Source organism: Colossoma macropomum, unplaced genomic scaffold, assembly GCF_904425465.1.
Source record: "Colossoma macropomum unplaced genomic scaffold, Colossoma_macropomum, whole genome shotgun sequence".
Classification (NCBI taxonomy): Eukaryota; Metazoa; Chordata; class Actinopteri; order Characiformes; family Serrasalmidae; genus Colossoma; species Colossoma macropomum.
In genome coordinates this window covers 9,924,435-10,060,866 of record NW_023494801.1, presented here as the reverse complement: position 1 = coordinate 10,060,866, position 136,432 = coordinate 9,924,435, and the positions used below count along the sequence as shown (strand labels likewise).

General features: G+C 39.7%; 10 protein-coding genes and 1 non-coding gene across 27 annotated transcripts; 4 read left to right on the top strand and 7 right to left on the bottom strand.

The window, feature by feature from the left end:
* The first annotated feature begins 1,542 nt into the window (after window positions 1-1,542).
* On the top strand, window positions 1,543-5,294 carry natd1. The gene is made up of 3 exons (XM_036589677.1): window positions 1,543-1,789; window positions 3,270-3,388; window positions 4,091-5,294. Exons 1-3 carry the CDS (start codon window positions 1,693-1,695, stop codon window positions 4,205-4,207), a joined length of 333 nt encoding a protein of 110 aa, XP_036445570.1. The 5' UTR covers window positions 1,543-1,692; the 3' UTR covers window positions 4,208-5,294.
* A 5,164-nt stretch (window positions 5,295-10,458) lies between these two features.
* Window positions 10,459-14,183, top strand: tmem11 (transmembrane protein 11). Its single transcript, XM_036589568.1, has 2 exons — window positions 10,459-10,644; window positions 13,479-14,183. Exons 1-2 carry the CDS (start codon window positions 10,598-10,600, stop codon window positions 13,993-13,995), a joined length of 564 nt encoding a protein of 187 aa, XP_036445461.1. The 5' UTR covers window positions 10,459-10,597; the 3' UTR covers window positions 13,996-14,183.
* Window positions 14,184-16,340: 2,157 nt separating this feature from the next.
* Window positions 16,341-27,841, bottom strand: dhrs7b (dehydrogenase/reductase (SDR family) member 7B). The gene is made up of 7 exons (XM_036589567.1): window positions 27,701-27,841; window positions 25,079-25,236; window positions 23,917-24,032; window positions 23,491-23,701; window positions 22,019-22,111; window positions 20,129-20,281; window positions 16,341-19,289 (listed from the first exon to the last, which is right to left on the bottom strand). The coding sequence occupies exons 2-7, from the start codon at window positions 25,230-25,232 to the stop codon at window positions 19,084-19,086; spliced, it is 933 nt and encodes a 310-aa protein (XP_036445460.1). The 5' UTR covers window positions 25,233-25,236; window positions 27,701-27,841; the 3' UTR covers window positions 16,341-19,083.
* Window positions 27,842-29,022: 1,181 nt separating this feature from the next.
* Window positions 29,023-48,671, bottom strand: cramp1 (cramped chromatin regulator homolog 1). 2 transcript variants are annotated; one of them, XM_036589752.1, is made up of 20 exons: window positions 48,566-48,671; window positions 46,124-46,464; window positions 43,760-43,962; window positions 43,223-43,376; window positions 42,625-42,708; window positions 42,456-42,504; window positions 42,239-42,324; window positions 41,757-41,880; window positions 41,211-41,292; window positions 40,101-40,946; window positions 39,775-39,940; window positions 39,474-39,640; window positions 38,834-38,905; window positions 38,553-38,634; window positions 38,267-38,374; window positions 37,971-38,131; window positions 37,527-37,716; window positions 37,059-37,223; window positions 32,613-32,758; window positions 29,023-30,366 (listed from the first exon to the last, which is right to left on the bottom strand). In XM_036589752.1, the coding sequence occupies exons 2-20, from the start codon at window positions 46,461-46,463 to the stop codon at window positions 30,247-30,249; spliced, it is 3,345 nt and encodes a 1,114-aa protein (XP_036445645.1). In that variant the 5' UTR covers window position 46,464; window positions 48,566-48,671; the 3' UTR covers window positions 29,023-30,246. The 2 variants fall into 2 exon arrangements, with proteins under 2 accessions (XP_036445645.1, XP_036445644.1); XM_036589751.1 differs by lacking the exon at window positions 48,566-48,671 and adding an exon at window positions 46,888-47,249.
* A 967-nt stretch (window positions 48,672-49,638) lies between these two features.
* Window positions 49,639-55,699, top strand: jpt2 (Jupiter microtubule associated homolog 2). The gene is made up of 5 exons (XM_036589946.1): window positions 49,639-49,809; window positions 51,248-51,399; window positions 52,341-52,483; window positions 52,741-52,783; window positions 53,428-55,699. Exons 1-5 carry the CDS (start codon window positions 49,754-49,756, stop codon window positions 53,670-53,672), a joined length of 639 nt encoding a protein of 212 aa, XP_036445839.1. The 5' UTR covers window positions 49,639-49,753; the 3' UTR covers window positions 53,673-55,699.
* Window positions 55,700-58,201: 2,502 nt separating this feature from the next.
* mapk8ip3 (mitogen-activated protein kinase 8 interacting protein 3) lies at window positions 58,202-102,710 on the top strand. Of its 13 annotated transcripts, none has more exons than XM_036589407.1 (34): window positions 58,202-59,045; window positions 69,421-69,541; window positions 69,645-69,715; window positions 71,645-71,733; window positions 73,897-73,920; window positions 75,795-75,846; window positions 77,437-77,659; window positions 78,024-78,126; window positions 79,975-80,093; window positions 80,659-80,664; window positions 82,103-82,126; window positions 82,673-82,730; window positions 83,459-83,611; window positions 83,719-83,776; window positions 84,321-84,469; window positions 85,264-85,320; window positions 85,433-85,603; window positions 87,257-87,416; window positions 88,691-88,741; window positions 89,452-89,538; window positions 89,639-89,791; window positions 90,136-90,301; window positions 90,815-91,006; window positions 93,315-93,477; window positions 95,378-95,497; window positions 96,181-96,261; window positions 96,362-96,429; window positions 96,625-96,773; window positions 96,901-97,072; window positions 97,922-98,035; window positions 98,771-98,809; window positions 100,118-100,285; window positions 101,074-101,226; window positions 101,588-102,710. In XM_036589407.1, exons 1-34 carry the CDS (start codon window positions 58,740-58,742, stop codon window positions 101,707-101,709), a joined length of 3,942 nt encoding a protein of 1,313 aa, XP_036445300.1. In that variant the 5' UTR covers window positions 58,202-58,739; the 3' UTR covers window positions 101,710-102,710. The 13 variants fall into 13 exon arrangements, with proteins under 13 accessions (XP_036445300.1, XP_036445302.1, XP_036445294.1 ...); XM_036589409.1 differs by having other exon boundaries at window positions 80,659-80,670; window positions 82,109-82,126; window positions 87,290-87,416; XM_036589401.1 differs by having other exon boundaries at window positions 75,795-75,939; window positions 87,290-87,416.
* Window positions 102,711-103,094: 384 nt separating this feature from the next.
* nme3 (NME/NM23 nucleoside diphosphate kinase 3) lies at window positions 103,095-108,189 on the bottom strand. 2 transcript variants are annotated; one of them, XM_036589411.1, is made up of 5 exons: window positions 108,039-108,189; window positions 105,584-105,714; window positions 105,278-105,379; window positions 105,031-105,143; window positions 103,095-104,114 (listed from the first exon to the last, which is right to left on the bottom strand). In XM_036589411.1, the coding sequence occupies exons 1-5, from the start codon at window positions 108,082-108,084 to the stop codon at window positions 103,997-103,999; spliced, it is 510 nt and encodes a 169-aa protein (XP_036445304.1). In that variant the 5' UTR covers window positions 108,085-108,189; the 3' UTR covers window positions 103,095-103,996. The 2 variants fall into 2 exon arrangements, with proteins under 2 accessions (XP_036445304.1, XP_036445303.1); XM_036589410.1 differs by lacking the exon at window positions 108,039-108,189 and adding an exon at window positions 106,716-106,847.
* A 1,431-nt stretch (window positions 108,190-109,620) lies between these two features.
* Window positions 109,621-114,305, bottom strand: mrps34 (mitochondrial ribosomal protein S34). 2 transcript variants are annotated; one of them, XM_036590366.1, is made up of 4 exons: window positions 114,193-114,305; window positions 112,320-112,642; window positions 112,133-112,175; window positions 109,621-110,352 (listed from the first exon to the last, which is right to left on the bottom strand). In XM_036590366.1, exons 2-4 carry the CDS (start codon window positions 112,635-112,637, stop codon window positions 110,051-110,053), a joined length of 663 nt encoding a protein of 220 aa, XP_036446259.1. In that variant the 5' UTR covers window positions 112,638-112,642; window positions 114,193-114,305; the 3' UTR covers window positions 109,621-110,050. The 2 variants fall into 2 exon arrangements, with proteins under 2 accessions (XP_036446259.1, XP_036446260.1); XM_036590367.1 differs by having other exon boundaries at window positions 112,320-112,672; window positions 114,193-114,269.
* A 3,188-nt stretch (window positions 114,306-117,493) lies between these two features.
* On the bottom strand, window positions 117,494-124,658 carry spsb3a (splA/ryanodine receptor domain and SOCS box containing 3a). 2 transcript variants are annotated; one of them, XM_036589926.1, is made up of 8 exons: window positions 124,321-124,658; window positions 122,296-122,337; window positions 121,789-121,935; window positions 120,444-120,621; window positions 120,124-120,311; window positions 119,390-119,492; window positions 119,176-119,301; window positions 117,494-118,285 (listed from the first exon to the last, which is right to left on the bottom strand). In XM_036589926.1, the coding sequence occupies exons 3-8, from the start codon at window positions 121,912-121,914 to the stop codon at window positions 117,924-117,926; spliced, it is 1,083 nt and encodes a 360-aa protein (XP_036445819.1). In that variant the 5' UTR covers window positions 121,915-121,935; window positions 122,296-122,337; window positions 124,321-124,658; the 3' UTR covers window positions 117,494-117,923. The 2 variants fall into 2 exon arrangements, with proteins under 2 accessions (XP_036445819.1, XP_036445820.1); XM_036589927.1 differs by lacking the exon at window positions 122,296-122,337.
* Window positions 124,659-128,804: 4,146 nt separating this feature from the next.
* On the bottom strand, window positions 128,805-133,020 carry atp6v0ca (ATPase H+ transporting V0 subunit ca). The gene is made up of 3 exons (XM_036589697.1): window positions 132,725-133,020; window positions 131,112-131,295; window positions 128,805-129,906 (listed from the first exon to the last, which is right to left on the bottom strand). Exons 1-3 carry the CDS (start codon window positions 132,795-132,797, stop codon window positions 129,702-129,704), a joined length of 462 nt encoding a protein of 153 aa, XP_036445590.1. The 5' UTR covers window positions 132,798-133,020; the 3' UTR covers window positions 128,805-129,701.
* A 2,407-nt stretch (window positions 133,021-135,427) lies between these two features.
* On the bottom strand, window positions 135,428-135,499 carry trnac-gca. Its single transcript has one exon. It is a non-coding gene; the product is annotated as a tRNA-Cys (tRNA).
* Between the last annotated feature and the right edge of the window lie 933 nt (window positions 135,500-136,432).

Below are 136,432 nucleotides of genomic sequence, written 5' to 3'. Positions count from 1 at the left end.
AATGCTACTGCTACTAAGCTATATATTAAATGTTGTTTTTTTTTTTAGCCTCAAGAATCAGTGGCTGCTGCAGCAGTCAGGATTTCTCTATCAAACAGATGAAGCCAATGCAATGCTACACTACAGAATAGTACATAACATAACATAAAATTAATATATGAAATGCTAGTTTTAGGCTGGAACCCCCGTTTAAGAGCTAAACTTAGAAGCAATTATTATTATTACTAATAATAATAATAAATCCTGAACTGCAGGCTGTCACATTCCAATTAAACTAAGATCACTGTAGTAGAAGATCCATGAGCAGCTTTGGAGAAACTGGTTTGGTTAGAGCTTCTGTGGCCTCTAGCATCAGGCCTTCACTACAGAACACTGGTAGAAGTGTACAATGGCCCACAGCAATGAATAAGTGAGATTCAACCTGCTTATGTTTTGAAACATTTACAATCTAAGCTGAGAGTCTGAGGGTGTTTCACAAAGCAGGATTTCCCAGTAAAGCTGGCTAATTTAAGCCCATTGTGAAAACTGCCCCAAAAGAATGTGCCATATGTCTCCTCCTATTGAACAGACTTGACTTTTGGCACAAGTTAGCTGGTTAAAACACTCTCATATGGTCACATATTTGGGGAAAGTTGTGGCACTGAACTTAGTAACTGCATCCAACACTCAATGGTATAAATGATTAGAATATTTCATTTGATTTCAGTGGATCTGTGAACTGTAAACATAATCTACTTCGGATCGCTGTGAGCTGTCTAATCTTTTTCATATTTTAGTCTGTTCATAATCATTTAAGAAAATGCATTATCAGCACCTTGCTGTTATAAGCGATATAAGGCCAGTTTCCTAGCAACAGATTAAGCCTAAGCCTACACTAATGAGGATTTTCAATAGTGAATCACCATGGGCATTGCAATTTTGAATGCATGTTGAGAAACACCCTAGGCTTTTAATCCACATTGGCCTATAAAGTTTCTCCTCATTTCTTTGCACACTAAAAGTTTGTAGACAACTTATCCAAGGTTATTAAAAGGCAGTTTGCCCCTCTTTGCTGCAGCAACAGTTTCTGCTCTTCTGGGATGGCTTTACATTAGATGTTAGAACATTGCTCTGAGGATTTGATTGCATTCAGCCACAAGAACGTTAGTGAGGTCTGTTGCTGATGTTGGATGACTAGTTCTGGATCACAAACGCTTCTCCAACTCATCTCACAGGTATTAAATAAAGCACCAGCACTCCAGCTCCACTGCTCCACAGCCCAATGCTGGGGGAGCTTTGTATCCCTCTAACCAACGCTTGGCATTACGCATGGTGAACTAAGGCTCCTGTCTCACCCTATTTGGTATGTTTTTTCATGTAGATTATAGCTATGTGTGTCTGTATCATGGGCGTCTGGATACCTTTGGACACATAGTGTAAATGTAGCTTGAAAGTGTAAATGTCTCCATCTAGCGGTCAGGTGCGGCAAGTGCATCACGAGGCCGCGCATCAAAACATTGCCCGAGCTTCCTCATTGGCCGAAACGGACACGTGGCCTCACAGCTGATTTTCCTTGGATGGAGTGTTTTGTAGAGCTGTCTGTACGCCCTCACTCTGCCTGGGCCATCCCGGCTATGAGCCCGCTTCTCGGCGAGTCTGCATCGGTCGCAGCGCTCTGACCGACACACAGCGCTTCCCCCTCCGCCACGCACCATGGCCCAGGCCGCTCAGATGAACGTCCTCGAAATCAGCAGCCCCATCCGCGTCGAGCACGACAAAAAACGACGACAGTTCAGCATCCGTCTCAACGGTAAAGACGCTTCAGTTGAGCTGGTCGCTTCAGCTGGCTGGGCGACGGAGCTGCCGGAAAATAGCTTCACAAGCGGCTGTGTTTTACCTTTGTTTTCATAACAAGCAGCCTAGCTGAGTGATATGGGCTAGCTAGTTAGCCAGCTGGCTAGTTAGCTGGAAGGAGTCCTCACCAGTGCGGACTGCTTTGTGGCACGTTAGCTGGTTCTGTCTCCTCTATAAACAATAACGTTACCGTAGAAACATTGACTTTTTCTTCGTGTGCCCTGTACTTCAGCGCATACAGCTACCAAACCGTGTATATGTAGTAACGGAATTTAACCTGATCACGTAAACAAGTTCGCCAGCTAGCTTAGCTTAGCTAGCTGATAATGTAAATTGTTTTTGGCAACCTTAGCTACGAGTCAGCTCATATGAGCGTACCAAGCATTTTTTGATGTATCCAGCTACGATTTACAAATCTACTTTGTTGAGGTACACTGAATTCTTAAAAGACCGTAGTTTGTTAGGCGTTATTTCTGAAAGAAACTGTGCCATTTTTGAATGACTTTATTGTTTTCCAGCTGTAGTCAGTTAGCCAGCCTTCGTTTGACTTCCTGTTACATCAATAACAAAGATTATTATCTGTGGAAAACAAGCCAGCGAATTGCTTTTCCTTTCAACATGGTTTCCTCCTGGTTTACCTTTTTTGTGGAGATGATTATTTGAACAACATTACGTCATTGTTGCTGATAACATCAAGACATATATTCTCATAATAGCCCAGATGAAGCGCCTCAATTAGTCGAAGTAGGCTGCTCCACAATTAGGCCACACTGTTTATGCTCTCAGTAACACTTTGCTGAAGGGCAGCGTTCATAAAGCTACACCACACCTGCATCAGCCTTTCATTACAACTCACACAAGCCTGTATAGGCGTTTATAAAGGCTCATTTTAAAAAGCCTTAGTTGTCATAACATTTTCTGAGGTGACATCACATAGACAAAAGCAGCCTTTATGACAGCTGGCGGTTGTTGGAAAAACCCTCGACTAATGTTTATGTGGGTTAATGTCAATTGTCCTGAAAGGCTTGTGTAGGTGTCTTTTAGCCTTACAAATACTGTCCTTCAGTGAAGTGTTACCACGCCCAAACTATTTGTCTTGGTGACCAAAGTGCAATGTTTGTGATGGGCTGAGGGCTAAAAAGACTGGAAATATACAATTTTAAACTGACCCTTTATGGCTGGTATAAAATTGCTTCCAGTTCTTTCATTGGATGAGAGGAACTTTCTTATGGGCCAAATCAAACATCTTTTGGCTCACATGCTACCTTTAGGGCAGCCCTCTATAGCATACCTCCACTGTAACTGACAAAAATTTTAGCACAAGTCCAAAATAAGCTTAATAAAGCATGAATTCCTTTTGTAAGTGAAACCATGATCAGAGATGATGTGGTTGGGAAGAGGTTTTTCAGTATTTCTCATTCTTTTTTGTGTGGTAGGTTCTTATGACAGGGCTGTGTTACTGTATGAATATGTGGGGAAGAAGACAGTGGACTTGCAACACACTGAGGTGCCGGATGCTTACAGAGGACGGGGCATTGCCAAACACCTGGCCAAGGTGGAGTATCATAATTTAACTAAAGTTACCTGGAAACTAATGTGTAGGTAATGACCCCAGTTTATCTGTCCATGTTACAATTTTGAATGTGTTCCACCACTGCATCTATAATAGGTAAAACGGTATCTGCTTCTAACAGAACATACAGTGCCCCCCAAAAGTATTTGGACATTTGTGCCACACTTAAATATCTATTACGTTCATTGTGTTAGGTAATAAAATATGCAAAGTAGCATATATTTTAAACAGGCCATTTCAAGACAAATTTTCTTTTTGGCAAAGTATTATTTCAAAAGGCAGCTGATAAGTTTTAGATCGTTATGAAGCAGTTGAGCAGTTGGATACTTATGCAGGTTTGTATACAAGATGCTTTTGCACAATGAACCCATAAGAAAAACAACCCCATACATTGATGTTTACACATCCGTGCTATACAGTTCTCTTAGTGCAGTCTGGACAGAATTCTTCTTCAAGCTTTCTTCACACAGACTCTGATGTTATGCTAAAAATGATTTTTCTCTGAAGCAGACATTTTTTTTGCTAAACATTTTATGAAGTAACCTAAAGAACTTCATTGAAGTTGACCAGTGGTTAAAGTGTCCAAAGACTTTTTGGGGCCACTGTAACCAGTCCAACTTGTTTGGTGTGTAATGGCTCTTCTTGGAAATGCTATTCTGAGCTCATCCTCCATGTTCCTCTTAGGCGGCAATGGATTTTGTGGTTGAGGAAGACCTCAAGGCTCACTTGACCTGCTGGTACATTCAAAAGTACGTCAAAGAAAACCCCCACCCCCAGTACCTGGAGCATATCATCCACTGAGGGACATGGGTACAGGAAGTGATGGACTCTCATTACTGTTTGGGTGCTTTGGATGGGCGGGGCGTATGTGGCTGGGGGTGGGGGTGGCTGGGTATTCCCAATTGTTTTAACTGGTCATCAGAAAACAGAAGAGAGAATGGACGTTGGACAGAAAGCATTTGCAACTATACGGGTGAGGTTACAAAAGTGTCTGCTTTGCAGCATGCATTCTGTTTAAGAGCAGACAAGGCATGCACTATGAAGTGGACAAACAGGCCTGTTTCTGCAGCTCTCAGGACACTGTGGTTAATGGATCCTTTAGCCAACAAGGAAGGATCTATGGAGAACACGACCATGGAAGACAGTCAGTTTTAGCTTGTTACTGTTATGTTACACTTCACATGCCTCTCTAGCCCAATGCCTTCAGGTCCAGTGGTGCTTATTTACAGTTTCACTCTCACTTACATGCAAAAATATTCAACTTGTTTGACTGAAAGCTGATTAATGGACAGCACAGGTCAATGTAACATTAAGAAATAGCCACTATGTATTGTAGGTTTGAGTGTGGCATGTTTTTTGCCAACCAGGGCCAGTAAAAGTGTTGAAATTCCTGAGACGACCCCCCTGCAAACTAGGGACAAAAACCTCTCAGGATAGACACTTTAAACACACAATACTGTCGTTTAGCACAGGGAGCCTGTAACGTGCTTGGGTGGGTTCGCATAACAGACGCATGCGTGAGTTACCTGTCGTCTGTGTGAGAGAGTGAGCGTGTGTGTTATACCTCCCTTTCCCCATGGCCTTATCAGAGATGGCGGCAGTGAAGTCCACCACTAAACAGGGTGAGTTCGGTGCTCAAATAATAACAGCGACAAAATTTGCCCTGTCACTCAAACAGCCGTAGCAACATCAGTGACTTTGATGAGAATGATGGTCGTCGTCTCTACACGTTTAGAGGCTTGCTGTAGTCTGTTCTGTTACTGTTAAAGGTTGTGACCTATGAATCACACAGACGAAAAGATGCCTGAAATTCATCACGTTTTTATGCATTTATGTGCTCTATATTAATATTCATGTTTTTAAATAAATAAATATATGTACCAAGTAATGTTGCTGTTTGTAACATCAGTTATTGATCTCTTAGAAAATTCACGTTTTATTGATAGAATTCACAGAATGTAGCAAGCAAGCAAAGTTTATATAGCACTGTTTACAACAGGTGTTGTCACAAAGCAGCTTTACAAAAAAAAATCAGCATTACAGAAAGAAATCCGGGTCCAAGCCCTCATGAGTGTCGCCAGTGGTGACAGTGGCAAGGAAAAACTCCCTAAGAAACAGGAAGAACCCTTGAGAGGAACCAAGACTCAGAAGGGGAACACATACTCCTCTGGTCGACACCGGATAGTAAATGTTAGTACAAAAACGGGGAAAACAGGTGGAGCAAATTATTAATTTGCTTAGTTTAGTTTATGCAGCAGCATCAATGGGGTCAGGATGTGAGGGTGAGGTTGCATGGCTTTGTACAGCATGAAGCTCAGTGGTGGTCAAGCTGGTCCAGAGGGTTGGCAGCAGTGGCACCCGATCAAGGCAGAAGAGGCAGCAGCATCAGACGCACAGGATGGGCAGCTGTTCAATTCGGCAAAGAAAAAGAAAGGTTTTATGAATAATGTTTTTAATCATAGTAATGGTAAAAAACAAGTGAGACATTCTCTGTGTCATCACATACTGGATTCAGAATCTTCCAGTTGGAATTATTGGCACCCCTACTGCATCCTTCTACAATAACAGTGATTACATGTGTCTTTTTCTTGTGCATAAACTTTAAAAGATCTGAACAGAAGGAAATTAAAGTTTAAAACGTTTTATGCAATTTTTTTGCAATTTTGTCAGTGTCAGTTGGGAAAACGAGAAAGACTTTTTTTGTCTTCAACCTTACTAAGGTCGCACTTTTTAGGACGAATTATCAGCAACAGCTGAATGATGTGAATAAAAGGGCTAAGCTTAGTAGAATACATTATTTTTTCAGCCTCTGTGAATGCATACAACAAACTTAGACACAGGTACAAACAAACACAGACATAGGTATGTAACGTCCATAAGTGAAATTGAATGTATTTTACTTTCAACTGAGTAATCTGCACGCACTGAATATATAAACATTCCTGATGCCATTAGCCTACATGATGTTCCAAACCCAGGTTTTAAATTTTAAATCAGATTGGAACCATTTATTAATTTTACTCAAACATTTCTAATAACTTGGTATGAGCATCATAATAATCATGTTATTGCACAACATACTAATGAACAAGCTGGAGTGAGTTGTTTAGTGCTGGTTATTTGCAAACTTTGGTGCTCAATTAAACTGCATTCAATGCCATAATATTTTTGCATTGTGATATCAGTGTCATGCATTGCGACCCCTACACCCCAGGATGAGCAGCATGAGACCTTCTGTAAGCTGTAACTTGTAGATGAATGTGCACATACTGTGCGCTTATTAGGTATACCTACCTAGTTCCTACAGTCATAGGGCCTCATTCATCAACCGTTCTTAAGAGTCCATCTGTTTAGCTACATAATTTGTCACCCCCTTTACTCCTGTTTGTAGTCATCAGGACCACAACAGATCAGGTATTATTTGGGAGATGGATCATTCTCAGCACTGCTGTGACACTGATATGGTGGTGGTGTGCTAGTGTGTGTTGTGCTGGTACGAGTGGACCAGACGCAGCAGAGCTGCTGGAGTTTTTAAACACTGTTCACTCACTGTTCACTCTAGTAGACACACCTACCTTGATGGTTCACAACTACAAGATAACAGCTCATCTGTGACTGCACAGTTTGTGTCAGTCATCATGTAGTTCTTCAGGACAGAAAGGACAGAAACTGACTACTGACTACTGATGAAGGACACAGTAGTCAGTTTCTGTCCACAGGACACTGTTTTGGTTGGTGGTCTGTGTTGAGTCCAGCAGTGACACTGCTGTGCAGCACACACTAATGTGTCAGTGCAGTGCTGAGACTGATCCACCACCCAAATAATACCTGCTCAATGGTCGTCCTGACCACTGATGATTTGAGTAAAGAAAGGCTAACACATTAAAAAGTGAATGGTAACAAGAACAGATACAGGTAAGTGTACCTAGTAAAGTGGTTAGTGAATGTTTCCTTTCGTACTTTTCAGCTGAGTCTAGACTTTTAGACAGTCAAACTTTTCATTTGATACACATCTGGGATAAATTCACAAAAGCTTTTCTAAGAAAAAGCTTACAAAGGATCTTAAGACAAACACTTAGGAGAGAAAGAAAGTTCTTAAATGCAATTCTTAAAAAAATAGTTCTCAGTTCAGTTCACAAATGCTCTCTTGAGAAATGCTTTCTTATGTAGGCTATCGATATCGTGCTACATTATACAGCTTACCATAAACAACGTGGGATACATTTTTAATTTGGATTAACTGAATTTCCATTCACAGATTATTCACTTTAACCTGCTCAGAGCTTGAACAGAGCCTAATGGAGGTATAACTAAATCAAACAAAAGTTCAAAATCTTTACCAAACTAAATGTTGGAGGAGACGGTCAACAGGGAAAAACCCCACTTGGTCTATTTTGGCAATTATATTTTGGGAATCTTTAGAAGTTTCTTTTTTAGAGGTTTACCTCTAACATGTCATAAGGTTAAGAAAATATGCAATAATCATTTTTTTCAAGAACACCACTTGTTCTTACAGTTATTCTTAAGAGAAAAATTAAGAAAGGAAATGAAGAAAATTTATAAGAAATTTATTGAAGAGAAACAACTTTTCTTAAGTATTAAGTATTTAGGAAGATCTTTCTTAAGACACCTTTGTAAACTGCCATCAGCCATAATTAGATCTATCTGGTTTACACTGACTGATGGAATAGTAGAGCAAAAGATCATGTTTCCGTGCTGTGTCTAAACTCACAAATCTGATAGACAAGACAGATCTCAGTTAAGTACTTCACTTTGCTGTCTGAATGTTGTCTGGGTAATTTTGTGGAGTTTAAGGTTGTTGGTTACAACCAGATTTGCTTTATTACCTGATTAATGAATCAGACTGATAAAGTTGAGGTCCTTCCCTTTTGTTTTTTTTTTTATCTGCCTATTAGTCCATGGTCATTATTGTTATACAGATTCCAGCAACAGCACAGTGCCCACTTTCTGCAAATGTAGTTAATAAAACAGCATCTGACAGTAAGGTTAGTCTTCATGTCCAAGATAAAACAAAATTAAGGTTTTGTCACGATGTGACTGGAAACATAAATAAAACCAAGAAGGTTCAGCAAAGTGACTGAAGTCAGATTGCCTAGTTTGCTTTTTATATATATTTTTTTTATCTTATTTCTCCTTTTTTGCAGTTGTGACAATTAGGGCATTTTAATCTTTTTCATTTTTTTTTATTGATTTTCTATATTTCTTTTTCCAGTATAGGAAATTTATATTCTTCTAGTGTGAGACTTCAGACAGTTTTGTTATTCCTCAGGTTCCTGCTGTATCTGTATGATCAAATTCACATCTAGTGAGTCTGCATAAATTTAAGTGTAAATGTGTAACAAAGAAACTGCTTTTATTTTATGCTACTGGCAAAATAAATAAATAAATAAATAAATAAATATAAAAATGCACTGAATGCTGGCTCCTTATTGGCTCCCTAGTACAACATCTGCAAGAAGTACAAAAAAAAACCAAAAACAAACAAACAAACAAAAAAAAAACAAAGATCAAACAAAGCAGTGAATGCCTCAATGGAGGAGGGTTGGAATGTATCTGAATATTATATTGGAGTACTGGGAACAAGTATTCAGAATATAGAAATTAAGTACATATTTAGTCCAAGTTACACTTTCTAAGGCAGTGTTCAGAATACAGTTACTTTTTACATTTTTAGGAGAATACTTTTAGAATACTTACCCACTAAATTTAATATATATAATATATATATATATATATATATATATATATATATATATATATATATATAATATAACACATATATATATATATATATATATATATATATATATATATATATATATTAAATTTAGTGGGTAAGTATTCTAAAAGTATTCTCCTAAAAATGTAAAAAGTAACTGTATTCTGAACACTGCCTTAGAAAGTGTAACTTGGACTAAATATGTACTTAATTTCTATATTCTGAATCCATCTTTAAAAGAAACACTCAGTGCTTGTTTAACTGCTTTAAAATCAGCACACAGCGTGTGAAGTTCCAGCTAAAGCCTGAGTAGACTGATAAACCAATGTCACAATGAGTTCTGTGCATTAAACTTTTTTGAGAGATGACAGAACTTCTCGACTGATAAGCTTAGCATCGGTGCTGTACTGGTCCTGTGCATGCATCTTGGGGCAAGTTACAAACATGTTATTACCTGAAAATTACACAGCTACCTACTTTATAGTCCAGTTCGCAAGATTTTGTTATTAGGATATGGAACATTCTAAATGTATTCTGAATGTTACTTTTTATGCAATGTAAAGGAATCCGTAACTGAATACATTTAGGACAGTGTGTTCAGTATTCAGCCATCACGACTTTTTCCAGGTATTATGCCCAACCCTGCCTATCAGCACCACTGTGTGTTCACAGAGAAAACGTGCTAAACATGAGCTGTTAATATACTTTGCTTCACCCTTTGGCCTATTGGGCACTTTCCTGTCCCATCCGGGTTCCTCCATCGCATATATGCTACATTTTAGCTTTCCTTGCGCTCCAGTGTTATGCAATCCGCAGCTAACTGGGGGGGAGACGGAGAGCGACATCGCGCACGTGTTCCCGAGCAGCAGCAGCAGCAGCAGCAGCTCACAGCGCGCAGCAGCTCGGGGACGGAGCTCAGTGCCAAAGCGTGAGAAGAGCACAGTATGGGTAAGAGCCCCGCTGAACACTCCCAGCCCTCTCTCATTCACAGTGCAGCTGAAAACGGGGCGCCTTATAAAGCCTGTGATACATATTTTTATTTTGTCAATGCACCTTCTTTGTGCAACGTTCGCATAAATTTGAGAAATGGTTCGTCCTGCTGAGAGTTGTTGTCCTTGCATTCGATTGGTCGCCGTATCGAAACGTAAACACAGACCGTGGGGTCACTATCCAAGGACTAGTTAATCAAGTAGACGCTTCATCTGTCGTCTTTATGTGTCACAAACACGCACAACTGACCTCTAAAACGGACACGAACGGGATATTAATATCTTTGAATACATTGGAAAAAGTGGTAGGCGCCTGAAGCGAAGTGTTTCATGGGAAGTGTATTTCGGGGTGGTCGCGTTAACGCTTAGCCATTCTAGAACGCGGGGAACCTTTAAACTACATTACCCATATCGCACTACCGCAATTTTTTTACGTCAACAACAACGCACTCGTACTCCAAGATGGCGTCGTTGGGAAGGAGGCGCGGTGTCCCAGTGAACAGGGAGAGGTCAGTTACACTAAAACACTCGCTTCAGACCGACTTTGTGAGCTCATATACTCGTGTTCATGTTGAACGACGAGACTGTGTGTTATCTTTTAAACGCCGAGCTCCGCAGAGTTTGATACAGCCGTGAAAAGTAAGAAACACGAACCTGAAGTCAGCTACTTATTCGCCAGCTTCTTGTTCAAATTTTACCGTTCCACCTTAAATGGTGCAGCAGTTACATCCGGAGGCGCCAGAAGGTAACTGCTGCACCGTTTAAGGTGGAACGGGAAATTCGAACTAGAAGGTGGCGAACTGGAAGCAAACTTGTGCCTCGTTAGGAAAACATTGTTTGGTTTGGCCTCATGGGATGTTTTGATTGGCGTACTTGCTCAGAGATGTTCCGAAAACTAGCGGGTAAAAGAAACCGACATGTCCACGATGGCTTTGTACGTTCACAAGTATAAACAGCTGAGGAGATGGGTAGCCGAGGGTGTTCTTTCAAAGTCTTTAAAGCAGCGTTTCAAGCTCTCCTAGGACGGTTTAACGGAACACCTAGCTTACTTCAGAACGAATTAGCAAAGGTTAGCAAATGTTTTAGGATGTCACATAATATATTAGAATTTAAAACTAAGTAGCTAAGTGTAAACATCACCTCATGGTCTGTGGTTTTGACCAGTTATTTGTTATTTGTATGTGGTTAAAAGTTCCTGTTGCGACATTGTCTTAGCAAGGTCAATTGTTCCCGAAATAACTCGCATCTTAGCAACACACTAAGTTCATTACATCGTTTTAGAGTTAAAGGGGCATTCCACCGATTTCCCCCCCCAAAAATCTACACAATTAAATGGTTGAGATTTGAACAAAGTCGTTGAGAGTGGTTTGATGTGAAATGCTCCGTTCTAGAAAAACTTGCCAAGTCAGAACTGTTCACAGTGGTGGTGATAGGAGCCAGACGTGCGATCAGTTTAGTGTCTCTGAAATCTCTCTCACAGAAAGTAATTACATGAACTGGTTAGATATATGCTGCCTGGTGTCTGATAGAAATGTTGACTTAAAATGTATTTTCATTCATTTATTTTAATCCATCCATGGTGGAGGGGTACAAGCAGGGTGTTCTAAGGCAAAATAGTCCCCAAAGAAAACGTACTTTTTTTCTTTTCAGATTTATGACTATTTTACCATGACCAACATTACATACAAGAACTTTAAAGACACAAGTAGGTTCACTGGTGGTTTCAGATAGAACATAAGATGGCTAGATTTGTGTTGTAGATATTGCGATCCCTGGTTCTTATCGCCATCACTTTAAAGATATCTGTAAGTTTTTCTACAATGAACCATTTCACATCAAACCACTGAGAATAACTATTTATATCTCAAGGACTGGATTATTCCGAAATTTTGAAAAAATAGTGGAATACCCCTTTTATCATAGAAATAAAGTTATTTAGAGTGGATAATGTGAAGTGAACCAGGCATCTTACAGAGTCAGAATTGTTCAGAGATGGTGAGAGAAACTAGACGTTGGAAGTGTTTAATGTGTCTAGAAGTTCACAGATAGTTATGTGAAATGGTTACAAATACACTGCCTGATGCCTGAGACATTGTTTTTTGATAGTTTTGAGAAGCTTTTGGGTTTAGTGTTTATGGTGGAGAGGTACATGCAGGGTGTTGTAAGGCAAAATAGAACCCCCTAAACAACTTTATATTTTCAGATTTACAGCTATTTTACCGTTAGCAACATTACATAAATAAAAAACTGAAGACCCCTATAGGTTCAGTGGTCATTTTGAATAGTAAATACAGTTTGTGTTGGAGACATAACAGCTGGTTTATTTCACCACTGCTGTAAAGAAATCAGAGTCTGGCAGTTTCTGTTCAATCCATCATTTCACATCAGCACAATCTGAATGATTGAGATGAATTATGCAGAAACTTTGAATGATTGGTAAAACTCCTCTTTAAGGTACTTGCAATCTTTTAACTTTGTTTCAGTTTCTTATTACTGTGGCTATACGGCTCAATGGCATAAGTGTTACCTCTGTTTACTGTAAACAAAGGCACAGGTAAGTAGCATTTTTCTGAGCGCACAGGTTAATAAAACTTTCTAAAACATACTTTCCTTTGGGTCGCATTTCTGCAAGATCAGTCTCTGTGGGCCCTCTCTACTGAGGGGCCCTGGCAGGCAGTTTCACTACAATCCCACCAGCTGTGACGCCCCAGACTACTGTGACTTTTAAGAGATTAAGCTGTGTGCAGCTTATCAATTGCTGGAAGGGGAAAAACTCATGGTCTTTTTGTGTTTTAGCCTGTGTAAATGCGGTAAGGGTGGGCAATATGGCAAGAATATAAAATACTAGGTTTTGTCAATACATGATCTGCATCACAATATTACTATTTTTTAGGTTTTAGTTAGATAAAAAAACACAGTAGTACTACATATAAAAAATCTTTTTCAAAAACTATGAATGAAGTGCTGTTTATTTAAGGTTTTACACAATGCTCTCTTGTAATAAAACAGCTGGTCAGTGTTCTTTAATTACTGGTGATGTCCATTATATACTCAGAAAAGTATATTGTGATGTGTTACTGACTTAAGAAATGCCAACAAACAAAAAAGTTTGTTTGGTGAGCCATATCTCTGATTGTTGGGACGATCTAGAATGTTTTAACTCTCAATTAATTCTGTTTCATTTAGTTTCAGTTCTTTTTCTGGACATTCTAACATTAAGAACATCAGAAGGCTGGTGTTCGTCATTTCAGGCTGGTGTGCCTTTACCTCTTATAGAACATGCGCATGCAGCATAGAGTAACAAGCCTCTGTTCTTTCTTTGTTTCTTTGTTTTTTTTATTAGGGGAGTGATGGCGGCAGCGGAGTGTTACATCGTTCACGAGATCTACAACGGTGAGAACGCGCAGGAGCAGTTTGAGTATGAGCTGGAGCAGGCGCTAGAGGCGCAGTACCGCTACATCGTGATCGAACCCACGCGCATCGGTGATGAGACGGCCCGCTGGGTGGCCGTGGGGAACTGCCTGCACAAGACGGCCGTGCTGGCTGGGGCCGCCTGCCTCCTGACGCCCCTGGCCCTCCCTGCTGACTACTCGCGCTACGTAGCGCTGCCGGCGGGGGCGCTGAGCCTGGCTTGCGCCGCCCTTTACGGCATCTCCTGGCAGTTCGACCCGTGCTGCAAGTACCAGGTGGAGTACGACAGCCAGAAGCTGTCGCGGCTGCCGCTGCACACACTCACCTCTTCCACACCCGTGGTGCTGGTGCGGCGGGACGACGTGCACAGAAAGAGACTGCACAACACGATAGCGCTGGCTGCCCTGGCTTACTGCGCCAAGAAGATTTACGAACTGTACTCCGTATGAGGCGCCGCTGCACATACGCACACACAGACACATACACACAAACACTGATACGACATTTCACACGCACACGCACATACACAATGGCTGGGGAGGTCAGAAGCACTACTAAATACAAACACCTGCAGATAAAAGCAAACAACAGAAATAGGCAAACCGATGCATGAGTGGAGAGAGCGATTGCAAGGAGCCAAAAAAAAGAACGAACGGAAAGAAACGAGCAGCGCTCTCCCTGTCTCTCTCTCCCCTCTAAGTTCTCAAACGGTGGAAGAGCGGACGAACGGGCAGGACGGGAGGATGAACGAACAGGATGAGAAGAAGGCTCAGGGGGGGTTATTGTAAAACTAGACGTAAGATTCTCCCCCTCTCTTTTTTTTCCCCCCGTACTCAAGTGACATCACCAATGCACTCGCCCCCCTCTTCCGGTATCACCCGGTCCCTCGGCGTCCTCCCAGCCTTGCCCCGCCTAGCCCTGCCGCACATGCTGAGCCCCCCTGCACCTGGGCAGTGACCTGTCGGGACCGCGAGCGTGTGCTGGACAGGCCAACAGACAGACATCTTTTAAAGTATGACCTTCGAACCCTGTCTCCCCTCCCCCCTGTGTAGTTTTACTGTACCCTGCCTCGGCGCATCACCTTTTCATTAAACAGTAGGAGATTTAACCTCAAAAGCCATCTCTGCCAATCTTTTCTTTAATCTTCAGTTTCACCTTCTTCCAGCCAAAAACATTGCATGCACATTTAAAATTAATCTTCATAAAAATCATCATGAAAAACTTATAGGTGTTGTTAACCTAACGCTGTTTCTGGGTGTTGCAAGGAAGGTCTTTGTGGCATTAGTTGTGCAGCTCACTTGCCAGATAATGCCCATTAAGCCAGAGACGTGGTAAATACCTCTAATGGAATTGGGGTCAGTAAATAGCACTTCAGTGTAAATGGTTAAAGGAAGCTAGTGTTTAAGTTTTATTAGACAATTATATGAAACACCTTGCAGTACAGATTTTACATTGTGGTGAATGCTTTTGAGATTTTGCCCACCCTGGTTACGCCCCATATTATATGTATAATGCTTTTTTATTTATTTTTTATTTTTATTATATTTTTAATACAAATATTATGTTTACTTGACCAGTGTTCAAACTGAATTTCAGTGTGCCTGGCTGCTTGTAAAACAGCTACTGCTCAGAAAAACCCATCTTGAATTACATAAACATAAATATTTACTATTCAGGGCTGTAGTCTTCAGACCCTGCATGCTACAAAAGAACGTCTTATATGTCCTCATGCATGCACACGTAGATTGTGAATCAAGATCTGTACTTTTACACCCCCTAATAGAAGGTTGAAGACTAATCTCAGATTGACCCACACAACTCAGATGGTGAAGCTTGAGCTTGCACATCATTTATGCTTTTGCTGAGGAAGACGGGGGTGGGCACGTAAAGCTTCAAAAAGGCAAAATGCAGTTGTACCATATTGTTTTTCGTAAAAATGCTAACTTTGTAAACTTACTTTATTCTGGGCTTTAAACCTTGGAGACCTGTTTGTGTCCAAACAGTGACATTATGTAATGAAACATAATGGGTGTACATTTGTTGAGGTGTTTTAATTAATGGCCAATGCTGTTCTTAGTGGAGAGGTTTACAGGGTGCATTTTAAAGTTTTATAATATTGGGGGCAACATTTTTTATTTAATTGGAAGTCAAGGTCTGTCAATTAATTGGGTAACACTTCTGGAGGGCAACATTTTTAAGGCTACATTAAACCTACATAAGCCTTGTAGGTCTGTCACAATTATTACATAATTACCCAGTCACAGTTATTTGAAATGGACTGCAGTAATTTTCCACAATTATTAGATTTCAGTGATACTATGCTGCAACAAACAAAATGGGGTTAAGAGGGTGCAGTGGTTTGAGCCAAAAAATGTAAATAAAAAAAGCAGTAAATGCGTTCATTGAGAAGTCACGTGGCTTAAGAAAACAAACAGTTCTAACTTTTAACTTGGTGCTCTAACATGGTCAGAGGGCAGCGCTGAGTAATGTTTATTGATTTGTTAACTATGTAGCTAATCCTATCGTTTTTAGCATGTATGCTGTCAGAACGAGTGTTTGCTTATATTTGCACCCTCATTAAGAACATGCAACGTTGCTTAGCTACACTTGTGTGAGTGTGTGCGCAGTATTGATTTGACAGAACAACCAGTGATGAGTAAACAAAGCTAGCAAGTAAAGTGGCTACTAAGCCAATCTGGGCCAAATCTATGTATTTAATAGTTGCAAACAATGAAAATTCATTCATCATCTTAAACCACTTAATCCAGATAGGATTGCGGTAGAAAAGACATTGTGAATCACAATTATTTTATTCTATTAAATGTCAGCCAAAGGTTCATGATTGTACCAGCTCTAATTTCATGACAATATACACAAATCTGTTTGAACTTTTATAAAGTATTATCCCAACAATCATCATTTGTCATAAAGGCTGATTTTGTCCTTCACCTGAGCAAGTGTTCAGACTTTATAAATGTCTTTATAAGCCTTTATAATGACTTTATAAGCCTTTATAAATGTCTATTTAGATTTATGTAGGTGTCGTATAGTTTAATGAACGCTGCCCTTCAGTGAAGTTATTATATAAACCTTATTACATTTCCCACAGATGTGTTCACTGTCTTTTCAGCAAATGTGAGTCATGTTCAGTAATTTAGAGGTTAAGTTTTCAGGACAAGGATCAGGATGAGACTAAATCACACAATCCAAGCAACAACAATCACTGAAAGTCCTTTTTAGGACTAGTACCACATTCAAGCTGCCCTCAGTCTAAACAGCATGGTTTGATGGGGTGGATTACAGCTAGGTGACAATGCGTTCCTTCTGAAATCCAGAGTTACTGGCACTAAATTACCAGTTAGTATCTTGGCTGTTTACAAAAATTTTCAAAAGAACCTTTTACAGGGTGGTTTACTGCACTAAATGTTTATTCAAATGTCCAAATGAGTCCAGGAGAAGGGAGAGCTGTACCAGCAGACAGGACCAATAGCCACATTCACACTTGATGGCAAACCTACTAAAAAGAAACACAAGCCACACATGCTCACTTTATTAGTGTGCTGTTTTAATCAATCAATACTTGGCTGAACTCTTCCAGTCTTTATAGGAAGCTGTAGAGAAGGGATCAGCTTGCAGTTTACAGACCAATAGTTTGTTTTCTGAGCACAGATTAGGCCTGGTCTTGGACTAAGTTGCTCTTCCTGGGATTCCTCCATTAAAAGCCCTCCCATTCAGGATTTGAGAAAACTGGTTTCGACCCTACATGGACACCAGTCTCGGTTTAAAAACGATAAACCTTGAACGCTGTATTCTAGATTTCGGTTCAGGGGGAATTTGTTGTCTTTAAAGAAATGCTCAATTTGTTTAATATCTTCTGAACTCTTGCAGCAGAGCTTGGTAGTAGCATCTGTTTCTTTTGTTCAAGGGGAGATAATTGGGTTAGTAAACTGCTGGTAGGTAGTACAGAGCAGAATTAGACCACAGGCTGAAGCAGTGGACGTGTTGGAGTAAAAATATACCACAGTGCTGCCTAAGCTAAAAGCCTGAAACATTGTAGAGGTTACCTGCTTAGTGAAAGGTTGGGATGCCTAAAATAGCTGGTGCACCATCAAGTAACCAAAGGCAGGAGAGACATGTTGATCGAGTCAGTTACATGAAATCTAGAAACCCTTTATTCTGAATAGTGACCCTCTGTCTATAAAGTTTTCTACTTCAGAGCAAAGGTTTGGGCAAGAATCGAATTTGAACAGTTTGCCTTTATGCTAAATAAAGGTGATCAGCAAGACGTTTGGTGTCTGAATTTGCTTCTTTAGTTTTGCACTGGAGCTACAAGGCTAATGTAGCTAACAAGTTATGGAAGCTTATATCCCTTCACAATTTCCTCAAACTGTTGTTTACTAAGTAATCTCAAATAGCCTTGCTTATATGGTTTCTGACACTGTATGTACCGTCATCATGATATATTAGCTGATGATTAATTGCCAAATACATCATTGCGATTAAAAATTTATTTTTTGTTCATTGTATACAGGCATGAAAGTAAAAGCCTAAAATGCCCAAATCGGCTGATTAGTTATCTTTCTTCCTAGCTGTTGATAGTTAGTAGACCCTAAATGACAACAGAAACAGCACAAGCTCAAAGAAGCAAGCATTACTCAGCACCACCCTCAAATTTGTTAACAAACATCAAATAAAAACATTACTCACCACCGCCCTCTAAAGGTGTTATATCACCAGACAAATTTTGTTGGGTTTGTTAGATCTATGATGTCTTAAAGCGTTTTCTACTTTCTTTCATTTACATGCATTTGCTTTAACCAAACGGAAGACGGCGTACCTTGTGATGTAAACATGACTGTGAAAGTTAAAGGGCCTATTTAACGGAAAATTATTTTTACTCACTTTTTTGTTTAAATAAAAGAGATGGATGTAGTATGGAGACACTGTTTAAGAGGCTATAAGCTTCCATTACTTGTTAGCTACATTACCATTGTAGCTTCTGTTCAAAACTAAAGAAGTGAGCTTCAGACACCAAACATATTTTGGCTCATAAACTGCATTTGTGGTAAGGGGGGAATTAGATTTTAGGTCAAACCATTTTAAGAATGTTCTTAAACATTGTTTGCTCTAAGAGTGGAAAGAACTGGTAAATGGACATTAATGGAAATTACTGACAAGAGATCAAGAGATTAGGTTACTGTGGTGCCAAAGTGGATGTCATTTTAGCAGGTGAGGCAGAAGTGCAGAATAATAACAACCTCTTACCTTACATACGTTAAGTTTTATTCCTCATTCCTCAGCTGTATTACATTATGGCATCCTTCACTACTGGACTTCCATCGCTCTCTAACTTCTGTATTTCTCAGAAATACAAATTCTGCAGCTTCTGTTTTTGGAACACGTGACAACGTTATATAATAAAAGTGTCTTTATCAAACACGTCGAAACACACCTGCTACAAACAAAATGTAATTCGTAAATTTCCACAGAATGAATCTCTTTCTCTCTCTCTGTGGCTTAAATAGCTGTGGCTGCTTTTACTGTTCTTTTATTCTCTGTTCTTTCTTGGCACGAGAGGCCATCACTCTGAAGTAGGCAGCAGGCCAGAGAGTGCGGAGGTAGACAGCGAGAGTGGGCAGAGGTCCAGCCAACAGAACGTCTTTCTGTCTGTGACGGACAGCCTTCAGAACGGCATGAGCCACCTCTGTTGGGTCCCGTCCAGACGCCGTGGTCTTGTCCATCACTGAGAAAAAGCAAAAGAAAGCAATAAAGTAAGTCAGTTACAAAGCAACATTTTTGCATGCACGTGTGAAATATAATTAGGAAACAAAACCTTCATTGAAACCGTCTTTTATGATTTATGTCTCACAAAACAAAGATAAAGATGAATCCGTTTCCATTCCCTCTGAGGAAAGTTCTGTTTAATCCAAAGAAAAAAAGCAAAATTGCTTTAAAAATACTGAAGAGGCTTGCTGTCCTCCTTAAAGTCCAAAGCACTGTGGACAGGACATTTATGAGGCGGTTACACTTTGCCATCAGTATGTGTTTTGGCTGATCAGATCATGTTCGGATTTCACTTGACCGCATGAAAAACCAGATGTAAACACGCGCAAGACGCATTCAGGGGCGGATGTTGAACACATTCAGCACAAATATAAATGGAATGTGTTTAACATTTACCTACAATTACTAAGCAGAAATGCGGCTGCTGAGTGCTGGTTACCAAAAGTGAAATGGAAACTAAATGTATCGATGTGCTGTTTTTATGGGTAACAAAAATCTCAGATCTCCCCCAGATCTGATCTGGTCACAGTGGGGAAATGGGGAAAAGTGTAAATGGAATCGGGCCAAAGTATATACAATCTGGACAAGAATGAATGTAAACAAGCTCTATGAGTCATTTGACAAACTCAGTAACTACTGCTGACTGATTCTTATCTTTAATAATCTAACCATCGTTTGTTTTTAATCTTACTCTGTAAGGGTGGTGTGGGAGGGGTCGTATGTACACTTTCTGTAATTTCTGATGGTACAAATCAAATAAACATATTCATTTAGAAAAAAAGATGAATATTGTCTCACCACCATACTTAGATCCATCTCCAGTAACAGCGTTGACTGACAGGTTCGTTCTTATGTACCCCGGGCTGATGATTGACACCTGTAAGCCGAACCTTTCCACCTCTGCTCGAAGGCAATCAAAATAGGCCTGCGTCGCATGCTTGGATGCTGCATCTAAACACAGCACAGATTTCCATGGATGCATTATTAACAGTCTTTAGCAAATGACCAATACATGTATCAGCCCTGCTGGAAGAGATGTGTCTGCTGTTACAAATGATTAATTTTTAACTAAAATTCTGCAATTATTGTAACAAAACTTGTGACAACAGAAGTATTTTTATCATTAAATATATATAGGCTGGAATTTCTTAGGTGCAGACAGACAAGTTGGGTTTTATTGCTGCCTGTACTGTATCTGCAGAAATCACACCTTGGTCTCTCAGCACTGCACCAGTGTGCTAAACCAAAGTGCTGCAAAGTGTGGCTTGAGAGCACTGTATGTCTGATAGATGACATTTTTATACAAACACCGGCACATTACCCAAGCGTGAGCTGTATGCGGTGTAATGATTATATAATTATATAATGAAACTAGAAATAGTACCCACAGATGTCCTCTTATTTTGTGTCCCTTGGCCCAGGCCTTTACCCAGGTTGCTGCAGTCTGCTGAGGCCAGTTAACTATCATTTTAGAGTGTATGGCTGTGGTGTTGGAAATATGTTTTAACATATTTGTGAGAGTCACTGATATTAGTAAATATACAGTGATGTACTTCGTTAGTTACATAGTTTGCCAGTCACAAATGACAAAATACTCAAAATATCACAAATCCACAGTTCAAGTTCATTTTCTAAAAGATCTAATTCACAAACACAAACCTGCCATCTTGGGACAGCACATGAGGAAATACATTTATTTCCTTTAGCAGCCTAAAAACGTACAAATCCTACCCTAACAGTCAATACAGCCATATATATATATATATATATATATATATATATATATATATATATATATAGTTCATAAGTGTCCGACTATGACTCGTCTCAATCATTCACCCCCTCCATCCCTATCTATCTATCTATCTATCTATCTAGTTAGTGAATGACTGTAAATAAACATGCTATTATGATTCCTGTATGTGGAAGCCTAATCCCTATTTCCTCCCTCTAATCATAAAAGTTTCCTCATCTTTCATTTCACCTCATAACATTTTGGGAATATTTTGGGCTTTTGAACCAAACATTTAACTACAATAATAAACTTTGTCAGTCTTTGACACTTAAATCATAAATGTGTCAACACAAGAAATCCAAAGTTAATAAATATAAAAAACTCCAACATTAAAACCCTGTTCAGAACAGATATAAGCAGATATAGACTCTTATATTTTGTGAAAGGGGAATTCCAAAGATTTTTCTAAATTTCTGCATAGTTTAGGCAATTAGATGTAAACAAACTCATTCAGAGTGGTTTGAAATGGTTCACTGAGGATAAACTGATATGCTCTGATATCTTTACAATGGTGGTGACAGGAACCAGGGGTCACAATGTCTAATACAGCCATAATACAAAAATTGTCATTTTATTTGCTATCCAAAATGACCAGTGAACCTACACCTCTATTTTGTGTTTTATATGTAACATTCATAATGGTAAAATGGTGGCTCATCAAAAATTAAACTCTTCAAAGGTGTGGTTCCTATCACTGCTGTGTTGAAAAATTCTGATTCAGTAAGTTTTTCTAGAACCACACATTTAACATCAAAACACTCTGAATTACTTAGTTAACATCTTAACAATTAAATTATACACAAATGTTTAAAAATCACTGGAATTCCTCTTTATTATAAGAATCAGGCCTCTTCTGTATAAGGTGAAGTCAGTGTTCATCTGGGTATACTCACAAGCAGATCTATAAGGGATGGCTATCTTTCCCTGCACGCTGCTGATGGCTACAATGTGTCCACTGCCTCTTTCCACCATGGAGGGAAGAATAGCTAGAAAGAGAGGGAAGACAATTTATATATTAGGAGTTTTGAGTTTCACTAACTCACTCTGAAACTCACCTAAATCCTTGTGAATGTACACTGTTGTTCAAAGGTTTGGAACTGCTTGTCAAATTAACATTTCTGTTATTTAATTATATGATAACAACCACTAGACTGAAAAATTCTGAATTGCAGACTAGAATATAGTTATATTATTATAGATATTGTTTATTATTGTAAGTTTTAGGGGATAGCAGGAAGTTATTAATTTATTGTAAATGTCTATGTACAGTATTTTATAAAGTTATCTACCTTGAGGTTTGATCACTACTTTTAATATATGACATGCTCTGGGTGTTAATTTCATTATAACTTCATTCTTAACTTACGCTACATGGACAAAAGTATTGGGACACACCCTCCACCAGTGGTCTCTGGAGCAGTGGAAACATGTTCTGTGGAGTGACGAATCACGCTTCTCTATCTGGCAGTGTGATAGATGAGTCTAGGTTTCACGAAGGCCAGGAGAACGATACCCGCCTGACTGCATTGTGCCAAGTGTAAAGTTTGGTGGAGGAGGGATAATGCTATGAGGTTGTTTTTCAGGGGTTGGCCTAGGCCCCTTAGTTCCAGTGAAGGGAAGTCTTAATACTTCAGCATACTAAGACATTTTAGACAATTGTACACTTCCAACAGTTCGGGGAAGACCTTTTTCTGTTCCAGCATGACTGAGCCCCAGGGCACAAAGCAATGTCCATAAAGACATGGTTGGGTGAGTTTGTTGTGGAAGAACTTAAACCCCATCGAACACCTTTGGAATGAACTAGAACAGAGACTGCGAGCCAGGCCCTCTCGTCCAACATCAGTGTCTGACCTCACAAATGCTCTTCTGGATGAAAGGGCAAAAAAGCCACACTCCAAAATCTTGCAGAAACCCTTCACAGAAGAGTGGAAGCTGTTATAGCTGCAAAGGGGGGACCAACTCCATATTAATGCCTATGGATTTCGAATGGGATGTCATAAAAGCTCCTGTAGGTGCAATGTGTAAGTGTCCCAGTACTTTTGTCCAAATAGTGTATTTTCACTCAGAAAATCAACGAAATTGACCAGGGATTCCAAACTTTTGAATATGAATGTTTGTTTAATATATTTAAATATATGTTCATGCTTATAGTTTCTGCTGCTTTTTCATTACAGGGCTATACATCTCGTTACAGAACAAATGTTTCCTGTTGCACTACATACTATCATTATAATATATAACTACAGATACAAACTTTATACAAACTATACCTACATACAAAAACAGGTACAAACCTTTACAGCTATTCTACTACACGGCTACTGTGTTTTTACCATGATTTACCAAGTGACACAGATGAACAGACCTTGAGTCAGGGCAACAGGGCCAAAGTAGTTGGTCTCCATGACGTCCCTCTGCACGGAGACATGGGTGTCTAGGATGTTGCCACGGTAACTAATGCCAGCGTTGTTAATGAGGACGTCCACATGACCGTGGCACTTCAGGATCTCCACTGCCGCCCTGGCAACTGTGTCCATGTCAGAGAGGTCAAAGGTGACTGTGCAGGGCGTATAGGTCTGATTAAAAAAACAGAGATCCACTCAGTTATGAGCAAAATTATTCAGTTAAAAATGTTATTTTATCTCAAAGTGCAGTAAATATCAGAGAATATGATAAAGCACATATGAGATAGACTTAACATTCAGAATTCAAAGGCAATAACTATAAGATATTGCCAAGACAAAGGGTGGGGGGTGAGCATGTTGTAAAGCCTTTATTTAAGTGTGTGTACCTTTCTTTGACCATCTGTCACGGCCCTTAACTCCTGAACAACCTCCTGCAGTCTCTTCTGGTCTCGTCCACACAAGATAAGCCTCGCTCCTGCAGCATGGAACACCCGTGCACACTCTGGGGACATACAAACTCATATAAAACACACTGCTCATCTTAAAGAAGAATTCCAACAATTTTGCAAAATGTATGCATAAATCAATTGTTGAGATGTAAAAAAAGTCATTCAAAGTGGTTTGATCTGAAATAATTAACTGTAGAGAATCTTACCAACTCAGATTTCTTTGCATGGTGATCGGAACCAGGAGTCACAATGTTTACAGTACAAATAATAACCATTTTATTTACTATCCAAAATTATCAGTGTCTACATGTGTCCCCTGAGTTTTTATACGCAATGTTGATAATAGTAACATAGTGGAAAATCTGAGAGAAATCTTTTCTCTTTGGGGACTGTTTTGCCTTACAACACACTGCATGTACCTCTTCATCATGAATAGACCAAAACTTTATTACAAAACTATCGTAAAACAATGTCTCAGACATCAGGCAGCATATTTTAAAACTTTTCATTTAATCATTTTCTGAGATGTTCCTTTTAGAAACATTAGCACTTCAGACGTCCACATTTATCCAAAGCAAATAAAAGTAAATGTGATCTTAAGATAAGTTCTTAGCATTTGTGTACGACTGATTTATAAAAACATATACACATTTATGAATCACGCACTGTAATGACTGTAGTACACTCAGACTGCCATTCATATATATGATTGGAAAATCGCATTCATATATGCACATTTTCACGTCAATTTGACATTTTATACATCGCTACTTAAATGTGAAGTTTTACATAGGATCATTTTAACATTACATTTAAGCGTGCAAATGTTTAATAATTGAGGCATCGGGTTCCTTGGCTAGGTTTCTCTAGAAAGGTGCATTTTATACCAAACCACCCTGAATGACTTTGTTAACATCTTAGCAACTTAATTGCTCAGATGTTTTGAAAAATCAGAGGAATTCCTATTTAACACTTACTGGAAGGACTAGAGAATAGCTAACACTGAAACTTATGTTGGCCTATGGACTCTAATTGTACACCAAGGTGGACCTTAAGAGTAAGTGTTTCTAATAAAGTGGCTGGGCAATATGCTTGTTACCTTTGCCCAGGCCAGAGCTGGCTCCAGTGATGACCACGATTTTATCCTGTAGAATCTGCTTGCCTCTTGCTCTTTGGATCAATTTCAATAAGATCAGCAGCCCTACTGCGCCTACAGCCAGCGGCCCCACACCTGCTCCTGTTAAGCGCTCCATTTTCCTGCACACACACACAAATTATAAATACTCACCCAACTGTTTTATCTACACATCCAACGTCAGCATGTTAACATACTGTACTCTGACCTTCTTCTCTTTTACTACTCTCTCCTTCCACCCCCGACTGTCTTACCAATCACAATGACACATTAGGCATCAGGGGGGTATTTCACAAAGCAGGATTTCTCAATTAAGCTGGATAACTTAAGCCAAAAGCTTACACTGTCCAATAGGAACATCCCTGCCCTCTCCTCCTATTGGACAGCCTTGACTTCCTGAGAAATCTTTCTTTGTGAATTACCTCCCAGGAGCTGATCTAAATCTTAAAGCAGGACTATGGAAGATTTTTGTTAAAATTATAAGCAGTAGCATTACCGAGTAGGTGAAAAAACACACTAAAATAAGGTATGTTTTTTTCATGCGTCTTTACAAATTAACATCACATGAACAGTCTTAAAAAGAAGGTCTGGCTCGCTGTTTAGGTCTCAAATGCAAAATCAACATTATACTGATGAAGATATGATGACAATAGTAAATATTTCACTTGCATCCTCATTTTGTGTTAATGCTCTTTCAACCTGCTCGCAATCATCAGATTCATCCGATCGAGGAAGGGGTCCGAAGCACAGCCGATGTGCAAAATGTTCTTAGACAGTTTCCAGAGTGGTCTTCAAACCCCCAATATGTACAAAGTGTAGCTTTAACATTATGTCAAAGAACCTTCCTTCTCATTAAATTTCTAAGTGCGTCCAAGAGAAACTCACTGGGCCTCTTCACATTCTGGAACGGCTAAACCTCACCAGCACAAACTGTTGAGTCAGTCAAAAAGCACAGAGAAAAGAGAGCAAATGTTTATCACACTTACTCAAAGCTCCTCTCACTTTTTTGCCTGCTGCTTGTTCGAATTTCCCCGTTTCACCTTACATGGCGCAGCTGTTCAGAATGTAACTGCCGCAGCATTTAAGGTGGAACGGAAAAAGTCGAATAAGAGGCTGGCGAATGTCCTCAGAAAATGTTACCAGCATTAAAATAATAATTAGAATATCTGTCGTGAGTATCAGATAAATAACAGGGAACCGCAGGGAAACCAGACTTCTTCTGAGCATTAGCTTACATATATTCATATTATACATGTAGCAATATTTATATTTCAACTATTTAATGACCTCGTCTTTCAGATGATCCAGTGATATTCAAGAGAAGAATATTCATAAGATCAACGTATCGTGTTCTGAACATGTTTATTTAACACAGGGGGCGACAAAGGCGATTTTTTCGAAAACCCTGGTCATAGAGAAATGGGGCTTAGACCCGGAGTTCCTAATATGGGCATAAGAGCATGGCGCCGGCTACAGAATGACGACACGACTACAGAGATCTATGCGTTTATTGACGGAATCAAAACGTCTTGTGAATACGGCCTTACTCAGCCAACCAATCAGCACTCAGCAGCGCTAATGCTAACACCTTACTGCTCAAAACGACTTTGCTGTAGAGACATGTAAAAATACTCGTATGTGTTCTTTGATTTTTAATGGAATACCTCGTCTACTTTCCAGAATTAAAAGAAGTTTCCGCATAAGTGCCTAGAAACACATTTTATTTTTCCTTTTTAGTCGTTCAGTACCATTCACCCCAATTCCTTGAGGACTCACTCGCGGGCGCCCTCTAGCGTTGTGCAGTTGTGTTTTCTGTATAACGGGAGAAACAGGAAGTGGCCAGACTCCAGTTAAACCAGCTGTGCTGCCACACCACGAGCGAATCACCGGAGGTGGGCACCCCTGCACAAGAGCTTTACTGCAAATACTGAAAGTACTGGAAGCACTGAAAATATTACCGCAAATAACTTTACGCATTTTACGACACAACATACGTTTGCAGCTTATTGTGACCGGTCTGTCAGAAAATCTAAGGTAAAGAGCAGCTCAGCTCACCGAAACAGCTTATCTACACTTTCCCCCTTAACGGAAATGAACTCGATCAGCCAAGATATGTGTGGTGTCTGATGTTTGCTTCTTCGGGTTTGCACCGGAGCTACGAGGCTAATGTAGCTAATAAATAACTATAATAACTATAATAAGTCTGTAACAGAGGCTGGACAGGCTAAAGACAGTAACGTTTTCGATAAAGGGAACCAATCCGTTATACTGACTGCACGCGGAGACGTAACCATAGTAACCCACAGACCGCCCCTCCAACCCCGCAGGGCGTCAACTCTCAGTGTCAACACTCAACACGGTGGTCGGTTTTCACACATGAAAAGAGAATTTCTCATCACCCTTTAACTGTATCACCTCTACTCGTTACATGCGAGACGCGGGACCGGCGTTAACGGACTCGTGCACCGCGGCGGCTTCTCCAGTAACGTTAGCTGCTCAGCTAGCTCAGCTAGCAGGGTCAAAGGCGATTATGAGAGACATAAGCCGAGACTGGAAACAGTACGCTGTACTTAGAAGAGTATTTACCTTTGTGGATACGGTTACATGACCTTTTAAACCGCAAAGCCTTTTCTTCTGATTTTAATTATTCCTGCGTGCATTCCTGTAGAACAGACCTACTTACAGGAAGCGGAGAGCCATGTGTGCTAACAGGGAAATGACACCAGCGCGCACGGCCCCTACTGCCCAATCAGAGTAACGGTGGGAGGGACCACTGCGTCCCTGACCCCTGATTTATTATTAATAATGATACATATAAAATAGAACTGAATCAGAATAACGGTGGGGGGCACCACTGTATTACAGATACTCCTGAATAATAATAGTAATAATAATAATAATAATAATAATAAATAAATAAATAAATATAAATATAAATAATAAATAAATAAATAAATATAAATAATGATAACAATAAAGAATAAAATGTGACCAAATTCAGCCAACGTTTGTATGTTCACTCAGTACAATACCCCACACGTCCGTAAAGTTGAGGAGTGTATAAATGAATTTGAGCGGTTTTGATGATCTTGTGCATGCTGTAACGCCCCCTATTGGTCAAAGCCTACCAATTCTGACTCAGTGTCTGACCCTCTGCGTTACGGACCTGCCCATTTAGTCGCCCTCTCTATATATATATATATATGCATGTGTGTGTATATGTGTATGTCTTGCTGATTTACCGCTCAACAGAGGTTAAATTCTGATTACAACCATAATAACTCAAAAGTTCAAACCTAAACAAATGCATTTTATCTCATATCCTAACATCTTTTTCCTACAGTATTGGTTAGACAGCTATAAACGGCCCTCGTCTGTCTCTCCAGGAATTTTGGGTTGCGAAAGCCCCATTTAAATGTTAAAATAAGAAACAGGACACTCTTCTGCCTGACGGTCCTCCCGGGTACACGTAGCAGAGAACCGCAGGACCAAAACTACGCCAAATGGCACATTGCGGCAGTTTTGGTATCGATCGGTTTGATTTCTTACCCACTCCCACTGATTTTTTTGGGTGTAGCCGCCAGACTGTAATAAAATCTCAAGATTTTTTAGTCCTCTTCCGAATCTAAGTGCTCAGTAATCCAAGCTACAGCTCAATGCTGAGGGGTTTCAGACTATAACATAGACGTGTAACGTCGTGGTCCTGTCTGACGCGGCCTTAGGGTGCCTTTGTTTAAAAATATAAATAAATAAAATACAAAAGATAATAATAACAATAATAATCATAGTGTTTTGTGCCTGGAATAATAATATTACATTAATAAAGAATACTTGGAAATGAGACCAAAAAAAGCCACAGACAGCCAGAGACTAATTTTCTTGTCTTAGCTGTCAATGAACAAACAGGGACGGACACTGAGAACCAGGTTTGAAACTCTCTATTTCTTTTTTTACATGGTGAAGTAAAACCCCTTTTTTAACAAATGCAGGGATCTTTAAATCATCAGAAAGGAGATGCCTTGGAAGTAAAAAAAAAATCACTGTTGAAACATGTAAATTAATAAATAATCCAAATAATTTACAGTATGTTATAAAAAGCGCAGTGAATACTGGAATTTTTTATGATCTATTTACATCAGAAACAAACATTACACATTCATTCTATCAGAGACAGGGGACACAAGAGCGTGTCAATGACCATTCAAACCATCCAGTTACTGGCTTCAAAAGCAGACAATAACAACTTAGTGCTGTGAGTACTAACCATCAAACCAAAGGGCATTTAGTTATTTGATAACTATAACAAGTCTTAGGGTAGTATATAAAAATGGACTTTCGCTTAGTTGTTTTTCTTTTAGTGTTGGTGAAATTTTCAATTACTTCTTGCATTTCCCACAATAAATAAATAATAACCCTTCTAGCAGTGTCATCAGATAATCAATATTGAATTAGATAAAGCCAATTGGACTATGAAGCCAGTGAGTATTAAAAAGAAACAAACAAACATACAACAGACTGTATATGGAGGACGTGTACTGTACATACACACATTTACACATGCACACTTATGGCTTTTTCAGGATTTTGCGAAGGATAATCAAGGAAGTATCTTCCAAAAAGGAACAAAATCACAAAGACAAACACAGAAAAGCATCCTTGGCTCTTTATACAGACAGATGCATCTGACAAACAACAAAGTGAGACAGACATAAGAGAAAGGAAAGAAATCTACAGGAGGCAATATTTGTTCAGATATGGCGGATCTTCGTTTTCTGTACATGAGGTTGCTTTGTAAACAAATTTGTTTAAAAAGTGTATGGAGTGTGGCTCTCAAGACCGCAGCCACGAAACGATGGGTGCGCACACATTTGATCCTGAAAGCTCTTGAGGATCATGGCAGTCTTTATTGCACTTACAACAAGCTCAAACGCTCAAACACACACACGCATATGTGCGCGCACATACACACGCGCGCACATACACACACTCTAACTGGAGGAATTGGAATTCTTCTACAGCACTGTCCCACACATTGTGTTTCTGGAACTAATAGTGTGGAGCTCCATCCAAGCACATCAACCCCGAGCTGTGGGAAAGGTGAAGCAGGGACAGAACCCCTCACCCTCTTCATCTCAAACCCCTGGAGGAGGCAGACTTGCTTCGGAGACAGATAATTCTTGGGCGAGGTCATTGAAGCGGGCAATGTAGTCAACGCTGCTCTCACTCATCATGCAGGCAAGCTGAGTATCCATCTGGCCCAAAACAAATAAACAAATAAAATATACAGTTATGCAGACTAGAACTTTAAATATTTGTCTGAACCTGAAGAGACCTGACTTCTCACGTCTGGTTTGGACATCATTTTCCAAACGTGTCAGGCTCACTTTCAGTTCTAATTTTACATTTACCTTTCAATTCTGAAGGAGAATTACACTTTTGGCATAATTCAGTCACTGAGATGCCAGTGCTCATTCAGAGCTGTTTGATGTGAAATGGTGCCTTGTAGTAAACTTACTGATGTCTTCAACACAAATATTTATTTATTTACTATCCAAAACAAACCTACACATGTCTGAGTCTTAAATGCTGATAATGGTAAAATGGGTAAAACTGAAAACACAAAACCCCTCAAATCTCAACTAAATCTCAAAACTGCTGTAAAACAATGTCTAAGTTATCAGGTACAGTTTTTATTACCATACAAATAAATAGCTTTCTGTGAGGCAGCTTTTAGGGGCATTTAATGCTTTAAATGTCTGGTTCTTGTCATCAGCGCAGTAAACAATTCTAACTCAGCAAGTTTCTCTAATACAAAGCATTTCACATAAAACCACTATGATTGACATTTGTATCTTAGGAATTGGGTTACACAGAAAACGACCGGGGTGGAGGAGGGAAGGGGGTGGGGGGGGAAGACAAACAAAGACTTTACCCTTCATTTTCCCTAGCTTTAGATGTTCTCCCCACCTTATTCTTCTTTTCCACTTTCATTATTTGATTATTTTAACCAGGAGTCATTAGGGGTGTAATGATACACAAAAGTCATGGCTCGGTTCACACCACAGTTTGGACATCATGGTTCGGTACAAGTTCCATACAACAAGGAAAAAAGCAACAAAAACACCCAAAAGGCTAGGTTTTTTGTCATTTATTTTGAACAGACAGTAGTGCAAGTTATAGACTGTTTCGTCTGGTTTTGTAAAGTCCCACCTGAGGTAGCTGCTACAGCCTGTAGAGTGGGTCATTTGCACTTCACAGACACAGTCACTACCATTAACTAAGTCATGCAGTGACAGTTCATTATCAGTCCTGATTTTCAAGTTAGGAGCAGAGAAAACAGAAAAATTTGTAAGGCTTTGTGCCAAATCTCTTCACAGGCACACAAACACTACAAGTTGTGGATAGAGATAAGTCTCGTTTCATTTGTTAATTGTGTTTTTTTAATCCCCTCTCTTTTTATTCACTTCACTGTTTAAACAGATGAACCAATCAGCCTCAGAGCTGATCGTGGATCAAGAGTTACAATGCTGCCACTGCTGCCAACTTGCTAATGGCTTACAGCTTAAGGTGTGGTGGTGGAACTAGCACATGTGAAATTTAATTCTGCATTACGTTCATCAATCTTTGCACATACTGAGTATTTGAGTATTATACGACTGCATGTACCAAACCATAATGTCTGTACTGTGACTGTTCGGGACAAATACACGTACCGTTACTCTCCTAGGAGTCACCCACTTACGGTGTCCACAAGGTCAACGATAGCCCATACTAAAATACATCTGGAGAGTACAGTTTTGGTAACACCTTGCTGTATAAGCAGTGTACAGAGTGATTACAGGGCATGGTGTGACAAGCCTCATCCAGACTAAAACTTTTGGAATCTTGTTCAAAAGCACTGCTTGATGAATGAATTTGTTAAAACAGAACTTAAACTTAATTTTAGACAGATTGTTATTTTACTTTATCATATTATTATTATTATTATTATTATTTTTATTATATTTTAAAATCCATGATCTAATAATGTCATTGTTGCTGCTACGAAGTAATTTATAAGCTGCTGTTATTAGAAATATCAAATTTTATTTGGCACTTTGAGTGATGACTGTATAAGTTGGGCTCGAGACAGATTTGGACTTACAACTAGGTGCCGTAGGCCAAGGCAGGCTCAAACAAACAGTTATTGGTGTTTTCGCTATAGTAAACGCTGCTCAACAGGGTTCAGCCCTGGCTGATTTTTGAGTTATTTTTTCTGCTGCAAGGTGAGGCGTCTTGGTGAACTTCTGTACACCTCAAAATTGATCTTGCTGCTGGCTTCGAAGGCAAATGAAGCAAAGCTTAAAAACCAAATACTGTCACATTTACCTGCTGGGGAATTTCTGTCCTATCAACATTATTCACACATTTTTGGCTAAAAAATGACACACTGTTCACATTAAACAATCACAATGTAAGACAGTCTCTTATTAGAGTGACAGCTGAGGCAGGCTCTTACCTCCACTACGTCAGGCAGCCCACGAGCCTGAAAAGAATCATGGGAGTTGCTGTCCAGCAGGCTGGGCCCAAGCAAGGCTGTACCACTGGAGGGCTCTACAGGGGGGAGGACAGTCCTACGAGTCTTATCAGGAGACACCAGGCTCGCTGCAGTGAGGAAAAACAGGCAGAAGACTGATCAGTTTATGAGTTTGTATAATTGTAGAGCTTCCGTTCATATCACATGACCAATTGTGCTGTTGCACAAAAACAAGAGGGAAGAGAGCATACAACATAAACACAATGAACAACTTGAACACTGCACTCAAAATGCATTTTTTTTTAACTCCTCCTTAATGGCTTACTACGATTGTCATTCGTGTCAAATGTGTTACAATGAAAACATGGACGTTCTCAGTAGTTCTGGTTTAAAGAAAAAACAATTCATTACAAGACTGTGCTAATGTAGCTAATTTAACGTTTGAGATGTTTAGACTTTACTGTTAGCTGAAACAGAAAACTGTTTGCGGTATTTAAATTTATGACAGTGTCAAATTTATATTACACATCTACATCCATGTTTCCAAAATATGAAATAAAATGTAAATAAAAACACACTGCAATGATGTGCAAATCATTTAAACCCTATATTTAATTGGAAATGCCCATTTAGAATGTGATGCCAGCAACATGTGTCAAAAAGCTGGGAGAGGTACATATTTACCACTACTTTGCATCACCTCTTCCTTTAACAACACTCTGTAAGCATTTAGTAACAGAGGAGCACAATTGCTGTAGTTTTGAAAGTAAGACGATTTACCATTCTTGCTTGATATAGGATTTTAGCTGCTCAACAGTTTGGACTCTCCTTTGTTGTATTTTTCTTTTTCATAATGCGGTAAGGCGACAGGTCAGGACTGCAGGCAGGCCATTTCAGCGCCTGGACTCTTCTACTACAGAGCCATGCTGTTGTAATATATGCAGAATATGGTTTGGTATTGTCTCCCTGAAGAAGACGTCGTCTGGATGGCAGCACATGTTGCTCCAGGACCTGTATATATTGTTCAGCATTAATGGTGCCTTCACAGATGTACAAGTCACCCATGCCATGTGCACTAATGCACCCCCATACCATCATGGCGGTGGCCTTTCTGGATCCTGTTATATATGGTTTCTTCTTTGCATGGCAGAGTTTTAACTTCCATTTGTGGATGCAGCGACTATGGATGGGTATCATTAGGATTTTATCGATACCGATACTGCTTATCGATACCAATATATGTTGATACTCTTATTGATGCTACTCTCTCATGTCATGAAAAGATGTGAAAAGGCTGTGGTCATCTCCATACACCTGAAAATATTAACAACCACAAGCAATACACAATCAGTTACCCCTGGTTGTTAAAACAGCTCACACTAAGGACGTTTTCACACTTGTGCCATTTTCTGCTGAGTCATGATTTCTTTTGCATATGTGAACATACCAAACGAACTCGGACCCCTATAAATGGCCCCAAAAACTAGTTTGTAGTTAGTTCTGTGGTTCGACTGATTTGTTCATTGTGAAAACAAAATGGCCCCAGTCCGCTTTTGCTTTGCTTTATAGTGAAAACCTCGAGGCTCACTGTACACACAGCCACAGTGTTCCAGCAGTTTAGCAGGTAAAAACAGACCAAGTATAAAGGCGTTAAAGGCTCAAGCTGGGCACACAAGACAATTTTAAGCTGCTTTCACACCGAACTCTGAATGAATGAAAATTCACCGCTGACTCGGATTTTCACTGCGTAGAGCTCAGTGAGGAGCGCAGCCGAAAATGGAACACACCGCGGCACACACGCAGGGTCATTTTTCTAATATTGCGCGATGCGCTTTGGCCAATCATTTCAGTGTGGTCAATAGCAGCACAGCAGGCGGGTCTGGTAGTTCCTCTCAACACCTGAAAGGTCAGATTTATCAGAGAACGGTGCCCACTTTGCAAGCACAGTGCACACCGTGTGAAAGGGGTCTGAGTTCTAATGGAGTTATGGTCTGAACAAGAACTGGTCGGATATCTCAAAGGACCAGAAAGAAAACCTCTTTACAGTTCACTTACATTATGAATACAAAAAGAACTGAGGTCATTTGCAGTTGGTTCCTTTTCAGGTTCACATTAACAGAACTCAGTAAGGTCCTTCTAAACAAATTATATGTGAAAATTTATGCCATGCTAGCTACTAAATTTTAGCTTAATACAGACTCATCTTAATGCTACTGCTTCCCCCACAATAAGCTGATTTAGATTACCAACGTATCCTAATTATTCCAACGCTGGAAACATGTCCTGATAAGGACATTTAGACTAGAGAATCAAACCATCCTACCTGTAGTTATAATATGAGGCTGAAGTTGGTTTCCTATCTGCCAGCTTCTTGTTTGAATTTTCCCATTCCACCTTAAATGGTGCAGCAGGTATTACTATAGCGCCTGAGGCATGAGCATATAGCTGCTGCACCATTTAAGGTGGAATGGGAAAATTCAAACAAGATGCTAGTGGACAGGAAACTGACTTCAGTTTCATAATTTTAATGCTGGTAGCATTTTTTGTAAGGTGATCTAAGCTATCAAAATATCCTACCTAGAATTTTACGTAAGGAACAACCTATAAATATGTGCTACAGTAAGACAGCAGGTAAAGTAGCACAATTCGTCACAATAACGGGAGGCTGCACTGAGAACGTAGGTGCAGCAGCCGCTTTGCTAAAGCAAACACGCTGCACCGTTTCAGAATATTGTATTTGTAAGTGTTTCATTAGGTTGCTGGTGTTTACATCTTTACATATCATCGTGTAGCTACACTGTGGTGCAAGTTGTTCAGTTGGGAAAGAAATGTTTAGTTTTGGCTGCCTTAGTTTTACTTTCAGCAAAAGCTTTAGGATGAAGAGCCTGAATACGGGTTTGGTGGTGGAGTTTGGGGGACGAAAGAAAAGCTAGCGGGCACTTTGTTTTTAGCCTCTAGCTACGGGCTGTTTGTTTTCCTGTCTCTACATGCTGATTTGTTGAGTTGGAATAAAAAGTTTAAGTTATGGACCAGACCCCTGACTCCACAGAGTTTCTTGGGGAGTTCCCGAACATCACTTTTGAGCATCTTACCTTTTCAGCCATGAGCAAAGAGCACAGAATGTTGCTCAGCATTCGAAATACTTAAGATAGTCAGAGGCATGCGAAAGCTTTCGTCACACGCCTCCTGATGATCCAAACAAGCAGAGACTATTTGACATTGCCTGCTATGTAGAATGATTTAACATTACAACACCACCGCAAGCAGCACCATTTGTCGGAGCAATATTTTGGCACTGTCCAGTCAGGAACTGGTACCAATTTAGTACTGGTTCTTAATACCTCTCCTTAGCAACGACGACCTGTGTTTACAGACAATGGTTTTTGAAAGTTATCCCAAGTCCATGCAGTGATTTTTCCACTACAGAATCTTGTCTGTTTTTAATACAGTACTGCCTGAGAACCTGAAGATCCCAGTCAGCCAATATTGTTTTTTGGCCTTGTCCCTCGCATACAGAGATTTATCTGGATTCTCTGAATTTCCTCCGTGGATGATGAGACGTAGATTATGAAATCTCCAAGTTCTTTGCTAATTAATGCTGAAAAATGCTTTTCTTCAATTGTTGCACAATTTGCCTGCACAGTTTTTCACAGAGTGGAAAACCCTCCCAATCTTTACTTCTGAAAGACTCTCTGGAATGCTCTTTTTACACCCAATTATGCTACTGACCTGTTACCGATTAACCTAATTAGTTGCGAGATGTTCCACCAGATGTATGTTTATCATTGCACAACCTTACCAGTCTTTTGTTGCCCCATATCAAGTTTTTGAAACATCTTGCTGACATCAAATTTAAAATGGGCAAATATTTCTCAAAAACCAATAAAATTTCTTAGTTTTTACATTTGATATGCTGTCTTTGAATTATTTTCAATTAAATATAGGGTTTAAATTATTTGTATTTGCATCATTGCATTCTGATTTTATTTACATTATGCACAGCGTCCCAACGTTTTTGGAAATGGGTTTGTAAATAGATTGTCAAATATGGTGTACAGAGCTGTCCTAGTAGCAGTTAGCAGTGGCTTAGCATGCTACAGCTTCACGTACACCACAGCAGAGGTTTGACAAAGGCTCACTGATGCTTCACTGACGCAAGTTTAAATTTAGAGAACAAAGACTCAAATCTGAGACAGCGAACCTGCTTTTTTGTGTTTAACAGTTAGCTAAACTGTTCTTGGTCCACTGTCCCTAGTCGTGCATATTCATAAATCTTTACATTCTTAATGAGTGTTGAGGTTTAGGGATGTTCTTAAGTCATTTTAGTAGTTTCCTGGGCATAACAGCAATACATACAAATACTTAACAACTTATTATCCAACATAGATTTTTTTAAGGTTAAATTTTGAGTGAGTGTATGGTACTCACAGAGCAGGCAGCCCAAAGTTGAGTCGCTGGAGTCACTGGGGTACCACTGAGGGTCATGCGTAGGAGACGGCATCCAGCTGTGGGCGGGACTGTCACTGGGTGAGGGGAGGAGTTTGGACCGGTCACTTCCATTGAGTTTTGGAGGAGAAAGAGATGATCCATCACCTAAGAAAGATAAGGAGGGCAAATCATGGAAAAAATATCAAACATTAAAATAGAAGCTGGGCTATGGCAACTGAATCACATCTAGTAGGAAAAGTAACACAGAGTTACTGACACCACAGCTTTTGAGGTTTAGGTATTATACATTGTGTATCTTCTCTTTACTCAGGGATTAAATGTGGTTTCTACATTGCCAACTAGTTACATTAACAGTTCTACAGATTACCAGTTAATACAAAATCTAGGATTGGACTTTAGAGTTTAGATCCACATTTCAATACCAGTAGTAGATTTACCCACACCTACCATAGTGAGCAGAATTGATGGCAAGCTCAATAATGGAGTCACTAATATGAGTGTGGGGCTCTCCAGAGGGGAGGGATTCGTCTGGAGGACCAGGCAGAGAAATGTCCAATAGGGAAGCAACACTGGGAGGTGCCAAAAGGGAGTCACCACCCTCTGGAGACGGTGGAGAAACACCGTTTTGCAAGGCACCCTAACAAAAAAAAAAAGCAGCAAGAAAGGGAAAATAAAAATCAAGGCAAAAAGGAAGCTCATTTCTGTGTTCATCTTAGATTTTGTCACATTTATTTAATTATTTAAATACTTGCCATATACTCTTGTCTACTACATTGATATTATGGATTTTTATGGACATGGCTGCCAACTACAAGTAATTTTTTGTCTACAAAAAACTTATTTTACAAGTGTTTAACACAGTTCTATAAGTAATTACTCTTTCTTTCTCACCTCTGGCTCCTGCTGGAGCAGCTCAGGTTCAGGTGCATCAGGCACGGTTGGCGTGGTGTCCTCAGGCCCCTTGAGGCGGGTCTCTAGAGCAGGGCCCTCCACCTCTCGACAGGGACTTCCTGGGATAATGCCTGCAGACTTTGCTGCCAGGTCAATCGCACCTGAAGCACAATTACAGACAAAAGATTTTACTAATAATAGCAAAACAGGGGCAGCTGAAGCAAGTTTAGAAGGTGATTTGTAAAAAATTAAATCAGCAAACAGGTCTTGGATTATTGATTTGACAGCAATCTTACTGGACAGATGACTGGTAGAAGTGGGATTTATTGTAGTGGACGCAGGTTTGAGAGGAAGGGGACGGGTCGATGGGAGCCGGGTTTGGATTGGCCGAAAAGAACCCGTGCCTAAAGGAGAAAGATAGACAAGAACATATGACAAAAGTAAAAAAAAGTAAAATAAAATAAATAAATAAATAAATAATAAAAAAAAAGACAATGAAAACTGAACTTGAAAACGTATGTTTTGGCTTGATACACTGAGAGCTAAGTCATACAGCTAACAGGGTGTGAACATGTATGTTACCAGTAGCTGAAGAATTAGAGAGAATGGAGAAGGAGCACACATGTTGGGAGGTGTCTCCTGTTGTTCGAGGCAGCAAAGTTCTCTGCAGGGCAAACACAGAATAGATCCCATTAATGTTTGTAGATGGCAACCGAAAACTGTAGTCTAAGATGTAGTCACAGTCAACAGTGACAGCAATAATCCTTCAGCATTCATAAAAAATAAAAATATCCTTTCCATTCTTTCCTTGTGTCTAGGTCTTTTTCCACCCTTTAACTTCTCTCCATATGTGCTTGTCTCACCTGTACAACGAGCGGCTTCCTCAGTGGACGTCCCCTGCCCACCTTTCTTTGCTTGGGTAGGAAAATATCTGACTAAAAAGACAAACATAAGAAAATTAAATAGTAATTTCATCAAGATAGGAATAGAAATTTATTTATTTTTCTTAGTGCAGTTGTAATCCAAGAACCCAAAAACATAGAAGTCCTGATGGCAAAACAAATTTAATGCAATGGTGAACTGCCAACAATTCTAAGTTTCACCTAAACTACATATTATCCCCAGTTTTCCGGATGCAGACAAATTTTTCAATCTTCGAGAACCCACCCAGATCGGCGTCAAACCACTGCATACACCCATGGCGACTGTTCATGTAGTGTAAATGGTTCCATTCAACAGGATGTAAATAAATGATCAATGTTGTGAGAAGAGCAGCCAGAGATTTGGAAAGTTGTGTATTGTCCACTCAGCATTACAGTAATCAAGTTTAATTTCCATCCCCTCACAATTCACATAAAAAAAGTGTAATATACAGTTAGGACGTTTATACTCAAATGTAATCTGGTTTACTGGAATTTGGTGGCATTCACTTCTGTGTTTGAGATAAGCTGGAGCTAAACCAATTTTTGACTGGCCTGAATTCTAAATTAGGCACCCACTTACACTGATTGAGTCCAGCTGCTGGCGGAAGGCTAGCTCTGCCTCCTTATTGGGAGAAAACATACGTAAGTGCCGGGAGCTATTGGGTGGAAGGGTTGTCGGAACAGCGAACACACCCCCATCAGTGTCACCTCCGGAAACCAACAGAGAACGTGGCAGATTACGTCCACCTGTGGAGAAATATGTATTGAATTTGTCTAGCGCATTACCAAGATAACCGCACCTGACCTGGATTGTATAACCCTTGTCAATAAGTTGGATGTCTAGTACGTGGACTAAGGACATAAGGAAACATGTTATGTACCTGTGCTGGCTGCATTAGGCAGGATTTTTGAGCGTGCTGTGTGTTGCTGGCGGCCACAGCTGGGGCTGCGAGTCCCCCCAGCCTGAGCTTTGCCTGGAGGAGTCAGAGACTGCTCCTCCTGCCCCGGCTTCACTGGAGATGTCCCGACTGAACACACATCTGGAGCCTGAGAAAGTAAGAGCAAAAAGGCACAGAGAAGAAAGAAAATCAGGGTACCTCACATAATGTTAGGTTACTAGGTTTTCTAGGTTATGTTCATTTTCAAAATTAAGCTAAAAATTATCAGCAATTGCTCTTTGATTTTTCTGAAATACAAGGCAACTCACAGGTTTGGGATTGACCTCTGACGAGACAAGCCTGAGGAGACAGCGAAGCATGCGATGAGTGGTGGACAGGACTGTGGGGCGGGGCTTGGGTTGCCACTCATATTCCAGCTGCAGTTTACCTGGCTTGCCCAGCATGAGGTAGAGTTCGGCTAGCGTTACATTCTCAGAGCCCTGTGAGCTCCAGCCCTCCTCGCGAATCTGCTGCGGGGAGCGTCCAGTCCCAGCTGCCTCCTCAACTCGGCCTGCGGACTCGGGAGGAGGTGGAGCTCCATCTGTTGTGGCCCCACCTCCCGGTCCAGGCTCCTCTTTGCTGTGGTCTGTCAGGATGGATTCTCTTTGACTGACAGTTTCTTTAGCTCTCCCACTAGAGCATGTCTGCGTCTGAGATGTCCCTGTTGGATCGACAGTCAATGCCCCACTACCCTCCTGTACTGGGCAAGGGGAGGAAGATGATGACAGAGTAACAGGAGTAAGAACGTTAGTGTTTTGGGCAGAGCTGAAATTGTTCTCTGTCCCAGGAGTTGAGATACTGCCATCAGAACCCTCAGGAGCTTGTCCATCAACTTTTTTTGAGTCTATGCCTCCTGAGCCACCCTTGCCTTGTTTCCCTGTTCCTCGAACAGGCTGAATGCCTAGGATATGGGCAGCTGGCAGGTCTCTGACACCTGGGCGGCCACGCCCACTTTCTTGCCAGTGTACTGTGCAGGAGGCCTTGGAGTGAACAACACGAGCAACACCTGGCAACGCAATGATGGTGCTGCTCTCTGCTGGGTACAGGAATAAATCCTCAGACTCGCCAGGCGGGGCTACACCCTCTAGAGCCTCCCGCTCTGCCAAGCTCTTAAGCTACACACATTATGGTTAAGGGCAGAAACCATAACAAATATGGATATGGCACATGGAAATGTGTATGTTATAGCTGACAAAAAAAAACTGACCTGTCAAATTCCTGTAACATGCACCAAAAAAAGGAAACAAGAAACACTACACAAAGAAGAGCAACCTCAATCTCGTTCCGCTGGACTGCTCTACACATTTTGAAGGACACTGAACAATGAGGTTTCTCACTCACAGAGACGCACAACAGACACATCTGTATTAAAAGGATACAATTCGCTGGTCCTGAATGGCCCACTTTTGTTTCAGGAACTCAATGAGACTGGACACCTTCCTATGCAACTCGACTACCATCCTAAAACAAACATATCAGACATCATTTGCTAAAACAGAGAATCACTTGACTTTGCATCACTTAATTTCAGTCTGTTTCTCTGATGTTTCATGTTGTTTAAGCATATTGGTCTAAGTAGAAGTATACATAAGAATGAATTCCCTATGTTGGAGACAGATTAAAAGTGCACAAAATAAAAAAAGTGAACACTCAGGAGTTGTTGGATGGCTGTACAAAACTAATACACTTGTTCTTTACAGTTTAAAAGAAGCTTCTGACAGGGAGCTTGGTGGATTCAACCTGGTCCAATCCCACTACTGCCAACGTTGCCCAATAACACTTAAAAATGCCACTGTATTGGCAAGCAAAAGGTAGGCACTGGGATAACAAACAGATATCCAGTAGCAATTAGATCCAAGATGAATTTTGAAGTTGACATGCACCAGTTATGGTGAACGCAGCTGTGTGAGACAGGCGAGACTCACCTGAGACGAGGATTATGAGCCAAACTCTGAACCCTAGTCCAAGAGTGGTTACTACGTGGCTGCAACTCCACAGCAACCTTCAGTGGCAACCTAACAGGCTTCTGGTCCTCCTCATCACTCACTCCTGAGAAAGGGAATAGAGGACAGGGGAAAATAAGCAGAATAGGAAACTAGAGGGACAGACATGTACAAAGACTATTAAACTCGCTGTTCCTCTATTTTGTCCATGGCCTCAATCTGCATCTCCTCCCACTTTCCAATCAGCCACACAGCCTGTAACCATAGAAACACAGTATTCACCCTACCTACACACTGGAGGGGTGCCAAAGCCTCTACAGACATCCACTATGTCCCTATCCAGAACTAGACCCACTTTCTGTTTCTCTGGACCTTCATTCCAAGAGTGTCTCTCACAAACTCCCATCTCACTTATGTTTCTCAGTCGACCACGCACACATACATTCTCACACACAGATACACACCATCTGGGTCACAGAGTTTCTTCAGTGCACGACACATGGGGGCTTTGATCCTAAGGTTCCTGCCTTTAGAGCGAACCGTAGTGGCCCTGAAACCACAAAAACACACCGGGTTACAGGTTCATCCAGCTGCAACACAACCCAAGTACATACTGCACAGTACTTTTGTGAATAATGCAAACACAATCTCTCTCTCTCATACACAAGAACATACACTTACCCTTGCTGTATCAGCTCATTCAGTTTGGCAACATTCTTGTCATCCATTACTGAGAAAAACAGAAAACAGACAGAGAGAGGGAGAACCATTAAGCATGTTTCTTCATGATGCAACCATTAAAAAAAACAAAGTCCCCTCCCCTTGACCTAACAAGGCAGACACTACTTACAGCCTCCAACCTTCTTCCTGAGCTCAGCATAGCATATGAGGCCATAAAGCTCCTGGGAGGACTTCTTCAGCACACGAGAATACGCTGAGTAAAACAGAAAAAGAGAAAAATGGCATGACCATGAACATCATACGGTGGCCAAGAAGACTAACGCAGAAAACATTTAACAAAATCGCAACATACAAGCTGCATTTCACAAATGCCCTGCAAAGTAATAAAGCATGCTGCAAATTCACAGATGCTCTGCAAAACTCAGAAAACATTTTCATCAAAGTGACAATCTTCATTAATTTGCAGCATGTTTTTCATTGTAAATATTTTTCATTGTACTGTATATAGGGTCCAGTCGGCCACCGTAACATCATCCCCAGGATGCATCACAGCACACAAGGTCACAATCATGCAACACAGGTCAAATCACACTGGATTTAAAAGCATCACACCCTGCATATAATTTTTATATATATTTTTAATCTTTTGCAACTTATTTCCTGTGTTTAGCCATCTTTTCCTTTTCAATAACATCCACATGTCAAACTACACCCAGTACCACTACAATCCATGAAAACCACAGTTAACACAAATCTTTGTGTCTTACCGTTATTAAAATCAATGTGTTTGGAGATTTTGTGCCAGGTCCTGTAATAGAAGTGGCGAACCTGCTCCTTGTTCTTCACCATACTGGCAGGCTTCCCTTTCTTCTTATACTTCAGAGCAATGTTATTCTGAATGGCCTCAAAGTCCTTCCCATGCTGAGAGAGGCAGAGAAAAGGAGTGACCAATGTCTATAACTCAGTTTTCTGTGGGGAAAAAAGTGTGATGCAACATCATAGTCACAATCTAAAAACTGATAATAACATTGTCACTCTGGTCAGTACAGAAAACCATACTACCTCCTGCACCCTGACAAAAAAAAATAAAAGCTTTCTATTATCCGCTTTAAATTCTTTGTAGAGGGTTACGCCAAAAATATGATGCAAAAAAAAAGGAGAAATACCAGAATTTGTCAAGTGGGTGGACAGCGACTTTCCAACTATTTTCAGTGACGCACTTGCCGCAATGAGTAATTCAAGGTAAATGCTAAAAGGCTTTAGCAAATGTGAACCTTACAAATATCCAAGAAAAACAAAATTACCTCATAAAGTCCTTCAAAGAAACTGTTTTTGTCCTCAGTGCTCCAGGACTCCCACTGTCTCCGTGCACGCTTCTGGTTCCCCGCCTCATCTTTCTCCACCGGTCCCTGGTTCCTAGGAGTCGACCGAGAGGTCCCTCCAGCCCCAGAGCCTGCACCAGAGCCTGTGTGGCCTGTTGTAGATACAGCAGGGACTGCATCACCACCTAGGGCAGACAAGAGAAAAGGGTGCAAGAAGACCAGAGAGGTAAACCAGGAAGTCCTTTACAGCTTCACACCACACAGCTGTAAGCTCATACCAAAACATCTGGACTTTAGTGGATGAACAGACCAGAAATAATGAAAAAGTTTCCACCTGCTATAGACGGAACGTGTTTATTCTAACTAAAAATAAGAGGAGAAAAGAGAGAAGTCACAAGCTCTAGCCAAGAGTAAACATGCCTTGCTTATTATTCATGGTAATATAACTGGAAAACTATTATGGGGAGAAAAGGTGTTTACATGGTACATGCCTTACTCAGAATAGTTCTAGTGTGCACACACAAACATGTACAAACACAGCAACACGTACAAAAACAGGACATATTAGACAGTATAAAACAACAGCATAGGACTTACAAGATAATCGCCTATCAGCTTTTGACAAAATTTAGCACCTAGCCATCCTACAAATTATATGAGCTCTACTCTACAGCCACAGTACAATAGTTGTGGAGTATTCCTGTGCTTCCCTAAAAAAATGAAACACTGCTTCCTACTGACTGGAAATGCAGTGATACCACTCCACCCCCCCCCCTTTCATTACTGATAACGATACCTGATCCTCAAGTATTTCCCAAAACCGATCCTGAGTTCTTGATAGATTGCTATAAATCCTTTTATTTACACCATATTTTATTTTGGTAAAACAGTGTCCATCGTCACAAATAAAACATACTACGTTTGAATCAATGGCATTTACTGTTTGGATAACTTATTTGAATGGTTTCAGAGCTACAAGTCACTGTGCACCTTGGCATCGTTTATCTTTAAAGGGGAATTCCACCGATTTTTTAAAATTTCTGCATAATTTAATTGATGAGATATAAAGGCATTCAGAGATTTTTAATGTTCAACGCTCTGTTCTAGAGAAAAATACAGTGGTAATACAGTGGTAATAATAGGAACCAGGAATGTCTACATTCTATGTACTATCCAAAACGTGCATTAAACCTACATGTCTTCTGGGTTTGTATATATAAAATGGTGATAATTTGTGCAAATTTTGAAAAACAATTTAACTACCCTTTAAATAAATAATTAAATTTCATGTAAATTTTCAATCCTTGCTGGTCTCGCAATCACTCTGGCATACTGGCATTACAGATTTTGTAACGCGCATTTTTACTACAGGTTGTACAGGCTGACATGTTGATGATGTTGACTTCAGTTAAGCACAATGGTATCGATATTCTCGATCACCGATACTGATACAGTATCTGTGCAATACTACAACTGATTCTGTAAAATACATTAACATGCACGATGTCCAATTTGAGAGAGGGAAAAAAAAGGACAAGTCAACGAATGAAAAACGGGACAGTGTGTTAGTGAATAATTTCCTTTTTTCCTTTAGTGTGCCATATGAATTTAAGTATATGTTGGCAGTGTGTCCATACAAATGCATCAGGAAGTGTGTGCGCAGTCATTCGGAGGTGTTCCAGACCTGCTGCTCAATACACTGATCCAAAAACAACACGTGGGGAGAAAAAGAAGCCAACAACAACCAGCTCCCCCACCAACTCTGCCTCTACTGTCAGACACACAAAACGACTGTACTATAATCTTAATTGCACTATGCATTAAAAAAACTCCAAAACCATCGGTTAGAGCACACGTGCCAATTTTCCCGAACTAAACATAACTAGGCAAGCGTTTAAAGATCAATCCGATCTAAACTGCAACATGCAACTCAGCATCCTTGCAACACCACACATTTACATGCTGCCAAGACATGGTGTTTAATCACTGTTGCTCAGCAGACTCTACACTCAGTTCAAAAGAGATTCCTCACATGCAACAATCTGCGAATTTTTCTACACCAACATGAGTTTGTGACTTTGGAAATGAGACCAAAAAGTAATTCAGATGTCAACTGTCAAACAATCTGCCGCCTCCACCTTATCAGTACTGTGGCTCAGTGTGCTGTTGACAAATCAAATGAAAGCAGCAGCATCCTTCTCGCTTTAGAAGTTCCCTGCTTTCCATCAACTGATCTTCTCTGTTTACATAGTCCAGCCACTAGCGTTTTTTGATACCGATAAAATCCAAGAGACAAAATATGAAGCGGAGCCCAAGTTTTCGTGCTCCAGGTGAGGGGCGACTAACCTCTGGCTCTCGCGCCGCTGTGACCGTTTACGGCCGGGGCAGCGAGCTCTTTCCGTATCCGCTTGCTCGGAGGTCGTACGCTGGAGCGGAGAAAATGGTGCTGGTCCTGGCCGTGCGGGGGCGAACCAAGGCTTGGGTTCGGCGACGAGGACGAGGAAGAAAGAGAGGGAGTCGAACCGGGTCGGACGGCGGCGGACGGCAGAAGCGTTTCCTCCTCTCCGTCCCTCTTTGTGCTCGGCTGCTCGGCGGCGGCGCTCTCCTCGTCCTCGCCGCCCTCAAGCTTTCTGGCCGCTTTGCTGGCTCCGTCGGCTCCCGAGGCAGCCCCATGGCCCACTGTCATGCTGTCGAGACACAAACAAAGCACATTTTTACGAGCTTTCACACCCAGAAAACCAAAAAACAAAACGCGAGCAACTTAGAAAGGCGACGTTCGTTCACTCCAACTCAACATGGCCGCCGCTGTTTGTTTCAAATCCCCTCACAACGTCCCAACAAAACCGCGTCGAAAAAATATCCCTCTCCACCCTCACGACTTCGACCAAAACTACAATATTTCGACCAAATTCACTTCCCACTCTCCCCCAGCTTTAGCCGAACTCGAGTTGAGAGTTTTTGCTTTGTTTAATCCGACATCGAAGGCGAAACGCTCCCCGCACTTTAGCGCCCAGCACAAACGACAGACGACGACGACGAAAAACGCTCTCGCGCATTCGACCTCTAATGTTTATTTTTTAAAAAGTGGTAGTTTTTGGAGCGACCGTTACCCGTTTTCCAGCTCTTCGGCAGCGGACGCTATCTTCTTTCTCTTCACCATGAGTCTGAAGATTTTGGAGCCCAGCACTCGACCGATTTAAACATATTCAAAGCCCGAGAATGAGAGTCAGCTTAGGCTCGTCCTTCTCCTCCTCGCTGCTGCTACTCGAACTGACTGAGCTGCGGCTCGACCGTTGTTAGCTCGACTCTCAGAGAAACACCAGCAAGCCCAGCTCAAGACCTCGGTGCTTTCAGCGTCCACAGTAAACACGTTCACGATTAAAACAAATTAAACGAGCTACCACGAAGGCTGACCGATCGTCATATTTTGAACTTGCTCCGCGCTTTAAGCGGACGCACAGTCCTTACTCACTCACTCACTCCTGAGTCTGGACTTTGCTGGAACTACGTCATCATAACTTAACTGATGGTGTTTTTGTTTTTACAAATTCACATTTGCTCAGTGACATCAAAGATCACAAATTCATCAAACAATGCATAGAAAAGGTAAAGGAAAGCCCGCGTTTAGTTATCACTGCAATACACAAGAGAGTTTAGTTGATGTTGTGCTACACTCCTTTAGTAAGAGTGGGTGTTCTAGGTCACTTTACACATCCTAAAAGCATAACTGATCCCAGGGCGCTTTGATTACTGTAGCTGTAACAATGGCAATCATCAATCCTGGCCTGGTCCCGAATAAGAATCATCTCTTCTTAATCTGTTTTCAGGACAACATTTGCTAGCAGGTTGGTAGTCTGCGCCAATTAGGGTGTGCCTTTCTCTCTCTCTCCCTCTCTCAGGCTAAGCCCCAAAAAGCACTGGACCCTTTTAGATATATTCATATATGATTAAAGGGAATAAAAGTGTATATATGCAATTATCATGTTCTTTATTACAAGAGCAAGGACATAGCGTGGGGGATCACCGTTTTCGTAACAACGAAGTAACTGCACTGATAATATCTCAGCCTTTGGTGTAAAACAATATTTAATCCGTGTCTTGACATGCTACTGTTTTAGTAGAGTGAGTGCCAGGCTGACCACAGCTGTACACCATAAATATCGACAGCTGCTAAGCTCAGTGACCACAGACAATGTCAATGTTTGAGAGAGCGAGAAGGATCCAGACCGAAGACAGCTCACTGTATTTCTTTCTGTATCTCATTATGCGGTTAAATCACACTACTTTAGAAACATGACAGGTTTGTGGAAATAAGACAGATGGTCAAGAACATTGCGTGAATTTAAGCCAGCTATGTGAAAAACACCATAAAGACCCATTAGGTTCTCATTGCTGGTCTTTGATTACTCGAGACAAATTAGACAAATGATCAACAACGTGCTGTTAAGTGTGACTTCGCTTGCTTCTGAACGCTGGTATGTAATTCCTGTCGTTGGCTAGCTAAAAGCTTTGCTTCCTAAAATAAAACATCCGTATTTTGTTCGAGCACCGGTGAAGTACAACCGTTTCTTTCTATAGCGATAATATAACATGCAACAAGTGCCGTTAAACTGATGTAACTCAAACCAAAACAGAACGGCTGGCTAGCTAGCTTAGCTACGAAGCTAGGCAGCTAACGTTAAAGCGGGCAACCACACTCGGGATAAAAAGCCACCTACGCTTCGGATGTTAACGTGACTACGTCAAAGACGACTACAAAACAGCTCCTGTAAAATATCAGTACTTTACCTTGTGAGGCGTCTAACAGCTTAAGCGAGCTGAACACTCATCCACATTAGACGAAGAGCAGAGCTAACCGTTAGCCGCACTGCTGACACTGTCAAACCTTCCTGTGTTGTTTTCCCTCGTGTTGTGACCACGCCCACTGCCTCTCAAAGCAAGCGCACTGATTGGTCACATTGAACACGTTGCAGGTACGCAACGGACGAGGCGTGGTCGGCCCAATCACATTACAGAATCCCACAGCGAACGGATGATTTGGTCCAATCACAATTCAGATCCGGACAGCAAAGTTATGATTTGGTCCAATAACAATTAAGTGTCTAACAGCGTTTGAGTCGTTTGGTCCAATCACGATCCAGAATCGTGTAACATTCAAGCTCGTTTTCGGTTTACCAGCAAATAATTAAACTATATTTCATGCTGAATATTAAACATTATTTTAACTGGAGAAGGTTTATTTGGCATTTAAATGGGAAACGTTTACTTTTATACTTTTAACAGTATAATATCAGGCACTGCACGTATTAACGTGCAGTGCCTGATATTTACGGATCTGTTGCTTGCAGTGGTCCACCCCCAATTAAGAGAGAAAAAAGGCTATATGTAGAATATAGCTAGGATCAATAGAATCAAGAGGATAATGCTTGAAATATTTATTTATGCATTTAAAATGATTGCAAGGTTAAGGAGCACAAAACGGAACCACTTAAAATAATAAAGAAATATATATATAGTACAAACGTATCAAAGTAAAAATATAAATGAATAAAGGCATTTCCTGAATTTGGATGTATTTCTATAATTTACAAATATAGTTCTTTTTTTATAGTATTTATCATAGCTGTAACTTCCTCCACTTTTTATATTGACAGTGACGAAGTGGGAAAGTTTCTGTTGACCTCTTGAAAGAAACTGTTCAGCCAACCAACAAGCAAAATTTGGGTTGACGAACAATTCATTTTACCCAATAGACTATCATCGGCGTATGATTGATTTAAACATGGCCCAGTCATACATTGGCTTCGGACCACTATTTTGACTTCCAAACACACGTGTCCCGGCCTTTTGGGCGTGGTTATCGCTTCCGAGTGCTTTTTGTGTGGCCAACTTCTGGAGCAGTATTAGCGCGACGGTTTCAGCATTGCGGATTAACGGAAGAGTCGTACCTTGTCTGGAAGAGAGAAACAAGACACGATGACTTCGACAAACATGTTTCAGGGTCTCGACGAAGGAGCGAAACCCAGTTCGAGGTACGAGCCACTCGCTTGTGGTTAAATTTGGAGGAACCTAACAGTTACTACCCCTGTCCTCTTTCGAGAGTCGAAACAGGAACTTGGGAGAATTTAGCCTCTTGTCCGCCAAGTAGCGGGGCAGCGAGAGCTAAAAGCTAACCTAAATTAGCCAGTCGAGAAAGCTTGGTCATGTTAAGCTTTTTGCACCAAAAGGTGTGTTTAGAAAGAACTGAATCGTGTGCATCGTGTCTGAACACAGTGAGGAGTGTGTTTTGAAAAGTAATTCTGTAGTTAAATGAGCTAAGATTGATATCGTGCAGTCTGCGTTCTTTCGCTTAACATTAGTAGCCGGCTAGCTAACTTAAATTGTTAGCGCCAAACAACAAATATACACGGGGGTTACCATAAATATACATTTGAGCAAACGTATAGACGGAGGCTTTACTGGGGTCAAGGCTAATAATCTGAAACATGTCTGTACTCATATGTACCGCATTATATTGTATTTGTGCGCCACACATGCGGAGATCAGTGTTGTGACTCTGGTCTCCCCTGTTATTATTGTCCTAAATGATCACCGTCTTGCACAGAACACCGAGTAGAGACTTTCTGTAACAGGACCGCTTAAATGCTTTTGAAATGCTGTCGCCCAAACTTTGTTTTTTGACTAGTGAAAGATAGCTTGTGGCGGACTGCCCAGCCCTGCCGCCTTTCTCTGAACTCCACAGTGAGACCTCTCAGCTGGGGGGCGCTGTTACTGCCTTCTACCGTGAGGCTTTTCTGCCCTTAGGCGTTTTACAGAATCTGTGAAATGTCCATGCAGTTGGTGAAATGAAATCTGAAGAAGCTATTTTTAACTATTAATGAGTGGCCGTGTAGATACATTTATCGGGGTCTAGCCGCTGTACTGGCTTTGTTGTTGTCCCTGAGGGTTAATGTACACTGTCCAAAAGAATCCAGACACCTCTTCTGCTTAATAAATTCAGGGTGCACTCACTGGTATACAAGGTATTTAGTCGCACTTACACAGCTTGTATAATCTCAATAGAAAAGCATTTCTGATAAATTGGTGTGCTCTGGAGCAGCTGCACACGAGACAGCATTGGTCAGAAGAGTATAAAGCACCCTGGCATTAGGCTATGGAGCAGTGGACCTACTTTCTGTGATGGAGCTCCATTCAGTATCTTTGAAATGAGATGAAGTGGCGATTGTAATCAAAGTAATAATCCCACATCAGTACCTGACCTCACTGGGGCTCATCTGGCTGAATGCTATTAAATCCTCACATCAATGTTAGATAAGATTATCCTTTATTAGTCCCACAACGGGGAAATGCTCAACACCTAAAGCAAAGCCTTCCTTGAATTTGGAAGCGGCCTTTAATGGTGTCTACAAACTGCTTTTGGGCACACAGAACAGATCATGTTGATTTGGGTTATAACAAATGTGTTCACAGGGTTTTGCGACCTCCTGGCGGTGGCAGCAGTAACATATTTGGTGGTTGTGATGAGGACTCTAGTGCTTCCAGACGACCAAACAAGATGGCCTCCACGGTATTTGCACCTCCAGAAGAGCCTCAAGGAGGTCCCAAACGCTCTAATCCCCCAGGTAAGAATGTGTGTAAGTTTACAGCAGACAGAAAGCTCCCTTTCTGGTAGTATATTGGGGCGGTTTTCAACCATCTGGTTTAAAATTGTCACCACACTGTAATCGGGTTTGTGAGGAGAGGAGGGCATATTCGCTCACTCAGGCTCACATGCTTTTCCTTTCTCTCTCACTCTTGTCTGACGTGTTCTACTATTCCAGTAGCAAAAGGCTTGAATTGCGTTACTGCAGTAAACACTGCTGGTCACAGCCAGATTGGCTGGTCCTGGTCCCTCCGTGTTGGATAGAAACCTGTTGGTAGGCAGTCTCAATGGTCTGTGTGATGAAATCAAATTGTCAATTGGAGTCAAAGGTTACAAGGGAGACTGTGAGGAGTTTCTTTAGGGAAAGCCGCAGTACACTGTCACAGCACTTTGGGTAGGCTGTTCATCTAGCTAATTGGCTAAAATATTGATCAAAAGTTGCCTGTGTTGTTTACATCAGTCTTGTGACCTAAGTGATAACGAACTTGGTGATATGATGTGGCAGGTCATCACTTTAGTTATTCGCTTTAAGTGGTCCTCTTCTAAGCACTGGGGCTCTCATCTCTGATTGGTTCTCGGTCTGTGGCATGTTCTAGAAGCGTCCCTGCTGCTGTTAGTATGTACCCTTAGGGATGGGGGCGTGGAATGAGTGCAAACAAATCTTGCTGACAGATCCAAAGAGCCTGTGTGTGATCAGTTATTGGACAGTAACGATTATATAATATAATCATAAATCATATAATAATCATATAATCTTAAATGAACACATCTGTTATGTTTAACAACAAATCCAAAACCTATCTATATCGAAGCAGTGATATTTTATAAATACAGTTTAGAAACCTTACAATGCAGAAATCTATCTATGCACTTGTTCTCTGAGAAGTCTGAAATGTACTGATCTGTCTCCTTCTCACAAAGGTGGCAAGAGTAGCGGAATCTTTGGAGAGCCTGAGGCTCCATCCTCTCAGGCTAAGCCTGTCCCTCCAGGTGGAGTGAGTAACATCTTTGGTGGGCCAGAGTCAAACCCATCTGTTGTTAAAAGTCATCCAAACAAACCAAAGGTTAGTCACTGTTGAATATAGAAACTCATTGTTGAAAATGTAAATTCACTGTTGAAAATGGAAACAAAGGTTTTTGTGGAAGGTTGGTCATTGGAAAGATAACTACTTGTTTATAACACTTGAGTTCATGTCTGGATTTGTTGAAAGCAAAACCAGTGTCAAGTAATTACTGAAGACCTTGGCTAGTGTAATGAGAGTGAATAGTAAGGTTTTTGCTTTTACTTGATATCTGACAAGGCCTCCTTTTTTTAATACAGGACAACATAGGTTTGGGTGCAGCCGTTGTACCTGATCCACCAGGTAAGGGTAATTCAGAAAATAACACAGAAGTCTGAAGTATCAGTCCCCTTTATTAACCAGTTTTTAATTACTTAATTACTTACATGGGGTTTTCAAGCTTTTCAGCCTGGGATCCCTTCCAGTGTTTTAAATAATTATATATAGAGTTTCATGACAGAGAGCATAATTAGTCATGTTTACTTGGATTTAGCCTAGCACAAATTGTAAAAAGTCACATACAGATTATTGTACTAATAGTTAAATGTGAAACTAACAGGGCTTTTTTCTGATCCACCATATCAAGCCTCAGAAAAACTAAATATTGTCTTGATTGTGATGATTGTGATATACTTTTGCCATATCACATACCCCTAGTTCAGAATGATGAGTGTGTTCAAAGTATATTGGATTTTGTCACAATAAAATTTATAGACTCTTCACGTCATGTCATTTTAAAAATAATAAATAAAATCTGGGCCCCCTGGCTGTACATCTTGGTCCCTACTTTGAGGACCATGGATTTAACTTACTTGCTGAAACTTCATGAGAGGGTGTCAGGCTGTGGTATTAAGGTTAAAAGGATATTAATCACTGTTTGTCAAAGCTTTTTTTTATAATTTTTTTTTTTAAAGCAAAACAATAATAATCTCTTAAATCTCTCTCAGCACCTCAGCAAAAAGTGATTGAAGAAGTTAAAGTTAAGGCAGCGCCTGTCACTCCTGAGGCCACGCCCACAAAGGAGGAACCTGCTGCTGCTCCTGCACCTATAGCCACAGCCACTCCGGATGCTGAGTCTTCAGCCAGCCAGCCATCGGAGAAGGACCATGAGCCACGCCTCGGACCTCGCCCTCGCTCACACAACAGAGTGCTCAATCCTCCTGGTGGAAAATCCAGTGTGGTCTTCTACTAACCAGTGCCATTTTTTTCTCACTGTTCCTCTCACTCCAGTCTCTTTTACTAACACTGCTACCTTATATCTTTCCTTTATGCTACTGCTTTCAGTATGTCCAGCTTTGTTTTTGTTTGTTTTTTTTTTAATGCTTCCTCATTGTGAGCTCACTCGCTTGCTTGCTCACTCTCTCTGTCTTTCTTCCTTCCTCATTCCTTAATTCTTGCACTTTCTAACTCATTCCTAAACACTCTTTCTGCTTTTATATATAACGGTTTGAGCGACTGTTGATTTTGTTGCTTCCTCAATCAATCAAATAGTTCATGTTGCTTCAGTCAGCCTTGCGAGTTGTTTGTGTTTTATGTGAATATGCTCTCTGAATTTGATAATGTATAGAATACAATCCTGTCATGATGAAACTGTATGACGTCTATGTAATGTTTTAACTGGAACCACTGTCTATCGCTATGGCAACCGCACTCGTTCTAATGCAGTGGTACCCAAGCCCTGTCTCATCAATGATCTGCATGGTTTTCAATGCTCTTGCACACCTGATTAAACTCAAGAAGGGCTTAGTAATAAGATAACGAGCTGGGGCTGGGAGGTATTTCACAAAGTAGCTGGAGAACTTGAGCCAAAATTTGACACTCTCCAATAAGACAAGAGGTAAGGAACAGTCTTATTGGGCAGTCTTTTCTTATTTCTTGAATTATCCCACCCTTGGAAAAATCCTGTCTTGTGAAATAGCCACCAAGTGTGTCTGAGCATAAATAAATGCAAAACTAGCAGTAGGTCCTTTGGACTGGGTCTGGAACTGTTTGTTCTAACATACCTCTGAAACTTGGTTAGCGTTCTTTTTGGCTCACAGCCATGCTGAAAACAGCACTATGATATTGTGTCTTGTTCCCTTTTTTCTGCCTTTCTATTTAGTGATTGTAACGCCACTGGGTTCTCAGGGAGAATAGGGATGGAGGACCTGGTTGGGAGAGCTAGTGACAATGTCTCTTTTGTATGTAAGACTATGCTTAAGAACATGCACTGTTTAGGGAGGTGCTGAAGCAATACTGAAACAAATGCACTCCCATATAAACAGGCAACACCAAAGCACACATGTACATCATCAAATTATAATAAATGTGACAAGGTCAATTAAAACCATGCTAACACTGCATACTGTATTTGTAAGGGAATTCTCCAGCAGTTTTCAAACTAATCTCTTAACTGCTACAGCTATGGCATATGGTGTGTTGCTTCAGACAGAAATTTTGACACATTTTGTCTGTACTTGGTGAAAGAACAGAAAATCTCGACTTAAAATTGACTTAGAATAAAAACCACTGCACAATTGCCAAAAAACTTCCTGTTGGCTTCTTTATATGTGCATTTTAAGTCAACAGGTTTTCTGTCCTTTTCTGAATATTGGGAGAATGTCTGTGGTATTCGATTGTATGTAACAGATAAGGCAGGCAGAGATTAGGTTGAGTATGCTACAGAGTATTCCTTTAACAAAGTGCACCTTATCACTCTCTTTGTGCTGTTTTGGTTAAATTGAGGAATTTTTGCCAGGGATGCCTGACCCTAGCCTGGAGGTCCACAGTCCATGATCACACACCATTCTACTTACCCACCAAACCTGGTAATGAACTGAATGAGTTGATCAGTTGAGTTTGAACAAGAAAATCATTGACTGTGCTGGACTCTAAGCCTCCAGGACTGGAACTGGACATTCCTGCCTTAGGACATCAAAAAATACTCTGTGAAGAAAAAAATACATACAAATGTGTAGATGCTCTGGAACGTCCTCTTTTGTACTGAATGCCAAAGTTTGAGTTAGTTTTCAGTTATTGTACAAATCACTATTTCTGCCTTCAGCGAAACCTGTCTATTTTAAAGTGAAAACAGCAGTGGGGAGGTCTCGAGTGCCACACGTTTGTGTGAAAATGGTTTTCTCACATGTTGCTGCCAGCCCTGCCCAAAGTGGCAGCGTGGTTTTGAGGTAATGTCAGACAGACATCTGTATTACAATAAACTTTTATTTTGATGATTTATATGCTATGGTGTCACTTCATTTTATTTACATGGTTATGAATGTTTGTCGTTTCAGCCTGTCTTACTACACTGATCGCAATATGAATAACAAGTACTTTGATGAAATTGCCAGGTTGTGTTCCTTCTGACTTGTCAGTCAAGTGAAAACAATGTCTAGGTAATGTTCTCATTTGCTTTCTACAGTGATCCAGGCAATGTACATTTGTCAAAGTAAGTGGGAGTGAGTGAAACCACCAAAAAAAACCTAGTTTGTTTGTAACATACCAATTAATGCTATAGATGTTTTAATGTATACTACATACTGAAAAATAAGCATAATACATAATACTGCCTAATACAGGTGCATATTATGTGCTTTGTAGTAAGCAATAGCATATGCCAAGTCAATTTAACTCTCATATCAGTACAGCATAAGAAAAGCTTCTTTGTTAAGTACAGAAACATGCTACTTGCTAATAATGTGTACTGCACTCTAGATGCATACTATGTAATATGCATTAATGCATACTACATTCTCTAGGTGCATATTACATACTGAATACAATTACAAGCTAGATGCTGCATTCTATAAATGCCTTGTAGTATGTAGTATGCATTCATAAAATGTAGTATAAATGATGTAGTATTATACATAATATACTTCTGTAGATGCATACTATGTAGTAATATATAATTCATATTACATTGCATAAATGCCTTTCTATGTAGTATACATTCACAGAATGTAGTATGAATTATGTAGTATTATATAGTATGCATCTACAGCAGCATGTCACACACTGTAATAATGCACATTTTACAGATACATAATCTAGATACATTCTAAATATAAATGCATACTACAGATGCATACTATGTTGTATAAACAATACATAATATATTCTATAAATGCATTACTATATAAAGGTATTTATAGAATGTAGTATATATTATGTAGTATTCTAATGTATAATTGCACTCAAATAATAGGCTGTCAATATACCATGGCATTAACATCCCCCAAATACATACATACATACACCAGTTACGAAACCAAAACTTATCCAGTCATTCCAAGCCATTACATAGGTGGTCTAGTTTGTGTAGACAGATATAACATGTCCCTTGGTAAATGTGATGTCTAACTTTAGCTAATTAATCACCGAACTTTTTAACACATTAAAGAGAGTGGGAGAAACACAAAAGTGCACAGGGCAGGGGGACTCCAGGACCTGGATTGGGAAACACTGGTCTTATCTAATAGCTTTGGCCTTGGTAAGAAAGTTTTTAGCTTCAGAATGGTCCTAAAACAGACTGGACCCTTAAAAATAATTTCCTGCAATAGGACAGTGTGAGGACAGCATGAAGTAAACCACAAAATCAACATGATACTGAAAGGGAATTCTACTGATTTTTAAAAATGTGTGCATAATTAAATCAACAAGACACTCACTCATTCAGAGTGTCTTGATATGAAATGCTTTGTTCAGAAATCAGAAATGTTTTCAGTGGTATTGATAGGAACAGATGTCCAAAGCATTTAATAACACTGAAAGCTACATCATACACAGCTATTACATGAAATGGAAGGTTATGAATATGCCTAATGCTTGACGTTCATTCAATACATATCAACGTTCATTTTATATATATATATATATATATATATATATATATATATATATATATATATATATATCAATGTTCATTCCATATATATCATTGTTCATTCAATATATATCAGTGTTTATTCAACATATCAGTTCATTGTATATTCGTACATATATATTACTCTCTGTACCCCCTGCCCTGTTGTGGGAGGAACGATGCGGTGACGTAATCGCACGAGCCTGCTCGCTGCAGACGTTGCGGCGTCATCCTCCGAGCGGTCAGATGACTCCGCCCCTCCATGCAGCGGTATTTGTTTTTTTCCCCACCCGCATTCCGGCAAACCTCGCCTCCACTTCTGTGATTGGCTAGTAATTCATACTCACAAGAACCCCGTAGTAGAAAATAAACTACTAGCCAACCGAAGCTAACGCAGAAGACTTGCGAGCATGAATCACTAGCCGGTCCTACACTGGAAAAAATGTAGTTGATATGACTCAAATGTTAAACACAATGTTATATTAACATAATTTCTGTCTTTTAGTTTTTCTGTTTTGGTGGAAAAAAGTGTCGATGTAACACACCTTAACGTTTTTTAAAAGCCAATCCTGACGCAGGAGGCGGGGTTTGTCCGATTACAGGTGGGAAAGAAAAGAGCGACTCCCTACAGCCTGCGAGCGAAATTCCCAACCCAGCCGAGCGGACGACGGCAGCAGCCGCCCCCCCAAACCTACATCCACCGGACCGACCCTAAATGTCCAGAATACAAAATCTGCCAAAATGCTTTAAGCTAAACGATTACGACAGGACATGGAGCGGTGATGGGGGTAGCTAGTCCGGCCTAATCCACTGTATGTAAGCTATTTATTCGTATATTATTTATTTATTTTCCTTTTTTTTATCCTCCATTGATTTTTTTCTTTGGCTCAGCAATGGCTGGGCTCCGGGCTGCGGCTGTGCAGAAGCAGGTGCATCGCTGGCGGTGATGTGATGGATGCCGCCCGCGCACTGAGGACGGGAGCGCCGGTAACGAGTCCAGCTCTGCCCGGTACGGGTCTAATCGAGTCTTAGCGGGGGGTGGAGGGGAGAGACTGCGATAGCGAGGCCGCAGCCGTGGCGCAGGGAGTGGGGGGAAAGGAGAAGCTAGCTTAGCTCGGCTCCTCTCACGGACTGTGTGACAACGAAAAAAACAGCCGAGCCTACTTTGCGAAAAAACGACTCAAGGCTCTCGCGGCTTTCGGACACCTACGGAGAGATGTGGGGACACGTCCACCTGAGGGCATCCCTCTAAAATCCACCCAGTTACCGAAAAAGTCCCCATTTTGGATGAGTCAGAGAACCGCTAGCTAGCTTTCTGAGGCGTCTCGCGCCTCCATTACCCGGTACCCAAACCGTACAGTTCACGCGCTCAAGGAAGGAGTTTTTAAGTGTATAAAACCTCAACCAGTCGAGATGATGGAGCTCCAGCTGGACGAGGTCGTCTACCAGGACGACTACGGCTCTGTGTCCGTGATGTCCGAGCGCGTCTCGGGCCTGGCCAACAGCATCTACCGAGAGTTCGAGCGCCTCATCCGGACCTACGACGAGGAGGTGGTGAAGGAGCTGATGCCGCTGGTGGTGAACGTCCTGGAGAACCTGGACGCCGTGCTCACGGAGAACCAGGAGCACGAAGTGGAGCTCGAGCTGCTGAAGGAGGACAACGAGCAGCTCATCACGCAGTACGAGCGCGAGAAGGCGCTGCGCAAGCAGGCCGAGGAGGTGAGCGAGTGTGGCTTATCAAAGATAAACAAGATTATCTGTAAGACACAGTTAATTTTATGACCTTAGTGGCCATATCAGGCCTGAAGTGTTATCAGCAACTTCATGACATTAGAACAAACTTATAAGCTGACATGAAGTATTGTCAACAACTGCATTATGTTGGAAAGAATTCCTGGACAGTTGTCAATACATTTATGCCCTTAGTAACCATTTATAACACTGTTATAAACATTAGTTCCACAATTTCTGGTAGTGTACGTTTACACACACATATAGATACACATGGTCACATTCACAGGTGATTGCTTTTTTATTTAAAAAAAATTATTGTTTTAAAATATATATTTTTATTTTTTATTATTATTATTAAAACCAATTTCTGTTTGCCACTATTCACACATACACATGGCAACATTCACAGGGGCTTTAAGGTGGTTCCTTTTTTAATGGAGCAGAGAAACTTTATAACATGAATACCAGTGTGTGGGCTGTTATTAAATGTCATAAGCCTCATTAGTGCAATGTATGTATGCTCTGTTTCATGCATACATCTGGGTATATTCAGTCTTGTTTTGAGGAACTTGCTTGTTGCTAGTAGGTCTTAGTGAACAGGTTTGATCCTGATCTGTTTTTTATTAATTACAGATCATAGTCCTGTTTAAGTCACTTTAATGTTTCCATCTACTGTGGAGTGCCACATTTGGCTGAGGTCAAGCTAATACCTAAAGGGTGAATCTGCTTGGTTGTTTTCTGCCACACCTAGAGGGGCAAGTACTTTTATTGTTTTTCCTCAGTTATTTGATGAAGTACGTAAATCTGTCATATTCATTCTTAGACTGCCTCTCTTCCACTTTGACACTCTCCGCTCCACTCCTCGCTTCATCACTGTCCACATCTGGCACTAAAACAGACACTGCTGTACTGAACCACCAGTGGCTAGAATCAGATTCCCTTAAAACCCCTCAGCTAAAGCCTCTGCAGTATCAACACGACAGGCTGGCTCTGACAGAACCCCCTCCAAATGCTGCCACTGCGTCATCAGCACAGTGGATCAGCATCAATAAGAAGGAAATTTGGAAAAGTCATAGTAAACGCCATAAGGGGCAGTGATGAAACAGCATAGTTTAGAGATATTATATGAAACTTAACATAGTATAACAGTGTGACTGTGTGATTTTGAAGGCCACCATTGTCCTCTGTAGCTAGAGGAGAAGAAAAGCATGGGATGCAGAGAGTTGGATGAAGAGAGGGCGAGCCTGCTGTCAATTTCAGTGCAAATCCATTTAAAAATGGGTTTGTGGTACTATAAAGTGACAGGGTATATGTTTAGTTTGACATGTCCACCAAACATGTTCTCTTAATGTCACCTCTTTAAAGAGGACTAATATAATTTTTAGTTATTTAAAATCTCTGTATTTTTCTTAGTCACCTAGAATTGATATTTACGGCCAATTTAACATTAACATGTTGAAAAGCCTTGCTAACGCACAATTATAACTGAAAGTATACCATGTTTTCTTTAGTGAACAAAAGGAAAACAATGAGAAAACCATAAATTAATGGATTCTTAGAAGTAGTAATGAAGAAAATATAACACTACTAATGTGGTCTTTTTATTGGTAGTAAAGAGTGTATAGCAGTGTAATAAAGAAATCTAACAGTATTCATGAATTTTATTTGTGATAATAAACCATATAACAACAATGTCAATGGCTTCTTAATAATAATAATAATAATAATATCAACAAAAATAATAATAATTTCAGTGTCCATGCAAGTTAATAAACGGATAGTCAGTTAACCAAGGAGAAGGGAAAAACAACAGCAAAAAAAGTTAAAAATAGGAATGTAGGCAATTTCGGCCAAAATTAACGTAGGGCTGTAGTCCTACCTCTTTAGATGATAGCACCAGTGTTGCACATATATTTGTTTTATTATTCCAGAATAGCCACAGGAAAATAAATATTTCTCTGTAATAGTAATCCAGGTGGACGTACTCTACATTTTATATATGTTCATATATAGGTATCAGCATCAACAGATATGTACATGAAAAATATTGGACATCAGCATCTGCTCACAATTAATGGTTTCTTAATAATAATAATAATGGTAGTTCTCTTGTGCTGCTTAACATGCACAATAAACCGTAATTAATGGCCAGTGAACTTGACTACTCTCTCAAACCTTCTCTTTTTAATGTTAATGTGAAATTGTGCATCTGAAACTTGACCTTTTAAAAGTATTTGCTTAGCATATAGTAACAAAGATTGCATTTGCACTCTCTTGGTAATGGGATTGATTGATTTTCACCAATTATGGAAAAGTGAAGCTACACTGTCAAGATTTACTGTATAAACTATTCATCCTCAGGCTGCCTCATTCTCAGCAGCCTCTTGGAAACAAACATCTTTAGCAAAATTCAAGTTACTTCTAGGGTTGTACACATTTTAAATTATAGTGTACAATATTTGTGTATATATATATATATATATATATATATATATACACACACACACACACATATATATATATATGTATAACGTAGACCTGATGTCCCTCAACTGTTTTTAGCGCCTGCAGCAGAACCTGGACTGCTGGGTCATTCTGAAGACGGGGTTGTTTTTTGCTGTAGCAGCAGTAAGAGCAAGTCTACGATGACAGGTGTTTTGGCTCTAAAGTGCAGAGAATGCGCAGTCTGGAGTGCAGCATAGATTTGGCTGCAGATTGCAGAGAGAACAGGCTGTAATAGATGAATAATTGTTCTGACGAACAGTGGGTTCACTGTAGAATAGACGGAGGAGAGCAATGTTGGAAGCTTGTTCTGCCTCCTTCTTTCAAAGTCAGCAGATAAGTGAAAATATTTGCTTTATCATAGAGCACATTGGTTTCTAGCAAAACAGAGTGCATAATAGTTTATATACTGTGGACATGCACAATTTCCAGTCCACTTTGTGGCTGTGTATGGTAACTATTTGTATGCATTTGTTTACTCTTTGTATTCTCTGTTGTCCATTTATGTAAGCATTGGTTTCATCATAACAAATTCCTCGTACACATAAGGGATGGCACGATACAAAAATGTCCTATCATGATATCCATAACCAAAATGATTACAGTTTTCAGTATTACCACCGTATTGTTGAAATGTACTAAAAATGTTTACAAAGCAATAATACACACAATTACAGAATTATACTGATAGCCTTTAATTGAACCTGTATGTAATATATGATTTTTAAATACTAAAAAAATTTAACTGCAGTTTAAAAAAATCTAAAATTATCATCAGCACTACTATTGTTTACTGTTCAGAGTATAACAATGTAAACAGGGATTGTCCTGGTGCGTGCTTTGCTGAAAGACTGTGGCAGTTATGCTGTTTTTACATTATGACAGTAGATGGACAACAGCAAACCGGATATTCCACTGTTTTCAGTTGAGCAGCGTCAGAAAATAATGCCACAGTCAGCATCAACAGCAGCATACTGCAGCAGTCAGTGGGAAATTCCGTCAAGACTTTACATTTTTGGATTGAATTGGTGGTGGAATAAATCAGTTATTGTTTTTTTTGGGAGACATGGATGCTGAATGTGTCATTGTTGAAGTGCTGATGCTGAGTGTCTCATTGTTGAAGTCCACCCAGTATTATAACAAAAAAAAATATTATTTATAACAAATAATTAAAAGAAAATTAAAAGCTTCCTCCTGCCTTTTCTCCACCTCAAAAAAAACAACCATTGCTGCTAAACTCTCTACTAATCAGCTATTTTAGATGACAAAGTTTACATGGCTCCATACTGTTGTCGGTTGCAAACTGCTACAATGCATGGCAGAATGTTTTTTTATGGCAGTGTGTAGACACAGCATTAAAGACGCACCGATGCCAGTGCAGATTTCTGTTATTTTCCAAGTAAATATCTTCTGGTGCTTATACATAAACATTTATAAAAGGTACAGATTTGTTAACCTAAATTAGCATTATGGAGAAATGTAACATTTATTTGTATAGGGTTAAAAGTGCCATTACAATAAACGAATTGCAGATGTTTTACAGCCGTAGCCCGCAGTAGCGTCACCTAAACTTTCTACCTTTCTGACAATAAATACATAAAATGTCACATATCAGTTAATATACCTGTAGAATAATTTTTTTAAGTTAATATCTACTTATGCAGTTATGATTCCAATATCATGCATCTGTTAGCAATAGGCTATTTACTCTTATATAAAGATGCTAACTGTATACAGTTATCAGAATGAGAAACATTTAAAAGGGAATGGCTGTTACTGAGCTATATACTGCTGTTATCATTAAAATCAGTCATGATTAGAGTAGCTGTTGTTTACTATATGCTTTACTACACTCATTTTGGGGTCATGTTTTTGGGCGTAGAGGACAGCACTGGGAGGAGGATGGATTGGAAGGGTGATTATGGGGAATCAATAATGTGCAGTGGGGATGCTGGAGGCTGGCGTGTAACCTGATTCTCTTATTATGACGGCGAGATGGGGCAGGGAGGGGGATGAAGAGAGAAGATGAGAGAGACAGGGAAGGAAGAAGGGAGAGAGAGGAGCGGACGGTTAGAGAGTAAACAGCGCTCTCCAATTTCCTCTCCTGAGAGAATATGACTGTAGACCATAATGGACACAATAAGGACCGACACCTCTTACTTTATATCCCAGTATTCTTCTGTCTTAGAAGCAGCCGTGCATACACAACAAATAAATGCATTGTGTAAGTTATTTAATATTAGCCTCGTCAATTCACTACATTTTTATCATTCTTCCTAATATATTTACAGGTGCTTTAGTAGTAACTATCTAATAGGCATTTGTACCACCTGGTTAAAAAATCATCATTCATTTTTTTTATTTATTGCATGCAAACCATAGCAAAAGACTACCATTCCCGCATGTGAACATCACAGAAGTTTTAAGCATCCATAAGATTAATATCACATTTACAGTATTGTACCTAGATATGCAGAATCTGTTGTGCATAGATGAAATTGTTGTAGAAACCCGGCTGTTGAGCTGCACTGGTTGAATGTACTTGATGCAGCATGTAGATGTACCTGTACAAAAATTGCCTGAATGGTGCAGTTTAACAACTCCTCAAACCACAGCATCAGGTTTCAAACATCAGACAAAACAGCTTTGGGTCTCGGGAAAAACACGACCACAATCTTGTCTTTGCTGATGCTCATCAGGCATAACTGGATGTTTCAAAGATCCTCAGGCTTCAGGGAAGAAAACATCAGGTTCAACTGAGCAGCTACAAACTCTCAAATGGAAAAATGTATTTGACACTTGCAGTTCTGTTTTTTCTTATTAGATTAATTATTAATTATTAATCAATTTTGTGTCCAGATTAAAGATTACTATGTACTAGTGTTGTAGCACTTGAGTAAATAAATGATCTCTATAATAGGTCTTGTCTTGGTCTCGGTAAGGTGCACTTGGACGTTGCTGTTGTGACCAGCCGAGTGCAGTGACTCTGTCTTTTTCTTTATTTTTTTCAATTATTCATAAATGCCAATAATACTTTAAAACAGAATAAAACAGTACTTTCCCTACATTAAATAAAATCTGTTCACTGCCAGTTGAGGATCTAATTGTTTCTTTCTATGGTGTCTTAACTGGTTTATGTGTTTGTTGATGTACATTCATTCCAAAATTAAAATTTCCTCCATTGGGCAGATCGGAATGTTATGATTACTGTTTTTTCCGTGTAATGAAATTTAGAGAAGGACAGAGAATAACCTCTTTTTGCTTCCACAAGTCACAATGCAAAGTTGTACCAAGACTATAATATAATAATTAATAATGATTCAGAATATTTTTGGCGATGTGTTATTTAATGCTGTATTTTATAAAATACAATGTTATTTATGAATATGTATCATGTACAATAAATAAGAATGAATCTACAAATGAATATCAGTCCCCCCCCCTTATAATTATATTCTATTATTTATATTTTTTCATTCTGAAAGAATCTTAATCTGGTCTTAATCTGGTTGTAAAAAATAAAAGGTAATGCAAAGAAAAAAAGGAAATAAACATCACTTCTCTTAACCTGATTTAACCATTTACCACATGGTTACCTGAATAAGAGGACTCTGTTACTGGCTACCAGCACAGGCCTACTACATAGTGATCTATCTATTTGTCTATCTACCTATCTATCTATCTATCTATCTATCTATCTATCTATCTGTCTATCTGTCTATCTGTCTGTCTGTCTATCTAAAGAGCAGAACCTGTGTAGTCCTTTTGTTATTTGTATTGAATTTACTCCTACAACATAAAGCAGATATATGTGGAAACCACCACCAACGACTAGACTACTTTGAGATTATTTAATATGAATCTGAATTTGGCTTCTGTTTCATTCATCCTGCATTTTTACACGATAATAGTGGTTCACAGATGATTATGACACATGCTGTGTCAACAGCTCTGCCTGTCTCTGCTGTCTCTCCACATTACCAGGCTAAGCTGCCAATGTTGGGTACTTTCTGTACTTTTGGTCATGTTAGTATATGGGCAGTTCATATTGTGTCAAAAATGACCTTTTAATTCCATGCAATCTGTATTGTATCCCTGTAATCTCTGTATCCCAGTTTATTGAGCTACTAAACTGGAATTGTAAGAGACGAGATATCTGGCCAGACTACAGTGTGTTTAGTTAACAAGTCTCCAGTCTCCAGATTAGTTCAGTGAGGTGTTATGTCTGTGGACTTTGGTGGAATGTGGAGTATTGTATGCGTAATGCCTTTGGGCTTTCAAGACTTACTTTGGAATCATCATTATGAAAACACTTTCAGAACTGTCTGAAATTAATAGAAATTCTCAGAAAAGTTAACGTCATAGAAATCTAGAAATTGTAAACAACTAACAGAATTCCCCAATAGGTGTCTATATTCAAGTATGATAAAAGTATATGGATGTATTTAAATATAATTGGCGATGTAACAGAGCCTGAAATCTCTGAAATGGTAATTTTAGAGGAGAAGGCAAAAACATGATTAACTTTAATAAATAAAAATAATTATATTGATTTATAAATTGTTAGTAATTTTGAGCCATTTTACTGGCCCATTCATTAATTTCACATAATGTAAAGAGCAGCTGGTGCCATCAAATGGTGCCAAAAAGATGGCAAATAAATGGTTTTGATGTCATGATATACTGTGTAACAAACATGTATGGTTGAATACATGTGTGCGTTTTAAATATACTATATAAAACTACATGTATGGTAAAATGTAAAGGGCATGTATGTATTTTATGTATACTGCATAAAATGACGTGTATCCAATGCCAATATGTGTAGGATCAAGTGAACTGTTTTAAATGAAAGATTTTGAAATGTTTATGTGTGTATATGTGTGTGTGTGTGTGTGTGTGTGTGTGTGTGTGTGCGTGTGCGTGTGTGTGTGTGTATGTGTGCGTGTGTGTGTGTGTGTATGTGTGTGTGTGTGTGTTTGCATGTTTTTGAAGCTGCTGACCGACTCTCTGTGGTTGTGTAGTGTGAGGATTACTGAATTCCAGTAGTTTCTCAGTGGGCTGTGCTGGGCTGCAGAAAGAAGCTATTGTGTTTCTTTTAAACCCTCACAGCTCCAAGTCACCATCAACACATATCGACTGTGTGTGCGAGACATTGCTAGATTAGTGTTAGTGTTGTTTATTTATAGCTGGGTATGTTGTTTGTTTTTGTCCATACAATTTCAGGACAAAAATGTCCTGGCTTTTTAGGAAAAAAAGGGCTAGAGCACAGCTTACCTACAGAACAAAACAAAATAAGCTTGTAAAGGAAATGTACAAAAAGACGTGTAAATTTTTTGTAAAAACTCAATATTTCATTTGTTAAACTGAAAGAGCAAATTGATTCCTTTTTGGTTACTGAGGGTAAACTTAAATATATTTATTACATATAGATGATTACATATATATATATATACATATGACAGATGGGAGACTTGATAGACTGTCCAGTTCTCCACAGTACACTCTCTCAGTTTTGTATTACAATGTTACAGTACATTGTGTCACCCTCATAACTAGGTACTTACATACATAAGGATGTGTAATTATTATATCCAGATACCTGCTTTTGATCATTGACAGAGGTTTCCATTAAAGATGAAAACGGAGGTGCATATCTGTGATTAGGTTTTACAATTCCAATAACTGTTTCAATTCCAGATTGGAGTTATTTATATGTATATACGTTTTCGAATGAAAACTTTACAGGAGTGCAAATGACCAGCACCAACCAACAACTTACTACAGCATTCCTCCTGCCTCCCAGCTCTGGTGTCAGTTGTAAGCTGTGCAACAACAAGATTTTAGTTATCATTTTAATTCATTTGAATTTTGTTCAAAATATCTTAACAATATATACCAAATCGTGAACTCCATATCACAAATCGATTAAAATTGTGGGCTGAATGTTAGTTCTAATGGCCACACATCCTGACAAGATATAAAAATAAACCTGTGTGTATGTGTGTGGTGAGCAGTTGAATCTTGACTCTCTTCATTTTGACCTTCAGCCTTCTCTTTAGCTCTGTAATGCTATTATGTGAAGGCTGATGCTAAGAAAGAGTCAGCATATGAACACACACACTGCAGACAGCTCATATATCTCTAACACAAACAAACACATCTTGCATTAAAAGATAAGCTAGGAGTGCAGTCCCCTGTTGTCTTTGTTGTATTGCAGTTATTTAATTTGCTGGTGTTTGCTGTAAATACCATTTCTCTGTATTATAGATACGTCACAGATAAAAGTACTTTGTCTTCTGCTCCAAAAAAAAAAATCAGTTTTCTGATTGTCAGCTAATGTTAATTACATTGCTGGTAGGGGAATCTGCAGTGAGTCTTTTCCCCATCACTGCTGTATCTCTGTCAGACCCTTTACACTTTGGGCAGTGTGTGCAGAAAACAATGTAGTTCAACAAACATCTTAAACCTTAGAAGTTGCAATTATTGCCAGTGATAAAAATGGTGTATGGTGTATTTTTATATCAATTAGATTCCACTCGTAGCTCACAGAAACACTGAAATTCTGCCATGAAGATTTGAAACTTTCAGTCTACACTGAATTTGTGGAGATATCTTATTATTATGATTTGAAGTTGATGAAAATTTATTGTAGTATAGAACGTGTCAATGCAGAAAGTAATTGTTAATGTAATTATACAGTTTTATTAGTGTATTATATTGTACAGTACTCTCAAAAATCAGACCCCACCCTTTCTTTTATATGATTTCCAGTCAAAATGTACATACAATTTTATCATCAGGAAAAGAAGCAGAAATTATATTTTGTACAGTTCACTCAACAATTTTTCAATATTTAGTGTGTCCACCCTTTAACTTTATTACAGCTTTCATCCTTTTCAGGGGACTTGCTTTCAGTTTTTAAAAAAAATCGACAGGGATATTTTTCCTCCAAAGTTCAGTATTAGAAGTTGGTTGCATTATCTGCTTACATGATACAAGTACTCCCACTTACAAGTTTACACTAACTTATGAACTTATGAGCATAAACCCTTACTCTGCATCTCAGTTCAGTTTTAGAGTTCTAGTGCACATTGTTTTACCATCTATGTATTTTTGAGGTACATAGATGGTAAAAAAAGATGAAAACTTTAAATGCTGTTTATTGGATGGTGACAGTTTTAGTGGTGTATCAACACTTGCACGGTTGTCACAAGTCTCATTTTCTTTATAGCTTTTGTGGGTTTTTTTCATGAATTTCATGATCTCCAGGTTTGTGAACTCCTGGTTTTTCATTTATTTTCTTTTGTCCTTCCCCTACGTAATGCTTTTGGATCATCTTATACCTAATCTCCTCAAAAAATCTCTTGTAGCCATTTTAGATGCACATAAGAAAGATGTTTGAAAGGTAAATTTGAGTAGTTGTTTGTGAGAGTGTTAGTGTCTTTTTGATGGGGAACATGATGACAGTGACTCCTTTGGGAAATGCTTTTGCTGAGTGGCCACAGCTGGAACTTACTGGTTTTATGATTGGATGAGTGGAAGAGTTAAAGTGTCAGTAGTACTGATTTGATATTATACTTTGTGTTTGACACGTCCTCTGTTAAAAAAGTCTTTCCTGGCACTGGAAAATGAATAACTTGAACCTAATGGGTGCTTAGTCTGGAAATTAAATAAATGAGAAGGTGGTCTCAGACGTTTGTGCAGTACTGTAGTTTTAAAGGTTTGTTTGTATGGCATCCCCCTTCTGCACAAGCTCTACGTTGTGAGACTGAAGTCTTAAACAGGTTTCTGAAGAGCATACACTGTATTAGCTGCAGAATTGCACTGTTCCTGAACTGTGTTTGCGTATTAACAGAAATTTATAGAGTTTGAGGATGCGTTGGAGGGGGAGAAGAAGAAGCTCCAGTCACAGGTGGACTTTCTAGAACTACAGGGAAAACAGCTGGAATTGAAGACCAAGAACTACGCTGACCAGAGTGAGTCTCAACGTGCATGAGTTTGCAATATGCATTCATACAAACATATGTGCCCCTATGGAGTATGCTTTTGTATCAGTGCTGTTTCTGCCTCTTTTCATAGTCTCTCGTTTGGAAGAACGTGAAACAGACATGAAGAAGGAGTACAATGCTCTTCACCAACGACACACAGAGGTAAGACTGTCTCTGTATGTCTCTTACACATGTAAACGCATGAACCACAGAAACGAGGGGGTGTTCCTGGACTTACTTGGCCTGGCATATTTTTAAAGTAAGCCAAAGACCTTTCGCTCCCCTATGACTGAATGAAATGTTTCACATTCTTGGTATGAAATTATTATCCTAAGCCATTCTGCTCTGTGGAAATAGAGAGACTTAACGTACCGCATAGGCCCAGTGGACGTACCTGTACCACAGTCAACACAGTAAAGATACACTATATGTACAAAAGTATCCGGACACTTCTCTTAGTTAGGGAATTCAGCTACACGTAAACCCAAGGTCCCAATACCTAATGCCATGTATCAGCCGAAGGAATGTAAAGCCCTTCACTCATTGGATGGGTGGGTTAAAGAACCATCCAATACTCAAGGGATGAGCTGGAGTGGCAGTGGGCCATTAAACCAGTTCAGATTCTTCCTCAGGAGTTTTGTCATAACTGTTATACCAGTTTGCCACAAATAAGCACAGATGATGCAGCATACAAACACATTGTTTCAATCACATTTCAAATGAAAATGAAAACAGCAGACCCTCGATCACCTCCCGCTGTCTAGTCCATTGCAGCAGAATTAGTCCCCTTTGTTTTCAAGTAGGACATAAAGACATGGTTGGTCTTTTAGTGTTTGCCTTAGCATAACATGGACATTAGAGTGGTTGCCACGCTTTCACTACTCATACCACTTGAGAAGCCACCTGACTGTCAGCTGCTTTAGACAAGGTTGCAATCTGAAGCGTTAATGACTGACGGCAATATTGTACAAATTCCAGCGGTGTCTGAAGGAGTATATGGAATGCGTGTATGGGACAAACGGCTTGAGAAATTCAATGAAGCTGAAGTTTACTTCTTATTCAAAATTCCTGTTACACCTTAAAGGGTACAGCAGTTATACCATTTAAGGTGGAGCGGGATAAGTTAAATAAAAAGCTGCCGAATAAGAGGCCAATCACGTGAAACAACGTGTAGCACCATTTTTCCAGGCCTGTGTGGCTAATTTTAGAAAGCAGTGTTGATATACGTTTATTTAAATGTTCAGTTTTGTTTGTACCATTTCGCACAGTAAAAATATTTCAGATTTACTTTGGTGGTTAAAAATAATTCTTATAAAAAGTTAAGGGACATCCCGGAATAATAAGCTACTATTAATCTACAATAACAACTAGATTTACTTAAGCATCTGAAAGGTTTTTGTTTGGAAATATATGTATGGTGATATGTACCAAAGCCATATGAAATTTTAATTATTCCATGATGTACATTTTTTGACATACCACTCACCTCCAAGCCAGAGTGTTGTTTGTGATCCATACTCTTGTGGCTGAAAGCAATCAAATCCATCTAAATACATCCAGTGTCAAGCCTTCCTAGAAGAGTAGAGGCTGTCACTGCAGCAAAAGAGGTACAAACTCCCTAGTAATACCCTTGTTTTCAGAAGAAATGTTAGATGAGCAGATGTCAAGTTTTGGATATATAGTGTAAACTTGACCTGATCTGTGCTTCTTTGTGATTGATTGATTTATTTAGTTCTGCACTGATTTAAATTTAACCGTTCAGGCTGTGACAAATGATCACAGGATTCTGGGAGCAGATTAAACACACTATATGTGTCATCCTGATAGCAATGTAGGCTACAGTGAGAGGCTGGTATGAAACAAACGAATGAAACAGCATGAAACAATAACCGATTTCTTTAAAACTAATATAAGTCGAAGAGGCAACTGTGGCAACCAATGCTGAGGGACAAATTATGTTTATATAAGGTTACATAAGCACCACAATTTATGAGTTGGTTGTGATGCTGATGGGGGTGTCAGTGAGGGGCATTGATGCCCCCACACATGCATAGACGTATGCTCATATGATGTTCACTTTTTCTTTTTCAGATGATTCAGACCTACGTTGAACACATTGAACGATCCAAATTGCAACAGGGCGGAAGCAACCAGTCAGAAACCACAGGATGCGGAAGGACGTGAGTGTGGTTGTGGGTCTGTTTGATCCGGATTGGCATTATTCATTAACTATTTTTGCTATTCGCTCCTAAACAAATGGCACTTGATGCCATTGAGAAATTGTTTTATGTTGCTCCAAGTAAAAACCAAAGCAGAGAAGAAATAATATTTATTTATTACTAGCGACTAGGTCATCGTACCCATAATTTTAATGATTTATCTTATATTTTGATGTTTTTTTGATGTAACAAACTATCACTTGACCTACAGAGCAATTACTTGCACAAACTTGCCATTGATTTGTTTATTTCCATACATAGCTTAGCTGCTTTTCTGAAGTTTTATGTCACATGTTCAGTCAAAAACGTTACATATAATTTTTTTAAAATGGGAATTCTTTCGATTTTTCATAGTTTTTATATGATTCAATGGTTAAGGTAAGAACAAAGCCATTCAGAGAGGTTTGATGTGAAATGGTTCATTATAGAGAGACTTACAGACTTCTTACAGATTTCTTTACGGTGGTGATGATAGGAACCAGTGGCCGTGATATCCACAACACAAATGTATCTATTTTGTTTAATATCCAAAATAACCAGTGAACCTACATGTGTCTTCTGAGTTTTACATATAATGATGATAATGGTAAAAGCACTCTGAATGTAATCAGGCAGGAATTCTGAACAGTCTATGGAATTCCCTTTTAGTTTTTATTCCAACAGATATCTCATTTGCCTTATCCAAATTGCTTCCCTATTTGATTACCCAGTTGATGAATGAATACAGAGTGCAGATGTCTATATGAATAACAAAGCCCATCCTTAGTGTCTGAGGGAGCACATACAGTATGTCTGTGTGAATGTGTGTCTATTTATGTTTTCAAGCTCTATACCTTTGTTGATATTATTTTTGTTTATTCTTTTGTGTTGTTTGCTGTTGTTGTTTTTTTATGTTGTAGGTGTTTGTGTTGTTTTTGTATCTTAGCTTACGCATGCTGTATAATGAGGTGCGTATAGGCAGGTTCAGTCCTTAGGTCAAGATACAGCACCAAATGGTCCATGATTAGACCATTGTCTTGGAGATGGTGTTGCTAGGCGCTGGATAGTGATGCTGGCTGACAGTTTGTCAGTTCCTCCTTAGTCATAGGCTTTGTCATGTCTGGCCTATACACACAGACACACAATTATGCACACTTCTTGCCCACGCATAATTTTTCTTCCTCAAGTCTGACAAAAGCATTAGCTTACTCCTCACTTATACACTTTCCATTCATGTACAGTGAGGGGAAACAAGTTCCAGCACCTTTTTCATGTTTCTTGACATACTTTCAATTAATATATCCACTTTAAATTTCACACAAAATGTCTTTTCACATAACCAGTATAACCAAAGATCAGCAAAGATGTGTAAACAAAAATATATTTAAAAAAACAAAACTGAGAGAATGCAAAAAAGAAAAGTTATTATGCAGATTGCACTTGATGCCACTACAAAACATAGTGCCACTGGTTGGGAAGATTTCACACAAATAGTAGCACTCATGGTGAAGGTATGGGAACTTCCTAAAGTTCTCAAGGACAGCATAATAAACCACCCTCGAATAGAAAAAGCTATAGAGCCATAGCAAAGACCATGTGGAAAGTCAGTGGAATCACTACTAATCGTTTCCAGACAGAGTTCACAACATGCTCTCAGGCCAATGATGAGGAAGGTAAGAGAGAAGCCAGCAGTCTCTCCAAGAGTTGCAGGATGACCTGACAACAATAATCAATGAATTGCACTGCAGTCACCCTCCGTTCCTACAACCCACACAAAAAAATTAATGAATCAGAGCTGTATATAGCATGTGGTTTCCCTTCACTGTACATCCCCCACGCACACATATATACATGCTTATATTACAGTTTCATTTAGAGCTGTAGTGATTTGTTGATTGTGTCTGTTTTATAATCTGCTAATGCAGTTTGAGCGTTAGATAATGCCTTTAGTAAAGCTAGCTTAGTGTCCCTAGATTGTAATATGATTCATATGCGTTGTGTGTGTTGTGTAATACTGTGTGTGTAATGTGTTGTGTGAAAGAGAAGTGTGTCTGTCTGTGTGTGTTCACTCTCTAATCTGCATCTCTCTTGTTGTGCCGCTCTCTTTCTTTCTCTGTGCGTGTACTGCTGTGTTTGTCTTCTCAGTCAACGCAACACCTGGAGGAAAAGGTAAAAAATGCCCCACAGCCCTCTCTACATCAGCCCCCCATCCTAACCCAGCTAAGATTTTAGCCTTCCTCAGGGAAGATATGTCCCTCTTAAGCGAAAGACCTTGTCCAGTTTAGCAGTGCTCCAGTCACAGACTGAGAAGTCTACCTCTTTCTCCTCTGTGTGCGTGCGTGTCCATGCTTGTTTTTTTTTCTTTTTTTGTGTCCTATTCTCTGCTAATTTTTGCTTCCATGTGTTCTTCAATTAAAAAGTAGCTCTGTGAAAATTTTCATTTACACAGTTTTCCCCTTCCTACAATGTAGTTGATCAGTCAAGATATGTTTGGTGTCTGGAGTTTGCTTCTTTAGTTTTGCATTAGAACTACAAGGCCAGTAGCTAACAGGTAACAGAAGCATATAGGTAAGGCAAGGATGGTTTATATTCGCAGCTCTAGCTTGCAGTTCTAGCTAGCGTTTTTTGAATACTGCTCAAAATTAGCTAGAATGTGACTAGCTTTAAATAGGTGTATACACATAAAATTATATTTTTCCATTAAAACACAAAAATGTTTACTTACTTGCAGAAAATATGTGCCTTTGGTAGTGACAGTTCTTAATATTACACACTGATTTTCAAACACACATTACTTTAAAATGGTGAGGTCTGACTGTGACTGTCTAAATTTCAGAGCAGTGGCTAAAATAAAGCTCCGCCTATGAACCAAAACTCTTTGTGTTTCAGTAGTGACATTAAAACGTGGGACAGTACAGAAAACAAAACAAATGTCAGTATTATTTTTACAAGTAAAGTTTAGGGGTTAGGGTTTGGGGCAGCCTACTCCCAATAGAAATACCCTATAATGATGATTTTGTATATATGTAGCTAATTACTATCTCAGTTAATGTCTTGGGGTGCATTATGAGTAAATGGTGCTGGGATTGGGTGAACAGATTACAGACCAATCAAGAAGCGCTGACGGAGAATTCCACCCATTTTTCAAAATTTCTGCATAGTTAAAGGGTAGGGATGTAAAAAAAATTTGAGTGGTTCAATGTGAAACGAGTCACTGCAGATAAACGTACTGACTTAGATGTCTTTACAGTGGTGCTGATAGGAACCAGGGGTCATGATGGCTACCACACAAATATAGGCATTTTGTTTACTATACAATTTGATGTAATGGTCAATTTACTATGATAATTGACCATGTATGAGTTTTATGTTGTGTTAACAATGGTAAAATAAAAAAAATATATAGGCTTTATGCCAAAACCTTAGCTCAAAACTGAAGTAAAGCAATGTATCATACATCATTCAGCATATTTGTAACCATTTTATGTATTAATTTTGTAATGTAGTTTTTAGAGACATTAAACTCTGGAGGTCTGCTTCCTATCACCACCACAGTGAGCACTTTTGTCTCTGCAAGTGTCTCTATAACAGATTGCTTCACATAAAACATTTTGAATGACAGTTATTTAAATCCGAAACATATAATTAGGCAAGAAAATGGAAAAGTCTGTGAATTATCACTTGCAACATGTATACAGAGTGTAAATTAGACAGCCAACATCAGTCTACTCTAAATTTTGGATCAAGCATGCTTATTGGCTCACCGATGCCAAGAGTTACTGCTTCAGTATCGAAATTTGAAACTGAACGGCTCTGAATTTTTCAGTAGCTTTCAGTAGCTTTATTGCAAAACTAAAGAAGCTAACTTAAAACACCAAACCTTTCTTGGCTGAGCAACTAGCAACAGAAAACTGTGTTAATTAGATTTTTCACCGAACTACTCCTTGAAGTCTTTTTACATTACTATATGTCATGTTTGATCCCTATTTCCCCCTTTTTTCTTCTTGTCTTCTCTCTCTCTCTCTCTGTCTTTCTCTCTTTAGTAAAGTGGAGCGCCCCCCTTCGCTGAGTCTCTTCCCCAGTGGGGATGGTATGGTACGTGGGGGTCCCGGGGGGGCTAGGACCACCTCGTCAGACGCCTGGCATGCCAGTGATCTGGGCCGAGCTGTCTACGCCCCTGGCTTCCAGGTGCTTCAGAAAGACATGCTGCTGTCCTGCGCCTGGGGAAGGAGTCGTGACCTCACCGCCCCATCTGCCACACTCCCTTACACCTGCTCGTGTCATTAACAAACGAGTTCTTAAGTGTCAAATGGTTCCACGCTGGTGTTGTTTTTGTCTTCCTGAGCAGTTTTCATACAGACACCAGCAGGCCTATGGGGGTGGATGGTTTTTATGTAGACGTTCTTTTGATTTTCGTTTTCTTCCACTTTAAGGATTATTTTCGGCAACAAAACATGACTGGTTTTGTTGCCTCTGGCTTTTGCTTTGTTGACTGAAGTATGGATGCGCTCTGAAGAGAAAGAGACAGGCAGCATAAAGGTTCAGTCTCATCCTGGGGAGATTCTGTTTGGAACCATCAGGATGAGACACATATTCAGGAAGCGCTGTTCATTATTTTGAGAGCAGTTTTAATGTTTTTAATGTTCACAACTGCTGATATAAGGCCAGTCAATTTTTATTTATCTATTTTTTTTAGTGAGAATCAGACCTAAGCCTGAGCTAATGGCTGAGAGCCATTGTATTGAAAGAAAGATGAAAAAATCCATACTTCCTGTTGTCTGTGTACTTCCTGTTTTCATTTGTCACATGACTCTGAGCACTATTAGTTACTGGTTACTATTAGTTACTGACCCCGTTTAAACCTGGTCGTTTCATGTGACTTGTACATGTATTGTAACCTGATAAGATTCTAACCCCATTTACACTTGTCAGTCAAAGGCATCTTTGGTCAGTCAGATAGAAGTTTGACTGCTGTGAGGTGCATAATATGCAAATCAGCTTATATGCAACAATCTTTGGCCTGTGTTGTTCCTCGTTTGTCCTTTTTTTATAAAGACAGAAAGCTTCCTTGAAAATCACAATTTTGCATGGTGTTATTGATTTCCTTATGCAAGCTTTACGCCAATGTTTACAAGAAGAATCTGTTTAAAATTATTAGCCTCATGTAGTAGCCATTGTGGTCAAGAACCATGTCCATTAAAATATAATGTATTGTAGTGTGATATTTCCTGCTTATGTAGAACAGCAGAGGGAGGTGCTGTCACAGTGTTGGGAGGGATTTTAGTTGTTGGATATAACTTAGAGAGACGGATGCATGTACACTGGATAACATCTGGCTAAAACGCTTCTCAGACAGCCTCCTGAAGTGGTTTGAGCAGTCAGATTTAAATCTGTTTTAAATGCATCTTAAGTGCATTTACAGCTGATTCATTATGTGAATAATCCCCATCTGGATATAATCTTGATCAAAGACACATGAAATGACCAGGTGTAAACAGGGCTGCTGATTTGTGGTTCTTTGTTAAAGGATGGTTGCAGTACATCAAAGTGCATCCATTCCATGTGAATTCTGTGTGCGTGTACCTGTTAGGAGTTAGTGCTAGATCAGATCAAAATGTGTTTATGATATTTTTTAAGGTTTTTCATATACATAAGATATATGTGTTTCTGGTTCTTCTCATTAAGGAGGATGGCTCAGAGTCTGACTCCGTTGCGGCCACGCCCAGCAGCACAGGCAGCAATACACCCACCTCGTCTGTTCCCTCAGCAACAGTCACGCCTCTCAATGAGTCCATGCTGCCCTCTGGGGAGTTTGAAGTGTCCCGGGGCCGCAGCCGCAAGAACGCCAAGAGACTGAGCAGAAACATGGAGGTGCAGGTCTCCCAGGAGACCAGAAACGTCAGCATCGGTGAGAGGGAGAAAGAGAGAGAGAGAATCTCAAAAAAGGCCATGTCATAGTAGTTTACAGCTGTATTTCCTCACATCGACAGCTTTGTGCAACCCAAATATAAATAAAGATTAGGTAAAGCAGATGGACAAATAAAAACAGTTATACACAAAAGATTGGGCATCCCTAGTCAAATTACATTTTTAACTGAAAATATGTTAGTACATCCTCTACAGAAAACACACTTCTGTACATTTTAATGTACAATTAATGTTTATTAGTTAAATTTAACACATTAAGGAAAAGCATAGGTTATGTGGCCTTGAGAATAAAATCTCATTATGTGAACGTCATTAAAGTAAAAAATAATGAAATGTGTGTGCAGGTATGGGGAGCAGTGATGAGTGGTCTGAGTTTCAGGAAATCATAGATTCCACACCAGAGATAGACATGTGCATGGATCCTCGTATTTATGGCGGTGGAAACAGGTATGAAAACAAACCTTACGATGTTCACTGACTATGCACACATTTACAGAAGTGTACAAACACTCAGTGTGTGTACAGTCCAAATGAATTCATGTGTACATCTGTTTCAACAGAAAAAACAAGTCATTATACTGTTTCAGGAATTACATTACCACAAAGCAAGCATTGCAAAATGGCATTACTTTATGTACCACTGTCTTTTTTGTCCTGCTTAGATGTGATCTAGTACCTGTGCAGAAATTCTGTTTTGAATTCTGTTCTTACGGCAACCAAACTGCTTGTTATTCTTTCATATAAAGCTCTCAAGTCATTCATATTAGTTTGTACATACCAATGTCCTTTTTTGTCCTAACATAGTACTCCTTCTAATCTTAAAGGGGTGGACTCAACTCTTGATTGTTCCAAAACAGTAAAGAGCACATTAGAATTAGAATTACTTTGTTGTGCCAAGTGTGTTACACATATGAGGAATTTGTCTTGGTGAGTACACACATTTGTGATACATAACATACAGTTAGATTGCAGTCTTTCGCAGGCTCCACAGTAAACAAGCATGACATAAAAATGTATTTTATTTGCAGTTACAATAGCCAGTGGAGATTCTCAGCACCAGATGCTTCACTGAATTCTGCTTTCTGCTAGTTTGGATTCTGTACAGCTAACAGACATTATGGTGTGAAGTCAGGCTCCAGTCAGTCTAGATGATTCAACAGTGAATGTTGATTGGCTATAGACAAGGAGCTGTGAAACATCCCAAATACTGGATGAGGCTATTGAAATTACAATAGAGCAGACTTCCTGACTGTATACATGATCAGTGTAAGTGACCTTAAAATAACCTTAAAAAAGTACTAGATTTAACATACCCTCAAAAATACAGAATCTTAACAATACTCGCAGACCAGACAAATACATACATTATTGACAGATATTTAAAAAAATGGGATGTTAACAAAATATTAATAAGATATTAAAATTAAAAACAGAATAACTAGAAAATAAACAGAATAAGAGACAGTAGAGTAGATATAACAGAGCCAATGTGAAATGTGAGCCAAAAGAGATAAATATGTTTAGAAGTACATATGTACATGGTCAGAGGAAACATAAAATAAACTATTATTTACAGTATATTACAGAATGATATGGACATTTGTACCATTGTGCAAATGTGCCTAGATACGCACAGAAGTACCCAAAAACAATTTGTTCTCTTTTATTTTGCATCATAGTTTTTCATATTTAATGAACTTTTCAAATAAAGTTGAAATGATGTTGTTATTTATTATACGGCAAACTGTTCCTGCCGTAGTAGAACAGCAGGCTGTGGAAGCAGAAACACCTTTAGAGGTATGCAAGAATATCCCTGCAGATTTCTTTGAAAAACCAAAAGCAAGCGTCCAAAAGGAATGAGAGCTGTGACAAATTTCACTAAATACTGAAAAAATAACTTGTGCTTAATGGCTGTTTGCGAGTTCAGACTGTGCCTTCAACATATGATAGTATGATGAAGGAAGACTGATTGATGAGAACTTGGACTGGAGCTCTGCATGGCTTCTCCCTGGAGCTAGAAGGCCAGACTCCCCTTTTGAATTGTGGTAGGACTGATAGGATGAGGAACAGGGAGGGGTGGGGAAGAGGGTGGTGGTGCGAATTGCGGAAACTTCATCACAGGAAACGGAAGGTAGTGATGGGACTTTATAGGGTGTTTGATTGGAAGGAAGGGGGGTGTCAGGCATGGTCCTCCTCCCAAATTTCAGTTATTCCATAACTCCATTTTCAGTGAAAATTAAGTAAATGAAGGGTAACTTCTTCTTTACTGAATTCCTTCTCCCTTTGTTTTCGCAGTCCCTCTCAGGGTATAGTGAATGAAGCATTCGGCATCAACACCGACTCCCTCTACCACGAGATCAAAGACGCCAAGTGTGGCATCATCGGTGATGTGGACTCCGGAGCGGAGCTGCTCGGTAAGCTTTGGTCTAGCTGGCTTCATGTCGTTTTAGACCTTCTACCTTTACTGTGCTGTTGCAGTAAAGGTAAAAGGTGTGGCTGATGTTTTATTCATAACCTGCATTTATGATTTTTCATTATTTCCAATAATGGCTAAGCAAGCAATGGCCTGATGTGTCGTAGACCTAGATTGTGGCATTTGCACCTTGACCTGCATGACCTCTTGTGTGATGGACAATGGATGTAACTGCGCTCCCTCACTGCAAAGGCTGCTGGGATATCACTCTTGCCCCATGGCTGCAGCACCCCTTCAATCATCAAATGCATTTTTACTGCAAAAAGAGGGAAAGCTTTCATTTGATTACATTTGGATGAAAGTGTGCCGCCTTGGTTTGTTTCAGTACATCTTTGGGTTGGGGCTTCTCCATTTGTTTTAAGTTGACTGTGAAGGCAGAACTTCATTTGATTTGTTTATCTCAGTGTGAAGGTGGAGCTTTGATTTGAATGGCCGTCTCACTCACTGACCCTTGACCCCTCTCTGTGCTTCCTTCCTGTGTGTGCTTCTCCTGGCCATGCCGCTAGGGGAATTCTCAGGTGTGTATCCAATCACTGATTGGTTCATATTTTTTTTATTTCTCTTTACTCTTTTACACTTTCACACTTTGTTTTGTTTGGTATGAAATAACATTAATGGGCTAATTACATGAGTTAAAATTAATAGGTTAATAGATGAATAGATCTGGTAGGAAGTGAACATTAATAAAATTGATTAATGGATTTATTAGATTGTAAGATTAGCGTTTGCATGATGCACAGCTCGTCAGATTTGCATGATGCGTAGTTGAGATTTTGGAGGTGTGCACGTTGTGGCTGCTGAGAGCTATGCTTAATTCATGAAACGCGGCTTAAGAAGCTAAACAACGATCTCATGCCAATTCATCATAAGATTTAATGGAGAGAAAAATAGCTTAACATAAAAATTATTTATTTATTTTTAGATTACAGGCTCATCTTTTTGGCAGTGGAGAGACTCAGTAATATGTGAGAGAGGTTTGATATTTCTTCTTTGCTGTTTTAGTACATGAAGTAATGTTAAGCTTTTCTATGTTAAGAGCTGTAGAGTGTTCGTTCAGCATTTTCTAGATCAGGAGAAACCTGTGACAGCCTGTGTTACAGCTCAAAATATTAACACTACTCTCCATGTTCCTCACCAACTTAAAACTTAAAATAGTTTTGAAAATCCAAGAAAAGTCAAGCAGAGTTTGAAATGTTAGACCTTTCAGTAGCTGCAGATGAATCTGATTTTCATATTCAAGATCAAGCGTCTGCATATTCAGAGTTCAGGATTACTGGAATCCTTTGAAAGTGATTATTTTCTCATAGTGCTGTATGCAAAGGTTTGAACACCCCTGGTCAAGTTACGTTTTGTTGATTTTCTAAGTGAAATTAAGTTAACATATCCACTACACAGGACACACTTTTACTGCAACAATATCTATTTATTTTCTGAGTTTTAAAAAAATGAAGTTTAAACTATAAACTGTAACTTTTGCACAGGCCATGTTTTATGTTGTATTTTTTTCCAATATGTAAAGTTCAGCAAATAAACAGTAATTGTGCATTAAAATCAGCAGAAGTGTGTTCTCTGTAGAGGATGTGTTAACTAATTTTCACTTAGAAAGTCAAATGTCATTTGGCCAGGGACACCGAAACTTTTGCATACGACTACTAAAATGTCCTCCTCTGCAATTCTGGTTGGATTTGAGTAATTATTATGTGCGCGTGTGTCTGCGTATGTGAGTGTTTGTGTTAACAGACATCCCTCCTCACACAACTTTTTATCAACAGATGCTTACCCCTGTTTTCTCTCTCTTCCTCTTTCTGTCCATCCCCATTCTCCTAATTTTCGTTCCACCATGGTATTCTTTTCATTTTTCTCTCGTTATTTCTTCTCCTTTCTCCACCTTTCTACTCTCCCTCTTTCCTCTCGTACCTGCCTCTTCCTCCTCTCCCCTTTTTTTCGCTGTCTCAGTGCGGGATGATTTCTTTGGTAAGGCTCTGGCCCTCCTAATTCCACTCTTCGTGTGTCTGTTTTCAGTGTCCCATGCTTACACCTCTGTGTGATATTTGCCCCTCACTTCTTATGCTGTGATGTCATTTCCTGCAGTGCTTCTGCTATGGCATCAAAATCCCCCTTTAGCTGAGGCTGCTTTGTGCTGTGCTTCTGACAGGCCAGCTTTGTTGTCTATTTGATTGTGCATATTTAAGTATGCCATAAATATGTGCAGCTTATTTTGTAATCAGTATAAATGTCTTGTTTTCATATTGATATAACAACTTGCTCCTGAGTCAGATTGTGTTTGTGCCACTCCTGTTCCTTCACATATACCCTGATCAGGAAATAATGTCCTTAGTAATTAGAATAAGCCAAGTTTGCTTTTAGTAGTACTGAGCCAAAAGAATACATTTGCACATCACTTAAAATGCCAGTGAAAATCATATTATTGTAATGAAAAGTAATCATGGAACTGCTCTGTAAGAGTTGATGTGCTTCTGTTCTGAAGATTTCTACTGATGGTAGTAATGTGTTTTGCAGGGATGGGCAAAGAGGTGGAGAATCTGCTCACAGAGAACAAACAACTGCTGGAGACCAAGTAAGAAATGCGAGTTCTTGTGTGCAAAAAATCAAATGTACAGAATTTTCTGCTTACTTCATTTGTAGTCCATCAGCCAAGACATGTTTGGTGCCCAAATTTTACTTCTTTAGTTTCACATCGGAGCTTTGAAGCTGACGTTGCTAATAAACACTGGAAGTTGATAGTGACCCAAATCTTTTCCATAAATATATTTACTGAAATAAAGAAGCAAAATTTGGACACCAAGCATGTCTTGGCTGATTTTAGATTTTTGCCAGTCCTTTAATTGCTGTTACTTTATTCAGTAATAACTGCAGCATTGACTAAAATACTGTAGACACTGGAAGGTATTTTTGGATGCTTTAATAATGTAATAAATTGGGTAAAAATATCTTTAACAGCAACCTACAAATTATTTAAAGTTGTAGAGTACTAGCATCATACATACATACATCATCTAAACCGCTTATCCTTCTGGGTCGCGGTGGGGTGCTGGAGCCTATCCCAGCTATCATTGGGCGGAAGGCAGGATACACCCTGGACAGGTCGCCAGTCCATCGCAGGGCATACTAGCATCATATTAGAATATTTTTATACATACTAGCGACATATAAGTATTGTTTTTTAATTGTATATACAACAAAAATTGGGTTCACATTATAGAAAACTGATTCCAAACTTTTCAACAATAGTGCATGTGCTATATGCTTGCACATGCGTGTTTTCACTCTCTCCACTCTGCGTAGGAACGCTCTGAATATTGTGAAGAATGACTTGATCGCCAAAGTGGACGAGTTGTCAGGAGAGCAGCAGGTTCTGAAGGATGAGCTGGAAGCAGTCAAACAGTCCAAGAGTAAAGTGGACATCAGAGTGAAGGAGCTAGAGGAAGAGCTGAAGAGGTAGTATAAGGATGTCTGTGTCTGTATCTGTGGCTGGGCATTTCTGCACTGTAGTGTGTTCATGGCTGTCAGACTGTGACTGATTGCAGCCATGTACTGTTCTCCAGATTGAGAGCTGAGGCTCTAGGAGCATCTCAGGACTCCAAAGATGAAGGAGGAGAAGATGTAAGTAAAATTCTTAACACCACCCAATAATACAAGCCTTTTTAAACCCAGTTAAACCCACATACTCACTTACTTCATTACACTGCGCAACAGTGAAGATTTTCACCACAAATCAATCAAGACATCAGAAGCTGGACCGTGCACATACGAACATGCATGACAAATAAGGGGTGTCATATGGTTAGCTGCAGTTAGTTACATTGGTCCTGTAGCTCCAGTGCAAAACTAAGGAGAGCAAAACAAACTTCAGACACCAAACATGTTTGGGGCGTGTAACTACTTTTAGAAGATATTTGTGTAAAATTATCACTTAAAAACTATGAAATCTCATAACAAGGTTATTAACTGGTCACAGCTTATAACAGTGTTACTTAAATTTGTTGCTTTGGCATCTCAGATCTCACAACCAGTTAAATCTGCTGTTTAATCTCCAGTTTCATTGCTTTAACATCCGTGTTGTGCTATGCTGAAGCTCTAAAGCACTAACCCTGCATTGCTGTTTGGTGTGTGTGGCTCTGCACTGGGCTGTGTGTGAATGGTGCAGTATTCGTCCCCACTGCAGGATGATGTGGCCATGGCTCAGCGCCGCAGGTTCACACGGGTGGAGATGGCGAGGGTGCTGATGGAGCGCAACCAGTACAAAGAGAGGCTGATGGAGCTGCAGGAGGCTGTCCGCTGGACCGAAATGATCCGGTCAGGGTCATTCAGACACACAGGCGCACACATTTAATCAGTAATGTTCTGAGAAATATATAGCTCATAAACTAGCTGTCTTTTATATTATGTGAACATTTTATGACAAATGGACTGATATGTATGTATATTTACATACCCATATAAACACGTATGTGTATATAAATATACATATATGTCTGCATGTATTAATACTTACTTTATTGTAAAGTTTTTTTGTAAAGTTGAAAACAAAAAGGTTGAATTCTTAAGATGCTCAAAGGAAAATTATGTGATTAGACTTTTTTTTCCAGTGGTATCATGGTAGATACAAAGTACACTCTCCCACTGGTTAGGACATCAGGACCTGCACTGGAGGCCTAACTTCTCAGATTAACCACCAACATAAATAGGAACTGACAGAAGAAACAGACATATTTTCAGATGTTAGAAATGGAAAACAACGGCAACTCTAGGCCAGGGCTCCGAAAATGCTAAAATTCTGTAAAGTTGCTGTACATAAGGTCAGATATATGCTACTGTTTTTTACAATGTATGTGTTTAATCTGGAACAGTAAAAAAAAGTGTGCAGTGCTAACACGATATTAGAATCCCACAGGGGATCCCAGTAGAAATTAGCGTTATTGTAGTGGTGTTTTTGACCAAGCTTTGATATTTATGGCCTGAAGTGAAGGCCTAGCTCTAATAGACATGGTTCAGTTCACATTAATCCTTCTTCTGCCATGCTCACCTCTTCATATCTGAATGCTTATACACTCCTTCATAACCTTGTGATCATGTGTATCCCCTCACAGAGCTTCCAGGGAGAGTCCTCAAATCCAGGAAAAGAAGAAATCGACCATCTGGCAGTTGTGAGTTCCAATGAGCCTCACTTTTGCAGTCACTGAGAAAATTTGCCGTTTTGTATTGACAGTGAAAGCTGTAATCATGTATTTGCTTTAAAGAAAATTTCTTTTCCTCCAGCTTTGCACGTCTCTTCAGTTCGTCTGCGAGTCCTCCTCCAGTGAAGCGGCCGTACACCAGCGTCAACATCCACTACAAATCCCCCTCACCTGCAGGCTTCAACCAGAGACGCTCGCATACCATGTGCCAGATCTCCACCTCCAACCGCACACTCGAGTTCTTCCCTGAAGAGTGAGAGCATGCAGCACACATGAGTACTGGGGTGGGCGACACGGCAAAAATATAATATCCAATAGTTGAAGATATTCACATTGTTGATAAGTTGGAACAGACAAAATGTACCAGAAGTGCCACATTTAAAAAAATGCTATAAAAACTGAGTAACATTTCACATACTTATAATTATTATGAAGTACAGTACTACTCTGCACTAAAACCACATAAACAGGACTAATTATTCTTTCTTTGGAATGATACATAGTTGTTCAGTGTTCTTTAATTACTGATGATGCTCATGAAATGCATATAAAAGAGTATTGTGATGTAATTTATCATGATAACAACAATATATTGTCATATTGCCCATCCCTTATATACATACAGAGACACAACACACATATACAGTATTCTGCAAACATCAGAGACAACCCTTCATTAATTTCATTTTCAGTCAAAATGGCCAATTTGTTATTTGTTTTCAAGAAGATTATAAAAGATAATCCATTTAAGGAAATATAAAGTTGAAGGAAATTAAGCAAAAGGTTTTGAACTGGAGTTCAAAACATTATTGAAATGTATAGAGAAAATGAGACTCCTAACAACTGTGCAAGCTCTTGCTTCAGACCTGAAAAAATTCTTCAGTCTTTCCACTGTGAGAAGACAACTCAACGTTGCTGAAATGATGAGTAGCTGTCAGGAAGCCCTTAGTGAGAAAAGGAAATAGACAAAAAAAATTGCAAATCAAACAAAGAAGCTGCTGATGTTCTCAGAACAATAGAGTGACCCCTGTAGAGTCCAGACCTCAGTATTACTGAGTGTGTTTGGGATTACTTGAAACTTGAAAAGCAGAAAATGCAACTAACTTCTAAGACTGAATTTTGGAGATGTGGAAAAATATTCTGAAACCACAAGCAAGTCTCCTGAAAAGAATGGAAGCTGTAATAAATACGAGAGTACACACACTGAATACTAAAAAAATTGTGTTTAGTTGTTGAGGCTACAGTTTTTTTTGTTAATTTTCTGCAAAACATTAACTTAATGACCACTTTCACTGGAAATTAAATAAATAAGGGGTGTTCTCTGATTTTTTCACAGTACTGTATGCACATGCATACATATACACGTATACATATACAAATACACAAACACTCAGATAATACACATGCTATCAGTCGTTTTGTATTTCTCTGTCAGCCACAGACTCTACTGTGTTCACACATCTTTTTCATGACATACTTTGAGTCATTTTATAATTGTTTGTCATAATATGTATTAAGTGTGTTTTGTCTCACAATCCCTGTTTCCTCCTCTGAGCTAGCTAATATTTCCGCAATGCTGTGCTGCCCTTACTGCTACACAAATCCCACAAATACAAACATACACGCACTCATTCCATAATCTCTCAACAAATGAACATACAAGTCCCAGTCCTATGCATGCACGCTCACAGCTGGGCTTCTTCAAGCATCTGTCTGCTCAGTGCGCGTGCCTGTGCTGTGTGATTTTCCTTTCTGTCTCACCTGTAACCCACTGCTCCACGTCCCTCTCTCTCTCTCTCTTTCTCTCTGTTGTGTGCCCTACTTGGCCCTGGCTGGCTGGCTGGCTCTCTGGCGCTCTCTTTCGCTGACCGCTGCCCCCCCTGTCTCTCTCTCTCCGCTCCCATAGACTGCCCAGTAACGGTGTTGCGTCTCTCCTCAGCGACTCGGCGCTGTCAGCCCGCCGGGAGCAGCGTCGCGAGCAGTATCGGCAGGTCCGTGAGCACATGCGCCGGGACGATGGCCTTGTGCAGGCCTGCGGCTGGAGTGTCCCGCCCCGCTTTAAACAGGTAGTGCCCCCGTCCCTCCTGCTTCCCTCCACTGTTCACCTTTCACCGCCACCCTCGCTGCTGGTTTCTGGAGGTTGAAGCGGCTCCGTCTTGTGAGGGGAAGTCCACTTTCACTGCAACAAAACTTAGAGGACCCATAGCATTGAACACTGAATTTGATGTGCTATATAAAATGGTAAAACTTTCAGTGTTAAAGTTTGTAGTTATTCAGTTCAAATTAAATTTAAAATGTATTTATGTATGTATGTATGGTGCTTTTTACAGCTGCTTTTGTCACAAAGCAGCTTTACAGAAGTCCAAGTTACCCCTCTGTTATTTGCCCATACAGCCTATATAACTAAGCTGCAAAAGCAGCACACTTTGAGTGTGTCAAGGTTGTGATGTCACAACCATGAACATTTACATATGACCTCCTATTCAGCCTATGCCACTTTATTGTGCCCATTCATATTGACGTGATAAGAAGTGTTCTTGTCCAAACGATCTTGACATCAAAAAGGAGTGGCAGAAATTTTTGCCATAAGGATTCAAGTGTGTTCCATAGATTTCAGGACTACTTTTTGAACAAGGCACAATGCAAGGAAACCATTCAGAACAGAACAAGGCACAGTAACAAAAACAGCCTGTTTAGTTGTTAGGCACAAGGTGAGGTTGGAAAAAATTAATTACAAGTGTTTTTGCTAAACAATTTTTTTTTTAAAATGTAGAATATGGGCCCTTTAAGCCTCAGAGACAGGCAAAGGGCAATGGGAAGTATAGTGTATAGAAGAGAGCGAGCAGTTACAGCACCGTTGTCTTAGCATGAAGAAACAGAGGTGAAACTGAAAATGAGAAAAAGAGAGCAGCTATGCTGGGACATGTCCTAGTGAGGTTCCCTACCAGATAGCAGAGAAAAGGGAGGGAGGTTGTGAATGAGCGACTAGATCCTGAGATAAGGGCTGAATGCTCCACTGCATATGTTTGAACTAACCTACCTGGTGTTTGTCCGCATTATGAATCTGAACTGGTTGCTCAATAAGGATGATAGAGTCAAAGGTAACAGCTCTTTCCTGTTGTCAGTGGTACTGCAACTGCAGATGTAGTTGGAACTGTTCCATGGCAACAGCATCGTGATTCCTGTAGAATCATGCTAGCAGGTAGAGGTTGACTGGTTACGTTTGAGTTGTTTTCTGGTTTTCGGAGCATCCGCAGTAAGAGTTTGGTGAGAACTTTGTGTGTCAGGGTTGCCAGTGGTGACAGTGTGTCGCCGTGGCTCTAACTGTGATTTCCCGCAGACGGGCTCCCAGGCGGACAGCACTCAGGACGCCGCAGCAAAGAGGCCGCAGGCAAGTCCGACCGGCAGAGGACCAGCATGCACCTCTCCCGCCCCGCCCCTCTCCAAACCCCGCCCTAACTCCCAAATCAAACGCTACAGGCTGCCATGCAGCCTAACCTAACCACAGCCCCAACCCCTTTAGGTGTGACAAAGATCCCTTAAGGTTCTTTGCTGGATTTAACACGGTACTGATAATGAGTAAGATCAGTAACTGGCTGCAGTTTTGCAAAAACACCTCCACCTAGCAGCACAGTAAAGATGCACAAACTGCTTTTACTGAAGCATAAATGTCTGCCAATCAAGTACTACAGTGCATTTCCAACTTGCTCAAATATTGAACTTATTCATGGCACCTATTGTCAGATTATTTGTTAGAGACATGTTGCCGCATAACTGTCATTAGGTCTAATCCCATAGCCAGGATCAGCTGTTCTTTCTGTCACTGTGGCTGACAACACAGTATAGATTAACGCCTTGTTATTGCGCATGTGTGTATGTTTTTTAACCCTCTAACTACAGTCGACCTTTTAACCTGCTGCTCCTATTTGCCACCGAGGGTGTCCCCCTGTCTCTGCGTCTCTGTCTATGTTTCTGCTCTGGGGCAAGGCCAATTTAAGCAGGTTGCGATGGGGCTTCCGACACGGGGCCTTCTCTACTTGTGGCTTGAAGCAGCATTGTTATTGGCTGCTTGGTGAATGTCCCTGCCCTGTCTCTCTGCAGGCCAATGAGAAAGAGGACATCCGCATGAAGAATGTCCCTGTGCCCGTGTATTGCCGCCCCCTAGTGGAGAAAGACCCCAATAGGAAGGTAAAACACATCCAGCTGTGATGAGAACATCAAACATCTGGCAAATCTGTACTGAAGTGAACATGTATGCTAAAGATGTATCACATATGGCTTTGTGTAGCTCTGGTGTGCTGCTGGAGTGGACTTGACAGGCTGGAGGACGTCCAGTCAGGAGCCAACAGTGAAGCTACCAGCCAATGGCACTGATCCTCTGACAGGAGAGGAAGAGGGAGGAGAGAATAAGAGTGAGCACAGCTCACCAGAGAAGAAAAAGGTAAACATTAACACGTGCAATAACATGGGGAGACTTCCACAAAGCAGGATTTTTCTGTAGTTAATTTTAATAGGAGGAGGGCAGTGTGGTTCTTATTAGACAGTCCTAATTTTTGGATGAAGTTTTCTAACTTACCAAGAAATCCTGCTTTATAAAACACCCCCTGTATAGTTTTATAGTTATAATAAAACGTAGGTTAGGTTAACCAATCAACCTAAGATACATATAACAGCATACAGCTTGCAACTGAAATAAATAAACAAAATCTGTCACACAATGTTTAGAAAAAATTGCTATGAGCATTCTTTCTATCTTCACTCTTTCTCTCTTCCCTCTTCATTCAGCCTAAGGAGCTACATGAGACAGATTCCATGAGTAGCCGTGTGTGGATTCTTACCAGCACTCATTCAGCCAGTAAGGTGGTCATTATTGATGCCAACCAGCCCGGCTCACTAGTTGACCAGTTTAATGTGTGTAATGCCCACGTGCTCTGCATCTCCAGTGTTCCAGGTGAGATTTCTGAGATTTTTGCCTATCATCTGACTTCTGTCTCTGCATAACAGGAAACCTCTTGGAAAAAAAAAATCTAACAGCTAATCTAACTGTAGTGATTTTTAGGATTCAGATTGGGGGATGTGTTTTGGATTGAGTTTAAAGGGGCTTTTTGGCCTAAAGCTAGCATTTAAAATGTTATTTGTCATGTTTGTCAATATTCTGTAGCACAGCACAGCATCTGTCAGCCTCATCAGTTTAACAGAATCCACGATTTTGAATTCTTTTTGTGTTTTTGTTCATAACTCTTCTCTCACTGCAATATCTAGCATGCCTTATTCAAATTCACCCCCCTTTACCTTTAAAGTTAGCATTTGAGTGAGTGTTTAGGGTTGGGAGAAGGTTATATATAAGCAAATGCAGATATTTTTAAGAAATCATCTTCCGGAATCTGATAGGATTCAGATATCATCGTGCATCCCTAGTTATCAATGAATCTATCTAATATTGACTGTGTATGTGTTTGTGTAGCGGCCAGTGAGAGTGATTACCCTGCAGGTGAGATATTCCTGGAGCAGCAGGGTGATGGTGGTTCGGAGGAGACTGGCAGAGTGGAGGGCATGTTAGCAGGTATCACATTGGTTGGCTGCGCTACCAACTGCAGCGTGGTCAGGAGTAACTGCTCGTCACGCACAGACACACCAGTGTTGGACAAAGGACAAGGCAAGCCACATACTGTAATACTTACATACCCAGAACTGAGTGAATAAAATAAAGCATTTATTGAAAAAAACTGTGAAATATCTTAAACTTCAGGAGCCCAAAGTTATTGGCATTTTGTTGTACCTTTGCTATTATCACATAATATTTAATTATGAATTTTAATATAATTTATGACATAAGTATAGATATGTAGATAGGATTTAGTATCAAAATATTGTACAAATATAGCTATAACTAGAGCTAGGTATTATTAAAATAAATTTGATATCTATACTAATATTAAAAGCTATACCTTGGCTTTGATGTTAAATCCTGAATGATACTTTTTCTTTTAAATTACAAATGAAAATTGGGTGTGGCTTAAAGGAAAAATGTGTTTACTGACTGTAACAGACTGCATACTAATACTAATTCCTGATAACATCAGGATGGTAAACACCTGGAAATGAGAACTGCTAAAATGTCCCGGAAATATTAGTGAGGTCCTGTAAAAGTATATAGTTGGCATAGTAAGCCTCTGAGATAGCATATTTTAGCTGCTGATGCCCTGTCTATTGAAGATTTTTACACTGCATGTGGACTTGTGTCTCACGTCTATAAATGAACACTACTAGAGTGCTTTGTAGAACAAGGATGCATGAACACATACCAATGTGTAGGCCATGCAACACCAGCAATTCATCTCCAAGGACAGTAGCTAAAGCCTCTCACCCAGCAAAGTCAGATATACATACATTTACTAATAGTATTTTATCTACCTTCCTAAATTGACTTTATTGGGATATTACTTTATCAGGAGAATTTTATTTAGAAATAATTTGGAAAAGGAATTTTGCAAAAGAAACACGGCCAAGATACTAGCATTTTACAAACATAAAATTTTTCTTTTTTATATTATAGTCCCTGAAAGCAGTAGTACACGCAAGGAGGAGTGTTGAACAATTTAAACTTAACCATCTTTTCTTTGTTATAATTTAGTAGAAAGTTTTTTAATGATATCTAGTTCGTTTCTATTTCAGTAAAATTTGTGGTAACTGGTTGGGGAATCGTATACAGAGTGTGTGTGTGTGCCCAAGTGTCCGTCACTCAGCAAGGAGTTGTTAAAGGTTGCAAAATTGACTTTAATGAAGCGAATTCCATCAGTTGTTCGAATTAAATGGTTAAATTGTAAACTGCACCAATCTAAAGAAATTTACAGAATCAGAATTGTTCACAGTGTTGATGATAGGAATCAGACATATGAAGAGTTTAATACCTCTAAAAGCTCCTTCACAGAAAGTTATTACACAAAATAGTTACGAATGTGTTGCTACATTCTGCAGGTAAGCTTTTAGCCTAAAATACATACATACATACATTATCTAGACCGCTTATCCTTCTGGGTCGCGGTGGGGTGCTGGAGCCTATCCCAGCTGTCATTGGGCGGAAGGCAGGATACACCCTGGACAGGTCACCAGTCCATCGCAGGTTTTAGCCTAAAATATTTTATAAAATCCAGTTATGGTGGAAAGTTACATGTAGGGTGCTGTATGACAAAAGAAAAGAAAACTGGCCAAGAAAAATTTTTTTTTTTTTCAGATTGATCACTGTTTTACCATTTTCAAAACTATAAATAAAAACTCAGAAAATTTGTCACGTTCACTGGTCTTTTGTAGAGTAAATAAAATGGTTATATAATGGAACTGCGATCCCTGGTTCCTACTGCCACTGCTGTAAAGACATCCATGTTTCTCTACAATGAAAACAATGAAAAATTTCACATCAAACTCACATCAAAATGACTTTGTTTACATCTCAATGATTTAATTGTGCTTAATTTTTTTTAATTAGTGGAACTCCACTTTAAGGATGACTGTAGATGAAAGTCTAATGACCTTTCATGAAAAACAGCTGCCGTATATGAAAGTCATGGGTTATGTCCTGGAAAAGTTATGGAAAATGATTTCCTAAATAGACAGTGAATGTTGAACAAGCATATGAAATGTAATTTAGGCAGCCAATCACCAGCCTAGATTTTAAAACAAGCATGCTTATTGGCTCATAAATGCTGACGTAAGTATGGAAATTCAGTGTTAAATAACAGAATATTTCAATACTCTGTACTACTGAAGTAATTAAATATACATATATATATTTACTGCCTATAATGTGAAATTACACCATTTTGTGGTTGTTTTGGTGATGGAGGTTGACTACAGACCTGTTGTATGTGCAGTATTCCTCATGGTATGTTTATTTGTTTGTGTGTGTGTGTGTGTGTGTGTGTGTGTGTGTGTGTGTGTGTGTGTGTGTGTGTCTGTGTTTCCAGCACCAACAGCTCCTGTGTGTAGTCGGCTCGCTGTCTCTCAGTCAGCGGAGGAAGCCACAGAAGCCATGGAGGTGTCAGAAGAAACAGGCCCCAGTGAAGGGGGAGAAAACTCTGCTCCATCTGGCCCTTTTACTGAGCATGTCTTCACTGATAATTCACAGAGGTGATAAACATGCACATTTCATTTCATCCTCTCTCGTTCAAACATACATGGAGAGATCAGAATGGCTTAAGTCAGACTAGACACTAGTCTTAAATTTCTGCTTTCGTTTCTCTTTGTCTTAACCCACTGTCATTGACTGAAACACAAGCCAGTTCAGCTTCCTGATATCAGTAGCCATGGCAACATACCTGGCAGTGGGATCCTTGTTAATGGTGTGATAGCACCTTTGAATAGAACAGATTAACAGTAGGAAAGTGTATCTGAAATGTACTGTAGTGTCTACATAGTAGTTTACATATTGTGATAGTTATGTACAACTGTTTACAGTGAACCATGATGATCTTATAGTGAAGTGTAACAGATGAGGTTACGCTTGAGGCCTAACAGATGGCTTAGATGTGTTACGCTGATGATACTCAAATGTTGGCTTTACCTTAGTTCATGACGCAAGTCAGCCTCCTTTTTATATTCCACTATGAGACTCTCACCAAACCCCTAATATATAGTTTGTGATCTCTGTTGTGCATTGTAGTCATTTATATTATTCTGCTGTGCTACTGAGGGTGCTTTCACACCTACCTTGATAGGTGCAGACATATTAAAGTTTTTTAGTTCTGTTTGTTTTGGCAGGTATAAACACTGCACCTGTACCTGGGTGCACACTAAACAAATGAACCGAGCTTTGGCCAAAATTGTGGGTATAGGTTCGCTTCCAAATGAACCCAGGTTCACTTCACTGCTAGTAGGAACACATTTCTGTGATGTTCCACACCAAATGAGGGGGATCAGCATTAGAACATGTTCTGCTGCTTCTTTTAGCAGCAGATCAGCGTTGTGCTGTCTGTATAATTTGTCTGCATTTACATGTGACTCTTGATAGACTCTATGTCATTCTTGTAGCAATAGCTGCAGATAACAATGGCAGACGAGCAATAAAATAATAGTAAAGCAATGCCTTTTATTTTGGCACATGGATTGCGGAACATTGTATCAGCGACCTGATTGGTTACATGCACATTGACAAACCAATCAAAGACGCTGATATTAAGTAAGGCTTATTATTTTTGCTTTGACTGTGATATACGTAGACATTAAACGTGTCTATTTTCATGCAAAGTAAATAGTGGCAACTGTGAGAGTACTGGCTCTTGGAAAATTTCTGACCCAAAACCACTTTGGCCGTGCCAGTGTGAAATCACCAAACCAAATGATAAAGATACAGTGACACAAGAACCTAAACAGTGGTTCAGACTGTAGCAAACAAACTTGGTGTGAAAACAGCTCCAAGTCACCTAAATGTCCTGTGGAATTGTAAAAATAAAATAAATACTTTTGTTCATTGCACAGACTAATAAGTCGCTTTTCAATAGCTCATCCTCCCAAGTAAACACTTACAATGATGATGGTGATAATGATTTATTGCAGGACATTTAGGGCTTGTGTGAAATACCTCAGTATTGTACAGTATTTTGATGTGTTGTGGAAAATTGCAGTAGATGATTATACTGTGGTCATGCTGTTTGTTAGAATTTGGGATATACCAATCATGAAATTTTATGGCAATTCTAATTTCTTTTTTTGGCTGATTTTCATTAGTCTATTTTTTAAACCGAAGCTCACACTGTGTGGGTTACATGAAAACACAGTAGGACACAGTAGCACATTTCCAATACTTTCTAATAGCCAAAGTAACATTATTTGCTTTTTAATGGGCTTAACTGGTATTAAAAGTTTTTTACACAAAAATCTGTTGCCTATTTAAATAACGTGTTTATGACATGGAAATGCTGGAGTGAGTTCTTGATTAATGTTGTTTAATGTTTAGGTTGAATATTTTGGAAGGTTACAAAGCAGTGTGATGAGAAATGATGTACTATATGTGTTGCTGCCAAATACTTAGTGAGGGCGGCGCTCCAAAGGAGGAAGTGACATCAGCGCCCCCAGACTCAGAACAGGGTGGAGACGATCGTGCTGGTACCAGTGTTGCACCCACCATGTGGCTTGGTGCACAGAATGGCTGGTGAGTGTTTTATTCACGTTCATACAAACACACATCATACAAACAAATACACAGATACACATTCACTTACAGGTTTCACTTTCTCAAAAAGTCAGAGGTATATCATTTTTTTTTAATATCAAAATACCCAAGGGCCGGTTCTCTTACCAAAATATTATTCAAAATATTAAGTATAAAAATTAACCCTTTAGAACCAAGCATCTCACTGGCTATCCATTTAGAGGATTTGGTGACAGCCCCTTTAACTCAGACAGTCTCCCAGTAGAGCAGTATGGCCACACTGGCCAGAGTAGCATAGAATTAGACCTTTCTTTGTACTAGCATGGTTTCTATCACTGTATAACACCCACAGATGTGAAGTAGGTGTGTAACATACCTGTGCGTTCTGTCAAAGTCACTTCAGGAAAGTCTGTCAACTCAACGGCCATTTTGGCAATGCTGGGCAGTTATTTCCGATTATACAAGAACATCTATTTGAATGGGAAGAGACCTATAAAACTGAAACTAAAAGCCACAAATACATTTCAAAATCAAATTTGAAATCACTGATGAAATCTGACAAAACAGCAAAAATATTTTGTAGCTCTTGGTCAAAAAAGAGGATTTTTCAGCTTGTTCTACCTAAAGCACATGCACACATCTACACACTTTTTCTTTTTTAACATCTCTGGCTCTTTCCTCAGGCTGTATGTACATTCTGCAGTGGCAAACTGGAAGAAGTGTCTCCACTCCATCAAACTCAAAGACTCTGTCCTCAGTCTAGTGTAAGTGTGCTCTCAGTGAACACTGTAGATATTGAGAGAGGTGTTGAGAGACATTATGTGTAACATTTCTTTTCTCTCTCACTTTCTCTCTTCCTGTCAGGCATGTTAAAGGAAGGGTTTTGGTAGCGTTGGCAGATGGAACTCTTGCCATTTTCCACAGAGCTGAAGGTTTGTGATATTTTGTACCTACCTTTCAATCTCTGAAAATCAGTCATATCAACTTTAGGTCATAAATGTAGAAAAAACTGTAAATGATAATGTAAACAATACTATACAGGTTTTGTGTCCAATTGATGAGTCTGGAAAGATTATTGACTTTCATCTCATCAGTTGTATGTGTGCGCGTATTTGATCTACACACAGATGGTCAGTGGGACTTGTCTAACTATCATCTGATGGACCTGGGTCGCCCACACCACTCCATCCGTTGCATGGCTGTGGTGCATGACAAGGTCTGGTGTGGCTACAAGAACAAGATCCATGTCATCCAGCCAAAGAGCATGCAGATTGAAGTAAGTTCTTGCAGCTGACAGATGTGTGTATTATGTTTCATGCTGTGCAACTAACAGGGAGATTTTATTCCCTCTTTCTTTCAGTCTTTTTCTGACTCCTTTTTCTCTTCTCTTTTCGCTTTGGCAGAAATCTTTTGACGCTCACCCGCGCAGGGAGAGCCAAGTCAGGCAGCTTGCGTGGATTGGAGATGGTGTGTGGGTGTCCATCCGTTTGGACTCCACGCTGCGCTTGTACCACGCGCTCACACACCAGCACCTGCAGGATGTGGACATCGAGCCCTACGTCAGCAAGATGCTTGGTAACCTTCTCCATTTTCTTTACTCATCCATTGAACTGAACAACACTGAAATGCCAGAAGTCTACATTCACATTGTAGGGTTTAATGTCACAGTATGCATATGACTATCATCATCTAGTGTTGGCAACATCACTGATTTTGAAAATAGAATCATGAGCAGTAAGGGTTGTAAAGTGGATTTTGGCCCAAATGTCAAATGATCCTGAGTTAGGAGTTAAAATGTCCTTATCTGAACATGTCATGGATATCATCAGTAATTATAAAGAAATATAAATCAAATATATAAATATAATATTATATGTAATATAATATAAAGAAATTAATTGCTCCTGTTTAATTGGATTTAGTACAGTGCAAAAATTGTTCTCATAGTTTGTTATAGCATATTTTAAATGCAGCACCACTGTTTTTTTGTCAATTCCAACATAACCTATGTTTGAAAAAACAAATATTGTGATATATATTGTGTATCGTTAACATTTCATGAAGTTATAATCTCATGATATTATATTTTAGCCATATCACCCAACCCTAGTGTGCTGCATTCAGTTCAGACAATTTATGCTCTTGATATTGCTGAGATGCTCTTGTCTTATCTTTTGTTTTGTGGTGTCATTTATGCTTTTTAAACTATTTTATTTACATTGATTGTACCTGGAATTTCCATGACAAACCTGTGCTTAATAATAATGCAAACCATTGTGCTGCTTCTCCAGTGCCTCTAACCAATAAAGGATCCCTATCGCTGAATCACTGTCCAATAAGCTGCCTGTTTCCGTTGTGATAAATGAGCTGTGAGTTGTTGGATTGCTCTTGTTTGACTTCTGTTTTGTTTGGTTTGATCTACAGGGACAGGAAAGTTGGGCTTTTCATTTGTCCGGATAACAGCCCTGCTGATTGGAGGTAACCGCTTGTGGGTGGGAACAGGAAATGGAGTGGTCATCTCGATTCCTCTGACTGAGAGTAAGTTTCAGTGGCTGTTCTATTTGTCTTGCTTAGCAACACCCACATATGCATGCACAGAAACCTAGGAGGAAGCATCGAGTTAAGATAATGGTTCGGCCACAAATCAGATTTAGACAAATTTCCTGTTAATCCAAATGTCGTTAATCAGATCACATGTTTGGTCAAAGTTTGCTCCTTTGGTTTTGCTCATTTAAGTTTGATTATTAACTTTATTTTCAATGTTTTACAGCTTGTTCGTCATAATCATCTACAGCTCTATTCATCATTTTGGACACATGTAAAATGTCTTTACAATTTCCTATAGATGAGTTTAAACCTATCAACATCTATGAAAGCTGACAGAAGTACATGGCATAGCTAAAAACAGTAGTAACTGTTACTTTTGTTCATTTTGTCCCAGCCAAACATGTTTTGTTTGATTGACTGTATTTGAGATAAGGGGAAAATTGTGTATATTTGATTTTAGCTGACCTATTCATTTAGGCACAACACCCAAAAAAGCTTGTGAAGACAAGCATGTTCCTTGTCTACTGTATAAAACACAACCCATTTTTCCCTTCTTCAAATCTGTTCTAATTTCAGCTCTGTAATTCCTATCACTTCTTTCCCCATTTCTTTTCTGTTAACCCTGTTATGTGTCTGCACTGCTTTTCTCTCTGACCCTTGCTTCTACTCCTACCCTTGTCTGATGGATGTTGCCATCCTCTCCTCTCTTTTTGCTTATTCCTGTAGCTGTAGTCCTGCATCGCGGCCAGCTCCTCGGACTGAGGGGTAAGTTTAGAGTGTTCCGTCTGTCTTCCCTTTTTCATGTCACTGCATCTGCCATCTTTTTCTCCTGCTCGCTTTCTTCTCAGTATTCTGTAATCTGAGTGTTTCTCTCATTTTGTGCATTGTGGTTTCTTTTGATGATTTGTCATCATAATTGTAATATTATTTCATGTGATGTGTTTTGTCACTGTCATAGGAAAACCTTGTAATTTTGTTTTTTCCCGTTTTTATTTTTTACACCATGCGAAAAAGCTGTCCTTCACATTTTGTGTTTATTTTATGACATGTAGACGAAAAGAAGTTCATATAAGTAAATATTTCAAGTTTTTATTTTAACTGATGTTTCACAGTAGCCATAAAATGTCATTTCAACCTGTTTTGGAGGTCCTCGATATTTTTTCTTTAGAGATGTTAATGGAATACATTTGGATGAAAATGGGTATGATTACAAAACTGGATATTCGTCTTAGGCACGAGGGAAAGTGGAAACTTATAAAAGTGTTTTTAAATTAAAATCCATGCAAAAAATTTAGACATTTGTTTTGGGATTTGACTATTGCTAACTTGCATAAGTGGGAGAAAAAAATTACCATTCTAAGGAATGAGGTTGATTCTCGGGTAGGTCAGTGTCCTTCGGCTCTGAATTGGATTCTGGCTCTGGTGATTTCAACTTGTATGGCTGTACAAATCCAATAGATGAGAGCAACACATCAGGGTGCTTTGCCCTTGCGTAGCCCCCCTTTTTGGGTAAAAGCAGCCCCTCTAATTTAATGAGAACATAAAATAAGAATACTCTGTTGAATTATAGCTATTCGGAGTCCAAATGCCCAGTGCTAGCACGCTAGCTACCTTTTGTTAAAGGCTAACATTAGGTTGGGATTTTCGTGTACTATGTGCTGCCCTTTCAATGCAGCATTAACAGCATTAACATTTTAGAAACCAGGTTTATTTTCACTCAAATATATAAAATAATATACTATTATTAGTCCTGCAGAAAGAGGCTAGGTTAGAAGAGTTTTGTCCTTGTCCTGTAAAGTTACCGTTCCAGAGATGCGAGTTTTTCTCATGACAGTGACGATGTGTGTAACAGTATTTCTTTGTGTGTACGTGGATTTGTATCTGCATTTAGAGCATCCCTCATAAGAGACACTTTTTTTGACCATCCCTGTGTTTCACTTTCAGACCGTTTTCTCATAGTGCTCTCTTTCAGAGTCTGGATTTGTTTTTTTTATTTAATTCTGGTCTGCTCTTACCTTTTTTTTTATTAGTAGGTTTGGTGTTTCTGATAAATTTCTAATGTTGTGTTTCCAGCGAACAAAGTGTCTCCCACATCGTCAGGGGGTGTGATCCATGTATACGCAGATGATGGTAACTCAGAGAAAGGAAATGGCAGCTTCATCCCGTACTGCTCCATGGCTCAGGCTCAGCTCTGTTTCCATGGACACCGGGATGCAGTCAAATTTTTCGTGTCAGTGCCAGGTGAGTGCTAACCCTGCTCATCATTTCACCAATAATTCCTTCAGCTATTATCTGTCTTTAGAACTTAAAGATAACATTACATTGCCTATTAAATGTTTTGGGACACGTTGCTGTGTTTTGAGTAATGTTTGTCCCTGTTACTTTCGAATTAGGCAATAAAAATACCTGCAAACGTTTTATTAACACAAAACAGCTATTCCATAATACTGTGGCTATTCTGCCTCATGTTCATCCGCTTCATGTTGATGTCTTCCTTGGTTTGAGGAGTGGGTTTTGCTCTAATAATAATGAGCATTGAGATCACTGGGAAGAGTAAAATGAGTGGGGTGTAGAATTATTTCAGAGATAGTACTTTTAGAAAAAAAAAAGGATCTAAACTGCTTTCAGTTTAATGATAGGTAAACTGACAAAGAAAACATGCTCATTTATTCAAAACATCTCAAAATGTGTCCCAAGCTTTTTACACACAATGTGCGATATAATTACAGAGTACATATCATAAAAAACTGGATTTATGTAAAAAAAAAAGCCCCACCCTTTCATGCTCAAATTGTAAGAAGAGTTTCAGCCTGGACTGCTTTTTGAATGGCACACAATACAGGGCAGCCAATCAAATCATTTATATATATGAGTCTCAAAGTCACAGTAACAAAAACAGTCTGTTTAATTCCAAGTTGGAATTGGTGGAAAATGGTCATGCAAAAATAAAATACGAGAAAATGCTCTTTAAAACTTCATCTGTAGTTTTTTGTTCGCTCAGAGTGTATGTAATGTCATGTTTATCCCAGGCAACGTATTGGCCACCTTGAACGGCAGTGTGCTGGACAGTCCGTCAGAGTCTCAGGGGTCCTCGGCCCCAGTGGAGACACAGAGTGAAGCTCAGAGTGTTCATAACGTGCTGGTGCTGAGCGGAGGGGAGGGGTACATTGACTTCCGTATAGGTGAGGCACATTCACGTACACACAGAGTGATCACAGAGCGTATATATATATATATATATATATATATATATATATATATATATATATGTATACTCTTTGTATACATACTCATATTTAGTTATTCATAGTATACTTTTAAAATATAGTACATAGTAGTACATAGTATATATTGTGTATAGTATTACTTTGTGAGTCCTGTAAATTAAATAGGAACTACTGTATATACTACTTTATAGTTATGAGTGAAATTGAAGTGTGGACCCACATACAAACTATTAAGGTTTAATGTGTTAACAAATCTGCAAATTTATGTGCGTCATATATTGATACTGTATCTCATATGTCGTTGCTTTCATCCCAGGCGATGGTGAGGATGATGAGACGGAAGAAGGAGATGGTGAAGCCCCTCAGATCAAGCCAGCATTGTCTAAAGCCGAGAGGAGCCATATCATTGTTTGGCAGGTGTCTTATGTCCCTGAGTAACATGATCAAGACACCTTATGCCTGCACTCCCTGTAACTCTGCCCCAAATACTCTGTATGAAACCTTGTCTATTCCTAACTATGCCCCCCCAAAATTCTGTACCTAAGCTCTGTAACTACCCCCTAAGGCCTGTATTTACCCTCTCCAAATTGTAACGATTCCCTGTATGTTCACATATTTTCCCCTGTGACTGCCCCCGTCTCCAATGCAAACATGCAAGGTACAGCTCAACACTCTCTTACATCTCAACACTCTCTTGCATCTTACAGCTGGATGGCAACTACAAATGATATAGATAAAAGCATCCTATACAACTACCTTCCCCAAAAATGACCCAGTTTTTTTGCCAAATACATAAACACCCTATTGCTTTATTTCTTAACTTCCCAACAGCTCACAGCTCACTAATCTCCATAGAAACAGGCAGCTCATTGGACAGTGATTCAAGGATAGGGATCTGTGATTGGTTAGAGGGACTGGAAAGGCAGCTCATTGGTTTCTATGATTTGTATTTGGTGGCATGTTTATAATGCAATACAGAGTGATGGAAATAGATGTGTAAAAAATGTAAATATTGAGGTTAAATAAGAATGCCTTAGGAGAGTGACTGAGAGGGAAAGGAGACAGTGGATGGCTAATGAATTGAAATGTTTAATCGATAAGAAAGCACATTTTGTCAGATGAATTATCAGTAGAATTTCACAAAACAATTCAAAGGTTTCAAGTTTTGTCATTGAAATGCCAGGTAAAATCAATTTCAAGAAAATAAAGAATTAATCATGAAGAAAGTTATATGTAATCAGTTAAGTGAGCTGTGAGCTGCCTGGCTTCATTGTCCCACTTGACTGGGATTTGTGGATCAAAGGCTCATTGAAGGCTACGACTGGCTGCCCATTTGATTGACAGTTGATGAATGCCCTGCCCAATTGCTCTGTATGTAACTTGCCACTATCTGTTCTATTATGTGTGGTTAAATATTAAACATATTCGTGCTCTGGAAAGATTGTCTTGTCTTACTGTCTTGTGTATAAATGTTTGCGGGCACCTTTTACAAATGTGCATTTTAGATTTTTTAATGCATGGGACACCATTTATAAAACATACTCAAATTTCACTCCAAATCTGTTCTTAAAATACGTTCTCAGTGTTGCATACAATGAGTTTATAAAAAACTAATTTCATGAATTGCACTGAATCACAAATCTGTGTGCATAAAGGTTTATAAATGAGGTCCATGGTGTTGATCCACACTTTCGTTTGCAGCAAAAAATTTATTTTCAGATATCGTTTAGCTTTTTTTGCAGCTTTTAAGCTACATGAATATTCCGTTAATTGACACAGCTAAATGGTAACTCGCAGCGTTATTTAATAGAAACAAATTCAAATGTTTTAGAAAACCCTTTATTTTGTAACTGGACACCTTTTGGTCAACAGAGAACTGGATACAGAACTAAATCTGTAATTAAAACAACACCATGTTTAATAATGCCAGAGGCCAAAGCTGTAGTGCAATTAGATAGCAAGACCAGTCTGCTTCATTCATCATTTGAGTTCATTATTGCATTTCTCATTTTCCTCCAGAGGCATAACATTTACAGTCTTAATTATCTACAAAAGGTGCTACAAAATGTGATGCTGGATGTTGCTGATGATGCAACAGTCAGAGCATGGTAGTATTCAAAAATGTTTAAAAATATGGATAGTTCACAAAATTGCTGAGGTGGTCTATAATACATAACAGTGCCTTGCTTTCAGAATCTCAATTGAGTTGAGTAGCATGCACTATATTGTTTTTTTTTTTTGGAGATTCTGGATCATTATTACAAGTGCAGTACATATATTTGTTCGTTCAAAAGCAATGTATAAGGTAACAGCAGACAAATACATAAATATTGCTTTATGATGTGCAAGAACATGATATTCAAAGTGTGCATCATATGCACATAAATGTAAACATGTCATCAAATACATACATAGAGGACGGAGGAGAGTCATCTAGACGGAGATATTTTTTAAAAGCAATTTTTGGTCAGTGGTTATGCACCAGGGTCAGTTACACAGGTCCAAATCTTTCTACAGAAGGCTTTTGGAAGCAGAGGATACCCTCTGCCATGCTATTCACTAGATTTGTGGTAGGCAATTTCTTCTACTGATATTGAGGCCTTTGTGCCAATACTGCAGTAGAGTTCCACTTCAGAAAAAAAAAAAAGAATTTCTGTGGGCTGCACTAGAAATGCGTAAGGCCGCAAAGCTCTGTATGTGTTTGTGTGAGTGGCAGGGGAGGGCATCACGCGTAGATCCAGTGCTCAGTGCTCTCGTCCCAGCAGATGAGCTCATGCTCTTTGAACCACAGGGAGATTTCTCTCTGCGCGCTCTCCACTGAGTCACTACCATGGATAACATTCCTATAACAATACAGATACACAGCAGTTCAGTAAGGGCCTTTCAGTACATCCAAGTTAGACATACAATTTGCATGCATGCCCTGTACGCTTACTACAGCACCGACTGGTTCTATAATGGAACAACTTCAGAATCACTGAAACACTCTGGACTAGCATCCAAACAAACAAATGATGGCACTGTAGCCCTGGGGTCTGTGCAAACTGTGCCTTTCTGTACGTAGGAGGCAGTGTATCTATGTATGACTTCGGCTATGTAAAGTCACTGCCTCCTATTTAAGGCATAGTATTTGAGGCTTTTTCAGTTTGAGCTGCTTGACTTTCAAACTCTGAAATTAAAGTGATCATTTTTTTTCATAACGCTTAGCTATATGTCTCAGTGCTCTGTAGTACCCATACATATACATTTAGTAATTTAGCCGACGCTCGTATCTAGGGCGACTTATGATTGTCAGTTACCCAACATTAGAGATGTATATTGTTGCTCCAAACATGTAATCGGCAAACAGCACATTTCTGATTTTGATTTTGGCTGATCTGTGTTGCACTTTTATGCTATAAATAACGTGAGCCAAGTCAGGGCACTCATGCCATATTTGAATGCTACTGTTACATCAAAACCAAAACGCTGTAAAATAATTATGCATGACTGATGGTGCTAAATAGCTAGTTGCCGCTTACTTTCAATGTAGCTTTTTATTTTATTCAAGTTATTTAAATAGGCAACAAATTTTTCGTTTAATAATTAAAAATTCTGGAGCTAATACTGTTATTTCTTTGGCATCTTCGCCTAAGTAGGAAGTAATGGAAAAAAAGACTGGTTAATAAGGTAAATTTGGCTGTAAAAAAACAGGCATTAGCCATTCAATTTTATGAATGGTGCACCTCTATTTAATGTAATCAGGCGAGATTCGCCTACCTGCCCACTTCCACACAAAAATCTCCTCTGATGGTTCCTGGAAGGGAGTCAGCCGGATTTGTCTCTCCAAGCATTCTTCTGGATGTTTTTACTACATCCAGACCTTGCCACACCTAACATACACAAACACGCAGACTTAACATGCTACAGTATTTTCACACATAATTGAGAACCGGTATCATCCAGCTGTAGCACAGGATGCAGTCTGGTGAAGAGGGAAAATTCAGGAATAATGTGTGTATCTTACCATAGCCACAATGGGTCCTGAGCTCATGTATTTGACCAGGCCTTTGTAGAACGGCCTCCCCCTTAAGTCCCAGTAGTGCTCCATCAACTGTTCTTCAGAAGCCTACACAAACCACACACTACAAATATGAGTTATTTATACTACATGCCATTTATGATCAATATAAATGATGAATTAATAATATTCCATTTCCAATGTAGGAAATTTCTCTCCTAACGGAAAACACTAGCACCAATCTGGGAGGCATAGAAATCCTAATGTGGCAACTTTTTTTTTTTAAGATCACTTTCTGAAAAGATCCCTCACCTGCAGAAATTTCATGCCGACCAGTTTGAAGCCCTTGCGTTCAAAGCGGTGGATAATCTCTCCCACTAGCCTCCTCTGCACACCATCCGGCTTCACAGCAATGAAGGTGCGCTCGTTCACTCCAGTCCATCCTGCAATTTCACACATCAGCCACAAGTTACATACTAGCCTAACACTGCCCTGTCCCTGGAGACCAGCCACCTCACAGAGTTTTGTTCCAGCCACAATCTAATACTCTAACACACAAATCTAATTTACCAAAAACATGAACATTAGAACAAGGCACAACATAACTCTTGATTCTTATTCCTTTATTTTTTTAAATTTGTTTTATACTTATTTAACATCATATTTTGAACACTTCTGTTTATAGTCTGTGTACTTGTCTGCTCCGTTTAGTATGTTACTTGTCATAGATATGTGCACTGACCAAATACAGTGATTCTGATTCTGTTTAGCTAGAGGGAAAAAAGACCACCTAGGAACAGTTCTTCTATGTCAATTTCTGACTTCTTTTATTGCTGTCTAACTGTACAATATTTATTGCAAGAACACAGCATTTTATAAAGCGACTTGTTCACAATATTCTACAGCCTTATTGTGAACCACAGGAATGTGCACATAACCAGACGCAGAAAGCACAAACTGCAGTCTGCCATGTGCATCAGTCACAAATCACGCAAAACTCTGCTGAGCCACTATAAAGTCGCTGTACGACTGTAGAAAATGTTACCATAAGGAATATTTTCAGGCACTCCTTTTTCCTGTACCAAAAATGTACTGAAATGAGACACTGCTGTATTGTACTGAGCCCAATTATAAATGTTGTGAATCGTTACAGCCCTACTTAACTAATCATGACTTAAACTGTAACTAAGACAATGCACAGGACTGAATGCAGTGGTAACAGACACTCACAAACGGACTTCAGATAAACTAGGCTACATCCTTAATAACCTAATACCACATCATAAACCTATTACAGAACGGGTTAGGCAGAAGAGACTCGCCTCTCACTGAACAGATGGCCTGATGATAATAACAGTAGCCGACCCGGACTGAGCGCTCTCTGTTTGCGAAATAAGGCAGGGCGAGGCATGAAATGTCACATACGCGCCTCTTTTCGCTGTACCTGCTTCACTGACTCGGGCAATTTTCGCTCCTAAATCCAAAATATCTTTCGGGTCCGAGAGTGACCTTTTGGAGCCCATGCTGCTTGCGGCCGTCTCGCGCGTGCCCTCCGACACACAGACTGACCAATGGGGTCACGGGTACACCGGGGGATAAACGCTTGTGAGCCAATCAGAGAAACGAAGCTATTAATAGGTTTTAGTGAGGAAAAAAGCGGGGGCGATTAACGGACACTAGTGCTGAGAAGCACGATTCAGTTTCCAGAACCGATTCTTTTACACTAAACTGTAGACATGAGAATTTCGAGTCAATTTTGGGAACCGATTCTTTCAAAATGAACTGCGGTGAAGAGAAGTTCGATTCAGTTATCCGGACATATTCTTTATGAGTGAACTGTAGTGTGGGGGGAGCTCGATTCAGTTTACCGAACTGATCTTTCCAGATGAACTTCAGAAAGTGGAAGTTCGAATCAGTTTACTGAACATATTCTTTCAAACAGTAGCATAGAGGAAATGTGATTCAGTTTACCGAACCGATTCTTTCGAACTGAACTGTAGTGCTGCGAACTTCGAGTCAGTTTATGGAGCCGATTCTTTGTAAGTGAACTGTGTTGAGCAGAAGTGCGATTTAGTTTACCGAACCGATTCGTTCGAACTGAACTCTGACAAGTCGCTAGTAAAAAAATAACAATTAACAACGTGTTATTTTTAATTCAGATGACTTAGGTTATGTATCTGCTACCATTTGCAGATTAACGAACAATCAGCGTGATGCTGGCCTCACCTCTGACATATTTAAGAATAAGTCAATGTCAACTGACGTAAAGGCGAGCCAACTTAAAATATTTCTTTAATAATCCAGGTTAGTCAGATTTGCTCTGTATTTCAATGAGCTGTAATGTTACATCCAGTAGATCAGCAGGCGTTTGTGCGGTCTGCATGAGTATTATGCAGGGAAAAAAAAGATGCAACATGGCGTGAATTCCTTTGTGGATAATTAAAGAAATGCAGGTAGGTTAAGGGTGTGGAGTTAAGTATACACACACTTACTGCACTAATATTCGACCACAAGCAGCACTGCTATTCGCATTTTCCACAGTAGCCAGCTTCGCTAACCGAGCACACAGACTCCTAATTTATCCGCGCCAGGGAGATGACTAAAATAGGCAAAAAGGGCGATGTACCATTTAAGGTGGAACGGGAAAATTCGAACAAGAAGGCGAACGAAAATCCAACTTCAGCCTCGTGCAGAAAGGCACAACGGACCGAGCCTTCCAGACATTCATGCCTACATGTCATGTGAAAGGTCTTTAGGAAGTACTCACCTGTCTTGAAAACATACGCGAACAGAGTTAAGAAAAAACAAATCATTTTAATATGAAATGTATGTTAAACCGCCGGCTAGCCCGCGAGTTTTCTTCGAGAGAAGAGAGCGTGAATGGGCACGCGCACTAACGTCTTAAAACACGCGTGCGCAGTCGAGCGCGTGCGTGCACGCCCTCTGCGTTTGCAAGAAGTGAATCAGTTGACACACCAACCAGCCTTTCAGGCGGGCATTAAAGGGACAGTCCGGCCCAAAACGACAGAAATAACCATCGCTACATGAGTCCACACAGGCCTGCTCGCCTCATACAGCGGTGCCGCAGTAACCTCAGGAGTGAGATCTTCCAGTTTAAAGACTAGAAGTGCATTTCAGTTGCCATAGTAGTTCCCTGCAAAGTGGACTACACAGGGTTTTCAGACATTTTAAGGGTGATTCCAAACCAAAGATGCTCCATTGGCAGGGAACCTAAAACTGTCTAGGGAGTTGTCGCACAACGAGTCATCACTTGACAGGAAGTTGAGGAAACGTTCACCCATCAGCCACTGCACTCTCTTACGCTCAGTCTAAATCTCTGGACTCCAGACTCATGAACTCTGCTCTCACAGACCTTCTGTGACATTCACTTCTTTAAAATTATGTTTATACAAATGCAATATACAGTAGAACAAATATAATTATGTCAGTTAACAAACTGCATAAACATGAAATATTGTAATAATTTTAAACAATAGATTAAACAAGAGCCAGGGGATAGAGCACATATTTTTACCAAAACATTAAGTAAGGAATATATACTCATTGTTTTGACAGCTTTTTTGGCTTTGGAGAAAGTAATATAAGGTATGTATTGTTCAGCTTGTATTTCAAATTTAAGAAAATCTGGTTTGGAATGAGTAAGTTTACATTTATGACAATGAAATTTTGCCAAAGACGTTCACTGAAGTGCTCAACAGCAGGAGAGGGCACTTAAAGCTCAACTCACTTCAGCAGTTGATCATGACACTAATCTGCACATTTGCACATGAATTTTGTATTATTATCATTATTTACTATGGAAAACACTTTTCCTTCGTTTGTCTAATATATTTTATTTTTCTGTATTTTTTTCATATGAATTTTGCTGTACATTTTGTCTAATTCCAAAGGCAAAGTCTGTTGAAGCCTGCATGCCAAGCAGCTTTTACATAAGTTCACAGAAAGTTCTCATTACTGCCCTTAGGACCGCATTTCTCCACCGCTGGCCTAGATGAGTGGCAAAACTATGGCCCTGAGGACCTTCTTAATAATGCGTTAGCTACAAGTCAACCAAAGAGAAAATCAAAAATTTAGACTGAGCATTAAAGAGCGTTTAACCCCAATGGTTCTATGGCACATGCTGGATATTGCAGCAAAATAACATTGATGGATGAAAACACAAAAAGGATACAAAATTGTTGAATCTGTAAAACTGATGAGGCTGAGCGATATAATAATGCACTACATTATATTATGTAACATGTCAAATAACATTAAATGCTAGTTTTAGGCTAGAAAGCCCCTTTAAGTTCATGACAGTGCAAAACAAAAGTACACAGGCAGACCACTAGCTGGCTTATATTTATTTATAAACACAAATGTCATCACTTATATAGCACATATCATGTGCCGTATCACATTTATAACACAAATGTCATCATCGTAGCGCACAATATACAACATTACACACAGAGATGACCCCTTCCTCCCAACTCTGTGTGGTTTGACTCAAATGCACCAAAAACAACCTAAGCAGTTCTGAAACAAAAGCAAATTGATGAGGAGCTGCTTTAGATTTCACAAACACTGTGTGCACTATGCAGACCATTTCTTTCATAATGATTAGGGTTTGCATTTGGGTGTATAAAGCTCATCTTAAATCAGCTTCCACCCAGAGCTAATACCAATTAATCATTATTTTGAAAAGAATGGGCCAGATGACGCTTGCCAAAGTTACTGGTGCAAGAATGTCACCACCATTCCACTCTCCACTTGGCATTACACCGGAGTTCCCTCCTGTTTCCGCTTTTCCTCCTGGCTGCGGAAGTACTCCCTGCTTAGCAGCACATCTCGTTGAAGAGGCAGGGTGGGCTCCAGCAGGCTGTTGGCATCCACACCCAGCTGCTTGGCTTGCTGTGCCAGGATCATGGCCCGCAGGAGTGGAGGGTAGCATACGTGCCGGACAGGGGGCTCAGGGACGGGCTCAAAGTGCTTGAAGGCCTCCTCCTCGTGCTTGGGCACCAGTCGCCAGTCATGGTACATGACCTTGTCCATCTCCTGCTCAGAGCTCTCCTCTTTACCTGAAATACAATCCATTTAAGCAATACACCATTTATAACTAGAACATCTAATAAGTGCCACAATATGTAAAATGTGCTCTAAGTTTTGCACAGGCCACAATTTGTTTTTTTTTCCTCCAGTATGTTAAATTCAACAAATAACCAGTGATTAAAATTAGAATGTGCAGAGGATGTGTTTACTTATTTTCACTTAGAAAAGCAGCAAAACATGTCATTTGACTAGGGGGCCCAAACTGCTGCATATGGCTGTGTATTAATATTTTGGATGGTCAAAAAGGTATTTGCTATTCAAACTAATGACATCATTGATCCTTTCAAGAAATTTTTATAAACGTCACTAGAGAGGGACTTTTTCCTTTCTGATATCGACATCGAAACCTTGCGTATCGGCTGATGCAGATCCAATATTTTTTTCTTTTAAAACTACTGAGCTTTAAAATGAGATGTCTTTAATTAAAACACTTAGATGAGCATCTACAAATACACCATCATGCTCAAACTACTCTACTAACCCCCAGATAGTTTGGCAGGGCTAGATGCGATTTAGCAGCAAGAACGTCTGGGGACAACCATGAGAAATTTTGGGGTGTAACGTTAGTTAAAACTCCAACTAAGTATGCAGTTGTGTGTCGAGTGTGCAGAGAACATATTACATGCAGTAAATGACAGAGATTTTGAATAAGTATTCCCTTAATCAGTAATCAAATAGATTAGATACTGTAATCAATAACCAAATAAGAAGTACTGGCTAACAGAGAATATTAATTCTCTCACAAAGTGTAGGCCTTAGTTTATCTGCATAGGAGATTCTAGACACTTGAAAGCCCCTGGTTTCAAAGACAGGCCTGTGTGTACTTACTGACCCAGTAAAGAGAGGAGCAAGTTGACCTTGAAAGGTAAAGCAGACTGGTAAAAACCTATTGAAACCAGTTTTTAGGAGTGAGCTCATCATGCGATGGCCAAATTGATGGATGAAGAGATGCACCTATTAGAGAATAAGCTAATATCACAATTTGAGAAGTACGGTGGGGGGATATCAAATTACCCCAGATAAATGGTATATAAACTGTTGTTCGGAACACTGTTTGCGCAGGTTGTGCCACTTGATGCTGAAATAAAGAAGAAGCCTTTTTCCCTCTTCCACAAACTCAGCATCTGAAGACTCTTTCCTTTTTGACATGTTTTGAGAACTTAGAACAGTTATTAGTGAAAGTGTTTAGCTAGTATTAAAAGATTTCTATTTTATTCATAATATTATGTTGGAGGCCTGGGGTTGAAGGGGATAGCCCCTTGATCCCGACATAAAAATAAAAATCGCCTCTTACAAGGGGAAAACAGCTTTGTTAACCCCATTAACAACAGCGCTAATAATTTCGCTAGCTAGCTTGTTTTGCTTGTGTTCTCATTGTACTCCAGATGTTAAAACAGCACAGTAAAGGAATTTGGAGGTGGGTTTTAGAGGGGGTATACCCTTGTTTGCAGCACAAACCAGCACTAAAAGTTTACAAGTTGTCCCCTGATGTGTATTCTCATTACGAGATCCAATTCTGCGAGACTAGCCCATAAAAAGATATACACAGCAAACAACATGACTTCACACAATGTGGGTGAGTGCTATTTCAAGATAGATGTGTTACAGGTTTGGCAGATGTGAATCATTACATCCCCAGAACATAACTGGTTCTACATGCTTTGAATTTTAAAATGCACAGATCCGTTTTTACTGGATAAACTTGCGTTGTTTTGGAAAAACCACTTGATACTTTCACTTGATACTTACCTTTAAATGTTAAAATTCCCCATGCTTTCCCATGGTCCATATTCTAGAAAAGACACACAAATTATTAAATAAGCTCACAAGCGTAAAACTAAAAAACTAACCTTTTGTGGGTTTCCCCGTTTGTCTTGGAATGTCTTTTGTTATACAGTCCAAGACAGAGAGAGAGCCATACATGCAAGTCTCCTACCTCTGCTGTGTAATCTACTTTCACTTTAGTTATCTTCCAATAGCAGGGCTCCGTGTGCTCCTCCAGCCATGATTTGCGGGTGAAGAGTCGTCCCACGCCAAACATGCGCATGCCAGCCAACAATGTGAAGAGGGGCGTCTCTCTCTGCACATCTTTCCAGGCCAGTACCGGAAGCTTCTTACCAGTGAACGGCCGTGTCATGGTGTCATAGTCGAGTGTGTAGCGCTGTGAGTCCCGCGGCCTGTTTTTCAGCTCTCGGTAAGCCCGGATCTTTCGGGCCATCTCGGCAATCAGCCTTAACCGCTTCTTCTTCACCATGGTGACTGAGGGAGAGAATGGAAGGAGAGAGGGTTCTATAAGAGAGACACAACACACTTTTAACACTTCTGTCTCCATCTTGCAGTTTGTTAACATATATAATTATGATCCTCACCTTATAGCTTATATCATTCAGACAAGCACTGTGGATACAGCCTCAGCCTTGAAATGCCTGTACTATACCTGGCAGCTAGTCAGACAGTGACCCCACACTCTACGCACATTTTTGCTCCTCATTCAACTACCAATTAATTAACAAGACCCTTGTGTGATGGGTCAGGTGCAGTAGAGCAGGAAAAACACAAAAATGTGCAGAGCTTCAGCGCCCAGGACTGACTGTGGAAATCACTGATATAGTGGTTATTTCTTTTCAGACTGTCCTGTGTAAAGTATTTGCACCACCATATTCACTGACACTCATGTAAATAAAAGACGTGTATCACTATGTACTGATACACTAGGTTCTAGGCACCCAACTCTGCTCACGGAGATCAAACTTCCTGCAAGGGCTAAATCGAACCCAGTCCAAAAATGAAATGCTCCTGAAAAACTTGAGTTTGGAGCAGGAAGCAGAATTCTGCACAGCTTGCAGCGTTCTGCATATTTTAGTTGTGTTCTTTTTTCATTGATTTTGACAATTCAATTTATTATGAATGCTACATAAGGTTTATCCGGGGCAGTTCAGGCTTTTGTATTGTTTATAGATCAATTGCACCGTCTTGTAAGATTACTGACACAAGAATATGACACTTTGCAATCTTTTGTTCCAAAATAAAATGAGCCTGAAAAATCTGTATACTTATATAGTTAGATCTCTGTAGAATCATCGAAACTAATCGAATGGTGACCTCAGAATCGAAAATGTGTGCATCATTACAGCCTTAGTTTGCACACCTACAGGTTGATAATGAAGATTAATTTCATTCCTACACTGAATGTCTCACAGTAATGATGAAAACTGAATCTCAGATACTAAACAACAGCAATCTACACTCCTAAAAAGGGTTCTTTAGTAAAAACAAATGGATCTATTTGGAGCCATGAGTTTTACATAGAACCACTGCATGCTTTAATGGTTCTTTCTATGAATGAATGTGTTGTATATGGTTCTATGTAGAACCTTTTTGAAAATGGTTCTATACAGCACTAAAATGGTTCTATGATGTCAAGCTTATAACACTAAAAGAACCCCTTCTGGTGCTATAGAACCATTTGCAACACATTCTCCATCAGTCTGAAGAACCATTTCAGCGTGCGAAGAAGCATTTAAGCATGAAATGGTTCTATACAGAACTCATGGTTCTAAACAGAACTATTGCTTTTACTAAGGACCCTTGAAGGCTGATCGTTTTTCAGATGTACACATCTGTGGCAGAAAACAGTGTTCAGGTTGGTGAGGTTCTCCCGTGCCGTTGCCTGGTTACGCGCCTCACGTGTATGTAGTTTCAGAGCGGGAGCGCGCTCTATGACGTTCCACACACAGCCCAGTGCTAAAACATCTAAACGAAATGACCAGCAGTGATCTTCACCAACATCACCAACACGGCCCTCTTACCTGCTCCGGCCTTCACACTGCAGAGACTTTCACCACCAGCCGCCCGCCTCCGCTTGACCTCCACGAAACGTAACTTCCTTCACGAGGGCTTCGATGCGAGCGTTCCGTTTGGAAACGAGGCTCTACTAATGGTTCCTATGACTCGGCTCGAGTACGTGGAAAGGTTAAAGTTAAAATCACATTTTAATATATTAATTTCAAAGGCGATATATATATATATATATATATATATATATATATATATATATATATATATATATATATATATATTAAGGAGAGACAGAGAGAAAAATAGAAAAATCTAACACAGGCTGCTACTATAGGCTGCTATGCTGACTACTATACAACACATACTACACAAATGAATGGACTTTGCTGATGGTGTACTAGGTTTGACTTAAGTTTTAGTGTTGTATCCAGCGGTTTTGGACGCAGCCATACAATATGCACAGAACAAAGCATAGATCTATATGTAAAGTAGTACGCAAACGTTTGTATATTTTCTAAAAACTGGGGGTGTTCAAACTTTTGCTTAAAACTGTGTGTTTATGTACAATTAGCAGGTAAATGTAAAAAGTCTACACCAGTAAAAATTCAGGTCTCTTATATCTCAAGAGTACAGAAGTCCAGAGAGGCCATGAGGCAGTTATAATTTTTTGGATTGTTATTCTGAGATAATGAGTTAATCATCACGCGACCCGGAAAGAGAAGCGGCTTAGAAGATGTGTGTGAGTTCATTATCTCATCTCAAGACAACAAAATTGTGATTTGAAATAAGTTACTTATCTTGTTGTCTCGAGATAACAAGCTGTTATCTTAAGATAACAAGTTAATTATCTTGTGATCTCAACATAAAAAAGTTGTTATTTTGAGATGAGTTACTTATCATGTTATCTCAAGATAACAAAATTGTTATCTTGAAATCATGAGTTACTTATCTTGTTATCTCAAGATAACAATCCAGAAAATTATAGCAACAGCTCATGGCTTCTCTGGATTTCCGTACAAGAGCTTCAGACATAGGTTTTAAGATAACAGAATAAAATAAAATAAACTAGGCTTCTGCTTTAATGTGGTGCTCCTGCTTCTTTTTTTCCTGTTCTTAGCCAACCTTAGAAAAACTATCATGATGCATATTATGCATTGTGAAAATATACAAAATAAATGTTGATGTATCTGCACTGATAGACATAAAGGGAAAAACAAAATCATTTGCATCAGCCCACAGTTTCCATATTGGCCCATCCCATCCCAGAACTTGTAGTACACAACAGGAGCCCACACCAAATAGCACTGCTTTTTAATCCTTTATTATTTTTTGTTAAAAAACAGCAACCTACGTCTCCAGTCTGTTTTCCTGTGCATATATGATTTTCTTCCAATTCCTTTAATCATACTCCAAATAAAAGGCCATGCATGACATATAGCAAAGAGAGACAGATGAGAGAAAAAGCTATTACATACAATATGTACAGAACACAGCATAGAGGATCTGTATGTAGTTCTACATACATACAAGAAGCAGAAAAGTGCTTTAATGCAGAACATAAAAACTTGATTTTGTGAATTACAAAACCTATACACACATAGACCCCATACTGGTTAAATATGACCCTCATAGAGAGATGTAAGAGTATACTTATAAGAAAGGGGGCAGGTACATTGTTCAAATAAGATTTGAATTAAGAAAATCAGCTTTTCTAGCTGAATATAAAGAACTGACAACATGTCACAGACATTGACGCTGCCCATTTGTTGGTCTGCGAGTTTGCTCTCAAGTGATGGGTTTTGGGGTGAGACTGTCCATAAGATTGCTAAAAGCGCTTTTGCTTCATATCAGGGTAGGAGCGGCCCTAGAGAGAACATATTGTGCGGAGCACCAGTTTCTAAGCCAGGGAACAGAAAATTAGGGCAAGAATAGGCTTAAATTGCAGTTCCTAAAACTTATGTTCATGCAGGTGCTAATGTTTTACACATTAGTACACAATTAACAGGGACGTTTGTGGAACAGCACTACTACACTGGTGAACAAAAAACAATGAGCATCTTTAAACCTAACCTGTGTGACCATCTCCCACCACCAAGCCAAAGACCACACCCATAACACAACAATACATTTCATGATTGGCTGGACAAAGTGATGGAGAATAAGATGATTTAAGCATAATAACTACTTTAAAAGCTCTCATTAAATGTGGAACAGTACAAACATAATTTGAAATATAGCCCCAAGCGGCGATGAGCGGGTTCAAGCACGCAACAGCAGTATGAGCCCTTCTGCAGTTTCATTAGGCCTAAAAAGGCCTCAAGCTGTTTGGGCCTTATTTGTAGGCAGAGTGAATAGAACTGAAAGCAAGTCAGTTCATCAAAAGGCCTTCAGATGTCAAAACTACATGACTAATGGCAGCATTTCTCACATAGTTGCATTTGAAAAGTGTTTTGGTTCTACATATTTAACCTTTGATGTATGCCAAAATAAGGCCCAATGCACTCATAAGGGGCCCTTTAGGTGTGGAGGAGCTCAGGGAAGGGGTCAGAATTTGTCAAAAGGCCTCAATATGATTATTGATCAGGGATTATAACCAAAGATGCACACCAGGTTTTAGACCTTTTGACCTTTGTATAGTAAGTCTTTGAATAATGTAGTCTTTGAAAGAATAAGCCAAAATACCAGAAAAGCAGTCCAATTTCTGACATAACATGTAATTACAGTTATTCATGTGAGTGATTGGAGTCACATGGCACCAACTGTTTATCTGTTAACCTTGTAATAGCATTTTTACATTGTACAATAACTGCGTGCTTGAACCCTAAAAAGACAGAACTTAGCAGAGACTGCCAACTCTTTGATGGTAATTGGTACACATTTACCATTAAATGGGTCAAAGACGGCTGGCTTTGCATTTTTAGGGTTGTTTGCTCTGGTCCAGGTGTTTATAGTTGATGCCTGCACATGGCAAAAACATTTAAAATACGGCCATATAATGTCATACTGTGACATAGTCACGTAAACAAGACAATTGCTATAGTTTGTCACATTTAGCACCTTTCTCGAGAACCAGTTCCATTCAAGTGGGCTCAATTTACTCAACATTGATGGCATGCTGATGAGGTTCGCTGTCTAATCACATTGTTAGCTAACTTGGATGGTGAATCACATTCTGAATGGTGCATCAAATGGCTGACAACTAAACCAACCTGTCCAATACCGTCTATTTTATCCATCATGGATCCAAGCTCTGATGCACTACAAACAGTATGGGCACAGTGCTGAGAGTTATGGATGAAGAGAATATCAAGATGACTTATTAAAGAGTTTATAAGGGATAGAGTGGCATTATCTTCTGTCCCAATGCACTGGAGAAGAGTCAAATGGAAAGGAAAGTCAGTTCACTCTCCAGTCCTAATACGTATTCGTGAGTTTTACATGCCCTCGCACATAAACAAAGTGCTATTTTGCATGTCTGGTGATTCTCCACACACCACAATGCAACTTCAACAGTTTCACAGAGGTTAATGCTCAAGAATAGAGTGTGTGTGTTAAAATGGGTGCATGAGATGTGCAACTGACTTGACTGAAAATGTTTCTTTTCAAAGGTTCGTTTTTCAGCCAGCTCCATCTATTGATAGCATCAAAATAAAATAACTGAGTTTGTACAATGGGATAGATTGACCATGTGTTAAGTGAGAGAGAGTGTGCATGTATGCGTTTTTGTCAGAGAATCTGAGCCTCAGGTCCAGCGGCAGCGTTTCCTCTGGCAGGCCTCAGGGTCAGAAGCACAGCCTTCCGAGTCGCTGCCTGACGAGGGCCCAGGCGGCGTGTGAGCGTTCGAATTTGTGCGTGGATGCGAGTGGTCCAAGCTTAGCACCCAGCCGAGTTTGGAGTGCAGGAGGTGCCTAAGTCCGGGTGGCAGGGGCAGGACCCCAAGGGCGTCTGCCCCAGAGGGGAGGAGCTTGCGGAGACGCCAGCAGCAGAGGTACTGGAGAGAGGTGGGGGCGGAGACAGAGCGGATCACCTTCATGCTGCTTTTGGCAGCCGTGGAGCATGCCATTGGATACACGCGCTTGTTCTGCAGCTCCGTGGCAGCTACACCTACAATGTGTGTATACAAACACATATTTAAAGATACTGTACATACTGGAAATCTTTACTGTAAGAACATGGTCAAAAAAAAACAAAAAAAAAAACATACAATGCTGGAAAGAATTTTTTAAGCCTAGTAAAATTGCAAAGCAACACCACAACAGAAATCTAATTGTGATTAACAATTGCTCTCTTCTATGGATTATTATCGAGGTCAACAAACAGCACTCCACAACACTTGCCTCCTCTTGAACAGGTTAATTTCTGTGTACTATAAAAAGTTAAGCCCATAGCGGAATTATCCTGCTGGTTTTATGACTATGCCAATACATAAAACATTTTATAAATGTTTTGTAGTATTTTGTAAATACTAGCCCTGATCTGGCTGCTTGCAGCAGTGAAGTTCTGTTCATTTTTATAGCTCGCAGTAAGTCATACTGTGTGTTAAAGCACACTGACAAGTCTGCACAACCTTAATGAAGATCTGGATGTGACTGAAGAGAGGTTTTGGTGTTTTTTTTTTTTCCACGGAAACAAATTTGGCTGTTTGAGTAATTACCAAGTTCAAATGTTTGTTAGCAACATTAGGCAAAATGTGGGCTCCAAACATGTCTTGGCTGTTCAACTGCATCTGGAGTAAACAGAAAACTGGGTAAATTAGATTTTTTCCTTTAAGTAGTTTTTTTTTACCTGCTACTTTTGTACTTCTACTTAAATTGTTTTCTTGGAAAGACACTTTTACTTCTACTTGAATCACTATTTCATTGCAACAAGAATGCTTTAACTGAGTATGGGTTAAGGCTCCTGTATCCAACTCTGCACATAAATAATACCTGTACAATCTCCCCAAGATCCCTAATACTTAGAGTGTCTGTGATATGCAGAGAAGGGACTCTTACCAATGCATTTGCGGTTTTTGAAGAAGGTAAGTGTCCCATGCCAGGTGTCCAGATGAACTCCTATGATTGATCCTTGGCCAAATCGTGATGAAAAGCTCACCTTGTCACCATTATGATGTAGCAACCCTAAAAAAAAAAAAAACACTCATAAGTTCCATGACACATGCTTCACTGAGCTGTATGTACTACTGCATCAAATTTCACCTATATTTACCTGTATATGACAGGCCCCAGCTGTCTTCATCTTTACCCAGTAAGCTGCAGAATGTGTGTCTGTATTTGTTCAGATTCACATCTGATGTGCCAATGCCTACCATCTACAAAACACATGCAGTAAGTTAATTATTTTCTCACAGTCTACATTTCAGCTGCTTGCTTTTATAATAGCAAACCATTCAGCACATGTGTAATTCGCCGGCAATGTGTCAGTCAGTAGCTGGGACAAATCTTTGATTTGTGTCACTTATTTTCCACTGAACTCCAATAAGCTGCTTAACTTTCTTTTGCTATTCCAGGCACACCATTATAGCCATCACACAGACCACATTCAATTAAAGCAATGGTTCATCCTAAAATCTAATTTAAACAATTTTCTCCTTATCCGTACAAGACATGCTTGGTGTCTGAATTTTACTTTTTTGGTTTGGAATGAAGCTGGGAGTGCAGCTGACAAGTAATAAAAGCTTATAATCGTAAATAGACGTGTTTATGTGGTTTCTGACACAGTTATCTATGTAGTATGGACAAATTTCCAGCTTCAAGATGGACACTACTACTGTTTCTAGCTACGCAAGTTTTTTTTTTCCATAATGTCATAAGAGTGTGTCATTTAGTGCCAGAAATATAAACAAGTCTATCTGAGATTTATGGTAATGCAAAAACACTTTCAAGAATTCTTATAATAAACTACTTGGATTCACTAAACTAAAACACTCACTCAGGCCTTACCATGTCTGTGCCGTAGACAGGAGAGGTCATTTTGATCTCCCAGAAGTGCTGTCCCTCTGAGAGTTCCTTGGATCCGCGGATGGCTGCTGTGCCGCAGCTGTATTCCGAGTGGAAGCTCACCTTTCTGTTCTCGCAGCTCAACAGTGTGGCTGCTGACCGACTGCCCTCGTCCCACACCCAGTCAAATTCTGGCACATGCACACAAATACAGCAAAGCCAACCAGAGACTCAGCAAGTCAGAGTTAAATCAATTAAAGAGCTACGCTAAGCACACTAAGGAAATGCAAGAGCCAGAAGGCAGACCGTTGGCGTACTCTTACCCTGGTCATCCTCACCACAGTGGCAGTCCCGCAGGCGTGGGAAACTGCGCAGACGAGGGTTGCAGCTGGGTTCCATCTGCGAGTCGCAGCCGCAGTATGACTCTCCAGTTACTGGCACTGCACTGGGTACTGAAGGCACGATAGCAGAATACTCGGCTTCTGAGTCAGAGTCACTGTACTGCAGAACACAAAAACATGGTTAATTAGATGTGTTTAACAGTTTTCAGTCTTCTAAACTGACTGTTCCAACAGTGTGTCTGCTATGATTTCTGTCTGTGATACAAATGCAAAGTGCAGCATAACAATGTTTGACACCGAAATAAAATCAGGGCAAAAAAATGTAAAACATCTGTCATTGTCTGAATAATCAATGGGCCTCATTCACCAATATTATCTTAACTGGTTTCTTAAATTTGCTGTTGTTATAAGAAAAAGTCTACGTCAGATTCATGACATGTTCTTAAACCACGGAACTGTAAGTGTGCGTAGATTCTATTGTCACCTAAGAACAAATCCTAAATAAGAAAACTTTGGTGATTGTCAGAATCTATGTGAAAACTGCATAAGTGTATTTTAAGAAGATATTTCTTAAGAAAAAAACAATTGGTGAAAAAGACCCAATGTTTACTGGACTGAAAAAAGAAGAAGAATTAAACCTAGTAATGGACAATATTTTCCTTTCAATGGAAAATCTCATGTAGTACACAACTAGACTTACTCCCTGTCTAGGAAACTGACCCTATATGATTTAACTAAGTATCTACATTGGTGGTTCACAACTCTCATTCCGTTGAGCACCCACCTTTCACATTTCCAAATTTTCATGCTCAGAAAGCATTTGATAATTAACTGATTAGTTGGATTAGAAGTGTTATTGCAGAGAAAAGACCAAAATATACAGTTCAGGAGGCACTTCAGACCTGGGCTTGGGAAACATTAATCTATCTTAACCCCTGTTATCTATCTGGAGTCTCATCAGAGTAAAGTCTGTGGGGAGCGGGAGTGGAGGGCCTTCTGCTATACATGCACGCAGGCTCAAATGACTGGGCTATTTTTTGTAGTCACTTAGAAATGATAGGGGTTGCAGTTTTTGAGGCGTATTATGTTAAAGGGTTGGCAAGTTAAACCAATCCATGTAGTATATAACTAGAGCTCTGCAAAATAAAGTTATTTGTGAAATAATAAAAATTAAATTAAATCTTGACCTCAGAATGGATAGTCATACTGAACCTGAAAATATGAGCATTGTTACAGTCCTATTAAAATGTGGATTCTGTCAAGGCATTAAGTACTGTTTGTAAATGCCACTCATGTCAGGTAAGTACACAGATGCACAGACACACACCTGTAGGCGATCGTAGCCCCACTCTTCGCTCTCTGAGGCCAGCACCAGTGCTCTTGCATCTGCATCACGCTGAATTCCACTCCACACGTACCGCCACGCCCGACTGTTCCTGCTGCGCCTGGACATGCCAGCCAAAGGCCACCACACCTGGGACCATATCAAACACTGATCATCAACCATCCTCCTGGACATCTATCTTGCACCTAACTCATCTCAGTAATCAAGGCCTTTCAAAGACCTACGATCAGCAGGAAGGCAGATTCCCAAGAGTCAGGCTGGTGACCAGCAAATTATAGTGTGTCATGATTTTTTTAAACTCAGTCCTTTGGACCCCATGCTCTGCACATTCTTGTGTTTTCCTACACTAACAGACCTGACTAAGCACATGGCAGGCTTGTTTAAGGGGAGTTCCACAATATTTTTAGAATTTCTGCATGATAAAAGAGTTGAGATGTAAAGTCATTCAGAGCGGTTTAATGTGAAATGGTGCGTTGTAGAGAAACTTACTGACTCAGACTTCTTTACAGTGGTGGCAACTGGAGCCAGGGGCTATGAACACAAGAAAGTCATTTTATTTAGTATCCAAAACTTCCAGTTAACCTACATAAAAACTCAGAAGATGCACATGTAATGCTAATAATGGTAAAATAGTGAGAAATTTGATAAAAATATTGTTTCTTGGGGTACTACTTTGCCTTATAATAAATTCATTCATGGAATTTCCCTTTGTGCCATGAGCTAACTTTTCAAATGTGGTTTAGCCCAAAATGTTTTCTAAAGACAAACATAAAACAAAATGTCAGGCATCAGGCGGAGCATCTGTAGCCATTTTGTGTAATAAATTTCCTTGATGTGGCTTTTAGAGGTATTAAACTCTTCAGACATCTGGTTCCTATCACCACTGCTGACAATAAATCTGCACGTTTCTCTACAATAGAGCATTTCACATCAAACAACTCAAAATGACTTAGTTTACAAAAAAGAATAAATAAAAGTTAGAAGTACGTCTGATTGAGTTAGTTAGGTAGAACTAAACAAACAAAGAGCATGTTGAAGGCTTTAACTTCTAAGTCCTCATACATGCAAAACGAAAACCAGACAGTCTAAATGTAGGTGAGCCCCTTCACCTCATTCTTTAAATGCAAGGCTGACAGAAACAGCATGTCCATTTACAAACTTGCAGGGCCTGTCTACTTCTTTAGCTACACACACTGAGGAACAACAAAACACACACTGTCAGAAAAAAAAGTACTGAGCAGGTACAATTTTGTTCATCAAGGTACAAACAATGTAAATGTAGCCTCAAAGGTACAAGAATGGTTTTAAGTTCCAATTGTGCCTCCTAAATAAAGTTTTTTTCAGAGGAAAGGTACGTATTTGAACCTTTTAATAACCTAATGTTTCAAATCAGAACAATAAATGAAAAAGGGTGGAGAAAAGACAGGGTGTACGGAGTCAATACAACTTAAAAAAATATAACAGCAATGGATTATGGTACAATAACGTTCCCTAATGATCCCAATAATGTTCTCTTTTTAATTTTCATTTAGTTTTTAATTATTCTAATTTCTAATTTTTAATGTAACGATTTTCTCTTTTCAGTCTATTGTTTTAATCATGTTTTTAATTTCTAATCGGCTTTATTTCACTTTTTAAATGACTTTTTAAATGTATTTTAAATGCATTTTCTCACTTCTAAAGCACTTCGAATGACAGCAGTGTATGAAAAGTGCTATAAAAACAAACTTGCCTTGCCTAACTAAAGGTACTGGAGACGTATCCTTGAGGGTACAACCCCAGTGACAAGAGGGGTACCACCCCAGGGGCAGTTCAGTGCCTTTTTGTCTGAGAGTGCAGTGTGATTTTCTCCGGACCTGTGAGCACTGTTTCCACCGCCTAGCCACGAGTTTGCACGGCCAGCGCAATGCAATCCAATTTGCGCACAAGCCAAGCCACTTTGGCACTCGACCGCAAACGGGTATTTTAAAGATGCATACTGAACAGTGCTTCGCGACGAAGCTGAAATCAGCTTCTTCTTCGCAGTTACATTCTGGCGCCTGTAACTGCTGCACCATTTAAGGTGGGACGGGAAATTAGAACAAGAAGCGGGCGAATAGGAGGCCAACTTCAACCTCGTTCCTTTGCGCACAATTTAATGCTTAGCGAAACATATGCCTGGCAAACACAGTGACACAGTGAATGTACAGAATCTGGGTAAAACATCATGAAATCTTGTTTTTCGGCCTAGTCGAGGTGTTCAGCTAACTAGCTAACTAGCTCGGCTGCGGCTTTAGGGCTCCTCGCAGTCCTCTTCATGTCTAAAAGTAGTTTCAATAAACCTGAATCAGTAGCCGGGTAGCAAAAGAAAAACACGGCATCGTACAAGTGCAGTTATTCGGCGCTGAATGAGCGATATCCGAAGCGTTAGCAAGACCACTAAGTTAGCCTACGTTAGCATTAGCAGCCTACGGTCCCTGTAAACCCGGGACAATGTCAGCCTGAAAGGCTCCAGCGAGCTTATTTCTCATTTACCAGCTTTGTAGAGGTCGCCTAGCAGTCCGCCGGGTCCTTTTTAGTCTCTCCACAGGCGTAACTTGATGTTAAAGCCAGCCGAGATACAGCCTAGAAAAACGTTTCTGTAAAAACATCCAAGTCTTCTCGCCGCTAGCTGTCACACTCTTTCTATGACCTACTTTTGGCAACGGACGTAAACAATACAGGGCCGGAGTCCAGCCCCCTTTACCCGCGCAGGCCGGAGGAGGGATTGGTCACCCGTCTGAACGGGTGGGGTCGCTTTTGGAGCGTCCGAAGACATTGGTTAAAGTCACTTGTCATTTAATGCCACGCTGGTCTCAAGGTTGGTCGTTAAAGCAGGTTTTATATCCCTCCGCTAGATCTTCTCTCTGCGCTACGAGGTAGAAACCGAGCCACAGGCGGCGGGAAGGAGGCAGTGAAATGGGGTCGCTCAGTACTGACCCAGAATCGATTTGTGTGGTATTAATCCTTGACGGGATTTTGCCCCAGGCTCTGTTTATCAGCACATAACTCGAGTTTTGTTCCTGATGTAGACGAATTCTTCGTCCTAACCTTACAAGCGAATGAAAATCTGCAGGATTTGTGGGGTCTCAAGTCCTCATGCGAAGGGGTCTGCCCCTCCCCGTCAGCCTGAGAGATCCTGTATGACTTGTTTTTAACTCCTAAAATGTGCGGCGCTTAATGTTTTAGTTTAGTTTCTTTGTTTTATAAACGCGATTTTTCTTAGCCTTGTTTATTTTGAACGCAATAGACAATCCTGATTAATGCTGTTTTCAGCTAATTTTGCTAATTGGACCTGTACTATAGATTTGAAGTAGGTCATACAGTGTTGCCCAGATTTAGTACATTTACAGTCTTGCCTGGGGTGCTTCTGTCCTTGTACAGTCATATGCAAAAGTTTGAACACCCCTGGTCAAATTACACATTTAGTTGTTTTTCTGAGTGAAAATAAACCCCATACAGAGAACGCACTTAAATATGGCATTTACCTGCAAGTTTTAGTGTACAATCTGTATTTCTTTGCTGTGATTAACATATTGGATATAAAAATAAAACATAACATGTGCTATAACGTTTGCACAGGACCACATTTTAGGCTTTATTATTTTTTCCAAAGTGGTAAATTCCTTTTGCATTAAAATGATTTTGTACATGATGTAAATGATTTTGCATTCAAATCTGTAGAAGTTTGTTGTTCTCCGTAGAGGACGTGTTGACCCTTTTCGCTTAGAAAAGCAACAAAATGCAATTTGACCAGGGGCACCCAAACTTTTGCATACGTCTGTATGCTTTTGCATGTGGTTTTTGAAGGTTTGTGTTTTCTGAGTTTCCTTTTTTTCTGTCTCCACAAACTAGAAAGAAAACTGTGGTTACAACATATTACTCTGCATTATTGATGTACATTATTAGCAGATCCTGGCCAGTCATAGCTTCTGTACATAGATACAGCTCATTCATTATAATTACAGGACAATTTCAGTCACGGTCTTCATTTGGACTCAGTCTTGGCCTTGATCTTCCTCTGGGCCTCATTTACAGTGCTGTGAAAAAGTATTTCCCAATTTCTTCTTTTTTGCATATCTACCACACTTGAATGTTTCAGGAATTCAGAACTACTTTTAATATTAATTTTAATTAATAATTAATTTTGTAATAATTAGACGAAGATAACCCAAGTAAACACAAAATGCTGTTTTTAAATGATTATTTCATTCGTTGAAGGAAAAATGCTGTTTAGCCCAACCTAGCTATATGTGAAAAAGTCATTTCAGCTACTAAATCAACCAGTTAACCATATTCAATTGATTATTGGGTTCAATTTCACTAGCCACACCCAGGCATGATTTCTGCCAGACCTGTTGAATCTAAACATCACTTAAATAGAACCTGTCTGGCAATGTGAAGCAGGCTAGAAGTTCTCAAAAAGCAGCACATGATGCCACATACTAAAGAGATTCAAATACAGATGTGAAGTCACTGAAATCCATCAATCTGGAAAGAGTTACAAAGCCATTGCTAAGGCTCTGGGATTCCAGCGAACCACAGTAAGAGCCATTATCCACAAATGAAGAAAACTTGGAACAGTGGCGAACCTTCCCAGGAGTGGACTGGCCTATCAAACTTTCACTAAGAGCGCATTGACAACTCATCCAGGAGGTCATGAAAGAACCCAGACGAACATCTAGAGAGCTGCAGGCCTCACTTGCCTCAGATAAGGTGAATGTACACGATTCCACAATAAGAAACACACTGGGCAAAATGGCATCCAAGGGAGAGTTGCAAGGCACAAACCACTGCTGACCAAAAAGAACACAAAGGCTCATCTTGCATTTGCCAAAAGACGTCTAGATGACCCCCAGGACTTTTGGGATAATATACTGTGGACTGATGAGTCAAAGGTGGAACTTTTTGGAAGACATGGGTCCCATTACATTTGGTGTAAAGCTAACACTGCATTCCACTATAAGAACATCATACCAACAATAAAACATGGTGGTGGTAGTGCGATGGTCTGGGGCTCCTTTGCTTCTGCAGGACCTGGACATTTTGTCACAACTGATGGAACCATGAATTATTCTCTATCAGAAAATCCTGGAGGAGAATCAAGAAGTTGGGTTATGTGGCAGTACAGTGAAGCACACAAGCAAGTCCACCTCTGAATGGCTGAAAATAAACAAAATTAAGGTTTTGGAGTGGCCAAGTCAAAGTCCTGACTTGAATCCCATTGAGATGCTGTGGCTAGAGCTTAAATGGGCAGTTGATGCTTGAAAACCCTCAAATGAAGCCTTGTTAAAATTATTTTGTAAAGAAGAATGGGACAGAATTCCTCCGCAGTGATGTAAAAGACTCATCGCAAGTTATTGCAAATGTTTGATTGCAGCTGTTACTGCTAGGCGTTGCACAACCAGTTATTAGGTTTAGGGAGCAATTACTTTTTCACATGGGCTATGCAGGTTTTGAACAAATCTTTATCCTCAATAAATCATTTAGTTTAAAAAAAAATACATTAAAAACAAAGAGTGGGAACTATTATACAGTTTGTATTTGTAAAGAGATGTATGGTCATGTCCTGCTAAACTATTAAAGGGGAATTCCATCAGAATTTCAAAAGTTCTTAATGGTTTAAGATATACTCAGTCATTCAGCATGTTTTCATGTGAAATGGGGCACTGTAGAGAAACTTATCAACTCAGATTTACGTACAATCGTGGTGACAGGAAACAGGGGTCGCAATGTCTCTAATGCAGATATAACAATTGTATTACTATCTAAAACCTACAAGCATCTTTTGAGTGTTTACATGTTGACGATGGTAAAATAGTAAAATAATAAATCTGAAAAAATCCATTTGGCCTAACTAGGCCCTGTATATACATTCATGCATGTGGCAAACCTTATTGCAAAACTGCTGTAAAACAATGTCTCAGGCATCAGGGAGCACATAAGTAATACGTCATGTTTAATAACTTTTTAGGTAGCTTTTAAGGTATTAAATGATTTGGACATTTGGTTCCTGTGACTCAGCAAGTTCTTCTAGACTGGCGCATTTCATATGAAACCATTTTGACTTGTTTACATCCTAATGATTGTGCGGACATTTTGAAAAATCAATGTAATTCCACTTTAATAAAAGTACATGAATCATCATTACAAATGATAGCTAACAGTATTTGTTTTCTGTGGCCGTTTTGCTAATTTTCACCAACAATCATGTACATAACTGTAATTCTGATCATTCCAAAGCAAATACAGCATTATTTCCTGCTGTCTGATTCACTGATTTAGGACCAGTTAGATCAAGTAGAAATTCATACGGATTGTCTATGATCTGCCTTAAAGCCGGCACTGCACTGCACTGCTCCAACTCCACACAGGTTTTTGATGATTACAGTGCTACTTCTGTAAGATCAGTCCTAAATCCACAGCATTCATCTTGTTGAACATTTCACAAGGACATAACGCTATAAGCATGGCTTCAGTGCTCTACGGCACACCCTGTGGCCAACAGAAGCACAAGACTGCAGGGTGGGGGGTGCAGTGTAGTAGTTCTATGAGAAGCACAGAAATTGTGACAGACAGATGGTAACCTGGGGACTAATCCCTCACTCAGGACACCCTGTGCACAATCTCTTCCTCTTTTGCCTCAGTGAGATGTCAGTGTATGCCAAAGTATTGAGACACACAAGTACTTGAGGAAATGATTCTTTTTCGAATGAATTATGAACCTGTTAGTGGAAATTGTTAAATTCAGAAATCTCACTGTGGAAACTGTAAGCACCAAACAGTGTGTCTACTGTAAGCTTTGTAATACGAACACAAACACTGCATCAAGAGGTGTTTGAGCAGTTAAAGGACACATAAGATATTCACTGTGGGTGTGCATCCAATGCACACTGGTTCACTTTTAAATAGTGATCTAAAGTGAACATTTAAAAAGAAGAAGAGATAATGAATAAAACAAAAGCAGAGAAAGAAGCAGAGGAAGTTGAGGAGATTTTATTTGGAAACAGGACGGGCTGGGCTGGTGTCTGCCCATCAATGCAACCAGAAACAGTAGTAACTACAGGTATAACGCTACACATGTTCAAAGAATGTCACCTTAGAATTAAAACATACACATTCACACTCACAAACATACGCGTGCATACACTCACAATCGCACGCTCTGTAAACTTCCACACCAATATCTTTAAACAGACTAACAGATCTCCATGGTAACCAATGAATACATCCAGAGGAACTCCAAGCACAAATTACCCACAGTGCAATTCACCTACCTATACAGATATATATTTCTGATACATGTATTTATATATATATATAGACCATCGGGATTTCAATAAAGACTTTGATCGATTGAAATAGTTTCATGAACATTTCAAAATTTTCATAAATAATCAATGAAAGCAAAAAAATGCATGTTTTTTTACAGTTAGGTCCTCAACATCAGTGTTAGAATTAGAAATGGTCCCAAAATTGAAGGAAAACAACAACAAAAAAGATGATTTGTTCTTCAAACAAGAGGAAAAACATGACAAAATAAAAACGCAAAACAAACAAGTGTAGCGGTATGGGGTCAGGGAATCTACCTAAACACCAACAAGACGAGAGCACAGGCTACACAGCGCATTTACAAGGGGACGCACATCAGGCTATTATAATACACACAGAGAGGAGAGCTCTCACATACATTTACTTTCCCACCACACACGCACACACTCACACACATACATACACACTCCCCTCTCTTCGGTTCTTGTGTTGTAGTTACTCAATGTGTTTCATTAGGTGGATGTCTGAGTTGGTGTTTGTGTGTGTTTGTAGTGGGTGGTTGTCTGTATTATAATTATAATAGTAATAATTATTATTTATGTAGTTTACTTAGTGGAGAGGATAAGGGCAACAATAAGCCCATACAGCCCCAGCACTTCAGCAAAGATCAGAATGAGGATCATGCCCACAAACAGGCGAGGCTGCTGGGCTGTGCCCCTGACTCCTGCATCTCCCACAATACCGATGGCAAAGCCAGCAGCAAGGCCGCTCAGGCCCACACTCAGCCCAGCACCCAGGTGAAGAAAGCTCCTGCAGAGAGAGAGAGATATACACACACACACATCATCAATAGTCCAAGAAGACAAATAACAAAAACCCAGTCAGATCTAAATATTTACCAAACAATTAGGAAGGTCAGGATGAAACATATAAACATGCAACAGTATATGGTGAGTATTTCATGTTCACTAGTCAGCATGTCCGTTTCTGTCTGTAATGTCACATAGCTAAGCAACTAACTAACCACAGGTCACTAGAAAAATGGACATTATGGCAACAACAAACCAGCAACTCAGAACTTCATGCACCTTCATTTAAGGTCGCATTACCCATTTAAAACAATACACACTCATTTAATGTTTAGAAAATGGAAGACTACCTTCCATTAACTGATAAATGTTAGAAATACCTTTTGATTTTGTAGATATAAGATTATGATTTAAAGCACCCATATCCTACTTTTTTCACTTTATTGCTCCCCTTAAGATCCACTAGTAACATTTCTTTGGGTTTATGTAACCAGAACTTTCAGAATTCATTCTACATTACCATCTTTCAACCTCTCATAATCCCTTAGAATTAAAATGTTTTGTTATTTTTTAATTTCTTGTGCCTTTAAGACTGATCTATGTAAATGAGCTTTGTTCTGATTGGCTGCCCTGTTTTGTGCTTATTTGAGCAGCCCCAACTTAAACACTCCATATAACTTCAGCATAAATAGTTAAACTGCTAAACTGCTGTAGGCCAAATAATCAGATATATGGAAACGTGTTTTTTTTTGTGAGAAACAAAAAATGCAAAGCAGCATATGTTGCATTTATGGACTGTATGGACTATGAAGTAAGAAATATATTTAGAAAGTTTAACAATGTACACATAATACATCAAATAATGATAGTAATGTTTTAAAAATTGCTATTAAGAAACCAGTACAAAATGTTTCAAAATTAAAACAAATGCAGAAGTGGCTAGTAACTTTGTGTGAATGGCAAGTCAGCAATATTTTCCCCAGCCACAGCGAAACTGAGTGACTACACAGTCTTTTTTGTTTTGTCTGTCTCATCCACACATCCAACCATACGTTGTCAAAAAGATATTATTCTGATATAAGGTCTGGTACTAGATGATATAAGGTTACATTGATAAACTTGCTGACAAGTTTGTAGAAACGTATAACACAAGAGAAAAAGAGTAAAAATGACACATATTAGACTATAAGCATAAGTATGACTTACTTGTAGAGTGAGACATTTTGTGAAATGTTGTTAGCGATGAGAACAGCCACCACCAAGCCGTAGATGGCAATGATACCCGCCATGACCACAGGGATGATGGACTTCATGATGAGCTCCGGCCTCATCACCGACATGGCAGCAATGCCTGTGCCACTCTTAGCTGTGCCATAGGCAGCGCCCAATGCTACAGAGACAGAGAGTAGAGAACAGTGTCATCAATCAGAGAGAGAGAGAGAAATTGTAATTGTTGTAATGTCTGTGTTAAAACACTGGGCTATGCTAGTCATATTTAAATTACATTAAAATATGAGTAAGCACTTTATGTGACAATATATCTTAGGTAAGCAAGTTTGTTTCCCAGCACCTGTTCAGGCAATGCCCTGCTACTGAACACCATTCTGGAGCCTACTTCTGAAATGTCTATCCCTTGCATCTTTAACCCTTCTCTAGGCACGCTTGACAGTATACACACATTTATTATTGGCCTACATTTATCAAAAATCTCTGAGTGAGATCACTGAACTAAAATCAGGACGTGGACTATTATTGAGAATTATATAAAAAACAAACTGACCTTAGGTCATTATTATTACTCTAAGACGTCGGATAAATACAGGCCATTCTTTGGAGAGGCTGCCTTTAAGGAATAAGTTGCCAAGGTCAGAATAAAGGTGGAATAAAGCAGTGGGCCATCGCACCGACATCTTTTCCACCCTACAGTCAGATGACAAAACCTGGGACTTCCTTCCAAGCTGGATGGAGAACAAGATCTGCGTCAAATTCATTAGTATCATCGAGCCGAGCCGAGCCGAGCCGAGGACAGCCGTGTACGAACAGATCCGAAAAACACCGAGGCCGCCCACAGGGTATTGCCTCTCGTTTAGTCACCGTCAGCTTTCCGTCCACCCTTTGCTTTTAACCAGCCGAGCTGACAATGATTACGTTTAGGGAAGTGTTATGGTCATGGTGCATGTTCTACGATTAAAAACGTAGCGTTACGATCCAATAAAACCAAGACACTGTCGCATTGGACTCTGCACCGTACCTGCTAATGTTAATTAGCTAATGGTCCGTCTGTCTTTACAAAGACGGCTCGACGACAATTCAGACTCGAGACAGAAGCCGTGGCGAAATAAAAACCCAAAATACGCGGTCACGCTCGATCAAAATTAAGACTCACGGCGGTGTGTTTTAGACGACGACAATTTTGAGAAAATGTCCTTGCGCAAATTACGTGACCAAGCAGCTAACGTTAACGTTAGCGGGCTAACGCCAGCCTGCCGGCTGCTGCTACGGCGCGGTTTATCTCTGGCTTACGACACGACGCCTCTTTGCGATACATAAAACACAGCTACATACAAACATATTTTCTCATTTTGTAGCAATAAAAATCAACACAAATAAATAATTTAGAGGCATTACGTCAACAGGGACGTCATCCACCGTGATGGAAACCTTCCCTTCCCCCCAGAAAGCTTGCCAGCCGCAGCGCGTCATTCGTTCATTTTAAAATAAAAATATCGGTTATGCACTCCTTCACTAACAAACAAACCCCATCCGACACTCCCCCGTTTCGCAGGCAAAGCCCAGCCCGCATATGAGGCGCCTCTTACCGCTGAAGACCATCGCTGCCGAGGCGCCCATCACCGCGAAGAAGGGGGAGTACTCGGGGCTTTCGGAGGACATTCTCCTGGCTTGTTCAGGACACCGTACAAACTAACGACAGAGAGGGAAGCGAAGGGCTGAAATGTCCTCCGTTTTAGTGTATCTGGGGTCGTTAGTCGGCAGCTCTTCCACAGGAACGCTGGCGTTAGAAGAAGTCCAGGCTCTGAGTGCGAGAGTCAGTCACGAATCGCAGAGACCCGGTGGAGAGCTGGAAAATGGCGAACTGGAAGGAGTCACATGATCCAGCCATTAGGGCGTGATCTATTTTTTTGTAGAGGAGGTGCGACAAATGCCAACATTTTTCCACGTTACAGCAGTTATTCATCCACGATGTGTCACAAACGTGTTATTTACTCACCATAAAACCAGAAATAGCAGTATAACATGGCAAGGTCAAGCTACTTAACAGGTTGTTTTATCCTTTAAATGAACGTCCCCCATTGACAGCTGGTTTTGGTACAGTCCATTGCAGGCTGTACTGAGATGTGTGAATGCCGTTGCATTTTATTTTGCCAGCGGCCTTTAAGCCGTGAATTCGAGTGAGTTTCAGGTCTGTATTAAACCACACATTATTTAGGATTAGTGACATTGCTGATAGTCCCGTGACAAATAACATGCTTGGGTGGCATTTACCCGAGATACACACACCTGCCAATCTCAAAGTATAACAGATCTCAGTATAAATCGTGACTGGCACATATTTTTTAATGATCATGTCGTATTAAGGTCATGTTTACAGTTTTGTAGTATATTTCACCAGAGCAGTTTATTGGGATTTTAAACATTAATATGGAACAATCTATAAGTGTTAAACACTGAATGATATTGAGGAAGTGTTTATTTATCATTTCACATGCCAGCCCTATAGTAATGAGTACAAAGTCATGTGCTCAACAATCTCATGACTCCTACAGTCCAGAGGGAAGTAACTAACTCAGTCTCTCTCTCTCTCTCTCTCTCTCTCTCTCTCTCTCTCTCTCTCTCTCTCTCTCTCATCACGCACACGTATAGGTTATAAAAATGTAAAAATGAGAGAGAGAGAAGGTTGCATTGTGAGGTCAATGTGCGTCTTTTGTTTTCACTTCATTTTTTTTATTTCATTCTGTAGTACAGCTAAAGCTGCCCAGCACTGGACTGTGTAGCAATCGAACTGCGCTCTCTGGAGTGATGGAGTTCTATCCAGTATCTCTGGGATGAGATGGAGTGGTATTTGTAATTTAGAACAAATCATCCAAAGTCAGTACCTGACCTCATTAATGCTCTGGTGGCTGAATGCAATCAAATCCACATAACAATGTTCCAACATCTAGGTGAAGGGAGACAAAAGACAGAGATAAGCAAAAAAGAGGCCACTTTTGTTTAGAAACGTAAAGCCTGAATAAACATATCAACTTCTATGGTAATGAGACTGTAGGTATTACCCTCACTTTCCAAACCCCATTGTTGATATAATTTGTTAATGAAAATCAAAATAATGTGTGGCCCTGACTTACTGACATGTAATACCCACCCATTTATTTGGAGACTCCCCCAACTAGATAAAGAATTGTGTCAAAGAGAAAGAGAGAAAGAAAGCATTGGGTGTGTAAGAAAGAATTATTTCAGTAATAATTTGTTACTTATATTGTGAACTGTGGGCATCCAGTCAGTTCTCAGCTCAGCTGAGATCATGGAGTAGTCATGTGATGTCAGCCAAGTACACATTTGCTGTGCCAAGGAAATTTTTGACAAGTTAAAGCCTTTTTGAGGTTTGAGAAGAGAAGTTACTCGAAGCAAAATTACACAGTTGTGCAACAGAGGTTATTTCATAAGCTTATGCAAGTTTCTACCATGGGACCAATATTTTAAAAGATCAGAAAACACATTTTTCTGAATTTGCAATCAAGAGTATTATTAGGGAGTTTGTCCCACTTTGCTGCAGTTACAGCCTCTACTCTTTTGAGAAGGCTTTACACTAGATGTCGGACTATTACAGTGATGATTTGAATGCATTCAGCCATAAGAGCATTAGTGAGGTCAGACACTGACATTGGATGATCAGTTCTATATCACAAACGCCAAGCCATCTCATCCCAAAGGTGTTGGATTGAGCTACATCACTCCAGAGAACACAGCTGCACTCCTCCATAGCCCAGTGCAGGGGGGGCTTTATACCCCTATACCCCTCCAATGCTTAGCATTGTGCATGGTGATCTATCCATCGATCTGTCTGTCCATTCTTATTGTAATACATTGCTGTGTCTATCTTAATGTGAACTACTGCCAAGAGAGATTCCTTGTGAGTGATATCTTTCCCAGTAAATCCAATTGTGGTCACATAATGCATGTTGTGGATGGTGTGTTACTGATAGCGCCCACTAGGCGTCGCTGTAAATCCTCATCTCTACACGCACATAAAAGCTCGGATCCCGCAGCTCTGCCTACGTGGCAGAGCCGGACGCCGTTCCCAGCTGATTTTTTTCTTTTTCTTTTTTCGTTTTGTCGTTTGGTGTCGCTAGAGTCTGACAAGCGGAACTGGCTTCGTAAATTTGTTTATTTTACACACCGTATTTACCTATTAATAAGACTGTTTGTGTCTCTGTGGAGGATTGGGAGTCGTCGGTGGACTTTTGTGTGCACAGGGCATAATCTTGTCAAAAGTTACCTTTTTCAGGGGGCACCCGGATTTGAACCGGGGACCTCTTGATCTGCAGTCAAATGCTCTACCACTGAGCTATACCCCCTTGTTACAAATCTCATCCAATACAATATCCACATAGTAATTATATGTTATTATGGTTCTCTCATTGATTAAATTCACCTGGAGTCTCTGACAAGCTTGTGAGACTTAAAAAGGTGCTTTCTTTCTGCTAAACACGCATGTTTAACGTTTAACCTTCACTTAAGACTTATTATCCAGCAACTGCTATGAATTATTTAATGACTACTATGAAGCTAATATGCAAGTCAGTGAACAGGAGCTGAATTGGGGTTTAGGAAGTGCACAGCCTATACGGCCTTTTACTGAAGTAGGCTACAAATGAGTGGCAGGAAAACAACTTTTTACTTTTCAGTTTTACAAGATGGAATATAACAGAATAAAGACAAAAACACGACCAACAAGAAGCAACATCCTTTGTGTGATTATGTGAATTTCAAGCTGTGTGTTAGACGTTTGCCATACTCTGCTGGGAAAAAAACGAGAGAGCAGAACTCTGTAGAACATAGTGTGCATGATTTTTACACATTATTGTGGAGCACATAGTATCTACACACTTTAAAATAATGGATTTTCAAGGGTTCTTTAGTAAGGAAAATGCTTCTATATAGAACCACTAACACTCGAAAAACCCTTCTATGATTTAAGGGTTCTTTGTGGAATGAAGGGGTTCTTCAGATTGATGGAGAATGTACTGTGTACTTTTTGAAAAGAGTGCTGTATAGCACTAAAAAGGGTTCTTCTGTTGTGATGATATCAAGCTTGTAACTGTAGAAGACAGTGCTATATAGAACTATAGAACAAAAAGGTTGTACGTAAAACCATATACAGCACATTCATCATCAATCTGAAGAGCCCTTTCATGATGCAAAGAACGCTTTAATTATGCAAAGGGTTCTTTGAGTATTCATGGTTGTATATAGAGCCATTTCCTTTGCTAAAGAACCCTTGAAGAACC

Excerpts from the sequence above, each read along its gene's own strand:
- dhrs7b (XM_036589567.1), bottom strand. The coding sequence starts at position 25,232 with ATGGAGCGCTTAACAGGAGCAGGTGTGGGGCCGCTGGCTGTAGGCGCA. Across the intron at positions 22,112-23,490 it reads CCCTGTTGCCCTGACTCAAG|CTATTCTTCCCTCCATGGTG; the intron begins GTCTGTTCATCT and ends CTCTCTTTCTAG. Across the intron at positions 19,290-20,128 it reads AGATGGATCTAAGTATGGTG|TGATGGACAAGACCACGGCG; the intron begins GTGAGACAATAT and ends GCTTTTTCTCAG.
- tmem11 (XM_036589568.1), top strand. The coding sequence starts at position 10,598 with ATGGCGTCGTTGGGAAGGAGGCGCGGTGTCCCAGTGAACAGGGAGAG. Across the intron at positions 10,645-13,478 it reads GTCCCAGTGAACAGGGAGAG|GGGAGTGATGGCGGCAGCGG; the intron begins GTCAGTTACACT and ends TTTTTTTATTAG.
- mapk8ip3 (XM_036589397.1), top strand. The coding sequence starts at position 58,740 with ATGATGGAGCTCCAGCTGGACGAGGTCGTCTACCAGGACGACTACGGC. Across the intron at positions 83,612-83,718 it reads CTAGAGGAAGAGCTGAAGAG|ATTGAGAGCTGAGGCTCTAG; the intron begins GTAGTATAAGGA and ends ACTGTTCTCCAG. Across the intron at positions 85,604-87,256 it reads CTCGAGTTCTTCCCTGAAGA|ACTGCCCAGTAACGGTGTTG; the intron begins GTGAGAGCATGC and ends CCGCTCCCATAG.
- jpt2 (XM_036589946.1), top strand. The coding sequence starts at position 49,754 with ATGACTTCGACAAACATGTTTCAGGGTCTCGACGAAGGAGCGAAACCC. Across the intron at positions 51,400-52,340 it reads CAAACGCTCTAATCCCCCAG|GTGGCAAGAGTAGCGGAATC; the intron begins GTAAGAATGTGT and ends CTTCTCACAAAG. Across the intron at positions 52,484-52,740 it reads GTCATCCAAACAAACCAAAG|GACAACATAGGTTTGGGTGC; the intron begins GTTAGTCACTGT and ends TTTTTAATACAG.
- atp6v0ca (XM_036589697.1), bottom strand. The coding sequence starts at position 132,797 with ATGTCCTCCGAAAGCCCCGAGTACTCCCCCTTCTTCGCGGTGATGGGC. Across the intron at positions 131,296-132,724 it reads GGCAGCGATGGTCTTCAGCG|CATTGGGCGCTGCCTATGGC; the intron begins GTAAGAGGCGCC and ends CTGTCTCTGTAG. Across the intron at positions 129,907-131,111 it reads CAAAATGTCTCACTCTACAA|GAGCTTTCTTCACCTGGGTG; the intron begins GTAAGTCATACT and ends CTCTCTCTGCAG.
- natd1 (XM_036589677.1), top strand. The coding sequence starts at position 1,693 with ATGGCCCAGGCCGCTCAGATGAACGTCCTCGAAATCAGCAGCCCCATC. Across the intron at positions 1,790-3,269 it reads GTTCAGCATCCGTCTCAACG|GTTCTTATGACAGGGCTGTG; the intron begins GTAAAGACGCTT and ends TTTGTGTGGTAG. Across the intron at positions 3,389-4,090 it reads TTGCCAAACACCTGGCCAAG|GCGGCAATGGATTTTGTGGT; the intron begins GTGGAGTATCAT and ends TGTTCCTCTTAG.
- mrps34 (XM_036590366.1), bottom strand. The coding sequence starts at position 112,637 with ATGGTGAAGAAGAAGCGGTTAAGGCTGATTGCCGAGATGGCCCGAAAG. Across the intron at positions 112,176-112,319 it reads AAGTAGATTACACAGCAGAG|AATATGGACCATGGGAAAGC; the intron begins GTAGGAGACTTG and ends TGTCTTTTCTAG. Across the intron at positions 110,353-112,132 it reads GGGAATTTTAACATTTAAAG|GTAAAGAGGAGAGCTCTGAG; the intron begins GTAAGTATCAAG and ends ATTGTATTTCAG.
- cramp1 (XM_036589751.1), bottom strand. The coding sequence starts at position 46,937 with ATGGTGAAGAGAAAGAAGATAGCGTCCGCTGCCGAAGAGCTGGAAAAC. Across the intron at positions 40,947-41,210 it reads CCATTCAGGACCAGCGAATT|CTTAAGAGCTTGGCAGAGCG; the intron begins GTATCCTTTTAA and ends TAATGTGTGTAG. Across the intron at positions 30,367-32,612 it reads GGCTGCCTGACGTAGTGGAG|ATGGATACTCAGCTTGCCTG; the intron begins GTAAGAGCCTGC and ends GTTTTGGGCCAG.
- spsb3a (XM_036589926.1), bottom strand. The coding sequence starts at position 121,914 with ATGTCCAGGCGCAGCAGGAACAGTCGGGCGTGGCGGTACGTGTGGAGT. Across the intron at positions 120,312-120,443 it reads CTGTGGTGAGGATGACCAGG|AATTTGACTGGGTGTGGGAC; the intron begins GTAAGAGTACGC and ends TGCATGTGCCAG. Across the intron at positions 119,493-120,123 it reads CTGTCTACGGCACAGACATG|ATGGTAGGCATTGGCACATC; the intron begins GTAAGGCCTGAG and ends TGTGTTTTGTAG.
- nme3 (XM_036589410.1), bottom strand. The coding sequence starts at position 106,794 with ATGGGCTCCAAAAGGTCACTCTCGGACCCGAAAGATATTTTGGATTTA. Across the intron at positions 105,380-105,583 it reads TCGGCATGAAATTTCTGCAG|GCTTCTGAAGAACAGTTGAT; the intron begins GTGAGGGATCTT and ends TGGTTTGTGTAG. Across the intron at positions 105,144-105,277 it reads CAGGACCCATTGTGGCTATG|GTGTGGCAAGGTCTGGATGT; the intron begins GTAAGATACACA and ends TGTGTATGTTAG.